Source organism: Salvelinus alpinus, chromosome 29, assembly GCF_045679555.1.
Source record: "Salvelinus alpinus chromosome 29, SLU_Salpinus.1, whole genome shotgun sequence".
Lineage (NCBI taxonomy): Eukaryota > Metazoa > Chordata > Actinopteri > Salmoniformes > Salmonidae > Salvelinus > Salvelinus alpinus.
The window spans coordinates 8,610,188-8,754,366 of NC_092114.1; the positions used below are offsets into that span (position 1 = coordinate 8,610,188).

At 46.7% G+C, this 144,179-nt stretch overlaps 2 protein-coding genes across 2 annotated transcripts; one reads left to right on the forward strand and one right to left on the reverse strand.

The window, feature by feature from the left end:
- Positions 1 to 21,843: 21,843 nt before the first annotated feature.
- LOC139558931 (angiopoietin-2-like) lies at positions 21,844 to 76,724 on the forward strand. Its single transcript, XM_071374436.1, has 9 exons — positions 21,844 to 22,803; positions 25,949 to 26,104; positions 28,228 to 28,349; positions 29,637 to 29,869; positions 36,161 to 36,285; positions 42,867 to 42,968; positions 67,133 to 67,299; positions 73,353 to 73,483; positions 74,505 to 76,724. Exons 1-9 carry the CDS (start codon positions 22,480 to 22,482, stop codon positions 74,663 to 74,665), a joined length of 1,521 nt encoding a protein of 506 aa, XP_071230537.1. The 5' UTR covers positions 21,844 to 22,479; the 3' UTR covers positions 74,666 to 76,724.
- Positions 76,725 to 137,617: 60,893 nt separating this feature from the next.
- LOC139558497 (uncharacterized) lies at positions 137,618 to 139,881 on the reverse strand. The gene is made up of 3 exons (XM_071373662.1): positions 137,943 to 139,881; positions 137,871 to 137,899; positions 137,618 to 137,686 (listed from the first exon to the last, which is right to left on the reverse strand). Exons 1-3 carry the CDS (start codon positions 139,879 to 139,881, stop codon positions 137,618 to 137,620), a joined length of 2,037 nt encoding a protein of 678 aa, XP_071229763.1.
- Between the last annotated feature and the right edge of the window lie 4,298 nt (positions 139,882 to 144,179).

A 144,179-nucleotide genomic window follows, 5' to 3' on the forward strand; every position in this document is an offset into this window, starting at 1 on the left:
TTCTGCCAATTTTGTATTCTCTTTTGAGGCCAAATAGCAATCTAGTTTATTCTGTGTTTTTGTTTCATTTTCCCAATTTGTCAAATAGGAGGTTTTATTTTCTGTAACAATCCTATTGATTTCCCTGCGTGTTTGGTTAGTAGGGTTGTTTAGTGTTTTTAACAGCTGACATCAGGGACTCTTTTCAGGCTTCAGCTCTTGGGTTTCCAGTGATCTGAAATGTAAGGCTGTTTTAGGGCTTCATTTCAAATGGTGTCAACATTTCAGTGTCCTTTTCTTTATATTTACAATTAAAGGGAATCGTCTGAGTTCCGCGCTACATGCATTATTTAGGACTTTCTTTTGGGTATTTAGGATGATCTGCTGAATTCTGTATGTGCATGTTTTTCTCCCAGTGCTTATAATCGTAATTACAGGTTGGACACCAAACCTCATATCCATGTAGTGCAATTGGTAAAATTACACTATTGAATATTTAACACCAGATTCGGATTGGAATATTTATTTTTGAGAATTGTCTTTTTATGGAGTAAAATATTTTAAAGGCTTTTTCTTGTAGTTGATTCACTGCCAGATCAAATCCACCAGAGGCACTGTTTGTTAGTCCCAGGTAGTTGGTTCAACCAGGGTATTTCCTGTCCCAGGTAGTTGGTTCAACCAGGGTATTTCCTGTCCCAGGTAGTTGGTTCAACCAGGGTATTTCCTGTCCCAGGTAGTTGGTTCAACCAGGGTATTTCCTGTCCCAGGTAGTTGGTTCAACCAGGGTATTTCCTGTCCCAGGTAGTTGGTTCAACCAGGGTATTTCCTGTCCCAGGTAGTTGGTTCAACCAGGGTATTTCCTGTCCCAGGTAGTTGGTTCAACCAGGGTATTTCCTGTTCCAGGTAGTTGGTTCAACCAGGGTATTTCCTGTCCCAGGTAGTTGGTTCAACCAGGGTATTTCCTGTCCCAGGTAGTTGGTTCAACCAGGGTATTTCCTGTTAGACCTTGATCTGTTGGTGACAGTAGGACAAGGTTTTCTGTGTAGAGCACGAATCTGACCTCATCTTTGAGGGTGAGTCCAGGGGCTGCAGATAGGTCCAACAACACTGCTAGTTTGTTGATGTAGATGTTGAACAGGGTTGGACTTAAACTGTACCCTTGTCTTACCCCTCGCCCTTGTGCAAATAAACTGTTTTATTTTATTGTTCAGTTTGGTACTACATGTGTTCAAGTAAATAGATTTTATGATGTCGTATACTTTACCCCCACCGACGCTGTGGAGGGTGTTCTAATATAATCCGTCATGCCATATGGAATCAAAAGCATTGTTAAAAATCAACAAAACATGCTCATACTTTTCCTCTGCATTTCTGATGAACATGCTGGTTTATTAGTTACAGTTGTAATCTGTGTATGTGGTCTGTTGTTCTGTGTTTTGGGTAGAAAGCCAATTCGTTTTTTGTTGTTGTTGCTGAGAGCATTATGTTGTGAGAGGAGGTTTGTATTCGGTCATTGAGAATACAGCAGATCAGTTTCCCCCATGTTACTGGTGACACATTTTCGCCTACAGGTTATTAAGGTGTAATTTGTCAGTTTTTTATATGTGGGGGTTATGAGCCCCTGGTTCCAAATATAAAGGAAGCAGCCACTTTCCAAAACCAGGTTGAGTAGTTTTAATAAGGCACCCTGCAGCTCAGGAGTACTGTGTTTATGCGTTTAATTCCAGATGCTATCCAGGCCACATACCTTTTCTAGGTTTAGTATTTTCTTTGAAAGTTCAGCCTGTGTGATTTGGTAGTCAAATGGGTTCTGGTTGTTTTTAATTGTGTGTTTTAGGCAGCGGAGTTTTTCTTGCATATTTTGTAGGTTTCAACTCTTAACAAAGAGTTTTATTTGCAAATAAATTCATTAAAAATCCTACAATGTGATTTTCTGGAATTTTTTTCTCTCATTTTGTCTCTCATAGTTGAAGTGTACCTATGATGAAAATTACAGGCCTCTCTCATCTTTTTAAGTGGGAGAACTTGCACAATTGGTGGCTGACTAAATACTTTTTTGCCCCACTGTATATTCAATGGTTGTAAAGATGGGGAGAGGTCTGTCTGTAATGAAGAGATGCCTTGCTTTTTTGACACCACACTCCACAAAGCCTGCAGGCTCTAGTTTTGTCTAATCTTGATTATTGTCCAGTCGTGTGGTCCAGTGCGGCAAGGAAAGACCTAGTTAAGCTGCAGCTGGCCCAGAACAGAGCGGCACGTTTTGCTCTTCATTGCAATCAGAGTGCTAATATTAATACTATGCTGCCAGTCTCTCTTGGCTCAGAGTTGAGGAGAGACTGATTACGTCACTTCTTGTTTTTATAAGAAAAAATGTGCTGGAATTTCCAAATTGTTTGCATAGTCAACTTACACACAGCACTGACACACACACTTACCCTACTAGATATACCACCAGGGGTCTTTTCACAGTCCCCAGGTCCAGAAAAGATTCAAGGAAACGTACAGTATTATAAAGAGCCATGAGGGCATGGAACTCCCATCTTATATTGCGCAAGTGAACAGCAAACCTGGTTTCAGAAAACAGATAAAGCAACACCTCACGGCACAACGCCTCTCCCCCATGTGACCTACTTGTTGTGTGTGTGTACTGACATGTATGTGGAACTGATAGATACACACACACACACTACATAGTAATGTTTTAAATGGATGTAAATTGTAAAGTATTTTGTCTGTAATGTCTTTTTCATTGTGTGTCGGACCCCAGTAAGACTAGCTGTCACCCTTGGTGTCGGCTAACGGGGATCCCCAGTAAGACTAGCTGTCACCCTTGGTGTCGGCTAACGGGGATCCCCAGGAAGACTAGCTGTCACCCTTGGTGTCGGCTAACGGGGATCCCCAGTAAGACTAGCTGTCACCCTTGGTGTCGGCTAACGGGGATCCCCAGTAAGACTAGCTGTCACCCTTGGTGTCGGCTAACGGGGATCCCCAGGAAGACTAGCTGTCACCCTTGGTGTCGGCTAACGGGGATCCCCAGTAAGACTAGCTGTCACCCTTGGTGTCGGCTAACGGGGATCCCCAGTAAGACTAGCTGTCACCCTTGGTGTCGGCTAACGGGGATCCCCAGTAAGACTAGCTGTCACCCTTGGTGTCGGCTAACGGGGATCCCCAGGAAGACTAGCTGTCACCCTTGGTGTGGGCTAACGGGGATCCCCAGTAAGACTAGCTGTCACCCTTGGTGTCGGCTAACGGGGATCCCCAGGAAGACTAGCTCTCACCCTTGGTGTCGGCTAACGGGGATCCCCAGGAAGACTAGCTGTCACCCTTGGTGTCGGCTAACGGGGATCCCCAGGAAGACTAGCTGTCACCCTTGGTGTCGGCTAACGGGGATCCCCAGTAAGACTAGCTGTCACCCTTGGTGTCGGCTAACGGGGATCCCCAGGAAGACTAGCTCTCACCCTTGGTGTCGGCTAACGGGGATCCCCAGGAAGACTAGCTGTCACCCTTGGTGTGGGCTAACGGGGATCCCCAGTAAGACTAGCTGTCACCCTTGGTGTGGGCTAACGGGGATCCCCAGTAAGACTAGCTGTCACCCTTGGTGTCGGCTAACGGGGATCCCCAGTAAGACTAGCTGTCACCCTTGGTGTCGGCTAACGGGGATCCCCAGGAAGACTAGCTGTCACCCTTGGTGTCGGCTAACGGGGATCCCCAGTAAGACTAGCTGTCACCCTTGGTGTCGGCTAACGGGGATCCCCAGGAAGACTAGCTGTCACCCTTGGTGTCGGCTAATGGGGATCCCCAGTAAGACTAGCTTTCACCCTTGGTGTCGGCTAACGGGGATCCCCAGTAAGACTAGCTGTCACCCTTGGTGTCGGCTAACGGGGATCCCCAGTAAGACTAGCTGTCACCCTTGGTGTCGGCTAATGGGGATCCTAATACATTTAATCAATGATCAGTTGTAGATTTAATTGGCACCAATGTAACTATTGATCACGTGGACTTTGTCTCATGCAAATTAATATTACTCAAACAATGTGAAATAAAGTGAAAATAACGTTGAAAATATTTCATAAATCTTAACATAACCCATTAGTCAAATTGTCCCCGAATTGGTATATAAACTCAATACGTTAAGTAATGACTTTAAAAATGATTACCTGTTGCATTCAAAGATAACCATCCTACAGCACTAGACTAAACTTCACTTGCATCGTCCTTGTGGTATTGAGAGATAAACATGTTAATGCTTTCACTGATCTTACACGAAGGAAGATAGTTCCTACTTGATCGAGTGCTTGCTTTGTGATCAAATTGATCTGGTTGTCATCTTGTGAACCCCGTTCATTTCTGCTTGCAGCTATACTTCTTTTTTCTCCTCAATACTGTTCTCTCTTGTTCGTTTTTCGCCTCACTATTGTTCTCTCGTCACTCTCCCTTTTCTCTATGTGCTCATTCTTCTTCTGAAGTCTCACAAACGTTTTAAGCAGTAATTCTCCCTCATCTACGTGGAGGGGGGGGGGGGGGGGGGCTGGCATTGTTTTCCCCTAGCACTGTGGTATGATACCATTCCATTCTCATTAGTGTGTGATTGAAACCCTCTGTTTCAGATGAATGTGTAAGCCAACACTTTACCACTACCAGTTAAAACACATGATGAGATACAGACCTATTCTCCCACCAGCTGGATGATACAGACCGTCTCAATAGTCTGACGTAGCTCCCTCTCCCTGTTTCCTTTCCTTGTTTCCTCACCTTGTTTCTTCTCCTTGTTTCCCTTTCCTTTCATCTCAGTTGTCTGAAGTAGCGTCCTCTGATTAATTTCCTTGTTTCCTTTCCTTCATAGGAGAGCACACGAGTAGCTTCCTCATCCGGTGTCCTTACCTTGTTTCCTCTCCTCGTTTACAACCTCTCATCTCAATACTCTGAAGTAGCTTCCTTTCCTTGATTCCTTTACTTCATAGCGGAAACTCACTAAATGCAAGCTATCATTGTAGCTTGCATTTAATTTAATTCTACTTGTTGCAATGACACTTGGGTATTCAGACATAACCGTTGTTGATCACAACGGAACATTTTACTTTGGCTCACACCGAGAAAATAATGAGTCTCGAATGTGAAGAGATGTCTCTCGGAGAGATGTGCTATCGTTGTTGCTTCATCTATATTTCTCAAAGAAAATATCGTTTATCCTGAAAACTTTCTCAGAAGAGAAATGGGTCGTGAAAAAAAATGGGTTGCAGGGTGACCTGAGTCTTATAATTTAAAAGCTCATGTTAATCGGTATGCTATTTACTGTGAAAGCTATTGCTACAAGCTGGAACACATTGGATAATAACCCTGAAAACTATTTCACAGCATCACAAAACATTGATGAACACCAGCTTGATAATAAAGCTTTATTTGTACTAATGCTGGTTATATGCTGTGCTCTCTGTCAATTCAATTTCAATTTAAGGGGATTTATTGGCACGGGAAACATATGTTAACATGGCCAAAGCAAGTGAAATAGATAATAAACAAAAGTGAAATAAAAAAATAAAAAATTAACAGTAAATATTACACTCACAAAAGTTCCAAAGGAATATACACATTTCAAATGTCATATTATGTCTATATACAGTATTGTAACGATGTGCAAATAGTTAAAGTACAAAAGGGAAAATAAATCAACATAAATATTGTTTGTATTTGCAATGGTGTTTGTTCTTCACTGGTTGCCCTTTTCTTGCGTCAACAGGTCACACATCTTGCTGCTGTGATGGCACACTGTGGTATTTCACCCAGTAGATATGGGAGTTTATCAAAATTGGATTTGTTTTCAAATCCTTTGTGGGTCTGTGTAATCTGAGGGAAATATGTGTCTCTAATATGGTCATACATTTGGCAGGAGGTTAGGAAGTGCAGCTCAGTTTCCACCTCATTTTGTGGGCAGTGTGCACATAGCCTGTCTTCTCTTGAGAGCCAGGTCTGCCTACGGCGGCCTTTCTCAATAGCAAGACTATGCTCACTGGGTCTGTACATAGTCAAAGCTTTCCTTAATTTTGGGTCAGTCACGGTGGTCAGATATTCTGCCACTGTGTACTCTCTGTTTGGGGCCAAATAGCATTCTAGTTTGCTCTGTTTTTTGTTTGTTAATTCTTTCCAATCTGTCAAGTAATTATCTTTTTGTTTTCTCATGATTTGGTTGGGTCTAATTGTGCTGTTGTCCTGGGGCTCTGTGGGGTGTGTTTGTGTTTGTGAACAGAGCCCCAGGACCAGCATGCTTAGGGGACTCTTTCTCCAGGTTAATTTCTCTGTAGATGATGGCCTTGTTATGGAAGGTTTGGGAATCACTTTCTTTTAGGTGGTTGTAGAATTGAACGTCTCTTTTCTGGATTTTGATAATTAGCAGTTATCGTCCTAATTCTGCTCTGCATGTATTATTTGGTGTTTTACGTTGTACACAGAGGATATTTTTGCAGAATTCTGCAGAATCTCAATTTGGTGTTTGTCTCATTTAGTGAATTCTTGGTTGGTGAGTGGACCCCAGACCTCACAACCATAAAGGGCAATGGGTTCTATAACTGATTCAAGTATTTTTTGCCAAATCCTTGTTGGTATGGCAAATTTTATGTTCCTTTTGATGGCATAGAAGGCCCTTCTTGCCTTGTCTCTCAGATCGTTCACAGCTTTGTGGAAGTTACCTGTGTAGTTTTTTGTGTACTCTAGGGCAACAGTGTCAAGATGGAATTTGCATTTGTGGTCCTGGCAACTGGACCCTTTTTTGGAACACCATTATTTTGGTCTTACTGAGATTTACTGTCAGGGCCCAGGTCTGACAGAATCTGTGCAGAAGATCTAGGTGCTGCTGTAGGCCCTCCTTGGTTGTGACAGAAGCACCAGATCATCAGTAGACATTTGACATCAGATTCTAGCAGGTGCTGCAGACTGTTCTAGTGCCCTTGCCAATTTGTTGATATATATGTTGAAGAGGGTGGGGCTTAAGCTGCATCCCTGTTTCACCCCACGGCCCTGTGGAAGGAAATGTGAGTTTTTGCCAATTTTAACTGCACACTTGTTTGTGTACATTGACTTTATAATGTTGTATGTTTTTCCCCCACCACCACTTTCAATCAATTTGTATAGCAGGCCATCATGCCAAATTGAATAAAAAACATTTTTTGAAGTCAACAAAGCATGAAAAGACTTTGCCTTTGTTTTGGTTTGTTTGTTTGTCAATTAGGGTGTGCAGGGTGAACACGTGGTCTATCGTACGGTAATTTGGTAAAAAAGCCAATTTGACATTTGCCTAGTACATTGTTTCACTGAGGAAATGTACAAGTCTGCTATTAATGATAATGCAGAGGATTTTCCCAAGGTTGCTGTTGATGCGGTAGTTATTGGGGTCAAATTCATTTCCACTTTTGTGCATTGGAGTTATCAGACCTTGGTTCCAAATATTGGGGAAGATGCCAGAGCTGAGGATGATGTTAAAGAGCTAAGGACGAGAGAGGATGATGAGGATGATGTTAAAGAGCTAAGGACGAGAGAGATGTTATAAGGATGATGGATGATGTTAAAGAGCTAAGGACGAGAGAGGATGATGAGGATGATGTTAAAGAGCTAAGGACGAGAGAGGATGATGAGGATGATGTTAAAGAGCTAAGGACGAGAGAGGATGATGAGGATGATGTTAAAGAGCTAAGGACGAGAGAGGATGATGAGGATGATGTTAAAGAGCTAAGGACGAGAGAGGATGATGAGGATGATGTTAAAGAGCTAAGGACGAGAGAGGATGATGAGGATGATGTTAAAGAGCTAAGGACGAGAGAGGATGATGAGGATGATGTTAAAGAGTTTAAGTATTACCCCTTATCTTAGCTCAGGACCTGAAGCAAGGATATAAATATTCTTGATACCATTTGAAAGGAAACACTTTGAAGTTTATGGAAATGTGAAAGGAATGTAGTAGAATATAACACAATAGATCTGGTAAAAGATAATACAAAGAAAAAAATATATATATATTTTGTATTTTTTTTGTACCCTCATCTTTGAAATGCAAGAGAAAGGCCATCTTGTTATTCCAGCCCAGGTGCAATTTATATTTTGGCCACTAGATGGCAGCAGTGTATGTGCAAAGTGTTCGACTGATCCAATGACCCATTGTATTTCTGTTCAAAATGTTGTATCCAGACTGCCCAAATGTGCCTAATTGGTTTATTAATAACTTTTCAAGTTCATAACAGTGCACTCTCCTCAAACAATAACACGGTATTCTTTCACTGTAATAGCTACTGTAAATTGGACAGTGCAGTTAGATTAACAAGAATTTAAGCTTTTTGCCAATATCAGATATGTCTATGTCCTGGGAAATGTTCTTGTTACTTACAACCTCATGCGAATCACATTAGCATACGTTAGCTCAACCATCCCGTGGAAGGGACACCGATCCCGAAGAAGTTTTAAGTATAGCCCATTGGAATTTGTGGTCTGTATATTTCATAATTTCATGTAGGATACCATCAACACCACAGGCTCTTTTTGGGTTGGAGGGTTTGTATTTTGTCCTGTAGTTCATTCAACGTAATTGGAGAATCCATTGTGTTCTGGTAGTGTTTAATAGTTTATTCTAAGATTTGTATTTGATCATGTATATGTTTATGCTGTTTGTTCTTTGATGTAGATCCAAAAAGATTGGTGAAGTGGGTTATCCATACATCTCAGTTTTGGATAGATAACTCTTCGTGTTGTTTGTTTTAGTGTTTTCCAATTTTCCCAGAAGTGGTTAGATTCTATGGATTCTTCAATTACATTGAGCTGATTTCTGACGTGCTGTTCCTTCTTTTTCCGTACTGTATTTCTGTATTGTTTTAGTGATTAGTGAAGGCGTAGACTCAGGTTTTCTGGGTCTCTATGTTTTTGGTTGGATACAGTAGGTTTCTCAAATTCTTTCTTAGGTTTCTGCATTCTTCATCAAAGCATTTGTCATTGTTGTTATTTTTCTTAGGTTGTCTGCTTGACATGTTTTGATTTGATAGGGAAGCTGAAAGGTTAAATATACTGTTTACATCTTCACTATTACGGTGAAATGTTTTGTCCAGGAAGTTGTATAAAAGGGATTGAATTTGTTGTTGCCTAATTGTTTTTTGGTAGGTTTCCACACTACATTCCTTCCATCTATAGCATTTCTTAATGTTACTCAGTTATTTTGGATTTGATGCCTGATGTTTGAGTATTGCTCTTTTCAGGTAGACTGTGATTTTGCTGTGATCTGATAGGGGTGTCAGTGGACTGACCGCTCTGAGAGATTCTGAGTTGAGGTCAGTGATAAAGTAATCTACAGCACTACTGCCAAGGGATGAGCTATAGGTGTACCTACGATAGGAGAGTCCTCAAAGTATACCATTGACTATGTACATACCCAGCGTGTGACAGAGCTGCAGGAGTTGTGACACATTTTTGTTGGTTATGTTGTCGTAGTTGTGCCTAGGGGGGCATATGGGGGAGGGAATGCTGTCACCTCCAGGCAGGTGTTTGTCCCCCTGTGTGCTGAGGGTGTCAGGTTCTTGTCCAGTTCTGGCATGTAGGTCACCACAGACTAGTACATGTCCCTGGGCTTGGAAATCTCTCTCCGCTCCCCTGTCATCTCTCACTCTCTCTCTTCTCCTTCCACTTTCCCCTCTATCCCTTGATCATTGATGGAAGGAGTCCATGACTAAGGTCCCGATTCAGACTTATGCTTTTCCTACACACTTCTCAGTTGTTGGCATTCAGACTTACCTTATGAAGGTGCGTAACGGGCTTTTCAGGTGTGGTTCCCTTGTGCGCGCTGAATACTTTTTAATTCAACGGCTGAAAAACCATCCCACTTGTTGGCCAACAGATTTTCTGGTGGAGTTTTCATTCAATAGGGTTTTCAGTACATGTATCATAAGCCATCCCTTTAAAAAGCCATACCTTTTAAAATACACATTTTTGTCGACAGACTAGAATACACAGAGAACAGGGTCAGAATATAAAGGAAATAAACCATCTTAATCTATGCATATTCATCTTAATATATGCATATTCATCTTAATCTATGCATATTCATCTTAATCTATGCATATTCATCTCTGTTTCAGTACCAACGGGTAGACTTAAGAATACTCTGATTTTGTAGATTATTTAAGCAAAGGTCAGGAAAGTATGTATGAATCATAATTTAATAAAAATAAAACGGGTTAGGAAAGCCTTTACGCTATTTGTATGAATCAAAAATAGTGGTTTGATTCATCGTTAAAGTTCTGTTATTTAAGTCCAGTCCAGGTTCCAGGTTCCACGGTTTAACCTGTGACGTGTTCCATAATGAGTTACACAGGCTACATAATAATATAAATAAAATGACAGATTCTACATGTCCCAAATGATTTCACATTAGCCTCATATGATCCCCTAATGCTAGCGACCCTCAGGAACAACTACACAGACGTGACAGAGGTAAACGGAATGGAATGATGCAATATGTAGTCTACAAATTGAAGGAAATGAATACATTTCAAAACATTCCCTTTAGTATGTGGGTATTACTGATGGTGGCTAATATTTAATATGATACAAATTGTAAAATAAAACGGAGAAAGGCCGGGCGTATAATAATAAATGTCTAAAGCCCATAAACTGGCCAAGTTCGGCCCTACAGAACAGAAGCTTGGGTCTCCATATTTCATCCATGCAAATTATGAAGGCGCACAATTGAAATTCAGAATAACGGCACAACTATTTATAGGCGACTTGACCGTGGAAAAAGGGCCGCAGTAAATGTCATGTTGATATGATTTCAAGTTCGCTTCCATGTGACTGGTTTCACAAAATTATCGAAAACAGTTGCTAGGACAGAACATTAGAGAGGAAAGTGACAGACGGTTTGATGGGAGAGGACAGAACATTAGAGAGGACGGTTTGACAGACGGTTTGATGGGAGAGGACAGAATATTAGAGAGGACGGTTTGACAGACGGTTTGATGGGAGAGGACAGAACATTAGAGAGGACGGTTTGATGGGAGAGGACAGAACATTAGAGAGGACGGTTTGACAGACGGTTTGATGGGAGAGGACAGAATATTAGAGAGGACTGTGTGACAGACGGTCTGATGGGTTAGGACAGAACATTAGAGAGGACAGAACATTAGAGAGGACAGAACATTAGAGAGGACGGTTTGACAGATGGTCTGATGGGAGAGGACAGAACATTAGAGAGGACGGTTTGACGGGAGAGGACAGAACATTAGAGAGGACAGTTTGACAGACGGTCTGATGGGAGAGGACAGAACATTAGAGAGGATAGTTTGATGGGAGACGACAGAACATTAGAGAGGACGGTTTGACAGATGGTCTGATGGGAGAGGACAGAACATTAGAGAAGGCGGATTGATGGGAGAGGACAGAACATTAGAGAGGACGGTTTGATGGGAGAGGACAGAACATTAGAGAGGACGGTGTGACAAATGGTTTGATGGGAGAGGACAGAACATTAGAGAGGACGGTTTGACAGACGGTTTGATGGGAGAGGACAGAACATTGGAGAGGACGGTTTGACAGATGGTCTGATGGGACAGGACAGAACATTAGAGAGGACGGTTTGATGGGAGAGGACAGAACATTGGAGAGGACGGTTTGACAGATGGTCTGATGGGACAGGACAGAACATTAGAGAGGACGGTTTGATGGGACAGGACAGAACATTAGAGAGGACGGTTTGATGGGAGAGGACAGAACATTGGAGAGGACGGTTTGACAGATGGTCTGATGGGACAGGACAGAACATTAGAGAGGACGGTTTGATGGGAGAGGACAGAACATTAGAGAGGACGGTTTGATGGGAGAGGACAGAACATTAGAGAGGACGGTTTGACAGATGGTCTGATGGGAGAGGACAGAACATTAGAGAGGACGGTTTGATGGGAGAGGACAGAACATTAGAGAGGACGGTTTGACGGGAGAGGACAGAACATTAGAGAGGACGGTTTGACGGGAGAGGACAGAACATTAGAACCATCTTTCACGCGGACCTAATGTTCCACAACTCACTGGCTTAGATACACTGACATCACTCTCCCATATGGTGGCATCACTCTCCCATATGGTGGCATCACTCTCCCATATGGTGGCATCACTCTCCCATATGGTGGCATCACTCTCCCATATGGTGGCATCACTCTCCCATATGATGGCATCACTCTCCCATATGATGGCATCACTCTCCCATATGGTGGCATCACTCTCCCATATGATGGCATCACTCTCCCATATGGTGGCATCACTCTCCCATATGATTGCATCACTCTCCCATATGATGGCATCACTCTCCCATATGATGGCATCACTCTCCCATATGGTGGCATCACTCTCCCATATGATGGCATCACTCTCCCATATGGTGGCATCACTCTCCCATATGATTGAATCACTCTCCCATATGATGGCATCACTCTCCCATAAGGTGGCATCCCTCTCCCATGGTGGCATCACTCTCCCGTATGGTGGCATCACTCTCCCATATGATGGCATCACTCTCCCATATGATGGCATCACTCTCCCATACGATGGCATCCCTCTCCCATACGATGGCATCCCTCTCTCATACGGTGGCATCACTCTCCCATACGATGGCATCACTCTCCCATACGATGGCATCACTCTCCCATACGATGGCATCACTCTCCCATACGATGGCATCACTCTCCCATATGGTGGCATCACTCTCCCATATGGTTGCATCACTCTCCCATATGATGGCATCACTCTCCCATATGATGGCATCACTCTCCCAAATGATGGCATCACTCTCCCATACGGTTGCATCACCCTCCCATAAGGTGGCATCACTCTCCCATAAGGTGGCATCACTCTCCCATATGGTGGCATTACTCTCCCATAGGATGGCATCACTCTCCCATATGATGGCATCACTCTCCCATATGGTGGCATCACTCTCCCATATGATGGCATCACTCTCCCATATGATGGCATCACTCTCCCATATGATGGCATCACTCTCCCATAAGGTGGCATCACTCTCCCATAAGGTGGCATCCCTCTCCCACACGGTGGCATCACCCTCCCATATGGTGGCATCACCCTCCCATATGGTGGCATCACTCTCCCATATGGTGGCATCACTCTCCCATATGATGGCATCACTCTCCCATATGATGGCATCACCCTCCCATATGGTGGCATCACTCTCCCATATGGTGGCATCACTCTCCCATATGGTGGCATCACTCTCCCATATGGTGGCATCACTCTCCCATATGGTGGCATTACTCTCCCATATGGTGGCATCACTCTCCCATATGATGGCATCACTCTCCCATATGATGGCATCACTCTCCCATATGATGGCATCACTCTCCCATAAGGTGGCATCCCTCTCCCATACGGTGGCATCACCCTCCCATATGGTGGCATCACCCTCCCATATGGTGGCATCACTCTCCCATATGGTGGCATCACTCTCCCATATGGTGGCATCACTCTCCCATATGGTGGCATCACTCTCCCATATGGTGGCATCACTCTCCCATATGGTGGCATCACTCTCCCATATGGTGGCATCACCCTCCCATATGGTGGCATCACCCTCCCATATGGTGGCATCACTCTCGCATATGGTGGCATCACCCTCCCATATGGTGGCATCACTCTCCCATATGGTGGCATCACTCTCCCATATGGTGGCATCACTCTCCCATATGGTGGCATCACCCTCCCATATGGTGGCATCACCCTCCCATATGGTGGCATCACTCTCCCATATGGTGGCATCACTCTCCCATATGGTGGCATCACCCTCCCATACGGTGGCATCACTCTCCCATATGGTGGCATCACTCTCCCATACGGTGGCATCACCCTCCCATATGGTGGCATCACTCTCCCATATGGTGGCATCACTCTCCCATATGGTGGCATCACTCTCCCATACGGTGGCATCACCCTCCCATATGGTGGCTATAGCCCACTCACTGTGCTTCATAGCCACTGGGAAGGCCTATGCTATATCCCACTCAGTATTTTGAATGAAATGTGTCCAACTGTGTGGAATATATGATTTTTTTTAAGGTACTTTTTACTCTGACTGATGAGAGTGCAATGGATCAAAACGGGTCTGGCTAGCAGATGTTTTACACCTAGATGTGATCAAGAACCTGCAGAGATCTCCACATCAGATCGTAACGAAAGCCAGTAAAGTCCTTTGACAGGTCAGTCTGTAATAAGGTCCTATCAGAAACCATGTCAACACCTCCAACCCCCCAACCCCCCCCCCCCCCTCAGCGTGTGAAATGTGGGAACTACACCCAGGTACTGTGGACAGGAAGGGGAAGCAGACTGCTGAGTGAGTGAGGGGTCAAAGGGCAGGTAACATGTGTGCCACATGCAATGAAAGCACATACACACACACCACAAAGTATCTGGTGAGCAGGCTTGCATAGTTGTCATTGGAGTTTTGGTGGGTGATTGGGTGGTTAGTGGTTAGCAAGGAGAGGGGAATGTATTGATGTAGTTCCTGGTCTGAGAGAACAAGATCACATGTGAAGATGGAAGAACAGCTGAATACAACATCTGATTGAACTACACACACACACACACACACACACACACACACACACACACACACACACACACACACACACACACACACACACACACACACACACACACACACACACACACACACACTGCACTACCCTCTCTACACATGTGAATGGAAGACAGACCTGTTGAAAGAGCAGACGTGACAGAGTGAATTGACATGGAACAGACTGCTTCCCTCCCTGTTGAAAGAGCAGACGTGACAGAGTGAATTGTCATGGAACAGATTGGAACAGATTGCTTGGAACATGCAGTCTGGAACAGATTGCTTACCTCACTGTTGTTAGGGCTCTTTGAATACATTACACAAACAGAAAGAGTAGCGATCATCGTCATCATTCCTCTTCCTCCTCCTCCTCTTCCTCCTCCCCTTCCTCCTCCTCCTCCTCTTCCTCCTCCTCTTCCTCCTCCTCTTCCTCCTCCTCCTCTTCCTCCTCCCCTTCCTAATAATAGTAATAATCATCATCATCAATGTGAACATTCTGTCAATCTGGGAAACAGCAACCAGTGGTGTAAACACTAAACAATTACACATCTGTTCTGTTTATTGCACTAGTTGATTGTAAACAGCTTCAGAATAAAGAGACGTGGAGACAGCATGCTGTGAGTCAGGGTCTTCTGGAGGGTTTAAATTGAGCTTAGGGTACAAAACAACCTGTTTAGCAGAGCAATGAGCCCTGATGGTCAGAGGAAGAAGATTGAACCTTGAACTGATGGTCATATAGGAAGAAGATTAAACCTTAAACTGATGGTCAGAGGAAGAAGATTAAACCTTAAACTGATGGTCAGAGGAAGAAGATTAAACCTTGAACTGATGGTCAAATAGGAAGAAGATTAAACCTTGAACTGATGGTCAGAGGAAGAAGATTAAACCTTAAACAAATGTGGTTTCTACTGACAAACTATGGCATAAGGGGATGACAAGCGGATAAGAGGCATTCCGTAATTTTGATTAAGACATTAACGAGTGAGCAACGACGGACCTAGTCAATATAACTATTTGTTCAGCACCTTTTGAAGTGTAAAACGACAGAATTCAGAACATGGGTCGTTCTTACAGTGTTCTCCGTGTACACCAAGTCAGAACCGTAGGATAAATAGAGGGGGTATATAAGCAGACAATGAAAGCTCTTACATTTTTCAATGATTATATTTCTCTAAAACAGGTTATAGGCTACATGTGCACCACCAAGTCAGAACAGTAGGGTAAATTGTGAAGGGGAAAGGGACCAAATTATTAGGGTGCGACACATGGGCTTACTAACAGCTTATTACACAACATACACTTAGTATTACTTTCTTAGCTACAGTATACATATCTGCCTGGCATATTACACCATTTACGCAGCAGCATACAATACATTTTTGGAATCACCTTGTTGTGCTGTGCTCACTTGAACAGGAAGGTGGCGCGGCAGTCTTTCTTGTGGGCAAATTTTGTCATCAAAATCTCTGGATTTAAGACAACTGGGAATTCTTAAAAAAACAAGGTCGGATCATGATGTCAGAGATCTTCAGGTCGAAGCTTTAGAAAGAGGCCCATTCCGATTTGGATGACCGTTTGAATCGTATTTTCCCAGTTGGAGCTCTTTTTCCCCCAGAATTCTCAGTTGTCTTGAAGTCAGAGATTTCCCAGTTCCGAGTTGTCATGAACTCACTGAAGTCAGAGATTTCCCAGTTCCGAGTTCCCAGTTGTTTTGAACACGGCATAAGTCATGCTGGAATGACAGCACGGACAATGTATTTAACTTTTTCTGTCCCATTGCGAGTGAATGGTTATCCTTTTAAGCTTGGAAAAGAGACCCTTAAACCCAGACTTGGACCACACACCCACTTCACTGAATAGCAGGCTAGGGATTGCTTGGCAAAGATTGCAGTTAGCCACCGATTCCTTCCAAACCACTCATTGTTTGAATTTAGGATTTCCATCTTGTTGTGTAATTTTTATGTCCAACGGCCGATGAGCACCGATATGGTTTATCTATAATTTCTCTTCATATGACAAGAATTCAAAAGGATTTGCCAGTAGATTGTCAACTTGATTCGTGAGGATGACTACTAGCTAAGATTTTGAAAGTATGATGTTGACATGATCAGTCCAATCAAGGCTACGGTAGATATAACGGGTGATTAAAACGTCCATTTTATCTGTGGCCAATGACCTTGAGCCTTCTTGGATGGGCACTTCTAATGTATCTCTATGGCAGCACCCAAGGGGCTTGAATTTCCGATCTCTCCCCGGAGATTTTGCAGTGACGTAGTGTCCTCATGAGTGACAGAACACTGAGCCAATCACGGCGCAACTAGAGAACATTACCAGCCCCTACGCTCTGTATTTTCCGCTGGCTGCTCCACCACCACAGAAAGCACTGAGCTAGGCTGAAACACCTGCTGGAGCTGTTTTACTCAAGAAAGCAAAAAGAGACCATGTTTGTATGCTGCTTTATTAACTCAATTATTATTTTTTATTTATTTTAAACTTTGTTTTCAAACTGATATGTAACACGTATTAATACCAAAATAACATGCAAAACAGGAAACAACAAAATATATATTAACAGAGCCTTTGGAAAGTATTCAGACCCCTTGACTTTTTTTATTTGTTAGTTTACAGCCTTATTCTAAAATTGATTAAATAGTTTTTTCCCCCCCCTCATCAATCTACACATAATACCCCATAATGACAAAGCAAAAAACAGGATTTAGAAATGTTTGCTAATTTATTAATTTATAAAAAAATAAAAAAATAAAATATTATATATACCTAAGTATTCAGACCCTTTACTCAGTACTTTGTTGAAGCACCTTTGGCAGTGATTTTACAGCCTCGAGTCTTCTTGGGTATGACGCTACAAGCTTGGCACATCTGTATTTGGGGAGTTTCTCCCATTCTTCTCTGCAGATCCTCTCAAGCTCTGTCGGATTGGATGGAGAGCGTTGCTGCACAGCTATTTTCAGGTCTCCCAGAGATGTTTGATTGGGGTCAAGTCTGGGGTCTGGCTGGGCCACTCAAGAACATTCACAGACTTGTCCCAAAGCCACTCCTGCATTGTCTTGGCTGTGTGCTTAGGGTCGTTGTCCTGTTGGAAGGGGAACCTTTGCCCCAGTCTGAGGCCCTGAGCACTCTGGAGCAGGTTTTCATCAAGGATCTCAATGTACTTTGCTCCGTTCATCTTTCCCTCGATCCTGACTTCTCCCAGTCCCTGCCACTGAAGTATATCCCCTCAGCGTGATGCTGCCACCAACACACTTCACCGTAGGGACGGTGTCAGGTTTCATCCAGAAGTGACTCTTAGCATTCAGGCCAAAGAGTTCAGTCTTGGTTTCATCAGACCAGATAATCTTGTTTCTCATGGTCTGAGAGTCTTTAGGTGCCTTTTGGCAAACTCCAAGCCGGCTGTCATGTGCCTTTTACTGAGGAGTGACTTCCGTCTGACCACTCTACCATAAAGGCCTGATTGGTGGAATGCTGCAGAGATGGTTGTCCTTCTGGAAGGTTCTCCCATCTTTACAGAGAAACTGTCAGAATGACCATCGGGTTCTTGGTCACCTCCTTGACCAAGACCCTTCTCCCCCGATTGCTCAGATTGGCTGGGCTGCCAGCTCTAGGAAGAGTCTTGGCGGTTCCAAACTTCTTCCATTTAAGAATGATGGAGGCCACTGTGTTCTTGGGGACCTTCAATGCTGCAGAAATGTTTAGGTACCCTTCCCCAGATCTGTGCTTCGACACGATCCTGTCTCGGAGCTCTAAGGACAATTCCGTCAACCTCATGGCTTGGTTTTTGCTCTGACATGCACTGTCAACTGTGGGACCTTATATAGACAGATGTGTGCCTTTCCAAATCATGTCCAATCAATTTAATTTACCACAGGTGGACTCCAATCAAGTTGTAGAAACATTTCAAGGATGATCAATGGAAACAGGATGCACCTGAGCTCAATTTCGAGTCTCATAGCAAAGAGTCTGAATACTTATGTAAATAAGGTATTTCTGTTAAAAAAATTTAATACATTAGCAAACATTTCAGGAGAAGGCAGTAACGTTATAAAATGTGGAAAAAGTCAAGGGGTCTGAATACTTTTTTCATATGCTAAACAGGTCGGGCTCAAAACAGGTGGGGCTCTATTGTAGCAGGAGTACATTTATCTACTGGCAGGTAGGAGTAGCAGGAGTACATTTATCTACTGGCAGGTAGGAGTAGCAGGAGTACATTTATCTACTGGCAGGTTGGAGTAGCAGGAGTACATTTATCTACTGGCAGGTAGGAGTAGCAGGAGTACATTTATCTACTGACAGGCAGGAGTAGCAGGAGTACATTTATCTACTGACAGGTAGGAGTAGCAGGAGTAGCAGGAGTACATTTATCTACTGACAGGTAGGAGTAGCAGGAGTAGCAGGAGTACATTTATCTACTGACAGGTAGGAGTAGCAGGAGTACATTTATCTACTGACAGGTAGGAGTAGCAGGAGTACATTTATCTACTGACAGGTAGGAGTAGCAGGAGTACATTTATCTACTGACAGGTAGGAGTAGCAGGAGTACATTTATTTACTGGCAGGTAGGAGTAGCAGGAGTAACAGGAGTACATTTATCTACTGGCAGGTAGGAGTAGCAGGAGTACATTTATCTACTGACAGGTAGGAGTAGTAGGAGTAGCAGGAGTACATTTATCTACTAACAGGAAGGAGTAGCAGGAGTACATTTATCTACTGACAGGTAGGAGTAGCAGGAGTAGCAGGAGTACATTTATCTACTAACAGGAAGGAGTAGCAGGAGTACATTTATCTACTGGTAGGTAGGAGTAGCAGGAGTATATTTATCTACTAGCAGGTAGGAGAAGCAGGAGTATATTTATCTACTAGCATGTAGGAGTAGCAGGAGTATATTAATCTACTGGCAGGTAGGAGTAGCAGGAGTACATTTATCTACTAGCATGTAGGAGTAGCAGAAGTATATTTATCTACTGGCAGGTAGGAGTAGCAGGAGTACATTTATCTACTGGCAGGTAGGAGTAGCAGAAGTATATTTATCTACTGGCAGGTAGGAGTAGCAGGAGTACATTTATTTACTGGCAGGTAGGAGTAGCAGGAGTAACAGGAGTACATTTATCTACTGGCAGGTAGGAGTAGCAGGAGTACATTTATCTACTGACAGGTAGGAGTAGTAGGAGTAGCAGGAGTACATTTATCTACTAACAGGAAGGAGTAGCAGGAGTACATTTATCTACTGACAGGTAGGAGTAGCAGGAGTACATTTATCTACTAACAGGAAGGAGTAGCAGGAGTACATTTATCTACTGGCAGGTAGGAGTAGCAGGAGTATATTTATCTACTAGCAGGTAGGAGAAGCAGGAGTATATTTATCTACTAGCAAGTAGGAGTAGCAGGAGTATATTTAGCTGCTGGCAGGTAGGAGTAGCAGGAGTATATTTATCTACTAGCAGGAGTACATTTATCTACTAGCAGGTAGGAGTAGCAGGAGTATATTTATCTACTAGCAGGTAGGAGTAGCAGGAGTATATTTATCTACTAGCATGTAGGAGTAGCAGGAGTATATTAATCTACTGGCAGGTAGGAGTAGCAGGAGTACATTTATCTACTAGCATGTAGGAGTAGCAGAAGTATATTTATCTACTGGCAGGTAGGAGTAGCAGGAGTACATTTATCTACTGGCAGGTAGGAGTAGCAGAAGTATATTTATCTACTGGCAGGCAGGAGTAGCAGGAGTATATTTATCTACTGGCAGGTAGGAGTAGCAGGAGTACATTTATCTACTAGCAGGTAGGAGTAGCAGGAGTATATTTATCTACTAGCAGGTAGGAGTAACAGGAGTACATTTATCTACTGGCAGGTAGGAGTAGCAGGAGTACATTTATCTACTGGCAGGTAGGAGTAGCAGGAGTACATTTATCTACTGGCAGGTAGGAGTAGCAGGAGTACATTTATCTACTAGCAGGTAGGAGTAGCAGGAGTACATTTATCTACTGGCAGGTAGGAGTAGCAGGAGTACATTTATCTACTGGCAGGTAGGAGTAGCAGGAGTATATTTATCTACTAGCAGGTAGGAGTAGCAGGAGTATATTTATCTACTAGCAGGTAGGAGTAGCAGGAGTATATGTATCTACTGGCAGGTAGGAGTGTATTTATCTACTGGCAGGTAGGAGTATATTTATCTACTGGCAGGTAGGAGTGTATTTATCTACTGGCAGGTAGGAGTGTATTTATCTACTGGCAGGTAGGAGTAGCAGCTTTATTAACTGTTTTTGTTTTCTCTACATTGTTTATATGTATTTGATGTAATTTATTTTGGTAAACCGGTGAGGCTCAAAACAGGTGGCTCTCTGGACAAACAAATAAATGACGAAAAAAAGCCACAAACCGTGATTTCTCAGCGACCAGTACACCCCTCTGTTCTAGATGGTAGAGGCCAGTACACCCCTCTGTTCTAGATGGTATAAGCCAGTACACCCCTCTGTTCTACATGGTAGAGGCCATGAAGACACAGGTCTGACATTCTTACAGGTGGGATGGATCAAACCACATCTGCCAGACATTTTTGTGGTTTCCTCTAACCCCTGTTTCAAGGGAGGGTGGGAGCTAGAGCGAGAGAGAAAGAGAGGGAGTACCCCTGTGAGGGAGGGAGGGAGAGGGAGGGAGCACCCCTTTCGAGGGAGAGGGAGGGAGGGAGGGAGGGAGAGGGAGGGAGGGGAGCATCCCTGCGAGGGAGGGAGGGAGAGGGAGGGGAGCATCCCTCCGAGGGAGAGGGAGGGAGAGGGAGGGGAGCATCACTTCGAGGGAGAGGGAGGGAGGGAGGGAGGGAGGGAGAGGGAGGGGAGCATCCCTTCGAGGGAGGGAGGTAGAGGGAGGGGAGCATCCCTTCGAGGGAGGGAGGGAGAGGGAGAGGGAGGGGAGCATCCGTGTGAGGGAGGGAGAAGGAGGGAGCACCCCTTCGAGGGAGGGAGGGAGAGGGAGGGGAGCATCCCTGCGAGGGAGGGAGGGAGGGAGGGAGGGGGAGGGAAGGGTGTTTGAGTGATAATGTGTTGAAGAACGAGGGGTTGTAGAGGAGAGGTACACCCTATCACTACTTTAAGAGCTCTGCCACCTTCAGCCAACATCCCAAACCCAGCTGCTCCCTCTCTTCTCTACTCCTCCTCTCTCCATCCTGGCGAATGGACAAACACAGACAGACAGACAGACAGACAGACAGACAGACAGACAGACAGACAGACAGACAGACAGACAGACAGAGAGAGAGAGAGAGAGAGAGAGAGAGAGAGAAAGAGAGAGAGAGAGAGAGAGAGAGAGAGAGAGAGAGAGAGAGAGAGAGAGAGAGAGAGAGAGAGAGAGAGAGAGAGAGAGAGAGAGAGAGAGAGAGAGAGAGAGAGAGACGGATGAAACACATGGCAACAATACAGGAGTTTAATAATCAGACTGGGGAGATAGCAGCTTGTTTCCAGGAGGGGGTCGTCCCATCTGAACACCGCGGAGAGAACAGACCGCAATCATCTCGTCCTGCTTGTGTGTAAGAGTGTATGGGTGTTTTGTGTATCTGTCCAGACAGACAGAGAGCAGTGGAATAGCAGGAGGTGGTTTTCGGGGAAGACAGATCCATTGCAACAGAGATTCTCTGACAGCAGCTTCAAGGAGAGCAACACACTGTGGATAAATTGAGAGTTTGCAACTGAGGGAATGAGAAGGCGTTGAAGACAGAGAGAGACCTGAGAAAGTCAAGGAGGGAGAGAGAAAGACTCTTTTGGTGTTCTTGTCTGCTAAAGTGTGACGACCCTCCATCTCCCCTCTCCACTTACCCCTCTCCCTCACTCCTCTTCCCCCTCTTCTCCTCCACTCTCCTCCCCCCCCCTGTTCTCGTCTCACCTGAGATGGGCCGGCTGCTGGCCCTAGTCCTGGCCTACCTGGTGTACCTGTCGACTGCAGTGATTGGCTCAGAGAAGAAGCAGCACCGGGTGCAACATGGACCCTGCAGTTACACCTTCATCCTCCCCGAGGTGGAACACTGCCAACCCCTCCAAGACTTCCAGGTCACCAACTCCCTCCAGAGGGACTCCCCACCACCGCCAGCCCCCGACCCAGGATCGAGTCACCCTGAGCAGGACAAAGCCCAGCCCGCTAGGCCCTCGTGGCAGGAGAGGAAGCTGGAGAGTCTGGAGAGCTCCATAGAGAACAATACACAGTGGCTGCAGAAGGTAAGACATCTTCCTCTTGTCTTTCTGTTCTCCCTCAGGGTTCACTAAAACAGAGGTAGTCACTAAAGAGCGTGTGTGTGTGTGTGTGTGCGTGTGTGTGGGTGTGTGTGTAAGTGTGCGTGTGTGTGTGTGTGTGTGTGTGTGTGTGTGTGTGTGTGTGTGTGTGTGTGTGTGTGTGTGTGTGTGTGTGTGTGTGTGTGTGTGTGTGTGTGTGTGTGTGTGTGTGTGTGTGTGTGTGTGTGTGTGTGTGTGTGTGTGTGTGTGTGTGAGAGAGAGAGAGAGAGGGAGCCTGTGTTGGTGACATTGCTGAAAATAATTGCCTGATATCCTGTGGTTTAACAGGCCAATTGAATGACTGATATCCTGTGGTGACGTACTGGGCTGTACGCACTACCCTCTGTAGTGCTTTGCAGTCGGAGGCCGAGCAGTTGCCGTACCAGGTGATGCAACCAGTCAGGATGCTCTCGATGGTGCAGCTGTAGAACCTTTTGAGGATCTGAGGACACATGTCAAATCTTTTCAGTCTCCTGAGGGGGAATAGGTTTTGTCGTGCCCGCTTCAAAACTGTCTTGGTGTACTTGGACCATGTAGAGGAACGAACTTAAAATTCTCAACCTGCTCCACTGCAGCCTCGTCGATGAGAATGGGGGCGGGCTCGGTCCTCTTTTTCCTTTAGTCCACAAACATCTCCTTAGTCTTGATCACGTTGAGGAAGAGGTTGTTGTCCTGGCACCACACGGTCAGGTCTCTGACCTCCTCCCTATAGGCTGTCTCGTCGTTGTCGGTGATCAGGCCTACCACTGTTGTGTCATCGGCAGTACAGGAGGGGACTGAGCACGCACCCCTGAGGGTCTCCTGTGTTGAGTCAGCATGGCAGATGTGTTGTTACCTACCCTCACCACCTGGGGGCGGCCCGTCAGGAAGTCCAGGATCCAGTAGCAGAGGGAGGTGTTTAGTCCCAGGTTCCTTAGCTTAGTGATGAGCTTTGAGGTCACTATGGTGTTGAACGCTGAGCTGTAGTCAATGAATAGCATTCTCACATAGGTGTACCCTTTGTCCAGGTGGGAAAGGGCAGTGTGGAGTGCAATAGAGATTGCATCATCTGCGGATCTGTTGGGAGAGTATGCAAATTGGAGTGGATCTAAGGTTTCTGTGATAATGGTGTTGATGTGAGGCATGACCAGCCTTTCAAAAAATATAGGACAGATACTTCAGAACAAATTTCATTTAGTTCCCCCCAAACAAATCTATCTGTTTATGATCCTGGTGTTCCCTGTATATCTCTCTCTCCTGACCATATTCCTGGTATTCCCTGTATATCTCTCTCTCCTGACCATATTCCTGGTATTCCCTGTATATCTCTCTCTCCTGACCATATTTCTGGTATTCCCTGTATATCTCTCTCTCCTGACCATATTCCTGGTATTGCCTGTATATCTCTCTCTCCTTACCATATTCCTGGTATTCCCTGTATATCTCCCTCTCCTGACCATATTCCTGGTATTCCCTGTATGTCTCTCTCTCCTGACCATATTCCTGGTATTCCCTGTATGTCTCTCTCTCCTGACCATATTCCTGGTGTTCCCTGTATAGCTCTCTCTCCTGACCATATTCCTGGTATTCCTTGTATATCTCTCTCTCCTGACCATATTCCTGGTATTCCCTGTATATCTCTCTCTCCTGACCATATTCCTGGTATTCCCTGTATATCTCTCTCTCCTGACCATATTCCTGGTGTTCCCTGTATATCTCTCTCTCCTGACCATATCCCTGGTATTCCCTGTATATCTCTCTCTCCTGACCATATTCCTGGTATTCCCTGTATATCTCTCTCTCCTGACCATATTCCTGGTATTCCCTGTATACCTCTCTCTCTCCTGACCATATTCCTGGTATTCCCTGTATATCTCTCTCTCCTGACCATATTCCTGGTATTCCCTGTATATCTCTCTCTCCTGACCAAATTCCCTGGTATTCCCTGTATATCTCTCTCCTGACCATATTCCTGGTATTCCCTGTATATCTCTCTCTCCTGACCATATTCCTGGTATTCCCTGTCTATCTCTCTCTCCTGACCATATTCCTGGTATTCCCTGTATATCTCTCTCTCCTGACCATATTCCTGGTGTTCCCTGTATATCTCTCTCTCCTGACCATTTTCCTGGTATTCCCTGTATATCTCTCTCTCCTGACCATTTTCCTGGTATTCCCTGTATATCTCTCTCTCCTGACCATATTCCTGGTATTCCCTGTATATCTATCTCTCCTGACCATATTCCTGGTATTCCCTGTATATCACTCTCTCCTGACCATATTCCTGGTATTCCCTGTATATCTCTCTCTCCTGACCATAATCCTGGTGTTCCCTGTATATCTCTCTCTCCTGACCATATTCCTGGTATTCCCTGTATATCTCTCTCTCCTGACCATATTCCTGGTATTCCCTCTATATCTCTCTCTCCTGACCATAATCCTGGTGTTCCCTGTATATCTCTCTCTCCTGACCATATTCCTGGTATTCCCTGTATATCTCTCTCTCCTGACCATATTCCTGGTATTCCCTGTATATCTCTCTCTCCTGACCATAATCCTGGTGTTCCCTGTATATCTCTCTCTCCTGACCATATTCCTGGTATTCCCTGTATATCTCTCTCTCCTGACCATATTCCTGGTATTCCCTCTATATCTCTCTCTCCTGACCATAATCCTGGTGTTCCCTGTATATCTCTCTCTCCTGACCATATTCCTGGTATTCCCTGTATATCTCTCTCTCCTGACCATATTCCTGGTATTCCCTCTATATCTCTCTCTCCTGACCATAATCCTGGTGTTCCCTGTATATCTCTCTCTCCTGACCATAATCCTGGTGTTCCCTGTATATCTCTCTCTCCTGACCATATTCCTGGTATTCCCTGTATATCTCTCTCTCCTGACCATATTCCTGGTATTCCTGGTATTCCCTGTATATCTCTCTCTCCTGACCATATTCCTGGTATTCCCTGTATATCTCTCTCTCTCCTGACCATATTCCTGGTATTCCCTGTATATATCTCTCTCCTGACCATATTCCTGGTATTCCCTGTATATATCTCTCTCCTGACCATATTCCTGGTATTCCCTGTATATCTCTCTTCCTGTATTCCAGCTGGAGAGGTCCATCCAGGAGAACCTGCGTTCTGGGATGGAGGAGATGAAGAGGAACGCTGTTCACACCCAGACGGCGGCCATGTTGGAGATCGGGACTAACCTCTTCAGCCAATCAGCCGAGCAGACCCGCAAACTGACAGATGTGGAGACCCAGGTAAGCCAATCAGGTGGATCTGTTGTGAAGACTACCTCCGACCTCTTCCATGTTTATATCAAGATATATAACGGCAACTGGATTGCTGATCATTTAGGGGTCAAAAAATCCTGGTCCGAAAGAGCTACAGGAATTCACAGGCTTTCGGTTCAGCCCTGCAACAAAATACATGATTCAACTTTCAATGTTTTGATCAGGCTACTTGTCCCAGATGTGATTCATTGATCAGGCTAGTTGTCCCAGGGGTGATTCATTGATCAGGCTACTTGTCCCAGGGGTGATTCATTGATCAGGCTAGTTGTCCCAGGTGTGATTCATTGATCAGGCTAGTTGTCCCAGGTGTGATTCATTGATCAGGCTCGTTGTCCCAGGTGTGATTCATTGATCAGGCTACTTGTCCCAGGGGTGATCCGTTGATCAGGCTAGTTGTCCCAGGTGTGATTCATTTATCAGGCTACTTGTCCCAGGTGTGATTCATTGATCAGGCTAGTTGTCCCAGGTGTGATTCATTGATCAGGCTAGTTGTCCCAGGTGTGATTCATTGATCAGGCTAGTTGTCCCAGGTGTAATTCATTGATCAGGCTAGTTGTCCCAGGTGTGATTCATTGATCAGGCTAGTTGTCCCAGGTGTAATTCATTGATCAGGCTAGTTGTCCCAGGTGTGATTCATTGATCAGGCTAGTTGTCCCAGGTGAGATTCATTGATCAGGCTAGTTGTCCCAGGTGTGATTCATTGATCAGGCTAGTTGTCCCAGGTGTGATTCATTGATCAGGCTAGTTGTCCCAGGTGTGATTCATTGATCAGGCTAGTTGTCCCAGGTGTGATTCATTAATCAGGCTAGTTGTCCCAGGTGTGATTCATTGATCAGGCTAGTTGTCCCAGGTGTGATTCATTGATCAGGCTACTTGTCCCAGGTGTGATTCATTGATCAGGCTAGTTGTCCCAGGTGTGATTCATTGATCAGGCTAGTTGTCCCAGGTGTGATTCATTGATCAGGCTAGTTGTCCCATATGTTCCAGGAATGACTCATTGATTGAGCTAATTGTCTCAGGTGTCTTGTCATTAGTTAAGACCAAAACACTCCACACCCTGTGGCACTCTAGGACCAGGGCTGGGGACCCAGGGTTGACCACTGCTCTGAGATCTGTTGTCCCTCATTGTGAACACTTTGATTGACATGCTGAGTTGAATTAGGGGACGGACAATCAGCCAGTTAAAACATCCAACATGGATCCACAACACAGATGGTCCTTTGTTGTACTGTAGAGCTGTACGACAGTGCAACCTGTACAAATATTGTAACTGGTTGGTTATCAGTCTAGCTGCAAAAATAAGATACAAATGTAGCTTTATTAAACTTTAATCTGTGAAATTGTATAACAGGCCCCTCCATGTTTATCTACCTGTGTCTGGTGTATAGCTTTGAGAAAGTACTCAGTTATCTCTATATCAGCTAGCTAGCAATTTCTGCCTAAAATTACATACCCAAATCTAACTGCCTGTAGCTCAGGCACTGATGCAAGGATATGCATATTCTTGGTACCATATGAAAGGAAACACTTTCAAGTTTGTGGAAATGTGAAAGGAATGTAGGAGAATATAACGCAATAGATCTGGTAAAGATAATACAAAGAAAAAAACAACCTTTCTTTTGTATTTTTTTGTACCTTCATCTTTGAAATGCAAGAGAAAGACCAGCATGTATTATTCCAGCCCAGCTGCAATTTATATTTTGGCCACTAGATGGCAGCAGTGTACGTGCAAAGTTTTAGACTGATTCAATGAACCATTGCATTTCTGTTCAAAATGTTGTATCAAGACTGACCAAATGTGCCTAATTGGTTTATTATTAACTTTTCATGTTCAGAATTGTTCACTCTCCTCAAACAATAGCATGATATTCTTTCATATATAATAGCTACTGTAAATTGGACAGTGCAGTTAGATTAGCAAGAATTTAAGCAGGTAACTGTCAGGTAACTGAAAAACCCTCCCTCCCTCCCTCCCTCCCTCCCTCCCTCCCTCCCTCCCTCCCTTCCTCCCTCCCTCCCTCCCTCCCTCCCTCCCTCCCTCCCTCCCTCCCTCCCTCCCTCCCTCCCTCCCTCCCTCCCTCCCTCCGTAGGTGCTGAACCAGACCAGTAGAATGGAGATCCAGCTGTTAGAGTATTCTCTGTTCACTAACCGTCTGGAGAAACACGTCCTACAGCAGAATCAGGAGATCTCACGACTCAACGATAAAACCAGGTACAGCAGCCCTATCCACCACTCCCTCAGAGGGCCCTATCCACCACTCCCTCAGAGGGCCCTATCCACCACTCCCTCAGAGGGCCCTATCCACCACTCCCTCAGAGGGCCCTATCCACCACTCCCTCAGAGGGCCCTATCCACCACTCCCTCAGAGGGCCCTATCCACCACTCCCTCAGAGGGCCCTATCCACCACTCCCTCAGAGGGCCCTATCCACCACTCCCTCAGAGGGCCCTATCCACCACTCCCTCAAAGGGCCCTATCCACCACTCCCTCAAAGGGCCCTATCCAACACTCCCTCAGAGGGCCCTATCCAACACTCCCTCAGAGGGCCCTATCCACCACTCCCCCAGAGGGCCCTATCCACCACTCCCTCAAAGGGCCCTATCCACCACTCCCTCAGAGGGCCCTATCCACCACTCCCTCAAAGGGCCCTATCCACCACTCCCCCAGAGGGCCCTATCCACCACTCCCCCAGAGGGCCCTATCCACCACTCCCTCAGAGGGCCCTATCCACCACTCCCCCAGAGGGCTCTATCCACCACTCCCCCAGAGGGCCCTATGCACCACTCCCCCAGAGGGCCCTATCCACCACTCCCTCAGAGGGCCCTATCCACCACGCCCTACTTGTATCAGTCTGTGAGGCTGAGAGCGGGTACCGTGCAGAGCAGAGTGAGAAGCAGCTTGTATCAGTGTATCTCTGGGTTGTTTCTGCTCTGTTGTTAGACAGAGCTATAAACATCAGACTGGGATATTTACAGGCTTCATTTGGAGCGGGGTGGGTAATACACACATGCACGCACGTCACGGTTGCCCCAGGGTAGTGATTGAGCCGCTCGATATGCAGACGTCAGCTGCTGCTGTATAGTGCTGACAGGTCTCTCTACTTACTACATCAATGTCACCTGACCCCACCAGGGGTCAACCGTTCAGTTGCTGTCCCACTCCTCTAATCTCTATCTGCCACCTCCCTTTCTTATGGCTAGGTCACTCTTAGGAAGAAAAATGGTCCATCAAGGGTTCTTTGACTGTCCCTGTAGGATGGTTCCTCTTAGAATTGAGAGACTACCATCCATCCATCCATCCATTCATATCTCTCTCTCTCTCTCTCTCTCTCTCTCTCTCTCTCTCTCTCTCTCTCTCTCTCTCTCTCTCTCTCTCTCTCTCTCTCTCTCTCTCTCTCTCTCTCTCTCTCTCTCTCTCTCTCTCTCTCTCTCTCTCTCTCTGTCTCTGTCTCTGTCTCTGTCTCTGTCTCTCTCTCTGTCTCTCTGTCTCTCTCTTTTAGTTTGCTAGAGCAGAGGTTCTCAGCTTTAGAGGCCAGGCATGTTAAGGAGCTCCAAGGTCTTCAGAGGGAGAGACAGCAGCTGCAGGACATGCTGGAGAGACAGAGGCGCCTGGTCACCCAGCTACAGGGAGAGCTGGGAACCTCCGCACACAACAGCACACTACTGCAGAAACAGCAGGCTATACTGACTGACACAGTGCAGCAGCTGCTAGCCATGGTCACCCACTGCAATGGTGAGAGAGATCTACTGCGAATGTGTTTGTGCATTGAATGTGTTTCTTAAAAAAAAATCTTTATTACACACACACTTACTTGTCAAGTCTGCTACCGTAATCATAAAGGTCAAGTCTGCTAACCTAAGTATAAAGGTCTGAATATGGTTACTTAGTTTATTTTGGAACCAATTAGGTCCAGTGTAAATGATGAACACAGCCGTTCACAGAGGTTCATTTAGAAGGGATGTGAATACAGCAGTAATTTAGCTTTTATTAAAACAAGGTAAGGACGCCACCCAGTGCACTCACTATCTCCCCCTCTTTCTTTGATAAACACAGACATTAAACTATTTTCAAAAATGATGTTGTCCCCTCTGGAAATGTACTTTTGGGTTTGTTAAACCCTTATCCTCCTCTATTACATACAGTGGGGCAAAAAAGTATTTAGTCAGCCACCAATTGTGCAAGTTCTCCCACTTAAAAAGATGAGAGAGGCCTGTAATTTTTATCATAGGTACACTTCAACTATGACAGACCAAATGAGAAAAGAAAATCCAGAAAATCACATTGTAGGAGTTTTTATGAATTTATTTGCAAATTATGGTGGAAAATAAGTATTTGGTCACCTACAAACAAGCAAGATTTCTGGCTCTCACAGACATGTAACTTCTTCTTTAAGAGGCTCCTCTGTCCTCCACTCGTTACCTGTATTAATGGCACCTGTTTGAACTTGTTATCAGTATAAAAGACACCTGTCCACAACCTCAAACAGTCACACTCCAAACTCCACTATGGCCAAGACCAAAGAGCTGTCAAAGGACACCAGAAACAAAATTGTAGACCTGCACCAGGCTGGGAAGACTGAATCTGCAATAGGTAAGCAGCTTGGTTTGAAGAAATCAACTGTGGGAGCAATTATTAGGAAATGGAAGACATACAAGACCACTGATAATCTCCCTCGATCTGGGGCTCCACGCAAGATCTCACCCCGTGGGGTCAAAATGATCACAAGAACGGTGAGCAAAAATCCCAGAACCACACGGGGGGACCTAGTGAATGACCTGCAGAGAGCTGGGACCAAAGTAACAAAGCCTACCATCAGTAACACACTACGCCGCCAGGGACTCAAATCCTGCAGTGCCAGACGTGTCCCCCTGCTTAAGCCAGTACATGTCCAGGCCCGTCTGAAGTTTGCTAGAGAGCATTTGGATGATCCAGAAGAAGATTGGGAGAATGTCATATGGTCAGATGAAACCGAAATATAACTTTTTGGTAAAAACTCAACTCGTCGTGTTTGGAGGACAAAGAATGCTGAGTTGCATCCAAAGAACACCATACCTACTGTGAAGCATGGGGGTGGAAACATCATGCTTTGGGGCTGTTTTTCTGCAAAGGGACCAGGACGACTGATCCGTGTAAAGGAAAGAATGAATGGGGGCCATGTATCGTGAGATTTTGAGTGAAAACCTCCTTCCATCAGCAAGGGCATTGAAGATGAAACGTGGCTGGGTCTTTCAGCATGACAATGATCCCAAACACACCGCCCGGGCAACGAAGGAGTGGCTTCGTAAGAAGCATTTCAAGGTCCTGGAGTGGCCTAGCCAGTCTCCAGATCTCAACCCCATAGAAAATCTTTGGAGGGAGTTGAAAGTCCGTGTTGCCCAGCAACAGCCCCAAAACATCACTGCTCTAGAGGAGATCTGCATGGAGGAATGGGCCAAAATACCAGCAACAGTGTGTGAAAACCTTGTGAAGACTTACAGAAAACGTTTGACCTCTGTCATTGCCAACAAAGGGTATATAACAAAGTATTGAGATAAACTTTTGTTATTGACCAAATACTTATTTTCCACCATAATTTGCAAATAAATTCATTAAAAATCCTACAATGTGATTTTCAGGATTTTTTTTTCTCATTTTGTCTGTCATAGTTGAAGTGTACCTATGATGAAAATTACAGGCCTCTCTCATCTTTTTAAGTGGGAGAACTTGCACAATTGGTGGCTGACTAAATACTTTTTTGCCCCACTGTATCTGACATCAGAAACCAAAGCTCCTTGGGCAGTTCTACCTCTGTCTTTTGTTAGACTAGAATGGTTAGCAAATGGTTAGCAAATGTAAAAAATGAAAAATATTCACAGAAATACCTTATTTACATAGGTATTCCGGCCCTTTGCTATGAGACTCCTTATTGAGCTCAGGTGTATCCTGTTTCCATTGATCATCCTTGAGATGTTTCTACAACTTGATTGGAGTCCACCTGTGGAAAATTCAATTGGTTGGACATGATTTGGAAAGGCACACACCTGTCTATATCAGGTCCCACAGTTGACAGGGCATGTCAGAGCAAAAACCAAGCCATGAGGTCGAAGGAATTGTCCGTAGAGCTCAGAGACAGGGTTGTGTCGAGGCACTGATCTGGGGAAGGGTATCAAAAAATGTCTGCAGCATTGAAGGTCCCCAAGAACACAGTGGCCTCCATCATTCTTAAATGGAAGAAGTTTGGAACCACCAAGACTCTTCCTAGAGCTGGCCGCCCGGCCAATCTGAGCAATCGGGGGAGAAGGGTCTTGGTCAAGGAGGTGACCAAGAACCCGATGGTCATTCTGACAGTTTCTCTGTGGAGATGGGAGATCCTTCCAGAAGGACAACCTCTGCAGCACTCCACCAATCAGGCCTTTCTGGTAGAGTAGCCAGACGGAAGCCCCTCCTCAGTAAAAGGCACATGACAGCCTGCTTGGAGTTTGCCAAAAGGCACCTAAAGGACTCTCAGACCATGAGAAAGAAGATTTTCTGGTCTGATGAAACCAAGATTGAACTCTTTGGTCTGAATGCCAAGCATCATGTTTGGAAAAAACCTGGCCCCATCTCTACGGTGAAGCATGGTGGTGGCAGCATCATGCTGTGGGCATGTTTTCAGCAGCAGGGACTGGGAGTCTAGTCAGGATTGAGGGAAAGATGAACGGAGCAAAGTACAGAGAGATTATTGAAGAAAACCTGCTCCAATGCGATCAGGACCTCAGACTGGGGCAAAGGTTCACCTTCCAACAGGACAACGACGCTAAGTACACAGCCAAGACAACACAGGAGTGGCTTCGGGACAAGTCTTTGAATGTCCTTGAGTGGCCCAGCCAGAGCCTGGACTTGAACCCGATCAAACATCTCTGGAGAGACCTGAAAATAACTCAAGGCTGTAATTTCTGCCAAAGGTGCTTCAACAAAGTACTGAGTAAAGGGTCTGAAAACTTGATATATTTTTTAAATATTCTTTTTACAGTTTTACATTTTAATAAATTACCCAAAATTTCTACAAACCTGTTTTTGCTTTGTCATTATGGGGTATTGTGTGTAGATTGACGAGAAAAAAAGTATATTTAATCAACTTTAGAATGAGGCTGTAACGTAACAAAACATGGAATAAGTCAAGGGGTCTGAATATTTTCCAAAGGCGCTGTATATCGCAAGGTAAAAACGAGCTCGTATGAAATTAATAACTAATTTGCAAAGAGGAAAAGACGTAGGACTATCCGTACCAAACCTTAAATTGTATTTCCAGGTATTCCATCCCATCCCCTGGCTGACTATAGAGAGACATATAGTGTCTCCTATTACCCTGGATGAGGTGGTCTCCACTGATATACCCTTAAACAATGTAATATGGTGTCTCCTATTGTCATGGAAGAGGTGGTTTCCACTGATATATCCCTTAAACGGCTATTTGAAATTTAGTAGAGAATCAATCTTCAGGATGTTGTTATCATTTATATCCAATATCGTTCCAACCGAAGCATTCTTTCATGTCTGTATAAGTAATGGAACACAAGGCGACAACATGAGGAAAGAGCCTGACCAAGAACTGGCAATCTGCCAGACCACTGACCCATTCCCCTCCCATCCGGTCCCACAACACAGCGTAAACTTCATTCCACGTTCTACTGACTGTTGACATCCAGTGGAAGGCGTATGAAGTGCAAACAGATCCATATATTACAGGGAATTGAATAGGCGATGACTTTAACAACGACCACTCTCAGAATTTTCACTTCCTGTTTGGATTTTTTCTCTGTTTTTTGCCTGCCATATGAGTTCTGTTGTACTCACAGACATCATTCAAACAGTTTTAGAAACGTCAGAGTGTTTTCTATCCAATAGTAATAATACTATGCATATATTAGCATCTGGGACAGAGTATGAGGCAGTTCACTATGGGCACGCAATTCATCCAAAAGTGAAAACGCTGCCCCCTATATCAAAGAAGTTAAACGACTAGCACAGAGCTCAGACACCCATGCATACCCCACAAGACATGCCACAAGAGATCTCTTCACAGTCCCCAAGTCAAGAACAGACTATGGGAGGTGCACAGTACTAAAAAAACGTGATATCTTAAAAAAAGCTGTGTTCTAAAGGATTACCTACACATACTGACCAGCTTATGTTATAGACAGAAGCGTGCTAGATGGCAGACCAATCCGAACTCATCTCTCGGCATGTCCAGCCCATCCATTATCTCAGCCAATCATGGCTAGCGGGAAAGGTTCCTGACTTTTTCTGTGGCTAAACCAACTAGGCTCGTAATTGAACAATTGTATTCATATTTACAGATGGCATACAAGTTTGTTATTGTGTCACATGAAAGTTCACATGTTCCAGAAGGCATTTCTGCCAAAAAATGCATTTTGATAAAAAAAAAAAAGTTTATGTTCAAATAGCTCTCCTGTGAAGTAGTGACTTGCGACATACGCCTAGTTTCCTGAAGTGAGTCACATATTTCACAATAATGCCTTGCGATCTGGAGGGTGGCCTTATGTATCCCACAGTGGTCTAAATGTGGAATTCGTACCCTTGCCAATATCACAGACAGTAATGGTTTGAGAACATGCCAAGGTTTGAAAGATACAGACACATTATCAGGCAAATCCTTTATCTACATTTACAAATTAGGTCAGCTATGCTGGCCTGTGGAGTCCCTTGTGATACCCAACTACCAAACCATCCCACGATTGGGTTTATAAATACATGATCTGGGCTCCTGAAAGGACTGATCTCTATGATATATAAACAACTTTTGGAAAGCTCATATTCTGAGCTAGCCATTACAAAAGTATGGTTCACTGTATTTAACACCAAGGAAATATATGACGAAATTGCCCCCAACTCTCAACCCAGAAATACCTAGTACATAGTCATTATCCTGAATGCTATCCCTCTCTACCCAGATATACCTAGTACATAGTCATTATCCTGAATGCTATCCCTCTCTACCCAGTATATAGTCATTATCCTGAATGTTATCCCCCTCTACCCAGTACATAGTCATTATCCTGAATGCTATCCCTCTCTACCCAGATATACCCAGTACATATTCATTATCCTGAATGCTATCCCTCTCTACCCAGATATACCCAGTACATAGTCATTATCCTGAATGCTATCCCTCTCTACCCAGATATACCCAGTACATAGTCATTATCCCGAATGCTATCCCTCTCTACCCAGATATACCCAGTACATATTAATTTTCATGAATGCTATCCCTCTCTACCCAGATATACCCAGTACATAGTCATTATCCTGAATGCTATCCCTCTCTACCCAGATATACCCAGTACATATTCATTATCCTGAATGCTATCCCTCTCTACCCAGATATACCCAGTACATAGTCATTATCCCAAATGCTATCCCTCTCTACCCAGATATACCCAGTACATAGTCATTATCCTGAATGCTATCCCTCTCTACCCAGATATATCCAGTACATAGTCATTATCCTGAATGCTATCCCTCTCTACCCAGATATACCCAGTACATAGTCATTATCCTGAATGCTACCCCTCTCTACCCAGATATACCCAGTACATAGTCATTATCCTGAATGCTATCCCTCTCTACCCAGTACATAGTCATTATCCTGAATGCTATCCCTCTCTACCCAGATATACCCAGTACATAGTCATTATCCTGAATGCTGTCCCTCTCTACCCAGTACATAGTCAATATCCTGAATGCTATCCCTCTCTACCCAGTACATAGTCATTATCCTGAATGCTGTCCCTCTCTACCCAGATATACCCAGTACATAGTCATTATCCTGAATGCTATCCCTCTCTACCCAGATATACCCAGTACATAGTCATTATCCTGAATGCTGTCCCTCTCTACCCAGTACATAGTCAATATCCTGAATGCTATCCCTCTCTACCCAGATATACCCAGTACATAGTCATTATCCTGAATGCTATCCCTCTCTACCCAGATATACCCAGTACATAGTCATTATCCTGAATGCTATCCCTCTCTACCCAGATATACCCAGTACACCCAAAGAGGAGCCAGTGATCTTCAGAAACTGTGCTGAAATCTTCAGATCTGGGCTCACAGAGAATGGTGTCTACAGCATACGACCCCCCAACTCTACCCAAACAGTTAAGGTAAGGGGTTACGACCTCCCAACTCTACCCGCACAGTTAAGGTAAGGGGTTATGACCCCCCAACTCTACCCACATAGTTAAGGTAAGGGGTTACGACCCCCCAACTCTACCCACATAGTTAAGGTAAAGGGTTACGACCTCCCAACTCTACCCACATAGTTAAGGTAAAGGGTTACGACCTCCCAACTCTACCCACATAGTTAAGGTAAAGGGTTACGACCTCCCAACTCTACCCACATAGTTAAGGTAAAGGGTTACGACCTCCCAACTCTACCCACACAGAAAGGTAAGGGGTTACATGTAATGACCTTATGCAGCGGTTCAGCTCTTATGTTGAATATAATTTACCATCTGACACTGTCTATTCCTGTCTCTGCTTGTCTAAAGTGTACAAAAGAATCACCCTGTGGAAAAACATTTTATTGTATTCAAGACACATTATGACCTGGAGGGACAGAGAGGGGGACTGTGTGGCGAGAATGGGAGAGTGGAAAATGTCACGTCTGAGTACAGAACGATACAATAATAAACGACAGGAGTGCTTTGGCCTGCAGACCCGGCCCAGCCAGAGAGAGTAGAGAGTCAGAAGCTTCTGCCAACTCACCCGTGGTTAAGTGCACCACTGACTACTCTACTGTCACAGTCTGAAGACAGCAGAAGCCAGGTGTATGTCTCTGCTGCCGTGGATGTCCAGCAGCTGGGGCAAGGTTTACATAGCTGCTATGGAAAAGTTTCAAATGGCACCTTTTTCATGACATAGTGCGCTGCTTTTAACCAGGGCCCGTAGGGTGTCTCTCTCACACTCTCTCACTCATTCACTCACTCACTCTACTCACTCACTCACTCACTCACTCACTCACTCACTCACTCACTCACTCACTCACTCACTCACTCACTCACCAACTCTCTCTCTCTCTCACACTCTCTCACTCACTCACTCACTCTCTCACTCACTCACTCACTCACTCACTCACTCACTCACTCACTCACTCACTCACTCACTCACTCACTCACTCACTCACTCACTCACTCACTCACTCACACTCTCCCTCACTCACACTCTCTCTCTCACTCACTCACTCACTCACTCACTCACTCACTCACTCACTCACTCACTCACTCACTCACTCACTCACTCACTCACTCACTCACTCACTCACTCACTCACTCACTCACTCACTCAGTCACTCAGTCACTCACTCTCACTCATTCTTACACTCACTCACTCACTCTACTCACTCACTCACTCACTCACTCACTCACTCACTCACTCACTCACTCACTCACTCACTCACTCACTCACTCACTCACTCTATTCACTCACTCTTCTCACTCACTCTACATCTAGCCCCATTGCAGGCTGCAAGCTGTCTGCTGCTGTTAACTGGAGCAGGTTTCAATAGACCTGTTTTTTTAATGCAGAGTGTGTTTAAATGCGTGTGTGAGTGCGTGCACGTGCAACGGGGCCCAACGAGACAAAGTGACGTACAATATTTGTGTGAGATGCATTTGAGCCGTCTGTGATCAAACGACTAACTAATTAAAACAACCTCTCTGACAACGTGATATTAACAAAGTGTGTTTTTCCTGGTTTAGAGGTTCAGTCGAGCACAGAATGTCCACGGACGTTTAACAATCAAGTCTGAATCACGAGTGCTTTCTAAAAAAGCCATTCATAAACTTGGCCCGGTGCATAAAAGCCTTGTTGCTAACTAACTTGTATCTTTTCTGTTGTTGACACTGCCATAGTTACCAGCCATACAACAGCTTGTTGGTTCATTGTGGAGGACGCCTTGCTTTTCATCTGTATGTTCTTCCCAGATATGTTAATTTGTTTTTACAAGAAAACTTTGCATTTGTACAAATGGTTTGAATGCCCGTTTAGGGAAAGAAAACACAGAACTGAAAAAAAGATTAAAACAAGTTGAAAAGTTATAATATAAAATATAATATAAAATAAAAACGCTAATGTAATTATATGACATTTATATTTACTTATATTGTGTATTATATCATATTTATTAATGTTGATCTTTTCTTTTAGATAAAAAGAACAAAAGAATTGCATATGCTTACCCCTTATAAAAGGATATCGAAAATACTATTTCTATGGTTTGGTCCCTGCAGCATTATAACACAAGAGATGTGTCCTTGAATAGCTCAGCTCTATCCAAACCACATGAGTATGGAGTATTCAGGATGGAACTGTTCACAAACAACACAGCAGCAAACAGACTTCACACACTCCATACATGAACCTTCCCTCAGGGAATACACAGTACATGAACCTTCCCTCCTCAGAGAATACACAGTACATGAACCTTCCCTCCTCAGAGAATACTCCACACATGAACCTTCCCTCCTCAGGGAATACTCCACACATGAACCTTCCCTCCTCAGAGAATACTCCACACATGAACCTTCCCCCCTCAGAGAATACTCCATACATGAACCTTCCCTCCTCAGAGAATACTCCACACATGAACCTTCCCCCCTCAGAGAATACTCCATACATGAACCTTCCCTCCTCAGAGAATACTCCATACATGAACCTTCCCTCCTCAGAGAATACTCCATACATGAACCTTCCCTCCTCAGAGAATACTCCACACATGAACCTTCCCTCCTCAGAGAATACTCCACACATGAACCTTCCCTCCTCAGAGAATACTCCATACATGAACCTTCCCTCCTCAGAGAATACTCCACACATGAATCTTCCCCCCTCAGAGAATACTCCATACATGAACCTTCCCTCCTCAGAGAATACTCCATACATGAACCTTCCCTCCTCAGAGAATACTCCATACATGAACTTTCCCTCAGAAAATACTCCATACATGAACCTTCCGTCCTCAGAGAATACTCCATACATGAACCTTCCCTCCTCAGGGAATACTCCATACATGAACCTTCCCTCCTCAGAAAATACTCCATACATGAACCTTCCCTCCTCAGAGAATACTCCATACATGAACCTTCCCTCAGAGAATACTCCATACATGAATCTTCCCTCCTCAGAGAATACTCCATACATGACCCTTCCCTCCTCAGAGAGAACTCCATACATGAACCTTCCCTCCTCAGAGAATACTCCATACATGAACCTTCCCTCCTCAGAGAATACACAGTACATGAACCTTCCCTCCTCAGAGAATACTCCATACATGAACCTTCCCTCCTCAGAGAATACTCCATACATGAACCTTCCCTCAGAGAATACTCCATACATGAACCTTCCCCCCTCAGAGAATACTCCATACATGAACCTTCCCTCAGAGAATACTCCATACATGAACCTTCCCCCCTCAGAGAATACTCCATACATGAACCTTCCCTCCTCAGAGAATACTCCATACATGAACCTTCCCTCCTCAGAGAATACTCCATACATGAACCTTCCCTCCTCAGAGAATACTCCACACATGAACCTTCCCTCCTCAGAGAATACTCCACACATGAACCTTCCCTCCTCAGAGAATACTCCATACATGAACCTTCCCTCCTCAGAGAATACTCCACACATGAACCTTCCCCCCTCAGAGAATACTCCATACATGAACCTTCCCTCCTCAGAGAATACTCCATACATGAACTTTCCCTCAGAAAATACTCCATACATGAACCTTCCGTCCTCAGAGAATACTCCATACATGAACCTTCCCTCCTCAGGGAATACTCCATACATGAACCTTCCCTCCTCAGAAAATACTCCATACATGAACCTTCCCTCCTCAGAGAATACTCCATACATGAACCTTCCCTCAGAGAATACTCCATACATGAATCTTCCCTCCTCAGAGAATACTCCATACATGAACCTTCCCTCCTCAGAGAATACTCCATACATGAACCTTCCCTCCTCAGAGAATACTCCATACATGAACCTTCCCTCAGAGAATACACAGTACATGAACCTTCCCTCCTCAGAGAATACTCCATACATGAACCTTCCCTCCTCAGAGAATACTCCATACATGAACCTTCCCTCAGAGAATACTCCATACATGAACCTTCCCCCCTCAGAGAATACTCCATACATGAACCTTCCCTCAGAGAATACTCCATACATGAACCTTCCCCCCTCAGAGAATACTCCATACATGAACCTTCCCTCCTCAGAGAATACTCCATACATGAACCTTCCCTCAGAGAATACACAGTACATGAACCTTCCCTCCTCAGAGAATACTCCATACATGAACCTTCCCTCCTCAGAGAATACTCCATACATGAACCTTCCCTCAGAGAATACTCCATACATGAATCTTCCCTCCTCAGAGAATACTCCATACATGAACCTTCCCTCAGAGAATACTCCATACACGAACCTTCCCTCCTCAGAGAATACTCCATACATGAACCTTCCCTCAGAGAATACTCCATACATGAACCTTCCCCCCTCAGAGAATACTCCATACATGAACCTTCCCCCCTCAGAGAATACTCCATACATGAACCTTCCCTCCTCAGAGAATACTCCATACATGAACCTTCCCTTCTCAGAGAATACACCATACATGAACCTTCCCTTCTCAGAGAATACTCCACACATGAACCTTCCCTCCTCAGAGAATACTCCATACATGAACCTTCCCTTCTCAGAGAATACTCCACACATGAACCTTCCCTTCTCAGAGAATACACCATACATGAACCTTCCCTTCTCAGAGAATACTCCACACATGAACCTTCCCTCCTCAGAGAATACTCCATACATGAACCTTCCCTCCTCAGAGAATACTCCATACATGAACCTTCCCTCCTCAGAGAATACTCCATACATGAACCTTCCCTCCTCAGAGAATACTCCACACATGAACCTTCCCTCCTCAGAGAATACTCCATACATGAACCTTCCCTCAGAGAGTACTCCATACATGAACCTTCCCTCCTCAGAGAATACTCCATACATGAACCTTCCCTCCTCAGAGAATACTCCATACATGAACCTTCCCTCAGAGAATACACAGTACATGAACCTTCCCTCCTCAGAGAATACTCCATACATGAACCTTCCCTCCTCAGAGAATACTCCATACATGAACCTTCCCTCCTCAGAGAATACTCCATACATGAACCTTCCCTCCTCAGAGAATACTCCATACATGAACCTTCCCTCCTCAGAGAATACTCCACACTCTCTACCATTCTCTGGTTATATTTTCTCTCTCTCTATTTCTCCCCCCCCCTCTCTCTCTTTCTCTCTTTCTCCCTCTTGCTCTCTCTCACTTTTGTTCTCCTTGGACACTGACGATATTCAGTTTATCATCCCTGTTGGATGAAGATAAAATGGAAGACAGAGGGCAGCAGCCCAACACCTGAGGCTGTGAGTCTGTCCAGAGGTCTTCTAGTGGAGAGAGACCAGAGGTCTTCCTAGTGAAAACACTGAGAGAGAGAGAGAGAGAGAGAGAGAGAGAGAGATATGTGTAATTCTGATATTCTGATATGTGAGATTCTGTATGTGTAATGTTTACTGTTAATTTTTATTGTTATTTCTCTTTTGTATATTATCTACCTCACTTGCTTTGGCAATGTTAACACATGTTTCCCATGCCAATAAAGCCCCTTGAATTGAATTGAATTGAATTGAGAGAGAGAGAGAGAGAGAGAGAGAGAGAGAGAGAGAGAGAGAGAGAGAGAGAGAGAGAGAGAGAGAGAGAGAGAGAGAGAGAGAGAGAGAGAGAGAGAGAGAGAGAGAGAGAGAGAGAGAGAGAGAGAGAGAGAGAGAGAGAGAGAGAGAGAGAGAGAGAGAGAGGTCTTTCTATTGAAAACACTGAAAGAGAGAGAGACCAGCGGTATTCCCTGTGAAAACACTGACAGAGAGAGAAACCAGCGGTATTCCCTGTGAAAACACTGACAGAGAGAGAAACCAGAGGTCTTCCCAGTGAAAACACTGAAAGAGAGAGAGACCATTGAAACATCAATCTGTCTTTCATACTGTGGCCCTGTACTGACTATTGAAACACCAATCTACTTTTTTAAAAGCCTGATTTGACTCAGGGAATACTGACATTGATATAGCTGGTAAGAAATGGTTAGATTTGACTCAGGGAATACTGACATTGATATAGCTGGCAGGAAATGGTTAGATTTGACTCAGGGAATTCTGACATTGATATAGCTGGTAGGAAATGGTTAGATTTGACTCAGGGAATAATAATAATAAAATGGTTATTATTATTATTATGATATAGGTACTGTATATTTACAGTCTAAACATATATTCTTGGAGTGCAAGAATAATGTTGTTTGTGAATTTAATCCCAAAAACCTGTCACTGGGATTACCATCTCAATTCATTTACTATTTGTATTGCTGTTCCTTTACATACAGCAGACACTCATATATATGTCATGGGCCCTGTTCAGCTGTTCTGTAACCAGAAGTGGGTTTACCTGTTCAGCTGTTCTGTAACCAGAAGTGGGTTTACCTCTACAGGTGTTCTGTAACCAGAAGTGGGTTTACCTTTACAGGTGTTCATTAACCAGAAGTGGGTTTAACTGTTCAGCTGTTCTGTATCCTGAAGTGGGTTTACCTCTACAGGTGTTCTGTAACCAGAAGTGGGTTTACCTCTACAGGTGTTCTGTGATATGAAGACGAGAGGTGGGGGCTGGACCGTGCTGCAGCATCGTAGAGACGGAGCTGTGGATTTCCACCGTGGATGGAGGGATTACAAGATGGTACGTTCACTAGAACTTAAACACAAGATGGTATGTTCACTAGAACCTAAACACAAGATGGTATGTTCACTAGAACCTAAACACAAGATGGTATGTTCACTAGAACCTAAACACAAGATGGTATGTCCACTAGAACCTAAACACAAGATGGTATGTTCACTAGAACCTAACACAAGATTGTATGTTCACTAGAACCTAAACACAAGATGGTATGTTCACTAGAACCTAACACAAGATTGTATGTTCACTAGAACCTAAACACAAGATGGTGTGTTCACTAGAACCTAAACACAAGATGGTATGTTCACTAGAACCTAAACACAAGATGGTATGTTCACTAGAACCTAAACACAAGATGGTATGTCCACTAGAACCTAAACACAAGATGGTATGTTCACTAGAACCTAACACAAGATTGTATGTTCACTAGAACCTAAACACAAGATGGTGTGTTCACTAGAACCTAAACACAAGATGGTATGTTCACTAGAACCTAAACACAAGATGGTATGTTCACTAGAACCTAAACACAAGATGGTGTGTTCACTAGAACCTAAACACAAGATGGTATGTTCACTAGAACCTAAACACAAGATGGTACGTTCATTAGAACCCAAACACAAGATTGTATGTTCACTAGAACCTAAACACAAGATGGTGTGTTCACTAGAACCTAAACACAAGATGGTGTGTTCACTAGAACTTAAACACAAGATGTCAACCAAGTCTTCTTTGGTAGGTCATTGTAAGCGGAATCCTCTTCTGTAGTATTTCATTGAAATAGTAGTCAGAGGCTGGATTGTCTGTTAATAAGGCAGACTCTTTCACATTACATTCATCTCGAAACACAAGCAGTCTTTCTGTATGTCATTCAAATATCTAACATCATTTGTTTTAATAAAGTCAGACTTTTTGTCCCCGTGTGTTATCATGGACAACTGTAGAACGTCATTTATTTAGTTTGGGAATTTGTTTTTGTCACAGACTTCATCCAAACTCAAGATAGCAAAGTCTCTGAATCACAGGTGCGTTGTTATAACAGGGCGGTGGTCCTGGATTCATCACTCTGACTAGACAGCAGGTTTCAATCAATCTAAGGCGGGGTGGACGAGAGGGTTAGGACTGGGGAGGCGTGGGATACAGACAGATCTGGGATCTGGGATGACCCTGGTTGTTTTGGTAGGCCACCCCGCTTGTTCCCCTACGACACTCCCTGTTGTTGCACCTGCACTCTCTCTGTCTCTCCCTGACGGTGTCCGACCCCGACACACACTCATTACATATCAGAGGCTCACACACACACGCACACTCACACACGCGCGCACACACACGCACACACACGCACACACACACACACACGTACACGTACACACACACACGTACACACACATACAGACAGACACACACACACACGAACACATACACACACACATGTACACGTACACACACACGTACACACACAGACAGACAGACAGACACACACACACGTACACAGACAGACAGAAAGACAGACACACACACACACGTACACATACACACACACATGTACACGTACACACACACGTACACACACAGACAGACAGACAGACACACACACACGTACACAGACAGACAGACAGACAGACAGACACACACACACACACACACACACACAGACAGACAGACACACACACACACGTACACATACACACACACATGTACACGTACACGCACACTCTCTCACACACACACACACACACACACACACACACACACACACACGCACACTCTCTCACACACACACCTCGATCAGATCACATACTTGAGTAAGTCACATCAGACTCAGGGGGCTTTCTGACATGAAATGACCGACTGACCTTTCTGAGTTGGTCAAGAGATCCCACCACGTAGAGTACTGGGGGTTAAAGAGAGACTAGTTAACAGGATCAGTAGAGATCCCACCATGTAGAGTACTGGGGGTTAAAGAGAGACTAGTTAACAGGATCAGTAGAGATCCCACCACGTAGAGTACTGGGGGTTAAAGAGAGACTAGTTAACAGGATCAGTAGAGATCCCACAATGTAGAGTACTGGGGGTTAAAGAGAGACTAGTTAACAGGATCAGTAGAGATCCCACCACGTAGAGTACTGGGGGTTAAAGAGAGACTAGTTAACAGGATCAGTAGAGATCCCACCACGTAGAGTACTGGGGGTTAAAGAGAGACTAGTTAACAGGATCAGTAGAGATCCCACCATGTAGAGTACTGGGGGTTAAAGAGAGACTAGTTAACAGGATCAGTAGAGATCCCACCATGTAGAGTACTGGGGGTTAAAGAGAGACTAGTTAACAGGATCAGTAGAGATCCCACCATGTAGAGTACTGGGGGTTAAAGAGAGACTAGTTAACAGGATCAGTAGAGATCCCACCATGTAGAGTACTGGGGGTTAAAGAGAGACTAGTTAACAGGATCAGTAGAGATCCCACCATGTAGAGTACTGGGGGTTAAAGAGAGACTAGTTAACAGGATCAGTAGAGATCCCACCATGTAGAGTACTGGGGGTTAAAGAGAGACTAATTAACAGGATCACAACCACTGCTAAAGGAGGACTGTTTGTCCCAGCTTCAGATCCTGCTGTATCCCACTGGTGTCCCAAATGCCACCCTTCTCCCTATATAGTGCACTACTTTTAACACGGGTTCATAGGTGGCCCATAGGACTCAGGTCAAAAGTAGTGCACTATATAGATATTAGGGTGACATTTTGGACTCAGCCCGCAGTGTTGTCCAATACTCAGCACAAACTTATCTTTGATGTTCTTCACTGCCATCAATAGTCATGATATACAGAAACTACACACGGGAAGGGAAATGCATGATTCTCTTTGAGATCCTCGATTTAAATCACAGTCTGAGGATACGAGAGCCTCTGCTCTGGCTGTTTGATTAAAGGAGTAGTGCTGATTCACCTTCCTACTGCAGCAGATTCATTGTTTGGTTTGGAAATGGAATAGTCAGAGGACAACGATATATTTTTCTCAAGAACAATATTTTCACAAGTGGATGATAAATATTTGGCCCCAGTTGGAGCGTGGGAGCGTGGGAGTATGGAGCCTCTGTAGACGGAAGATAACGTGTGTGTGTGTGTGTGTGTGTGTGTGTGTGTGTGTGTGTGTGTGTGTGTACAGTACACAATGTTTAACCAACATTAGTTTAACGTTAGAGTAAAATCAGGCCTTCTGGACAGATAGTAAATGCTCCCAGACCTCATTCATATCTTCACATTCACATAACCAACAAGAACTGAGAGACAGAGCCCACAGAGAGCCCACAGAGAGCCCACAGAGAGCCCACAGAGAGCCCACAGAGAGCCCACAGAGAGCCTACAGAGAGACTACAGAGAGACCACAGAGAGCCCACAGAGAGCCCACAGAGAGCCCACAGAGAGCCCACAGAGAGCCTACAGAGAGACCACAGAGAGCCCACAGAGAGCCCACAGAGAGACTACAGAGAGACTACAGAGAGACCACAGAGAGACCACAGAGAGACTACAGAGAGCCCACAGAGAGCCCACAGAGAGCCCACAGAGAGCCCACAAAGAGACTACAGAGAGACAACAGAGAGACTACAGAGAGACTACAGAGAGCCCACAGAGAGCCCACAGAGAGCCCACAGAGAGCCCACAGAGAGCCCACAGAGAGCCCACAGAGAGCCCACAGGGAGACTACAGAGAGACCACAGAGAGACTACAGAGACACAACAGAGACACAGAGAGACTACAGAGACACAGAGAGACTACAGAGACACAGAGAGACTACAGAGACACAGAGAGCCAGAGAGACTGCAGAAACACAGAGAGCCAGAGAGACTACAGAGACACAGAGAGCCAGAGAGACTACAGAGACACAGAGAGACTACAGAGACAGAGACACAGAGAGACTACAGACACAGAGACACAGAGAGACTACAGAGACCACAGAGAGACTACAGAGACAGAGACACAGAGAGACTACAGAGACCGAGACCACAGAGACACTAGAGAGACAGAGACCACAGAGAGACAGAGACCCAAGAGAGACAGAGACCCCAGAGAGACCCCAGAGAGACCCCAGAGAGACCCCACAGAGACCCCAGAGAGACCACGGAGAGACAGAGACCACGGAGAGACAGAGACCACGGAGACACAGAGACCACGGAGAGACAGAGACCACGGAGAGACAGAGACCACGGAGACAGAGACCACGGAGACACAGAGACCACGGAGACACAGAGACCACGGAGACACAGAGACCACGGAGACACAGAGACCACGGAGACAGAGACCATGGAGACACAGAGACCACGGAGACAGAGAACACAGGGAGACACAGAGACCGCGGAGATAGTGTTGCGCTATAGAGATATTTAACCATTTGTTGGAATGTTCAAAAATAGTCTCTCTGTTTAGTTGCAGAGGTGCTCTTTAAAAGTCATTACAACGATCTTGTCTGAGATACACCGGCTATACAGGGACTAACGGTCTGTTGTAGGACAGAGATATACAGGGACTAACGGTCTGTAGTAGGACAGAGAGATACAGGGACTAACGGTCTGTAGTAGGACAGAGATATACAGGGACTAACGGTCTGTAGTAGGACAGAGAGATACAGGGACTAACGGTCTGTAGTAGGACAGAGATATACAGGGACTAACGGTCTGTAGTAGGACAGAGATATACAGGGACTAACGGTCTGTAGTAGGACAGAGATACACAGGGACTAACGGTCTGTAGTAGGACAGAGATATACAGGGACTAACGGTCTGTAGTAGGACAGAGATACACAGGGACTAACGGTCTGTAGTAGGACAGAGAGATACAGGGACTAACGGTCTGTAGTAGGACAGAGAGATACAGGGACTAACGGTCTGTAGTAGGACAGAGAGATACAGGGACTAACGGTCTGTAGTAGGACAGAGAGATACAGGGACTAACGGTCTGTAGTAGGTCAGAGAGATACAGGGACTAACGGTCTGTAGTAGGACAGAGAGATACAGGGACTAACGGTCTGTAGTAGGACAGAGAGATACAGGGACTAACGGTCTGTAGTAGGACAGAGAGATACAGGGACTAACGGTCTGTAGTAGGACAGAGAGATACAGGGACTAACGGTCTGTAGTAGGACAGAGAGATACAGGGACTAACGGTCTGTAGTAGGACAGAGAGATAGGGACTAACGGTCTGTAGTAGGACAGAGATATACAGGGACTAACGGTCTGTAGTAGGTCAGAGATATACAGGGACTAACGGTCTGTAGTAGGTCAGAGAGATACAGGGACTAACGGTCTGTAGTAGGACAGAGATATACAGGGACTAACGGTCTGTAGTAGGACAGAGATACACAGGGACTAACGGTCTGTAGTAGGACAGAGATATACAGGGACTAACGGTCTGTAGTAGGACAGAGATATACAGGGACTAACGGTCTGTAGTAGGACAGAGAGATACAGGGACTAACGGTCTGTAGTAGGACAGAGAGATACAAGGACTAACGGTCTGTAGTAGGACAGAGATATACAGGGACTAACGGTCTGTAGTAGGACAGAGATATACAGGGACTAACGGTCTGTAGTAGGACAGAGAGATACAGGGACTAACGGTCTGTAGTAGGACAGAGATATACAGGGACTAACGGTCTGTAGTAGGACAGAGAGATACAGGGACTAACGGTCTGTAGTTGGACAGAGATATACAGGGACTAACGGTCTGTAGTAGGACAGAGATATACAGGGACTAACGGTCTGTAGTAGGACAGAGATATACAGGGACTAACGGTCTGTAGTAGGACAGAGAGGTACAGGGACTAACGGTCTGTAGTAGGACAGAGATATACAGGGACTAACGGTCTGTAGTAGGACAGAGAGATACAGGGACTAACGGTCTGTAGTAGGACAGAGAGATACAGGGACTAACGGTCTGTAGTAGGACAGAGATATACAGGGACTAACGGTCTGTAGTAGGACAGAGAGATACAGGGACTAACGGTCTGTAGTAGGACAGAGATATACAGGGACTAACGGTCTGTAGTAGGACAGAGATATACAGGGACTAACGGTCTGTAGTAGGACAGAGAGATACAGGGACTAACGGTCTGTAGTAGGTCTGAGATATACAGGGACTAACGGTCTGTAGTAGGACAGAGAGATAGAGGGACTAACGGTCTGTAGTTGGACAGAGATATACAGGGACTAACGGTCTGTTGTAGGTCAGAGATATACAGGGACTAACGGTCTGTAGTAGGACAGAGAGATACAGGGACTAACGGTCTGTAGTTGGACAGAGATATACAGGGACTAACGGTCTGTTGTAGGTCAGAGATATACAGGGACTAACGGTCTGTAGTAGGACAGAGAGATACAGGGACTAACGGTCTGTAGTAGGACAGAGAGATACAGGGACTAACGGTCTGTAGTAGGACAGAGAGATACAGGGACTAACGGTCTGTAGTAGGACAGAGAGATACAGGGACTAACGGTCTGTTGTAGGACAGAGATATACAGGGACTAACGGTCTGTTGTAGGTCAGAGATATACAGGGACTAACGGTCTGTAGTAGGTCAGAGAGATACAGGGACTAACGGTCTGTAGTAGGACAGAGAGATACAGGGACTAACGGTCTGTAGTAGGACAGAGATATACAGGGACTAACGGTCTGTAGTAGGACAGAGAGATACAGGGACTAACGGTCTGTAGTAGGACAGAGAGATACAGGGACTAACGGTCTGTAGTAGGTCAGAGATACACAGGGACTAACGGTCTGTAGTAGGACAGAGAGATACAGGGACTAACGGTCTGTAGTAGGACAGAGAGATACAGGGACTAACGGTCTGTAGTAGGACAGAGATATACAGGGACTAACGGTCTGTAGTAAGACAGAGATATACAGGGACTAACGGTCTGTAGTAGGTCAGAGATATACAGGGACTAACGGTCTGTAGTAGGTCAGAGATACACAGGGACTAACGGTCTGTAGTAGGACAGAGAGATACAGGGATTAACGGTCTGTAGTAGGTCAGAGATATACAGGGACTAACGGTCTGTAGTAGGTCAGAGAGATACAGGGACTAACGGTCTGTAGTAGGACAGAGAGTTACAGGGACTAACGGTCTGTAGTAGGACAGAGAGATACAGGGACTAACGGTCTGTAGTAGGACAGAGAGATACAGGGACTAACGGTCTGTAGTAGGACAGAGAGATACAGGGACTAACGGTCTGTAGTAGGACAGAGAGATACAGGGACTAACGGTCTGTAGTAGGACAGAGAGATACAGGGACTAACGGTCTGTAGTAGGTCAGAGAGATACAGGGACTAACGGTCTGTAGTAGGTCAGAGATATACAGGGACTAACGGTCTGTAGTAGGTCAGAGAGATACAGGGACTAACGGTCTGTAGTAGGACAGAGATATACAGGGACTAACGGTCTGTAGTAGGACAGAGAGATACAGGGACTAACGGTCTGTAGTAGGACAGAGAGATACAGGGACTAACGGTCTGTAGTAGGTCAGAGATATACAGGGACTAACGGTCTGTAGTAGGACAGAGAGATACAGGGACTAACGGTCTGTAGTAGGACAGAGAGATACAGGGACTAACGGTCTGTAGTAGGTCAGAGATATACAGGGACTAACGGTCTGTAGTAGGACAGAGAGATACGGGGACTAACGGTCTGTAGTAGGACAGAGAGATACAGGGACTAACGGTCTGTAGTAGGACAGAGAGATACAGGGACTAACGGTCTGTTGTAGGACAGAGAGATACAGGGACTAACGGTCTGTAGTAGGTCAGAGAGATACAGGGACTAACGGTCTGTAGTTGGACAGAGAGATACAGGGACTAACGGTCTGTAGTAGGACAGAGATATACAGGGACTAACGGTCTGTAGTAGGTCAGAGAGATACAGGGACTAACGGTCTGTAGTAGGACAGAGATATACAGGGACTAACGGTCTGTAGTAGGACAGAGAGATACAGGGACTAACGGTCTGTAGTAGGTCAGAGAGATACAGGGACTAACGGTCTGTAGTAGGTCAGAGAGATACAGGGACTAACGGTCTGTAGTTGGACAGAGAGATACAGGGACTAACGGTCTGTAGTAGGACAGAGATATACAGGGACTAACGGTCTGTAGTAGGACAGAGATATACAGGGACTAACGGTCTGTAGTAGGACAGAGAGATACAGGGACTAACGGTCTGTAGTAGGACAGAGATATACAGGGACTAACGGTCTGTAGTAGGTCAGAGAGATACAGGGACTAACGGTCTGTAGTAGGACAGAGATATACAGGGACTAACGGTCTGTAGTAGGTCAGAGAGATACAGGGACTAACGGTCTGTAGTAGGTCAGAGATATACAGGGACTAACGGTCTGTAGTAGGACAGAGATATACAGGGACTAACGGTCTGTAGTAGGACAGAGAGATACAGGGACTAACGGTCTGTAGTTGGACAGAGATATACAGGGACTAACGGTCTGTTGTAGGTCAGAGATATACAGGGACTAACGGTCTGTAGTAGGACAGAGAGATACAGGGACTAACGGTCTGTAGTAGGACAGAGAGATACAGGGACTAACGGTCTGTAGTAGGACAGAGAGATACAGGGACTAACGGTCTGTAGTAGGACAGAGAGATACAGGGACTAACGGTCTGTTGTAGGACAGAGATATACAGGGACTAACGGTCTGTTGTAGGTCAGAGATATACAGGGACTAACGGTCTGTAGTAGGTCAGAGAGATACAGGGACTAACGGTCTGTAGTAGGACAGAGAGATACAGGGACTAACGGTCTGTAGTAGGACAGAGATATACAGGGACTAACGGTCTGTAGTAGGACAGAGAGATACAGGGACTAACGGTCTGTAGTAGGTCAGAGATATACAGGGACTAACGGTCTGTAGTAGGACAGAGAGATACAGGGACTAACGGTCTTTAGTAGGACAGAGAGATACAGGGACTAACGGTCTGTAGTAGGTCAGAGATATACAGGGACTAACGGTCTGTAGTAGGACAGAGAGATACAGGGACTAACGGTCTGTAGTAGGACAGAGAGATACAGGGACTAACGGTCTGTAGTAGGACAGAGAGATACAGGGACTAACGGTCTGTTGTAGGACAGAGAGATACAGGGACTAACGGTCTGTAGTAGGTCAGAGAGATACAGGGACTAACGGTCTGTAGTAGGACAGAGAGATACAGGGACTAACGGTCTGTAGTAGGACAGAGATATACAGGGACTAACGGTCTGTAGTAGGTCAGAGAGATACAGGGACTAACGGTCTGTAGTAGGACAGAGATATACAGGGACTAACGGTCTGTAGTAGGACAGAGAGATACAGGGACTAACGGTCTGTAGTAGGTCAGAGAGATACAGGGACTAACGGTCTGTAGTAGGTCAGAGAGATACAGGGACTAACGGTCTGTAGTTGGACAGAGAGATACAGGGACTAACGGTCTGTAGTAGGACAGAGATATACAGGGACTAACGGTCTGTAGTAGGACAGAGATATACAGGGACTAACGGTCTGTAGTAGGACAGAGAGATACAGGGACTAACGGTCTGTAGTAGGACAGAGATATACAGGGACTAACGGTCTGTAGTAGGTCAGAGAGATACAGGGACTAACGGTCTGTAGTAGGACAGAGATATACAGGGACTAACGGTCTGTAGTAGGTCAGAGAGATACAGGGACTAACGGTCTGTAGTAGGTCAGAGATATACAGGGACTAACGGTCTGTAGTAGGACAGAGAGATACAAGGACTAACGATCTGTAGTAGGACAGAGATATACAGGGACTAACGGTCTGTAGTAGGTCAGAGATATACAGGGACTAACGGTCTGTAGTAGGACAGAGAGATACAGGGACTAACGGTCTGTAGTAGGACAGAGAGATACAGGGACTAACGGTCTGTAGTAGGACAGAGAGATACAGGGACTAACGGTCTGTAGTAGGACAGAGAGATACAGGGACTAATGGTCTGTAGTAGGTCAGAGATACACAGGGACTAACGGTCTGTAGTAGGACAGAGAGATACAGGGACTAACGGTCTGTAGTAGGACAGAGAGATACAGGGACTAACGGTCTGTTGTAGGACAGAGAGATACAGGGACTAACGGTCTGTAGTAGGACAGAGAGATACAGGGACTAACGGTCTGTAGTAGTACAGAGAGATACAGGGACTAACGGTCTGTAGTAGGACAGAGAGATACAGGGACTAACGGTCTGTAGTAGGACAGAGAGATACAGGGACTAATGGTCTGTAGTAGGTCAGAGATACAGGGACTAACGGTCTGTAGTAGGACAGAGAGATACAGGGACTAACGGTCTGTAGTAGGACAGAGATATACAGGGACTAATGGTCTGTTGTAGGACAGAGAGATACAGGGACTAACGGTCTGTAGTAGGACAGAGAGATACAGGGACTAACGGTCTGTAGTAGGACAGAGAGATACAGGGACTAACGGTCTGTAGTAGGACAGAGAGATACAGGGACTAACGGTCTGTAGTAGGACAGAGAGATACAGGGACTAACGGTCTGTAGTAGGACAGAGAGATACAGGGACTAACGGTCTGTAGTAGGTCAGAGATACAGGGACTAACGGTCTGTAGTAGGTCAGAGAGATACAGGGACTAACGGTCTGTAGTAGGACAGAGAGATACAGGGACTAACGGTCTGTAGTAGGACAGAGAGATACAGGGACTAACGGTCTGTAGTAGGACAGAGAGATACAGGGACTAACGGTCTGTAGTAGGACAGAGAGATACAGGGACTAACGGTCTGTAGTAGGTCAGAGATATACAGGGACTAACGGTCTGTAGTAGGACAGAGAGATACAGGGACTAACGGTCTGTAGTAGGTCAGAGAGATACAGGGACTAACGGTCTGTAGTAGGACAGAGAGATACAGGGACTAACGGTCTGTAGTAGGACAGAGATATACAGGGACTAACGGTCTGTAGTAGGACAGAGATATACAGGGACTAACGGTCTGTAGTAGGTCAGAGAGATACAGGGACTAACGGTCTGTAGTAGGTCAGAGATATACAGGGACTAACGGTCTGTAGTAGGTCAGAGAGATACAGGGACTAACGGTCTGTAGTAGGACAGAGAGATACAGGGACTAACGGTCTGTAGTAGGACAGAGATATACAGGGACTAACGGTCTGTAGTAGGACAGAGATATACAGGGACTAATGGTCTGTAGTAGGACAGAGAGATACAGGGACTAACGGTCTGTTGTAGGACAGAGAGATACAGGGACTAACGGTCTGTAGTAGGACAGAGATATACAGGGACTAACGGTCTGTAGTAGGACAGAGATATACAGGGACTAACGGTCTGTAGTAGGACAGAGAGATACAGGGACTAACGGTCTGTAGTAGGACAGAGAGATACAGGGACTAACGGTCTGTAGTAGGACAGAGATATACAGGGACTAACAGGCTGTAGTAGGTTAGAGATATACAGGGACTAACGGTCTGTAGTAGGACAGAGAGATACAGGGACTAACGGTCTGTAGTAGGACAGAGAGATACAGGGACTAACGGTCTGTAGTAGGACAGAGAGATACAGGGACTAACGGTCTGTAGTAGGTCAGAGATATACAGGGACTAACGGTCTGTAGTAGGACAGAGAGATACAGGGACTAACGGTCTGTTGTAGGACAGAGATATACAGGGACTAACGGTCTGTAGTAGGACAGAGAGATACAGGGACTAACGGTCTGTAGTAGGACAGAGAGATACAGGGACTAACGGTCTGTAGTAGGACAGAGATATACAGGGACTAACGGTCTGTAGTAGGACAGAGAGATACAGGGACTAACGGTCTGTAGTAGGTCAGAGATATACAGGGACTAACGGTCTGTAGTAGGTCAGAGAGATACAGGGACTAACGGTCTGTAGTAGGTCAGAGATATACAGGGACTAACGGTCTGTAGTAGGTCAGAGAGATACAGGGACTAACGGTCTGTAGTAGGTCAGAGATATACAGGGACTAACGGTCTGGAGTAGGTCAGAGAGATACAGGGACTAACGGTCTGTAGTAGGACAGAGAGATACAGGGACTAACGGTCTGTAGTAGGACAGAGAGATACAGGGACTAACGGTCTGTAGTAGGACAGAGATATACAGGGACTAACGGTCTGTAGTAGGACAGAGAGATACAGGGACTAACGGTCTGTAGTAGGACAGAGATATACAGGGACTAACGGTCTGTAGTAGGACAGAGAGATACAGGGACTAACGGTCTGTAGTAGGACAGAGAGATACAGGGACTAACGGTCTGTAGTAGGACAGAGAGATACAGGGACTAACGGTCTGTAGTAGGTCAGAGAGATACAGGGACTAACGGTCTGTAGTAGGACAGAGAGATACAGGGACTAACGGTCTGTAGTAGGACAGAGAGATACAGGGACTAACGGTCTGTAGTAGGACAGAGAGATACAGGGACTAACGGTCTGTAGTAGGACAGAGAGATACAGGGACTAACGGTCTGTAGTAGGACAGAGAGATACAGGGACTAACGGTCTGTTGTAGGTCAGAGAGATACAGGGACTAACGGTCTGTTGTAGGTCAGAGAGATACAGGGACTAACGGTCTGTAGTAGGACAGAGAGATACAGGGACTAACGGTCTGTAGTAGGACAGAGAGATACAGGGACTAACGGTCTGTAGTAGGTCAGAGAGATACAGGGACTAACGGTCTGTTGTAGGTCAGAGAGATACAGGGACTAACGGTCTGTAGTAGGACAGAGAGATACAGGGACTAACGGTCTGTTGTAGGTCAGAGAGATACAGGGACTAACGGTCTGTAGTTGGACAGAGATACACAGGGACTAACGGTCTGTAGTAGGACAGAGATACACAAGGACTAACGGTCTGTAGTAGGACAGAGAGATACAGGGACTAACGGTCTGTAGTAGGTCAGAGAGATACAGGGACTAACGGTCTGTAGTAGGACAGAGATATACAGGGACTAACGGTCTGTAGTAGGACAGAGAGATACAGGGACTAATGGTCTGTAGTAGGTCAGAGAGATACAGGGACTAACGGTCTGTAGTAGGACAGAGATATACAGGGACTAACGGTCTGTAGTAGGACAGAGAGATACAGGGACTAACGGTCTGTAGTAGGACAGAGAGATACAGGGACTAACGGTCTGTAGTAGGACAGAGATATACAGGGACTAACGGTCTGTAGTAGGACAGAGAGATACAGGGACTAACGGTCTGTAGTAGGACAGAGAGATACAGGGACTAACGGTCTGTAGTAGGACAGAGATATACAGGGACTAACGGTCTGTAGTAGGACAGAGAGATACAGGGACTAACGGTCTGTAGTAGGACAGAGAGATACAGGGACTAACGGTCTGTAGTAGGACAGAGAGATACAGGGACTAACGGTCTGTAGTAGGACAGAGAGATACAGGGACTAACGGTCTGTAGTAGGACAGAGATATACAGGGACTAACGGTCTGTAGTAGGTCAGAGATATACAGGGACTAACGGTCTGTAGTAGGACAGAGAGATACAGGGACTAACGGTCTGTAGTAGGTCAGAGAGATACAGGGACTAACGGTCTGTAGTAGGACAGAGAGATACAGGGACTAACGGTCTGTAGTAGGACAGAGAGATACAGGGACTAACGGTCTGTAGTAGGACAGAGATATACAGGGACTAACAGTCTGTAGTAGGACAGAGAGGTACAGGGACTAACGGTCTGTAGTAGGTCTGAGAGATACAGGGACTAATGGTCTGTAGTAGGTCAGAGATATACAGGGACTAACGGTCTGTAGTAGGTCAGAGATACACAGGGACTAACGGTCTGTAGTAGGACAGAGAGGTACAGGGACTAACGGTCTGTAGTAGGTCTGAGAGATACAGGGACTAATGGTCTGTAGTAGGTCAGAGATATACATGGACTAACGGTCTGTAGTAGGTCAGAGATATACAGGGACTAACGGTCTGTAGTAGGTCAGAGATATACAGGGACTAACGGTCTGTAGTAGGTCAGAGATATACAGGGACTAACGGTCTGTAGTAGGAAAGAGAGATACAGGGACTAACGGTCTGTAGTAGGTCAGAGAGATACAGGGACTAACGGTCTGTTGTAGGACAGAGAGATACAGGGACTAACGTCTGTAGTAGGACAGAGATATACAGGGACTAACGGTCTGTAGTAGGACAGAGAGATACAGGGACTAACGGTCTGTAGTAGGTCAGAGAGATACAGGGACTAACGGTCTGTAGTAGGACAGAGATACACAGGGACTAACGGTCTGTAGTAGGACAGAGAGATACAGGGACTAACGGTCTGTAGTAGGTCAGAGAGATACAGGGACTAACGGTCTGTAGTAGGTCAGAGATATACAGGGACTAACGGTCTGTAGTAGGTCAGAGAGATACAGGGACTAACGGTCTGTAGTAGGTCAGAGATCTACAGGGACTAACGGTCTGTAGTAGGACAGAGAGATACAGGGACTAACGGTCTGTAGTAGGTCAGAGATATACAGGGACTAACGGTCTGTAGTAGGACAGAGAGATACAGGGACTAACGGTCTGTAGTAGGTCAGAGAGATACAGGGACTAACGGTCTGTAGTAGGTCAGAGATATACAGGGACTAACGGTCTGTAGTAGGTCAGAGAGATACAGGGACTAACGGTCTGTAGTAGGACAGAGAGATACAGGGACTAACGGTCTGTAATAGGACAGAGAGATACAGGGACTAACGGTCTGTAGTAGGACAGAGATATACAGGGACTAAATCAAATCAAATCAAATCAAGTTTATTTTATATAGCCCTTCGTACATCAGCTAATATCTCGAAGTGCTGTACAGACACCCAGCCTAAAACCCCAAACAGCAAACAATGCAGGTGTAGAAGCACGGTGGCTAGGAAAAACTCCCTAGAAAGGCCAAAACCTAGGAAGAAACCTAGAGAGGAACCAGGCTATGAGGGGTGGCCAGTCCTCTTCTGGCTGTGCTGGGTGGAGATTATAACAGAACTATGTCAAGATGTTCAAAATGTTCATAAGTGACAAGCATGGTCAAATAATAATCATGAATAATTTTCAGTTGGCTTTTCATAGCCGATCATCAAGAGTTGAAAATAGCAGGTCCGGGACAGGTGGCGGTTCCATAACCGCAGGCAGAACAGCTGAAACTGGAATAGCAGCAAGGCCAGGTGGACTGGGGACAGCAAGGAGCCATCACGCCCTGCAGCCCCGACGCACGGTCCCAGGGCTCAGGTCCTCCGAGAGAGCGAAAGAGAGAGAGAAGGAGAGAATTAGAGAGAGCCAAGATTTTCAAAATGTTCATAAATGACAAGCATGGTCAAATAATAATCAGGAATAAATGTCAGTTGGCTTTTCATAGCCGATCATTAAGAAGGACTAACGGTCTGTAGTAGGACAGAGAGATACAGGGACTAACGGTCTGTAGTAGGACAGAGAGATACAGGGACTAACGGTCTGTAGTAGGACAGAGATATACAGGGACTAACGGTCTGTAGTAGGTCAGAGATATACAGGGACTAACGGTCTGTAGTAGGACAGAGAGATACAGGGACTAACGGTCTGTAGTAGGTCAGAGAGATACAGGGACTAACGGTCTGTAGTAGGACAGAGAGATACAGGGACTAACGGTCTGTAGTAGGACAGAGAGATACAGGGACTAACGGTCTGTAGTAGGACAGAGATATACAGGGACTAACAGTCTGTAGTAGGACAGAGAGATACAGGGACTAACGGTCTGTAGTAGGACAGAGAGATACAGGGACTAACGGTCTGTAGTAGGACAGAGATATACAGGGACTAACGGTCTGTAGTAGGTCAGAGATACACAGGGACTAACGGTCTGTAGTAGGACAGAGAGGTACAGGGACTAACGGTCTGTAGTAGGTCTGAGAGATACAGGGACTAATGGTCTGTAGTAGGTCAGAGATATACAGGGACTAACGGTCTGTAGTAGGTCAGAGATACACAGGGACTAACGGTCTGTAGTAGGACAGAGAGGTACAGGGACTAACGGTCTGTAGTAGGTCTGAGAGATACAGGGACTAATGGTCTGTAGTAGGTCAGAGATATACATGGACTAACGGTCTGTAGTAGGTCAGAGATATACAGGGACTAACGGTCTGTAGTAGGTCAGAGATATACAGGGACTAACGGTCTGTAGTAGGTCAGAGATATACAGGGACTAACGGTCTGTAGTAGGACAGAGAGATACAGGGACTAACGGTCTGTAGTAGGTCAGAGAGATACAGGGACTAACGGTCTGTTGTAGGACAGAGAGATACAGGGACTAACGTCTGTAGTAGGACAGAGATATACAGGGACTAACGGTCTGTAGTAGGACAGAGAGATACAGGGACTAACGGTCTGTAGTAGGTCAGAGAGATACAGGGACTAACGGTCTGTAGTAGGACAGAGATACACAGGGACTAACGGTCTGTAGTAGGACAGAGAGATACAGGGACTAACGGTCTGTAGTAGGTCAGAGAGATACAGGGACTAACGGTCTGTAGTAGGTCAGAGATATACAGGGACTAACGGTCTGTAGTAGGTCAGAGAGATACAGGGACTAACGGTCTGTAGTAGGTCAGAGATATACAGGGACTAACGGTCTGTAGTAGGACAGAGAGATACAGGGACTAACGGTCTGTAGTAGGTCAGAGATATACAGGGACTAACGGTCTGTAGTAGGACAGAGAGATACAGGGACTAACGGTCTGTAGTAGGTCAGAGAGATACAGGGACTAACGGTCTGTAGTAGGTCAGAGATATACAGGGACTAACGGTCTGTAGTAGGTCAGAGAGATACAGGGACTAACGGTCTGTAGTAGGACAGAGAGATACAGGGACTAACGGTCTGTAATAGGACAGAGAGATACAGGGACTAACGGTCTGTAGTAGGACAGAGATATACAGGGACTAAATCAAATCAAATCAAATCAAGTTTATTTTATATAGCCCTTCGTACATCAGCTAATATCTCGAAGTGCTGTACAGACACCCAGCCTAAAACCCCAAACAGCAAACAATGCAGGTGTAGAAGCACGGTGGCTAGGAAAAACTCCCTAGAAAGGCCAAAACCTAGGAAGAAACCTAGAGAGGAACCAGGCTATGAGGGGTGGCCAGTCCTCTTCTGGCTGTGCTGGGTGGAGATTATAACAGAACTATGTCAAGATGTTCAAAATGTTCATAAGTGACAAGCATGGTCAAATAATAATCATGAATAATTTTCAGTTGGCTTTTCATTGCCGATCATCAAGAGTTGAAAATAGCAGGTCCGGGACAGGTGGCGGTTCCATAACCGCAGGCAGAACAGCTGAAACTGGAATAGCAGCAAGGCCAGGTGGACTGGGGACAGCAAGGAGCCATCACGCCCTGCAGCCCCGACGCACGGTCCCAGGGCTCAGGTCCTCCGAGAGAGCGAAAGAGAGAGAGAAGGAGAGAATTAGAGAGAGCCAAGATTTTCAAAATGTTCATAAATGACAAGCATGGTCAAATAATAATCAGGAATAAATGTCAGTTGGCTTTTCATAGCCGATCATTAAGAAGGACTAACGGTCTGTAGTAGGACAGAGAGATACAGGGACTAACGGTCTGTAGTAGGACAGAGAGATACAAGGACTAACGGTCTGTAGTAGGACAGAGATATACAGGGACTAACGGTCTGTAGTAGGACAGAGAGATACAGGGACTAACGGTCTGTAGTAGGACAGAGAGATACAGGGACTAACGGTCTGTAGTAGGACAGAGAGATACAGGGACTAACGGTCTGTAGTAGGACAGAGAGATACAGGGACTAACGGTCTGTAGTAGGACAGAGAGATACAGGGACTAATGGTCTGTAGTAGGTCAGAGATACACAGGGACTAACGGTCTGTAGTAGGACAGAGAGATACAGGGACTAACGGTCTGTAGTAGGACAGAGAGATACAGGGACTAACGGTCTGTTGTAGGACAGAGAGATACAGGGACTAACGGTCTGTAGTAGGACAGAGAGATACAGGGACTAACGGTCTGTAGTAGGACAGAGAGATACAGGGACTAACGTTCTGTAGTAGGACAGAGAGATACAGGGACTAACGGTCTGTAGTAGGACAGAGAGATACAGGGACTAATGGTCTGTAGTAGGTCAGAGATACACAGGGACTAACGGTCTGTAGTAGGACAGAGAGATACAGGGACTAACGGTCTGTAGTAGGACAGAGAGATACAGGGACTAACAGTCTGTTGTAGGACAGAGAGATACAGGGACTAACGGTCTGTAGTAGGACAGAGAGATACAGGGACTAACGGTCTGTAGTAGGTCAGAGAGATACAGGGACTAACGGTCTGTAGTAGGACAGAGAGATACAGGGACTAACGGTCTGTAGTAGGACAGAGAGATACAGGGACTAACGGTCTGTAGTAGGACAGAGAGATACAGGGACTAACGGTCTGTAGTAGGTCAGAGATACAGGGACTAACGGTCTGTAGTAGGTCAGAGAGATACAGGGACTAACGGTCTGTAGTAGGACAGAGAGATACAGGGACTAACGGTCTGTAGTAGGACAGAGAGATACAGGGACTAACGGTCTGTAGTAGGACAGAGAGATACAGGGACTAACGGTCTGTAGTAGGACAGAGAGATACAGGGACTAACGGTCTGTAGTAGGTCAGAGATATACAGGGACTAACGGTCTGTAGTAGGACAGAGAGATACAGGGACTAACGGTCTGTAGTAGGTCAGAGAGATACAGGGACTAACGGTCTGTAGTAGGACAGAGAGATACAGGGACTAACGGTCTGTAGTAGGACAGAGATATACAGGGACTAACGGTCTGTAGTAGGACAGAGATATACAGGGACTAACGGTCTGTAGTAGGTCAGAGAGATACAGGGACTAACGGTCTGTAGTAGGTCAGAGATATACAGGGACTAACGGTCTGTAGTAGGTCAGAGAGATACAGGGACTAACGGTCTGTAGTAGGACAGAGAGATACAGGGACTAACGGTCTGTAGTAGGACAGAGATATACAGGGACTAACGGTCTGTAGTAGGACAGAGATATACAGGGACTAATGGTCTGTAGTAGGACAGAGAGATACAGGGACTAACGGTCTGTTGTAGGACAGAGAGATACAGGGACTAACGGTCTGTAGTAGGACAGAGATATACAGGGACTAACGGTCTGTAGTAGGACAGAGATATACAGGGACTAACGGTCTGTAGTAGGACAGAGAGATACAGGGACTAACGGTCTGTAGTAGGACAGAGAGATACAGGGACTAACGGTCTGTAGTAGGACAGAGATATACAGGGACTAACAGGCTGTAGTAGGTTAGAGATATACAGGGACTAACGGTCTGTAGTAGGACAGAGAGATACAGGGACTAACGGTCTGTAGTAGGACAGAGAGATACAGGGACTAACGGTCTGTAGTAGGACAGAGAGATACAGGGACTAACGGTCTGTAGTAGGTCAGAGATATACAGGGACTAACGGTCTGTAGTAGGACAGAGAGATACAGGGACTAACGGTCTGTTGTAGGACAGAGATATACAGGGACTAACGGTCTGTAGTAGGACAGAGAGATACAGGGACTAACGGTCTGTAGTAGGACAGAGAGATACAGGGACTAACGGTCTGTAGTAGGACAGAGATATACAGGGACTAACGGTCTGTAGTAGGCCAGAGAGATACAGGGACTAACGGTCTGTAGTAGGTCAGAGATATACAGGGACTAACGGTCTGTAGTAGGTCAGAGAGATACAGGGACTAACGGTCTGTAGTAGGTCAGAGATATACAGGGACTAACGGTCTGTAGTAGGTCAGAGAGATACAGGGACTAACGGTCTGTAGTAGGTCAGATATATACAGGGACTAACGGTCTGTAGTAGGTCAGAGAGATACAGGGACTAACGGTCTGTAGTAGGACAGAGAGATACAGGGACTAACGGTCTGTAGTAGGACAGAGAGATACAGGGACTAACGGTCTGTAGTAGGACAGAGATATACAGGGACTAACGGTTTGTAGTAGGACAGAGAGATACAGGGACTAACGGTCTGTAGTAGGACAGAGATATACAGGGACTAACGGTCTGTAGTAGGACAGAGAGATACAGGGACTAACGGTCTGTAGTAGGACAGAGAGATACAGGGACTAACGGTCTGTAGTAGGACAGAGAGATACAGGGACTAACGGTCTGTAGTAGGTCAGAGAGATACAGGGACTAACGGTCTGTAGTAGGACAGAGAGATACAGGGACTAACGGTCTGTAGTAGGACAGAGAGATACAGGGACTAACGGTCTGTAGTAGGACAGAGAGATACAGGGACTAACGGTCTGTAGTAGGACAGAGAGATACAGGGACTAACGGTCTGTTGTAGGTCAGAGAGATACAGGGACTAACGGTCTGTTGTAGGTCAGAGAGATACAGGGACTAACGGTCTGTAGTAGGACAGAGAGATACAGGGACTAACGGTCTGTAGTAGGACAGAGAGATACAGGGACTAACGGTCTGTAGTAGGTCAGAGAGATACAGGGACTAACGGTCTGTTGTAGGTCAGAGAGATACAGGGACTAACGGTCTGTAGTAGGACAGAGAGATACAGGGACTAACGGTCTGTTGTAGGTCAGAGAGATACAGGGACTAACGGTCTGTAGTTGGACAGAGATACACAGGGACTAACGGTCTGTAGTAGGACAGAGATACACAGGGACTAACGGTCTGTAGTAGGACAGAGAGATACAGGGACTAACGGTCTGTAGTAGGTCAGAGAGATACAGGGACTAACGGTCTGTAGTAGGACAGAGATATACAGGGACTAACGGTCTGTAGTAGGACAGAGAGATACAGGGACTAACGGTCTGTAGTAGGACAGAGAGATACAGGGACTAACGGTCTGTAGTAGGACAGAGATATACAGGGACTAACGGTCTGTAGTAGGACAGAGAGATACAGGGACTAACGGTCTGTTGTAGGTCAGAGAGATACAGGGACTAACGGTCTGTAGTTGGACAGAGATACACAGGGACTAACGGTCTGTAGTAGGACAGAGATACACAGGGACTAACGGTCTGTAGTAGGACAGAGAGATACAGGGACTAACGGTCTGTAGTAGGTCAGAGAGATACAGGGACTAACGGTCTGTAGTAGGACAGAGATATACAGGGACTAACGGTCTGTAGTAGGACAGAGAGATACAGGGACTAATGGTCTGTAGTAGGTCAGAGAGATACAGGGACTAACGGTCTGTAGTAGGACAGAGATATACAGGGACTAACGGTCTGTAGTAGGACAGAGAGATACAGGGACTAACGGTCTGTAGTAGGACAGAGAGATACAGGGACTAACGGTCTGTAGTAGGACAGAGATATACAGGGACTAACGGTCTGTAGTAGGACAGAGAGATACAGGGACTAACGGTCTGTTGTAGGTCAGAGAGATACAGGGACTAACGGTCTGTAGTAGGACAGAGAGATACAGGGACTAACGGTCTGTAGTAGGTCAGAGAGATACAGGGACTAACGGTCTGTAGTAGGACAGAGATATACAGGGACTAACGGTCTGTAGTAGGTCAGAGAGATACAGGGACTAACGGTCTGTAGTAGGACAGAGATATACAGGGACTAACGGTCTGTAGTAGGACAGAGATATACAGAGACTAACGGTCTGTAGTAGGTCAGAGATACACAGGGACTAACGGTCTGTAGTAGGTCAGAGAGATACAGGGACTAACGGTCTGTAGTAGGTCAGAGAGATACAGGGACTAACGGTCTGTAGTAGGACAGAGATATACAGGGACTAACGGTCTGTAGTAGGTCAGAGAGATACAGGGACTAACGGTCTGTAGTAGGACAGAGATATACAGGGACTAACGGTCTGTAGTAGGTCAGAGATATACAGGGACTAACGGTCTGTAGTAGGACAGAGATATACAGGGACTAAATCAAATCAAATCAAATCAAGTTTATTTTATATAGCCCTTCGTACATCAGCTAATATCTCGAAGTGCTGTACAGACACCCAGCCTAAAACCCCAAACAGCAAACAATGCAGGTGTAGAAGCACGGTGGCTAGGAAAAACTCCCTAGAAAGGCCAAAACCTAGGAAGAAACCTAGAGAGGAACCAGGCTATGAGGGGTGGCCAGTCCTCTTCTGGCTGTGCTGGGTGGAGATTATAACAGAACTATGTCAAGATGTTCAAAATGTTCATAAGTGACAAGCATGGTCAAATAATAATCATGAATAATTTTCAGTTGGCTTTTCATAGCCGATCATCAAGAGTTGAAAATAGCAGGTCCGGGACAGGTGGCGGTTCCATAACCGCAGGCAGAACAGCTGAAACTGGAATAGCAGCAAGGCCAGGTGGACTGGGGACAGCAAGGAGCCATCACGCCCGGCAGCCCCGACGCACGGTCCCAGGGCTCAGGTCCTCCGAGAGAGAGAAAGAGAGAGAGAAGGAGAGAATTAGAGAGAGCCAAGATTTTCAAAATGTTCATAAATGACAAGCATGGTCAAATAATAATCAGGAATAAATGTCAGTTGGCTTTTCATAGCCGATCATTAAGAAGGACTAACGGTCTGTAGTAGGACAGAGAGATACAAGGACTAACGGTCTGTAGTAGGACAGAGAGATACAAGGACTAACGGTCTGTAGTAGGTCAGAGATATACAGGGACTAACGGTCTGTAGTAGGTCAGAGAGATACAGGGACTAACGGTCTGTAGTAGGTCAGAGATATACAGGGACTAACGGTCTGTAGTAGGACAGAGAGATACAGGGACTAACGGTCTGTAGTAGGACAGAGAGATACAGGGACTAACGGTCTGTTGTAGGACAGAGAGATACAGGGACTAACGGTCTGTAGTAGGACAGAGATATACAGGGACTAACGGTCTGTAGTAGGACAGAGATATACAGGGACTAATGGTCTGTAGTAGGACAGAGAGATACAGGGACTAACGGTCTGTAGTAGGACAGAGAGATACAGGGACTAACGGTCTGTAGTAGGACAGAGATATACAGGGACTAACGGTCTGTAGTAGGACAGAGAGATACAGGGACTAACGGTCTGTAGTAGGTCAGAGAGATACAGGGACTAACGGTCTGTAGTAGGACAGAGAGATACAGGGACTAACGGTCTGTAGTAGGACAGAGATATACAGGGACTAACGGTCTGTAGTAGGACAGAGAGATACAGGGACTAACGGTCTGTAGTAGGACAGAGAGATACAGGGACTAACGGTCTGTAGTAGGTCAGAGAGATACAGGGACTAACGGTCTGTAGTAGGACAGAGAGATACAGGGACTAACGGTCTGTAGTAGGTCAGAGAGATACAGGGACTAACGGTCTGTAGTAGGACAGAGAGATACAGGGACTAACGGTCTGTAGTAGGTCTGAGAGATACAGGGACTAACGGTCTGTAGTAGGTCAGAGATATACAGGGACTAACGGTCTGTAGTAGGTCAGAGAGATACAGGGACTAACGGTCTGTAGTAGGACAGAGAGATACAGGGACTAACGGTCTGTAGTAGGACAGAGAGATACAGGGACTAACGGTCTGTAGTAGGACAGAGAGATACAGGGACTAACGGTCTGTAGTAGGTCAGAGAGATACAGGGACTAACGGTCTGTAGTAGGACAGAGAGATACAGGGACTAACGGTCTGTAGTAGGACAGAGATATACAGGGACTAACGGTCTGTAGTAGGTCAGAGATATACAGGGACTAACGGTCTGTAGTAGGACAGAGAGATACAGGGACTAACGGTCTGTAGTAGGTCAGAGAGATACAGGGACTAACGGTCTGTAGTAGGACAGAGAGATACAGGGACTAACGGTCTGTAGTAGGACAGAGAAATACAGGGACTAACGGTCTGTAGTAGGACAGAGAGGGATGGTCAGGATTTTAACATTTGCCTTGTCACTTTCCTCATTCAAAATCATTTATCTCTTCACTCATAATATCCCTCATGTCTCTTCCTCCCTCTCAACGGTAGAATGACATCCCTCATGTCTCTTCTTCCTCCCTCTCAACGGTAGAATGACATTTACATCTTAACACGTCTCTGTTGATGTCATCTGTGCCCTCTGAAGCGACGTTAGTCATATGACCCTTCGTTCAGTTTGTCCTCTTTCTCTAACCGTACCCGTTGCAGGGTTTTGGGGATCCCTCGGGAGAGTACTGGGCAGGAAATGACCTCATCCATCTGCTGACCAGCTCCCAGGAGTACAGTCTCCAGGTGCAGCTGAAGGATGACGAGGGGAACGAGGCCTACTCCCACTACGATCACTTCTATATAGACGCAGAGGACAAAAACTACAGGTACCAGCATGCAATGCACCATCTCACAGCAAGGAAGGCCGAGAGTCAAATTTGTCACATGCTTCAAAAACTGTGTGGACTAACAGTGAAACGCTTACCTCCCAAAAATGCAGAGAGAAAGAAAGATAAATAAAAGGAAAATAATAACACAAGGAATAAATACATTTTAGAGTAACACAATAAGTAACGATAACTTGGCTATATACAAGGGGTACCAGTACAGAGTCAATGATAACTTGGCTATATACAAGGGGTACCAGTACCGAGTCAATGATAACTTGGCTATATACAAGGGGTACCAGTACAGAGTCAATGATAACTTGGCTATATACAAGGGGTACCAGTACCGAGTCAATGATAACTTGGCTATATACAAGGGGTACCAATACCCAAGTCAATGATAACTAGGCTATATACAAGGGGTACCAGTACCGAGTCAATGATAACTAGGCTATATACAAGGGGTACCAGTACCGAGTCAATGATAACTTGGCTATATACAAGGGGTACCAGTACCGAGTCAATGATAACTAGGCTATATACAAGGGGTACCAATACCCAAGTCAATGATAACTAGGCTATATACAAGGGGTACCAATACCCAAGTCAATGATAACTTGGCTATATACAAGGGGTACCAGTACCGAGTCAATGATAACTAGGCTATATACAAGGGGTACCAGTACCGAGTCAATGATAACTAGGCTATATACAAGGGGTACCAGTACCGAGTCAATGATAACTGGGCTATATACAAGGGGTACCAGTACAGAGTCAATGATAACTAGGCTATATACAAGGGGTACCAGTACCGAGTCAATGATAACTGGGCTATATACAAGGGGTACCAGTACAGAGTCAATGATAACTAGGTTATATACAAGGGGTACCAGTACAGAGTCAATGATAACTAGGCTATATACAAGGGGTACCAGTACCGAGTCAATGATAACTAGGTTATATACAAGGGGTACCAGTACCGAGTCGATAAGCAGGGGTATGAGGTAATTGAGGTAGATACTCTATGTATATATACAGTAACTAGGCAACAGGATAGATAGTAAACAGTAGCAGCAGCGTACGTGATGAGTTAAAACAGTCAATGCAGGTAGTCCAGGTAGGTATTTGGTTAACTAACTATTTATCAGTCTTGTTTAGCAGTCTCATGTCTTGGGGGGGTAGAAGCTGGTCAGGGTCCTGTTGGTTCCAGACTTGGTGAATCGGTACCGCTTGCTGTGCGGTAGCAGAGAGAACAATCTATGACTTGGGTGGCTGGAGTCTTCGACAATTGTTTGGGGCCTTCCTCTGACACTGCCTGGTATAGAGGTCCTGGATGGCAGGGAGCTCGGCCCCAGTGATGTACTGGGCCATACTCACTTCCCTCTGTAGCGCCTTGCGGTCGGATTGCGGGTTTAAAGGGAACGAAGTCCATATCTCACATTTACACTAAGTGAGATTTTATCCTTGATCAGTCTTACTATTGTGTTAAAACTCTCCTGTCGTGTTAAGCTCTTAGAGCTATGTCTCAATCAGATCCCAATCAGAAACTAAGTGGAAGGAACCCTGATTCTAGGGAGAGTTTGGTAAATAGTTGTTTTTCTGAAAGGCATATATGACCGGAGGTAATTGAATAAACCTGTTACTCTGTCAGTATTCCTCAAGTCTGTGGTGTAAACCCCTTCACTCAAACCCTGGCAAATCATCCAGCGTGATCCACACGTTTAACTGAGTTTTCCCCTTCCCTTTCTTATCGCCGGGTTGAAAGTAACAGGATGAAAGAGTAGATAATGTGATCTGTCTAGAAGAACCTCATCAGTGATGAGCTCAGCGGAAGGCTAGCCGACACTTTGCTGCCTCCATCTCCCTTTCCATCGCCACGGCTACTGCTGCCCCTGGGACAGCAACCCTTCAGAGGAGGAAAACAGGAACAAATTGTGCATCCCAAATGGCACCCTATTCCCTATATAGTGCACTACTTTAGACTGGGTCCAGGCAAAATTAGTACACTATGTAGGGAATAGGGTATCATTTGGTACGGTCACAACCATTCAGCAGCAGCAGCATGTGGCCTTCCAGAAACCTGCCAAGTCAAACAAAACTCCAATCAGTCCTCTCCTAGTGGTCTCTCTCTCTCCACTACTAAAGGCCTATGGTGTTCTCTCTCCACTACTAAAAGCCTATGGTGGTCTCTCTCTCCACTACTAAAGGCCTATGGTGTTCTCTCTCCACTACTAAAAGCCTATGGTGGTCTCTCTCTCCACTACTAAAGGCCTATGGTGTTCTCTCTCCACTACTAAAGGCCTATGGTGGTCTCTCTCCACTACTAAAGGCCTATGGTGGTCTCTCTCTCCACTACTAAAGGCCTATGGTGGTCTCTCTCTCCACTACTAAAGGCCTATGGTGGTCTCTCTCTCCACTACTAAAAGCCTATGGTGGTCTCTCTCTCCACTACTAAAGTCCTATGGTGGTCTCTCTCTCCACTACTAAAGGCCTATGGTGGTCTCTCTCTCCACTACTAAAGGCCTATGGTGGTCTCTCTCTCCACTACTAAAGGCCTATGGTGGTCTCTCTCCACTACTAAAGCCCTACGGTGGTCTCTCTCTCTCCACTACTAAAGGCCTACGGTGGTCTCTCTCTCTCCACTACTAAAGGCCTATGGTGGTCTCTCTCCACTACTAAAGCCCTTTGGCGGTCTCTCTCTCTCCACTACTAAAGCCCTTTGGCGGTCTCTCCCTCTCCACTACTAAAGCCCTCTGGCGGTCTCTCTCTCTCTCCACATCTGAAGCACTAGCTGATATCGCTAATGGATTTAGTCAACTCAGTGCCTCAACATAGAGGATTGTGATTTAGGCTAAGGTACTGATCCATTTAGGATTGAGGCTAACACAGAGTAGATGAAAAGGAATTTGATGGAATGTTTGAAAAAGGCTGGAGGTATTTCACACAGTGATATTCTTTGTGATGAGTAACCACGTTACCTATACATTTAGATCCAGGATCATCCTTAAATAACCTATAATCCTACTAAGCTACCTATACATTTAGATCCAGGATTATCCTTAAATAACCTAAAATCCTCAGTGTCTTGGCGCTATATTCATCCTACTCTGTGTGTGGTAAGCCCCCTGAATGGTGCTAGTGTTGGTGAGCTGTCAGACGTGTTTCCAACTCCTGCTGAGCAGCACTCCGTCTCACCTCGTTGAGTATGTGCTAGGTTCATTATCATGCTGAGAACACTGGCTCTCCACTGGTTTCACTCTCCAGAGTTGGGTTCATTTAGGGACCTCCCCAGCCAGAGGCCTGTGGTGCTAGGCTTTTACCCAGCCAATGCAGCCACTACTCGGCCAAGGCATCCCATTCTCAAGCTTTCCCTGGCTAATTCAACCTCTTCTCAAGCTTTCTCTGGCCAATAAAACCTCTTCTCAAGATTTCTCTGGCCAATAAAGCCTATTCTCTAGCGTTCTCTGGCCAATAAAACCTATTCTCAAGCTTTCTCTGGCCAATAAAACCTCTTCTCAAGCTTTCTCTGGCCAATAAAACCTCTTCTCAAGCTTTCTCTGGCCAATAAAACCTCTTCTCTAGCTTTCTCTGGCCAATAAAACCTCTTCTCAAGGTTTTTCTGGTCAATAAAACCTCTTCTCTAGCCTTCTCCATACAAGGCAACCCCTTATCCATATGTAACCCCTGCTCTGGACCAGTCCGGTCACCCAACCCTTCCCCCAGTGTTCCCAGGCCAAAGCAGCATCTTCTCCAGCCCCCTCTCAGGTCTGTCCCTGTAGCTAAGGCAGTCAGACCAATAGCCAGCCCCCTCTCCCATCTGTCCCTGTAGCTAAGGCAGTCTCAGACCCATAGCCAGCCCCCTCTCCCATCTGTCCCTGTAGCTAAGGCAGGCAGACCAATAGCCAGCCCCCTCTCCCATCTGTCCCTGTAGCTAAGGCAGTCAGACCCATAGTCAGCCCCCTCTCCCATCTGTCCCTGTAACTAAGGCAGTCTCATATCCATAGCCAGCCCCCTCTCCCATCTGTCCCTGTAGCTAAGGCAGTCAGACCCATAGCCAGCCCCCTCTCCCATCTGTCCCTGTAACTAAGGCAGTCTCATATCCATAGCCAGCCCCCTCTCCCATCTGTCCCTGTAGCTAAAGAGGTCAGACCCATAGCCAGTCCCCTCTCCCATCTGTCCCTGTTGCTAAGGCAGTCAGAACAATAGCCAGCCCCCTCTCCCATCTGTCCCTGTAGCTAAGGCAGTCTCATATCCATAGCCAGCCACCTCTCCCATCTGTCCCTGTAGCTAAGGCAGTCAGACCAATAGCCAGCCCCCTCTCCCATCTGTCCCTGTAGCTAAGGCAGTCAGACCAATAGCCAGCCCCCTCTCCCATCTGTCCCTGTAACTAAGGCAGTCTCATATCCATGGAAATCTGAGGTTTGTAGTTTTTCAACTCATCGCCTATCGAATATACAGTGGGATATTGGTCATATTGCACTTCCTATGGCTTCCACTAGATGTCAACAGTCTTTAGAACCTTGTCTGATGCTTCTACTGTGAAGGAGGGGTGAAAGAGGGCTCTTTGAGTCAGGGGTCTGGCAGAGTGCCATGAGCTGACCATGCGAGTTCACGTGAGAGTTAGCTTGCGTTCCATTGCATTTCTGAAGACAAAGGAATTCTCCGGTTGAAACATTATTGAACATTTATGATAAAAACATCCTAAAGATTGATTCTATACATCGTTTGACATGTTTCTACGGACTGTAACGGAACTTTTGGACTCTTCGTCTGCTCGCACCTCATGAATTTGGCTTACTGGGCTAAACGCGCAAACAAAAAGGAGGTATTTGGACATAAATGATGGACTTTATCGAACAAATCAAACATTTATTTCGTCTGGCCTGTTTGCCTGTTTGATGGTTCGTCAGAGGGTGTAGCAGGATTTATTATAATTGTTCAGATTAGTGTCCTGCTCCTTGAAAGCAGCAGCTCTACCCTTTAAATCAGTGCGGATGCTGCCTATAATCCATGGCTTCTGGTTGGGATATGTACGTACGATCACTGTGGGGACGACGTCGTCGATGCACTTATTATTGAGGCTGATGACTGAGGTGGTAAACTCCTCAATGCCATCGGATGAATCCCGGAACATATTCCAGTCTGTGCTAGCGAAACAGTCCTGTAGCTTAGCATCCGTTTCATCGTACCACTTCCGTATTGAGCGGGTCACTGGTACTTCCTGTTTGAGATTTTGCTTGTAACGCAGGAATAAGAAGGATAAAGCCATGGTCAGATTTGCCAAATGGAGGGTGAGGGAGAGCTTTGTACGCGTCTCTGTGTGTGGAGTGAAGGAGGTCTAAAAACAGCTTTGATCTCCAGCCCATCAGACTGTTAAACAGTCTCCACTAGCCGGGCCTCCGCCAAGTACCCTGACCTGAACCTTAACCCCGGTTCTAGCCGGCCACCACCCGGTACTCTACCCTGCACCTTAACCCCGGTTCTAGCCGGCCACCACCCGGTACTCTACCCTGCACCTTAACCACTGTTCTAGCCTGCCACCACCCGGTACTCTACCCTGCACCTTAACCCCTGTTCTAGCCGGCCACCACCCGGTACTCTACCCTGCACCTTAACCACTGTTCTAGCCGGCCACCACCCGGTACTCTACCCTGCACCTTAACCACTGTTCTAGCCGGCCACCACCCGGTACTCTACCCTGCACCTTAACCACTGTTCTAGCCGGCCACCACCCGGTACTCTACCCTGCACCTTAAAGACCTTAAAGACTGCTGCCCCTATGTACATAGAGTCATGAAACACTGGTCACTTTAAAACTGTTTACATACTGTTTTACCCACTTCATATGTATAGACTGTACTCTAGTCATGGCTCATCCTCCTTGGTATTACGAAGCTGTTGGAGCTAGAAACACAAGCATTTAGCTGCACCTACAAAACATCTGCCAATACGTGTACGCGACCAATACACTTTGATTTGATTTGAACCGACTTAATCTGGGTCTGGAAAACAGGACCTACGTGTTGACAGTTCTGGTCCGTTCCCTCTCCCAGTCTCCATGCCCAGGGATTCAGTGGTACTGCTGGCCGCACCAGTAGTCTGACCCAGCCTGGGACCCAGTTCAGCACCAAGGACCGAGACAACGACCGCTGCTCCTGCAAGTGTGCCCAGATGTCATCTGGAGGTATTCAGATCCCTGCTTCATCTTTCCCTACTTCCTATCTATCTTTCCTCTCACTTCCTGTTTCATCTTTCTCTCTTTCACTACTTTCTATCTATCTTTCCTCTCACTTCCTGTTTCATCTTTCCCTGCTTTTTATCTATCTTTCCTCTCACTTCCTGTTTCATCTTTCTCTCTTTCACTACTTTCTATCTATCTTTCCTCTCACTTCCTGTTTCATCTTTCTCTCTTTCACTACTTTCTATCTATCTTTCCTCTCACTTCCTGTTTTATCTTTCTCTCTTTCACTACTTTCTATCTATCTTTCCTCTCACTTCCTGTTTTATCTTTCTCTCTTTCCCTACTTTCTATCTATCTTTCCTCTCACTTCCTGTTTCATCTTTCTCTCTTTCACTACTTTCTATCTATCTTTCCTCTCACTTCCTGTTTCATCCTCATGTAAAGTTGTAGATGAACCTACATGAAATCACTTTTTATGACCTTTGACCTTTGACCACACTACCTACTTTTTCCTCTTTGTTCCATTCTCTCTCCACTAGGCTCTTCCTGACCTCTAACCCCTGACCTCTCCACTAGGTCGGTGGATTGAGGCATGTGGTCCCTCCGTCCTCTCTCTTCCTGACTTCTGACCCCTGACCTCTCCACTAGGTTGGTGGTTTGAGGCGTGTGGTCCCTCTGTCCTCTCTCTTCCTGACCTCTAACCCCTGACCTCTCCACTAGGTTGGTGGTTTGAGGCGTGTGGTCCCTCTGCTCTCTCTCTCTCTTCCTGACCCCTGACCTCTCCCCTCTCCACTAGGTTGGTGGCTTGAGGCGTGTGGTCCCTCTGCTCTCTCTCTCTCTTCCTGAACCCTGACCTCTCCCCTCTCCTCTAGGTTGGTGGCTTGAGGCGTGTGGTCCCTCTGCTCTCTCTCTCTCTTCCTGACCCCTGACCTCTCCCCTCTCCACTAGGTTGGTGGTTTGAGGCGTGTGGTCCCTCTGCTCTCTCTCTCTCTTCCTGACCCCTGACCTCTCCCCTCTCCACTAGGTTGGTGGTTTGAGGCGTGTGGTCCCTCCAACCTGAACGGTATCTACTACGCTGGCGTCTCCAACGTGGTCCGTTACAACGGCATCAAGTGGTACTACTGGAAGGGCGCCGGCCTCATGGCTACCATGACGACCATGATGGTTCGACCCGCAGGCTTCTGAGGCATAACAGCTGCTACCATGACGACCATGATGGTTCGACCCGCAGGCTTCTGAGGGATAACAGCTGCTATAACTGATGATTTCAGCGGGAAGCGACTGATGACATCACCCTGACTGACTAAATTACTGACTGATGAGAAAATGATGAAGTTTGACTGACATTTGAGTGGAGATTTTAGAAATGTTTGATTGATGAACATTTTCAAAGTTTTTTTTTTCTCCAAAAATGTTTTCTGTTGGCCTCCCAAGTGGTGCCGTGGTCTAGCTGTTCCACTAGAGATTCTGGGTTCGAGTCCAGTCTCTGTGGCAGCCGGCCGCGACCGGGAGACCCATGGGGCGGCGCGCAATTGGCCCAGCGTCGTCCGGGTTAGTGAGGGTTTGGGATATCCTTGTTCCATCGCGCTCTAGCGACTCCTGTGGCGGGCCGAGCGCAGTGCACGCTGACACGGTCACCAGGTGTACGGTGTTTCCTCAGACACATTGGTGCGGCTGGCTTCCGGGTTGAGTGGGCATTGTGTCAAGAAGCAGTGCGGCTGGGTTGGGTTGTGTTCCAGAGGACGCACGGCTCTCGACCTTCGCCTCTCCCGAGTCCGTACGGGAGTTGCAGCGATGAGACAAGACTGTAACTACCAATTGGAGAGAAAAAGGGGTATTAAAAGATAAAAAAATATAAAAACATGTATTCTGTTTTAGATATTTTTCCCACTAAAATGGCACATAGGCTTACAACATAAACATGTGTTTTTCTAATGTAATTGTACGTACTGTGACTTCAGAAAGTATTTCCTTGACTTATTCCACATTTTGTTGTGTTACAGCCTGACTTCTGAATGGATTAAATATATTTTTTCTCACCCATCTATGTACACACCATAATGACAAAGTGAAAATATGTTTTTAGAAATTGTAGCAAATTTTTGAAAATGAAATACAGAAATATCTCGTTTTGCGTAAGTATTCACACCCCTAAGTCAATACTTTGTAGAAGCACCTTTGGCATCGATTACAGCTGTGAGTCTTTCTGGGTAAGTCTTTAAGAGCTTTCCGCACCCATTATTCCTTTCAAAATTCTTCCAGCTCTGTCAAATTGGCTGTTGACCATTGGTAGACAGTCATTTTCACATCTTGCCATAGATTTTCAAGTAGATTTAAGTCAAAACTGTAACTTGGCCACTCAGGAACATTCAATGTCGTCTTGGTAAGCAACTCCAGTGTAGATTTGTCCTTGTGTTTTAGGTTATTGTCCTGCCGAAATATGAATTTGTCTCCCAGTGTCTGGTGGATAGCAGATTGAACCAGGTTTTCATCTAGGATTTTACCTGTGCTTAGCTCCATTCCATTTCTTTTTGTCCTAGAAAACTCCCCAGTTCTTAACGATTACAAGCATACCCATAACATGATGCAGCCACCACTATGCTTGAGAATATGGAGAGTTGTACTCAGTAATGTTGTATTGGATTTGCCCCAAACATAACACTTTGTACTCAGGACTTTGCCACAATTTTTGCAATTTTACTTTAGTGCCTTATTGCAAACAAGATACATATTTTGGAATATTTTTAATTATTTTCAATACTAACCTGTCATTTAGATGAGGTAGTCATTAAAAAATCATGTTACACTATTATAACACTATTATTGCACAGTGAGTCCATGCAACTTATTATGTGACTTGTTAAGCACATTCTTACTCCTGAACTTATGTAGGTTTGTCATAACAAATGGTTTGAATACTTACAGTATTGACATTTCATGTATATTTAATTTGTAAAAATGTTTGAAAAACATAATTCCACTTTGACATTATGCAGTATTCTGTATGACACAAAATCTCAATTTAATACATTTAAAATTCAGGCTGTAAACACAAGAAAATATGAAAAAAATATGGAAAAGGTCAAGGGGTGTGAACACTTTCTGTATGCTCTGTACGTTAAGGATGCATCATGGTCTATTGAAGCGAGAGAACAGGATGCATCATGGTCTATTGAAGCGAGAGAACAGGATGCATCATGGTCTATTGAAGCGAGAGAACAGGATGCATCATGGTCTATTGAAGCGAGAGCAAGGCAGCAACAGGATGCATCATGGTCTATTGAAGCGAGAGAACAGGATGCATCATGGTCTATTGAAGCGAGAGAACAGGATGCATCATGGTCTATTGAAGCGAGAGAACAGGATGCATCATGGTCTATTGAAAGCGAGAGAACAGGATGCATCATGGTCTATTGAAGCGAGAGAACAGGATGCATCATGGTCTATTGAAGCGAGAGAACAGGATGCATCATGGTCTATTGAAGCGAGAGAACAGGATGCATCATGGTCTATTGAAGCGAGAGAACAGGATGCATCATGGTCTATTGAAGCGAGAGAACAGGATGCATCATGGTCTATTGAAGCGAGAGAACAGGATGCATCAGGGTCTATTGAAGCGAGAGAACATTAACACAAACTCGTTCTGTCTGTTTCCTGCTCTGCCACTCAGCGATGATTGTAAAACCCTTTTTTTTTAAGGAGATAATTATCCTCATAAAAGTGCATGATTTTACAAGCTTATTTACTTTCCCAACTGTATATAATAAAAATCATTATTTTAAAAATAAAAAAATGGTTTTTGGCTGCATCTACGCCAAATACGTTTGTGTTTACTTTGTCACCGTTTCCAGTGTGTTACATAGAGCACCAGGAGATCTGCTCAGAGGTCAGCACAGCCCCCTTCTCTAAGGGACCTACAGAGGTCAGAACAGACCCCTTCTCTAAGGGACCTACAGAGGTCAGCACAGACCCCTTCTCTAAGGGACCTACAGAGGTCAGAACAGACCCCTTCTCTAAGGGACCTACAGAGGTCAGAACAGACCCCTTCTCTAAGGGACCTACAGAGGTCAGAACAGACCCCTTCTCTAAGGGACCTACAGAGGTCAGAACAGACCCCTTCTCTAAGGGTACTACAGAGGTCAGAACAGACCCCTTCTCTAAGGGACCTACAGAGGTCAGAACAGACCCCTTCTCTAAGGGTACTACAGAGGTCAGAACAGACCCCTTCTCTAAGGGTACTACAGAGGTCAGAACAGACCCCTTCTCTAAGGGACCTACAGAGGTCAGAACAGACCCCTTCTCTAAGGGACCTACAGAGGTCAGAACAGACCCCTTCTCTAAGGGACCTACAGAGGTCAGAACAGACCCCTTCTCTAAGGGTACTACAGAGGTCAGAACAGACCCCTTCTCTAAGGGACCTACAGAGGTCAGAACAGACCCCTTCTCTAAGGGTACTACAGAGGTCAGAACAGACCCCTTCTCTAAGGGTACTACAGAGGTTAGAACAGACCCCTTCTCTAAGGGACCTACAGAGGTCAGAACAGACCCCTTCTCTAAGGGTACTACAGAAGTCAGAACAGACCCCTTCTCTAAGGGACCTACAGAGGTCAGAACAGACCCCTTCTCTAAGGGTACTACAGAGGTTAGAACAGACCCCTTCTCTAAGGGTACTACAGAGGTTAGAACAGACCCCTTCTCTAAGGGTACTACAGAGGTCAGAACAGACCCCTTCTCTAAAAGACAAACACTAAGCCGGACAATGCTGGAGAAATTGTGCGTCGCCTTATGGCACTCCAAATCACGGCCGGTTGTGATACAGCCTGGAATCGAACCAGGGTCTGTAGTGACAGAACAGACCCCTTCTCAGACCCCTCGGGGAGCCCCTCGGGAGCCTGTTTTGACCTACAAAAGAGGTCAAAATGGAGCCTTTCTCTCAGGGTACTTAAGAGTTCCTCTAGTCCCTCCTGTCTTCTCTTCTCTCCTCTTCATTGTATTTATTTAGCAGACACTCTTATCCAGAGCGACTTACAGGAAGTAATGAGTGAATACATCTTCGTATTGGTCCCCCATGGGAATCGAGCCCACAACCCTGGCATTGCAAGAGCTATACTCTACCAACTGAGCTACACAGTACCTCTCTCCTCTCCTCCCCTCCCCTTCTCTCTCCTCTCCTCCCCTCCCCTTCTCTCTCCTCCTCTCTCCTCTACTCCCCTCTCCTTCTCTATCCTCTCCTCCTCTCTCCTCTACTCCCTCCTCTCTTCTCCTCTCTCCTTCTCTCTCCTCCTCTCTCCCCTTCTCTCTCCTCCCCTCCCCTTCTCTCTCCTCTCCTCCTCTCTCCTCTACTCCCCTCCTCTATCCTCTCCTCCTCTCTCCTCTACTCCCTCCTCTCTTCTCCTCTCTCCTTCTCTCTCCTCTACTCTCCCCCCTCTCCTCTCCTCTCCCTCTCCTCTCCTCTCCTCTCCTCTCCTCTCCTCTCCTCTCCTCTCCTCTCCTCTCTCTTTCTCTCTCCTCTACTCTCCCCTCTCCTCTCCTCTCCTCTCCTCTCCTCTCCTCTCCTCTCCTCTCCTCTCCTCTCTCTTTCTCTCTCCTCTACTCTCCCCCTCTCGCCTCCTCTATCCCCCTCTCTCCTCCTCTCTCCTCTACTCCCTCCTCTCTTCTCCTCTCTCCTCTCTCCTCTACTCCCTCCTCTCTCCTCCTCTCTCCCCATCTCTCTCCTCTCCTCTCCTCTCCTCTCCTCTCCTCTCCTCTCTCTTTCTCTCTCTTCTACTCTCCCCCTCTCGCCTCCTCTATCCCCCTCTCTCCTCCTCTCTCCTCCTCTCTCCTCTACTCCCTCCTCTCTTCTCCTCTCTCCTCTCTCCTCTACTCCCTCCTCTCTCCTCCTCTCTCCCCATCTCTCCTCCTCTCTCCTCTACTCTCCTCCTCTCTCTACTCTCCTCCTCTCTCCTCTACACACGCCCTATCCACCTCTCTCTTCCTCTCTCATCTACTCTCCTCCTCTCTCCTCGACTACCCTACCCTATTCTCTTCTCTACACACACACCCAACCTCACCCACCCACTCACCCAGGGGTATGGATATCTACGTGGCTGTAGTGTAATAAATCAATAACATGGCATCTTCATATTCTATAGTGAGTCATGATGTGTCAATAACATGGCATCTTCATATTCTATAGTGAGTCATGATGTGTCAATAACATGGCATCTTCATATTCTAGAGTGAGTCATGATGTGTCAATAACATGGCATCTTCATATTCTATAGTGAGTCATGATGTGTCAATAACATGGTATCTTCATATTCTATAGTGAGTCATGATGTGTCAATAACATGGCATCTTCATATTCTATAGTGAGTCATGATGTGTCAATAACATGGCATCTTCATATTCTATAGTGAGTCATGATGTGTCAATAACATGGTATCTTCATATTCTATAGTGAGTCATGATGTGTCAATAACATGGTATCTTCATATTCTATAGTGAGTCATGATGTGTCAATAACATGGCATCTTCATATTCTATAGTGAGTCATGATGTGTCAATAACATGGCATCTTCATATTCTAGAGTGAGTCATGATGTGTCAATAACATGGCATCTTCATATTCTATAGTGAGTCATGATGTGTCAATAACATGGTATCTTCATATTCTATAGTGAGTCATGATGTGTCAATAACATGGCATCTTCATATTCTATAGTGAGTCATGATGTGTCAATAACATGGCATCTTCATATTCTAGAGTGAGTCATGATGTGTCAATAACATGGCATCTTCATATTCTATAGTGAGTCATGATGTGTCAATAACATGGCATCTTCATATTCTATAGTGAGTCATGATGTGTCAATAACATGGCATCTTCATATTCTATAGTGAGTCATGATGTGTCAATAACATGGCATCTTCATATTCTATAGTGAGTCATGATGTGTCAATAACATGGCATCTTCATATTCTATAGTGAGTCATGATGTGTCAATAACATGGCATCTTCATATTCTAGAGTGAGTCATGATGTGTCAATAACATGGCATCTTCATATTCTAGAGTGAGTCATGATGTGTCAATAACATGGTATCTTCATATTCTATAGTGAGTCATGATGTGTCAATAACATGGCATCTTCATATTCTATAGTGAGTCATGATGTGTCAATAACATGGCATCTTCATATTCTATAGTGAGTCATGATGTGTCAATAACATGGTATCTTCATATTCTATAGTGAGTCATGATGTGTCAATAACATGGCATCTTCATATTCTAGAGTGAGTCATGATGTGTCAATAACATGGCATCTTCATATTCTAGAGTGAGTCATGATGTGTCAATAACATGGCATCTTAGCAGATGCTTTAATCCAAGACAATTTACAGTCAGCCGTGCGTTTCAGGGAAACGACACAAAGCTGATTTGAGCAGCGTAGTCTATCTTATTACTTGGTCTCATCACTGAACGATTCCATTACAATGATAACTCGCCCACAAAATACTTTATATGGTATGTCATATTCAATCCCCATCATAAACAAATTACTTTACAGTTGTTGTTGTTGTGTTTAGAGAGGCTTCTGGAGCCAGACTGCCGATCTGTCCTAAATGGTTCCCTATTCCCTACTCAGGGTTCCATAGGGCTGTGGTCAAATGTAGTGCACTACAGAGGGAAGATATATATATGGTTCCTACTGCCAGCTGTGATTTAGCACACTATTAGCAAGTGTGTAGGAGGGATGTCCAGGACAATAAAACATTTAGTGAGAGATAGCATCGCGGTTACTGTTTACACCACACTCACACGCATGCACACACAAACCGACACACATACGCACGCACACACACAAGCATGTACACACACACACACACACAAGCATGTACACACACACACACACACACACACACACACACACACACACACACACACACACACACACACACACACACACACACACACACACTAATATGCGCAGTGCCCTGAGCTAAGCAGGCTTATTGCAGCCTCCATGGACTCGATGAGTGATGGATGGCAGCACAGTGTGTGTGTATGAGTGTCTGTTTGTGTGTGCCCGGGTATCCACAAAGTAGGTTTTTATGAAGACGCCTGTTGGATGACTAAGTCTGCTTCAGCACGGTGGTTATTATCTGTTGGACTGATGGGACGTGTATAACGAGCTGCTCAGAGCAGAACATAACGAGGGCTAGACAAAGGCAGGTTCTGCTTCACTAGAAACTTAAACCTCAACCGGGATTAATCTTCACCGATGAGATAGAGGAAGACGAGGAGAAATAGGAGGGAGAGAGGGAGATACTGTAGGGATGGAGGGAGGGAGGGAGATACTGTAGGGATGGAGGGAGGGAGGGAGATACTGTAGGGATGGAGGGAGGGAGGGGGATACTGTAGGGATGGAGGGAGGGAGATATACTGTAGGGATGGAGGGAGGGAGGGAGATACTGTAGGGATGGAGGGAGGGAGGGCGATACTATAGGTATGGAGGGAGGGAGATACTGTAGGGATGGAGGGAGGGAGGGAGATACTGTAGGGATGGAGGGAGGGAGGGAGATACTGTAGGGATGGAGGGAGGGAGGGAGATACTGTAGGGATGGAGGGAGGGAGATACTGTAGGGATGGAGGGAGAGAGATACTGTAGGGATGGAGGGAGGGAGGGGGATACTGTAGTGATGGAGGGAGGGAGATACTGTAGAGATGGAGGGAGGGAGGGAGACACTGTAGGGATGGAGGGAGGGAGGGATATACTGTAGGGATGGAGGGAGGGAGGGAGATACTGTAGGGATGGAGGGAGGGAGATACTGTAGGGATGGAGGGAGTGAGGGAGATACTGTAGGGATGGAGGGAGAGAGGGAGATACTGTAGGGATGGAGGGAGAGAGATACTGTAGGGATGGAGGGAGGGAGGGGGATACTGTAGTGATGGAGGGAGGGAGATACTGTAGAGATGGAGGGAGGGAGGGAGATACTGTAGGTATGGAGGGAGGGAGGGAGATACTGTAGGGATGGAGGGAGGGAGGGAGATACTGTAGGGATGGAGGGAGGGAGGGAGATACTGTAGGGATGGAGGGAGGGAGATACTGTAGGGATGGAGGGAGTGAGGGAGATACTGTAGGGATGGAGGGAGGGAGATACTGTAGGGATGGAGGGAGGGAGGGATATACTGTAGGGATGGAGGGAGGGAGGGAGATACTGTAGGGATGGAGGGAGGGAGGAAGATACTGTAGGGAGGGAGGGAGGGAGATACTGTAGGGATGGAGGGAGGGAGGGAGATACTGTAGGGATGGAGGGAGGGAGGGAGATACTGTAGGGAGGGAGGGAGGGAGATACTGTAGGGATGGAGGGAGGGAGGGAGATACTGTAGGGATAGAGGGAGGGAGATACTGTAGGGATGGAGGGAGGGAGATACTGTAGGGATGGAGGGAGGGAGGGAGATACTGTAGGGATGGAGGGAGGGAGGAAGATACTGTAGGGATGGAGGGAGGGAGGGAGTTACTGTAGGGATGGAGGGAGGGAGGGATATACTGTAGGGATGGAGGGAGGGAGATACTGTAGAGATGGAGGGAGGGAGGGCGATACTGTAGGGATGGAGGGAGGGAGGGAGATACTGTAGGGATGGAGGGAGGGAGGAAGATACTGTAGGGAGGGAGGGAGGGAGATACTGTAGGGATGGAGGGAGGGAGATACTGTAGGGATATAGGGAGGGAGATACTGTAGGGAGGGAGGGAGGGAGATACTGTAGGGATGGAGGGAGGGAGGGCGATACTATAGGTATGGAGGGAGGGAGATACTGTAGGGATGGAGGGAGGGAGATACTGTAGGGATGGAGGGAGGGAGGGAGATACTGTAGGGATGGAGGGAGGGAGGGAGATACTGTAGGGATGGAGGGAGGGAGGGAGATACTGTAGGGATGGAGGGAGGGAGGGAGATACTGTAGGGATGGAGGGAGGGAGGGAGATACTGTAGGGATGGAGGGAGGGAGGGAGATACTGTAGGGATGGAGGGAGGGAGATACTGTAGGGATGGAGGGAGGGAGGGAGATACTGTAGGGATGGAGGGAGGGAGGGAGATACTGTAGGGATGGAGGGAGGGAGGGAGATACTGTAGGGGTGGAGGGAGGGAGGGAGATACTGTAGGGATGGAGGGAGGGAGGGAGATACTGTAGGGATGGAGGGAGGGAGGGAGATACTGTAGGGATGGAGGGAGGGAGGGAGATACTGTAGGGATGGAGGGAGGGAGGGAGATACTGTAGGGATGGAGGGAGGGAGGGAGATACTGTAGGGATGGAGGGAGGGAGATACTGTAGGGATGGATGGAGGGAGGGAGATACTGTAGGGATGGAGGGAGGGAGGGAGATACTGTAGGGATGGAGGGAGGGAGATACTGTAGGGATGGAGGGAGGGAGATACTGTAGGGATGGAGGGAGGGAGATACTGTAGGGATGGAGGGAGGGAGATACTGTAGGGATGGAGGGAGGGAGATACTGTAGGGATGGAGGGAGGGAGATACTGTAGGGATGGAGGGAGGGAGATACTGTAGGGATGGAGGGAGGGAGGGAGATACTGTAGGGATGGAGGGAGGGAGGGAGATACTGTAGGGATGGAGGGAGGGAGATACTGTAGGGATGGAGGGAGGGAGATACTGTAGGGATGGAGGGAGGGAGATACTGTAGGGATGGAGGGAGGGAGATACTGTAGGGATGGAGGGAGGGAGGGAGATACTGTAGGGATGGAGGGAGGGAGGGAGATACTGTAGGGATGGAGGGAGGGAGATACTGTAGGGATGAGTGAGAGAGGGATGGTGGGTGGGGCTGGGCAGGTAGATGAGGAAAAAAAAATATTTTGGAGGAAGAGAGTTGGGGCTAGTTCTCGTACGCCATTGTCTTAGTCGCTCTGGATAAGAGCGTCTGCTAAATGACTTAAATGTAAATGTAAATGTATAGTATCTCTGATCTATGTGGTAAGAGGCATAGTAACTCTGGTCTATGTTGTAACAGGTATAGTATCTCTGGTCTATGTTGTAAGAGGTATAGTATCTCTGGTCTATGTGGTAAGAGGTATGGTATCTCTGGTCTTTATGGTAAGAGGTATAGTATCTCTGGTCTATATGGTAATAGGTATAGTATCTCTGATCTATAAGGTAAGAGGTATAGTATCTCTGGTCTATATGGTAATAGGTATAGTATATCTGGTCTATATGGTAAGAGGTATAGTATCTCTGATCTATATGGTAAGAGGTATAGTATCTCTCACCTATATGGTAATAGATATAGTATCTCTGGTCTATATGGTAAGAGGTATAGTATCTCTGGTCTATATGGTAATAGGTATAGTATCTCTGATCTATAAGGTAAGAGGTATAGTATCTCTGGTCTATATGGTAAGAGGTATAGTATCTCTGGTCTATATGGTAAGAGGTATAGTATCTCTGGTCTATATGGTAATAGGTATAGTATCTCTGATCTATATGGTAAGAGGTATAGTATCTCTGATCTATAGGTAAGAGGTATATGTTCTCTGATCTATATGGTAAGAGGTATAGTACCTCTACTCCAGTGGCATTGATCTATAGGGTGTAAGAGGTGCAGTTGGGGCCAGGGAGGCTTTTGCAGGGAGGGTGAGGTGTTGTATAAAATCAATTAATCAATCATGATGTGTTAATCAATTGGTCTCTGCTAAATGGAACCTTATTCCCTACAGACCTATAACCCAAAAGGGATTCATCAAAATCAGTGTCCTTTATGGTGCTTATTGTTATGGACCCTTTGCCTCATATTCCCTGTATCATCTGTCTTGAGTGAGGTGCTGATGGTTTTATGAATTTAATGAGAGAAATAGATGATTCCTTACTTGGCCACATGGGGGCACTCTAACCACAGAAAGTGAATTTGTTTATTCTCCTTTCCAGTTGGTCATGCTTCCATGTATTTAGACCAGAAGGGTTGGCCTGCGCTCTTTTTCTTTCGCTCTCTCGTTCTCTCCATCTCTTCCTCCCTCTCTCCCCCTACTCCATCTCTCATCCTACTTCTCTCTCCCTTTCTTTCTCCCTACCTCTCTAGCTCTCTGTTTCCGCCTGTCCCTCTCTTTCTCTCTCTCTCGCTCTGTCTCCCCTATCTCTCGTTCTCTCTTTGTCTTTCTCTCTCTCTCTGTCTCTCTCTCTCTCTGTCTCTCTCTCTCTCTGTCTCCCCTGTCTCTCTCTCTCTCTCTCTTTGTCATTGTCTCTCTATGTCTCCCCCGGTCTGTCTCTCTCTCTTTGTCTTTGTCTCTCTATGTCTCCCCCTGTCTGTCTCTCTCTCTCTCTTGGTCTTTGTCTCTCTATGTCTCCCCCTGTCTCTCCCCCTGTCTCTCTCTCTCTCTCTCTCTCTCTCCCTCCAATGTTCTCTGGTTTTTCTTATTATGTCTCTCTACTACAGGTCGTGATTACGTAACCATGGCGACCATTAGCGTGAACACGGGGACTGTCGTGCTGATGGTTGATAGAGAGAGAGACTCAGGAAGAACACATTTAGTGCCCCTCATGAGGCAAAAGCACCTTAAATCAACTAGTGACTTGGCGTGTGCCTAGGAGCAGAGGCTGTGAGCGCCGTATGTGAGCGTGAGTGTGAGCTCTGTATGTGAGCTCTATGTGAGCGCCGTATGTGAGCTTTATGTGAGCGCCGTATGTGAGCGCCGTATGTGAGCTCTATGTGAACTCTATGTGAGCGCCATATGTGAGCTCTATGTGAGCTCTATGTGAGCGCCATATGTGAGCTCTATGTGAGCTCTATGTGAGCGCCGTATGTGAGCTCTATGTGAGCTCTATGTGAGCTCTATGTGAGCACTATGTGAGCTCTATGTGAGCGCCATATGTGAGCTCTATGTGAGCTCTATGTGACCGCCATATGTGAGCTCTATGTGAGCTCTATGTGAGCTCTATGTGAGCTCTATGTGAGCTCTATGTGAGCGCCATATGTGAGCGCCATGTGAGCTCTATGTGAGCACTATGTGAGCTCTATGTGAGCGCCATATGTGAGCTCTATGTGAGCTCTATGTGAGCTCTATGTGAGCGCCATATGTGAGCTCTATGTGAGCTCTATGTGAGCTCTATGTGAGCACTGTATGTGAGCTCTATGTGAGCTCTATGTGAGCTCTATGTGAGCACTGTATGTGAGCTCTATGTGAGCTCTATGTGAGCGCCGTATGTGAGCTCTATGTGAGCTCTATGTGAGCTCTATGTGAGCTCTATGTGAGCTCTATGTGAGCACCGTATGTGAGCGTATATAAAAACAGGAGTTTGGTAACTGTTGTGGGGCTGGAAATAGTGTTTCAGTGGTTGTTAGAGAAGAGTTGACTTGTTGGAAACAGTTTTTTCTGACCAGGAATTCTGAATATAAACATCTATGGGCACTAATTATTGGCTCTCCAGATGTTTCAATCTTACATTTGTGTACGATCACGTATCTAATGTACTTACGAAGACATTAGAAAAGATTAGAAAAATTAATATCACTTGGAGCTGATGTCTTATGTCCAACAGTGAAAAAATTATATATATATATATATATTTACTTTATTTATTTATTTATTTATTTTAGCTCAGAAATCAAATAAAACTACCCACTGGCCAAATTCCGCCCCCTGGCAGCCACCTGCGCTAAATGGTCAGCAGACCGTGATCCGCTCGCTGGTTTCCTTGCTGATAGAAATGTAGCCCCATAGGGATTCTCTGACAAGACTTTTTAAAGAAATTCCACTTAAAATGTCAAGTGTGACACTTGAATTACAGAGAAAGAAATACATATCAGAAATGCCTTCTGTCTGAATATCCGAGAAAGGTGTTGATGAAATTAGAAACGGCTATCTTTTATAGCAAATCATGAAGGAAAAGCTAACTAGCTAACTAGCTAACTAGCTAACTAGCTCCCTAGCTAACTAGCTAACTAGCTAACTAGCTCCCTAGCTAACTAGCTAACTAGCTAACTAGCTACCTAGCTAACTGTTGCAGGAGAAACAGAAAGAAGATGGACAGAATTAGGATGACAGATTATACAGTCTCACTCAAAGTGAAAATGCAGCATGTATTGATTGGATAATTACTTAATTACATAGAGCATAATAAGAAACAAAGATTATTCACTGTATTTTATATGATGATGACGAAATGATAGATGAATCAAACATTGAATGACTTTGCGTTAACTGCAAGCTGTCTGTGTTGTCATTCGTCTCAGTCCCCTAGTGCAGTGGGGCAATTTACAATCACCAGAGAGGGTATAATAGAGAGAGAGAGAGAGAGTCTACAAGAGAGAGGGGTCGCCTTGGACTAGATGGATTTCTTTTCAGAGCCTCTGAAATAACCTGATTCATATTATCAACCAGGGCCCAGTTTCCCGATAGCAATGAAACTTTAGTTTATGTGGGTTTTAACGACACATCTTTTCCTACAACGGCCAGAGATGTAACGTGCTTTTCCCAAAACGCCACTTAGAGAGAACGGTAGTGTTGCTCTTGGATCAAACCAAGACATTAGAATTCTTCCACAATACTGACGACAGATCAGCTCCTAGAAAGATATGATCCCCCTGTGACTGATAATATTGAGGCGGCGTGTTCTTATGCTCCCCCTATAACAATGCACTAACTCAAGATTTGGCACATCATTGTCCACACTTTGTTACACATAAAATACAAAACCGTAAAATTACAGACCGTAGCTTACAATTAGCAAAGTAGAACTTAATTGAAAGAACATGAAATAGATTTTCGATACTATTTAATTATATAGGCTTGTAGCCATTTATCTTTTTATTATCTTTTTATTTCGGTCATCTCTGTTTCCTTTTGAAGCATATTTGTATCCTTTGCTTGTTTGAAACAATTGCAAAGACATTGGCAACTTTGTATTTGTAGTCAACTTTGTTGTGAGGTCACAAACAGACAGATACACATATTGATTCTATGTTTAGTGGAGGTCTTCTGTGTATAAAGTGACGCGGTAGGGAGAAAAAAAGCATCTAACTTACTGTTGCTGATCTACAAGTGGTCCGAGGCAGTCTGTAAATTACAAGTGTTTTGGAACAGGGTTGGAGAGCCCTCTATCAGATAAATCATTTTAATCTAAGCTAGATGCCCTCAATCTCACACAAATTATCAAGGAACCTACCAGGTACAACCCCAAATCCGTAAACATTGGCACCCTCATAGATATCATCCTGACCAACTTGCCCTGTTTTCAACCAGGATCTCAGCGATCACTGCCTCATTGCCTGCGTCCGTTATGGGTCCGCGGTCAAACGACCACCCCTCATCACTGTCAAGAGCTCCCTAAAACACTTCTGCGAGCAGGCCTTTTTAATCGACCTGACCCGGGTATCCTGGAAGGATATTGACCTCATTCCGTCAGTAGAGGATGCCTGGTTTGTCACGACTTCAAGCCCCTCTCCTTGTTCGTTCGGCGATCGACGTCACCGGCTTTCTAGCCGCTCCATTTTTCGTATATCCATTTGTCTTGACTTGTTTCCATACGAACCTGGTTTTCATTTCCCCAATTAAGCTACTTGTATTCAACCCTCTGTTTCCCATCATGTGTTGTGTGTAATTGTTTTCATGTTAGGTGGTGTTAGTTACACGCTCTACTTTTATGTTCCGTTTCTTGAGCGAGTTTGATTCATGTCGTTTTTGGAACTATAATAAAAGTGTGCCTCATTATAATCTGCTCTCCTGTGCTTTCCTCACCTCACTGAATAGGAAGGCCCTGGAACAGAGCCTCGATTTCAGATTTTTCACTTCCTGTCAGGAAGTTTGCTGCAAAATGAGTTCTGTTTTACTCACAGATATAATTCAAACGGTTTTAGAAACTTGAGAGTGTTTTCTATCCAATAGTCATAATAATATGCATATTGTACGAGCTAGAATAGAGTACGAGGCAGTTTAATTTGGGCACGATTTTTTACAAAGTGAAAACAGCGCCCCCATATTGACAAGAAGTTAAACTCAGTTATTCACAATTCCGGACATTTAATCCTAGTAAAAATTCCCTGTTTTAGGTCAGTTAAGATCCCCACTTTATTTTAAGAATGTGAAATGTCAGAATAATAGTAGAGAGAATGATATATTTCAGCTTTTATTTCTTTCATCACATTCCCTGTGGGTCAGAAGTTTACATACACTCAATTAGTATTTGGTAGCATTGCCTTTAAATTGTTTAACTTGGGTCAAATGTTTCGGGTAGCCTTCCAAAAGCTTCCCACAATAAGTTGGGGGAATTTTGGCCCATTCCTCCTGACAGAGCTGGTGTAACTAAGTCAGGTTTGTAGGCCTCCTTGCTCGCACACAGTTTTTTAGTCCTGCCCACACATTTTCTATGGGATTGAGGTCAGGGCTTTGTGATGGCCACTCCAATACCTTGACTTTGTTGTCCTTAAGCCATTTTGCCACAACTTTGGAAGTATGCTTGGGGTTATTGTTCATTTGGAAGACCCATTTGCGACCAAGCTTTAACTTCCTGACTGATGTCTTGAGATGTTCCTTCAATATATCCACATAATCTTTAGTCCTCATGATGCCATCTATTTTGTGAAGTGGACCAGTCCCTCCTACAGCAAAGCACCCCCACAACATGATGCTGCCACCCCCGTGCTTCACGGTTGGAATGGTGTTCTTCGGCTTGCAAGCCTCCCCCTTTTTCCTCCAAACATAACGATGGTCATTATGGCCAAACAGTTCTATTTTTGCTTCATCAGACCAGAGGACATTTCTCCAAAAAGTACTTCTTTGTCCCCATGTGCAGTTGCAAACCGTAGTCGTGCTTTTTAATGGCGGTTTTGGAGCAGTGGCTTCTTCCTTGCTGAGCGGCCTTTCAGGTTATGTCGATATAGCACTCGTTTTACTGTGGATATAGATTATTTTGTACCTGTTTCCTCCAGCATCTTCACAAGGTCCTTTGCTGTTGTCCTGGGATTGATTTGCACTTTTCGCACCAAAGTATGTTTATCTCTAGGAGACAGAATGCGTCTCCTTCCTGAGCGGTATGACGGCTGCGTGGTCCCATGGTGTTTACACTTGCATACAATTTTTTGTACAGATGAACGTGGTACCTTCAGGCATTTGGAAATTGCTCCCAAGGATGAACCAGACTTGTGGAGGACTACAATTTTTATTCTGAGGTCTTGGCTGATTTCTTTTGATTTTCCCATGATGTCAAGCAAAGAGACACTGAGTTTGAAGATAGACCTTGAAATATATCCACAGGTATACCTCCAATTGACTCAAATTATGTCAATTAAGCTATCAGAAGCTTTTAAAGCCATGACATCATTTTCTGGATTTTCCCTGCTGTTTAAAGGTTAAAGGCATAGTTAAATTAGTGTATGTAAACTTCTGACCCACTGGAATTGTGATACAGTGAATAATAAGTAAAATATTCTGTCTGCAAACAATAATTTGAAAAATAGCTTGTGTCATGCACAAAGTAGATGTCCTAACCGACTTGCCAAAACTATAGTTTGTTAACAAGAAATTTGTAGAGTGGTTGAAAAACGAGTTTTAATGACTCCAACCTGTGTATGTAAACTTCCGACTTCAACTGTAATTCCACCAGTCCTATTTATGATATAATTTACATAGATTATACCGTTTTTTTAATAATTTTAACATTTAAAGAGAGGTCAAATAACATTGATCTGTCTTTTCTAGTCCAGGTTAAATCTGTGTCTGGGAAACCCATCATGTTTCAATGAGGCCATGCAGATGATGAGTTAATGACTTCGTCCCAAACTGAACACTATTCCCTATAGAATATTACTTTTGACAAGAGTCCCATGGGTTCTGGTCTAAAGTAGTGCACTATATAGGGAATAGGGTTCTATAGGGCTCTGGTCTAAAGTAGTGCACTATATAGGGAATAGGGTTCCATAGGGCTCTGGTCAAAAGTAGTGCACTATATAGGGGATAGGGTTCCATAGGGCTCTGGTCTAAAGTAGTGCACTATATAGGTAATAGGGTGCTATTTGGGATGCAGTCCCCATTCTTCATCTAGCTGTGTAAATCCTCTCAATCTGAAGTCCATGGTTTTCCATATCCCACAGAGCTATATTAATAATGCTGTCCGCTTGACCCCTAAAGCCTGGGCTTGCAGACTGGGGAAGTGTGTGTGTGTGTGTGTGTGTGTGGTGTGTGGTGTGTGTGTACACCGGTGTGTGTGTGTGTGTGTACCGGTGTCGGTGTGATGAGGAGATAATGCCCAGTGTGGCTGTCTAGGTTTGAATACGGCTCTCCTGTGTTAACCTGCTGAACTGAAACCTCTCCTGTGTTAACCTGCTGAGCTAAAACCTCCCCTGTGTTAACCTGCTGAACTGAAACCTCTCCTGTGTTAACCTGCTGAACTAAAACCTCTCCTGTGTTAACCTGCTGAACTAAAACCTCTCCTGTGTTAACCTGCTGAGCTAAAACCTCCCCTGTGTTAACCTGCTGAACTGAAACCTCTCCTGTGTTAACCTGCTGAGCTAAAACCTCCCCTGTGTTAACCTCCTGAGCTAAAACCTCTCCTGTGTTAGCCTCCTGAGCTAAAACCTCTCCTGTGTTAACCTGCTGAACTAAAACCTCTCCTGTGTTAACCTGCTGAACTAAAACCTCTCCTGTGTTAACCTCCTGAGCTAAAACCTCTCCTGTGTTAGCCTGCTGAAGTAAAACCTCTCCTGTGTTAACCTGCTGAACTAAAACCTCTCCTGTGTTAACTTGCTGAGCTAAAACCTCTCCTGTGTTAACCTGCTGAGCTAAAACCTCTCCTGTGTTAACCTGCTGAACTAAATCCTCCCCTGTGTTAACCTGCTGAACTAAATCCTCTCCTGTGTTAGCCTGCTGAACTAAATCCTCTCCTGTGTTAACCTGCTGAACTGAAACCTCTCCTGTGTTAACCTGCTGAACTAAAACCTCTCCTGTGTTAATCTCCTGAGCTAAAATCTCTCCTGTGTTAACCTGCTGAGCTAAAACCTCTCCTGTGTTAACCTGCTGAACTAAAACCTCTCCTGTGTTAACCTGCTGAACTAAAACCTCTCCTGTGTTAACCTGCTGAACTAAAACCTCTCCTGTGTTAACCTGCTGAACTAAAACCTCTCCTGTGTTAACCTGCTGAGCTAAAACCTCTCCTGTGTTAACCTGCTGAACTAAAACCTCTCCTGTGTTAACCTGCTGAACTAAAACCTCTCCTGTGTTAGCCTGCTGAGCTAAAGCCTAGGCCAGGTCTCAGTCAAGGTTACTCATCATGCCAGCATGGTTCACCTGACAGTGAAGACCAGCTCTGCCCCTCTCTGCCGCTCTCTGCCCCTCTCTGCCCCCCTCTGCCCCCCTCTGCCCCTCTCTGCCTCTCTCTGCCCCCCTCTGCCCCCCTCTGCCCCCCTCTCTGCCCCCTCTGCCCCCCTCTGCCCCCCTCTGCCCCTCTCTGCCTCTCTCTGCCCCCCTCTGCCCCCCTCTGCCCCTCTCTGCCCCTCTCTGCCCCTCTCTACCCCCCTCTGCCCCCCTCTGCCCCTCTCTGCCCCCCTCTGCCCCCCTCTGCCCCTCTCTGCCCCCCTCTGCCCCTCTCTGTCTCTCTTTTCCCCTCTCTGCCCCTCTCTGCCTCTCTCTGCCCCTCTGTGCCCCTCTCTGCCCCCCTCTGCCCCCCTCTGCCCCCCTCTGCCCCCCTCTCTGCCCCCCTCTGCCCCCCTCTGCCCCTCTCTGCCTCTCTCTGCCCCCCTCTGCCCCCCCCTGCCCCTCTCTGCCCCTCTCTGCCCCCCTCTGCCCCTCTCTGCCCCCCTCTGCCCCTCTCTGCCCCTCTCTGCCCCCCTCTGTCTCTCTCAGCCCCCCTCTGCCCCCCTCTGCCTCTCTCTGCCCCCCTCTGCCCCCCTCTGCCCCTCTCTGCGCCCCTCTCTTCCCCCCTCTGCCCCTCTCTGCCCCTCTCTGCCCCCCTCTGCCTCCCTCTGCCCCCCTCTGCCCCTCTCTGCCCCCCTCTGCCCCTCTCTGCCCCTCTCTGCCCCTCTCTGCCCCCCTCTGCCCCCCTCTGCCCCTCTCTGCCCCCCTCTGCCCCTCTCTGCCCCCCTCTGTCTCTCTCTGCCCCTCTCTGCCCCCCTCTGCCCCTCTCTGCCCCCCTCTCTGCCCCTCTCTGCCCCCCTCTGCCCCCCTCTGCCCCTCTCTGCCCCCCTCTGCCCCTCTCTGCCCCTCTCTGCCCCCCTCTGCCCCTCCTCTGCCCCCCTCTGCCCCTCTCTGCCCCTCTCTGCCTCTCTCTGCCTCTCTCTGCCCCTCTCTGCCTCTCTCTGCCTCTCTCTGCCCCTCTCTGCCCCTCTCTGCCCCTCTCTGCCCCCCTCTGCCCCCCTCTGCCCCTCTCTGCCCCCCTCTGCCCCCCTCTCTGCCCCCCTCTGCCCCCCTCTGCCCCCCTCTGCCCCTCTCTGCCCCTCTCTGCCCCCCTCTGCCCCCCTCTGCCCCCCTCTGCCCCTCCCTTCCCCTCTCTGCCCCCCTCTGCCCCCCTCTGTCTCTCTCTGCCCCTCTCTGCCCCTCTCTGCCCCTCTCTGCCCCCCTCTGCCCCCCTCTGCCCCTCTCTGCCCCCCTCTGCCCCTCTCTGCCCCTCTCTGCCCCTCTCTGCCCCCCTCTGCCCCTCTCTGTCTCTCTCTGCCCCTCTCTGCCCCCCTCTGTCTCTCTCTGCCCCTCTCTGCCCCTCTCTGCCTCTCTCTGCCCCTCTCTGCCTCTCTCTGCTCCTCTCTGCCCCTCTCTGCCCCAAATGCCAAGAGCCTAACAATTACAACTCTAATTTGATTGGATTCGCAATTAGTACTCAGTGTGGGTGAGAGGCTGACACACACTGACTGGAATGTATAGACAGACAGGTGCAGACAGACACTTACTGGGCTGTATAGACAGACCGGTGCAGACAGACAGGTGCAGACAGACACTTACTGGGCTGTACAGACAGACAGGTGCAGACAGACAGGTGCAGACAGACACTTACTGGGCTGTACAGACAGACAGGTGCAGACAGACAGGTGCAGACAGACACTTACTAGGCTGTACAGACAGACAGGTGCAGACAGACAGGTGCAGACAGACAGGTGCAGACAGACAGGTGCAGATTCCATTAGAATGATTTGTTCCTCTCAAAACTCAGTTTTCCTGTTCCTTTCTTAATAAAATATAATGTTGTCTCGCATTGAAACGTGTTGCCCATCGTTCTAAATGCTCTAATTCCATGATGCTCTGCAAACATACCTTCCGCCCTTCATGAGACATTGTGTGCGTTTCAAAATGGCACCTCGTGGATCCTGGTGACAAGTAGTGCACCGTATAGGGAATAGGGTTCCATAGGGCTCTGGTCTAAAGTAGTGCACTATATAGGGAATAGGGTTCCATAGGGCTCTGGTCTAAAGTAGTGCACTATATAGGGAATAGGGTTCCATAGGGCTCTGGTCTAAAGTAGTGCACTATATAGGGAATAGGGTTCCATAGGGCTCTGGTCTAAAGTAGTGCACTATATAGGAATAGGGTGCCATTTGAGAATTACCCATTGTGACATCACAGGGAATATTAATTTAAGTCTAATATCAGGTTTTGCATTGTGGGATGTGTGAGTTCCAGCAGGGTAGCTGTGAGTGAAGGACAGAACGAACACGGAGGTCTAATCTACATCTGTGGGATCTATATTTCAGCCATCACTTTGACTTTCAACATTTTACAATTACAATTTTGGGGGAGATACAGATGTACTTTATTTCAATAGATTTGGGAATTACTGATATCCATTTTTCACCGTCTCTTTCATTCTTTTTGTCCATTGCTCTCTCTATGTCCAGTTCTCTCTTTCATTCATTCTCTCTCTCTCTTTCTTTCTCTTTCCATCGTACTATCTGCTGTCCCTCTACCCTTCTTCCATACTCAGACACACACGCAGCTTTGCACAGCTCTTTATAATGGCTTTGATCAATAATTAATCAAAGGAATCTTCTCGCTGTTCAAAGAGAGCGAGGAAAGACAGAGGAGAGAAAAGAGAGGAGAGAAAAAGAGAGGAGAGAGACAGAGGGGAGAAAGACGGAGGAGAGAAAGAGAGAGGAGAGACAGAGAGAGGAGAGAAAGACAGAGGAGAGAAAGACGGAGGAGAGAAAGACAGAGGGGAGAAAGACAGAGGCGAGAAAGACGGAGGGGAGAAAGACAGAGGAGAGAAAGACAGAGGAGAGAAAGACGGAGGAGAGAAAGACGGAGGGGAGAAAGACAGAGGCGAGAAAGACGGAGGGGAGAAAGACAGAGGAGAGAAAGACAGAGGAGAGAAAGACGGCGGAGAGAAAGACGGAGGAGAGAAAGACGGAGGAGAGAAAGACGGAGGAGAGAAAGACGGAGGGGAGAAAGACGGAGGGGAGAAAGACGGAGGGGAGAAAGACGGAGGGGAGAAAGACGGAGGGGAGAAAGACGGAGGGGAGAAAGACGGAGGAGAGAAAGACAGGGGAGAAAGACGGAGGAGAGAAAGACGGAGGGGAGAAAGACGGAGGGGAGAAAGACGGAGGGGAGAAAGACGGAGGGGAGAAAGACGGAGGGGAGAAAGACAGGGGAGAAAGACGGAGGGGAGAAAGACGGAGGGGAGAAAGACGGAGGGGAGAAAGACGGAGGGGAGAAAGACGGAGGGGAGAAAGACGGAGGGGAGAAAGACGGAGGGGAGAAAGACGGAGGGGAGAAAGACGGAGGGGAGAAAGACGGAGGGGAGAAAGACAGGGGAGAAAGACGGAGGAGAGAAAGACAGGGGAGAAAGACGGAGGGGAGAAAGACGGAGGGGAGAAAGACGGAGGGGAGAAAGACGGAGGGGAGAAAGACGGAGGGGAGAAAGACGGAGGGGAGAAAGACGAAGGGGAGAAAGACGGAGGGGAGAAAGACGGAGGGGAGAAAGACGGAGGGGAGAAAGACGGAGGGGAGAAAGACGGAGGAGAGAAAGACGGAGGGGAGAAAGACGGAGGGGAGAAAGACGGAGGGGAGAAAGACGGAGGGGAGAAAGACGGAGGGGAGAAAGACGGAGGGGAGAAAGACGGAGGGGAGAAAGACGGAGGGGAGAAAGACGGAGGGGAGAAAAACGGAAGGGAGAAAGACGGAGGAGAGAATGGTGACCATTTTGTCTTCGCACAATAATACCCACTCCAAGAAACCGTTCAGCCAGCAGTTGCATCAAGATCCAGACCAGTCTTCTTTAGTCTGGGGTTTACACAAGATCTGTAGGCCTTTGTCCCATACAAGTTATCAAGGCCTTAGTTTCATCAAGTATTAGTACGGGGTCAGTATCACAGGTCTGCCTTTGACATTGCAACGGGTGTTTGTTTGGTGACATCAAATTTAGAAGAGGCAACAGTTAGGACCGTTGGGTTTTTACCGATGATGTGACCAGAACTCTGGGCCCAAACTTTTTCTAGTAGTGAAAACCAGAGGCTATAACAATGGATAGTAACCTGTCCAGGTACATCTCAGACCACCATGGGGTATTGTAATTAGATAGTAAGACCTCCAAGGTCTTGTGATTTGTCTTCATAGCTCTGTCTTCATTATAATACTCCAGCTCTCTGGTTGTCTCTTCATAGGATCCCCAAACCCACTGTTACTCAATTGACAAGACCATAGCAAAGACGGTGGCCCACTAACAGTGACGGTGGCCCACTAACGGTGACGGTGGCCCACTAACGGTGACGGTGGCCCACTAACGGTGACGTTGACCCACTAACGGTGACGGTGGCCCACTAACGGTGACGGTGGCCCACTAACAGTGACGGTGGCCCAGTAACGGTGACGGTGGCCCACTAACGGTGACGGTGGCCCACTAACGGTGACGGTAACCCACTAACAGTGACGGTGGCCCACTAACGGTGACGGGGGCCCACTAACAGTGACGGTGGCCCACTAACAGTGACGGTGGCCCACTAACGGTGACGGTGGCCCACTAACGGTGACGGTGGCCCACTAACGGTGACGGTAACCCAATAAGGCCCTACAGGTCTCTACAGGTCTCTACAGGTCTCTACAGGTCTCTACAGGTCTCAACAGGTCTCTACAGGTCTCTACAGGGTAATCTCACCTCCTAACTCCGAGTAGAGCAGAGACTGGTAGATAAAAACCTGTAGAGTGGAAAACCAGGCAGGCTTGTCTAGAAGCTGTTTCCTCTCTCTTCATGCTCTGTTTCTACTGGCACCCGGTGTACTCTCCCTGACTGAGCAAGGAGTGTGTGTGTGTGTGTGTGTGTGTGTGTGTGTGTGTGTGTGTGTGTGTGTGTGTGTGTGTGTGTGTGTGTGTGTGTTCTCCAAGCGTGACTGAGCAGGAGACAGTATGTGTCAGTGGGAGAGAGAAGACAGCGCGGAGGAGGAGGAGAAGGAGGAGAGGAAAGGAGAGAAGAGTGTGAGGAGAGGAAAGGAGAGAAGAGAGGGAGGAGAGGAAAGGAGAGAAGAGAGGGAGGAGAGGAAAGGAGAGAAGAGAGGGATGAGAGGAAAGGAGAGAAGAGTGGGAGGAGAGGAAAGGAGAGAAGAGAGGGATGAGAGGAAAGGAGAGAAGAGAGGGATGAGAGGAAAGGAGAGAAGAGAGGGATGAGAGGAAAGGAGAGAAGAGTGGGAGGAGAGGAAAGGAGAGAAGAGAGGGAGGAGAGGAAAGGAGAGAAGAGAGGGAGGAGAGGAAAGGAGAGAAGAGAGGGATGAGAGGAAAGGAGAGAAGAGAGGGATGAGAGGAAAGGAGAGAAGAGTGGGAGGAGAGGAAAGGAGAGAAGAGTGGGAGGAGAGGAAAGGAGAGAAGAGAGGGAGGAGAAGAAAGGAGAGAAGAGTGGGATGAGAGGAAAAGAGAGAAGAGAGGGAGGAGAGGAAAGGAGGCAGAGCAAGAAGAAGGACAGAAGAGAATTAACAATTCATAGTGTAGAAAGTCCCAAAATACCTTTTGTCTTGGCCAGGAGTCCTGGGCTTCAAACCAAGGGGAGAGGAGGTACACACACACACACACAAACATACACACCCCGCAGGGCAGTAGCAGTGGGAGAGGGAGAGGGCCAAAAGTAGAGTGATCTAGGAGTCAGGGGAAACCGATAGGGACTGAACAGCACAGAGAGACTTAACAACAACAACATCAGCAACAACAACAACATCAGCAGCAACAACAACATCAACAACAACAACACCATTAACAACATTAACAACAACAAAAACATTAACATAAACAACAGCAACAACACCATTAACAACATTAACAACATCAATAACAACATCAGCAACAACAACAACATTAACAACATTAACAACAACAACATCAATAACAACATCAGCAACAACAACAACATTAACAACAACATTAACAAAAAACATCAACAACAACAACATCAATAACAACATCAGCAACAACAACAACATTAACAACATTAACAACAACAACATCAATAACAACATCAGCAACAACATCAACATTAACAACAACATCAACAACAACAACAACATTAACAACAACAACATCAATAACAACATCAGCAACAACAACAACATTAACAACAACATTAACAACAACAGCAACAACAACAACATTAACAACAAAAACATTAACATAAACAACAGCAACAACATCAACATCAACAACAACATTAACAACAAAAACATGAACATTAACAACTTCCACAACATCAACATCAACAACAATAACAACATACTCAACATCTACAACAACAACATAATCAACATCTACAACATTAACAACATTAACAACAACAACATCAATAACAACAACATCAATAACAACAACATTAACAACAACAACATTAACAACAACAACATTAACAACAACATTAACAACAACATCAATAACAACAACATTAACAACAACAACATTAACAACAACAACATTAACAACATTAACAACAACAACATTAACAACATCAACAACAACAACATTAACAACAACAACAACATTAACAACAACAACATTAACAACAACAACATTAACAACACCAACAACAACATTAACAACAACAACAACATTATCAACAACAACATTAACAACATTAACAACAACAACATTAACAACAACAACAACATTAACAACAACAACATTAACAACAACAACATTAACACCAACAACAACATTAACAACAACAACATTATCAACAACAACATTAACAACAACAACATTATCAACAACAACATTAACAACATTAACAACAACAACAATAACAACAACATCAACATCAACAACATCATCAACATCAACAACAACAACATAATCAACATCTACAACATTAACAACATTATCAATAACAACATTAACAGTAACAACAACATCAAAAACATTAACAAGAACAACATTAACAACAACAGTAACAACAACAATAACAACATTTACAACAACATCACCAAAAACAACATTAACAACAACAACATTAACAACAACAACAACAGCAACATTAAAAACAACAACAACAAAAACATCAATAACAACAATATTAACCACAACAACATTAAGCACAACAACATTAACAACAACAACATCATTAACAACAACAACAATAACAACAACATTAACAACATTAACAACAACATCAATAACAACAACATTAACAACATTAACAACAACATCAATAACAACAACATTAACAATAACATTAACAACAACAACATTAACAAATCTAACATTAACAACAACAACAATATTCAACATCAACAACAACAACATTAACAACAACAACATAATCAACATCTACAATAACATCATCAACAACAACAGCATTAACAACAACAACATAATAAACATCTACAAAAACATCATCAACATCAACAACAACAACATTAACAACAACAACATTATCAACAACATTAACAACAACAACATTAACAACAACATCAACATCAACAACAACAACATTAACAACAACAACATTATCAACAACATTAACAACAACAACATTAACAACATCATCAACAACAACAACAGCAACATTAAAAACAACAACAACATTAACACCATTAACAACAACAAAAACATCAATAACAACAATATTAACAACATGAAAATTAACAACATTATCAACAACATTAACAACAACATCAATACCAACAACGTAATCAACAACATCAACAGCAACATTAACAACAACAACATTAACAACAACAACAACAGCATAATCAACGTCATCAACAACAACGTAATCAACAACAACAACAACATCAATAACAACAACATCAACAACAGCAACATCAACAACAATCAACAACATCATCAACATCAACAACAATCAACATCTGCAAAATCAATGACAACATTAACAACAACAACAACATTAACAACAACATCAACAACAACATGAACAACAACAAAGTATGTGGCACTCTGACTGCTCTGCTCTCAGGTAGAACAAGCTCTAACCACACCCAACATACTGCCAGGTAGAACAAGCTCTAACCACACCCAACATACTGCCAGGTAGAACAGGTTCCAACCACACCCAACAACCTGCCAGGTAGAACAAGCTCTAACCACACCCAACATACTGCCAGGTAGAACAAGCTCCAACCACACCCAACATACTGTCAGGTAGAACAAGCTCTAACCACACCCAACATACTGTCAGGTAGAACAAGCTCTAACCACACCCAACATACTGTCAGGTAGAACAAGCTCTAACCACACCCAACAACCTGCCAGGTAGAACAAGCTCTAACCACACCCAACAACCTGCCAGGTAGAACAGGTTCCAACCACACCCAACAACCTGCCAGGTAGAACAAGCTCTAACCACACCCAACATACTGCCAGGTAGAACAAGCTCCAACCACACCCAACATACTGTCAGGTAGAACAAGCTCTAACCACACCCAACATACTGTCAGGTAGAACAAGCTCTAACCACACCCAACATACTGTCAGGTAGAACAAGCTCTAACCACACCCAACATACTGTCAGGTAGAACAAGCTCTAACCACACCCAACATACTGTCAGGTAGAACAAGCTCCAACCACACCCAACAACCTGCCAGGTAGAACAGGTTCCAACCACACCCAACATACTGCCAGGTAGAACAAGCTCTAACCACACCCAACATACTGTCAGGTAGAACAAGCTCTAACCACACCCAACATACTGTCAGGTAGAACAAGCTCTAACCACACCCAACAACCTGCCAGGTAGAACAGGTTCCAACCACACCCAACATACTGCCAGGTAGAACAGGTTCCAACCACACCCAACATACTGCCAGGTAGAACAAGCTCTAACCACACCCAACATACTGCCAGGTAGAACAAGCTCTAACCACACCCAACATACTGTCAGGTAGAACAAGCTCTAACCACACCCAACAACCTGCCAGGTAGAACAGGTTCCAACCACACCCAACATACTGCCAGGTAGAACAGGTTCCAACCACACCCAACATACTGCCAGGTAGAACAGGTTCCAACCACACCCAACATACTGTCAGGTAGAACAAGCTCTAACCACACCCAACATACTGTCAGGTAGAACAAGCTCTAACCACACCCAACAACCTGCCAGGTAGAACAGGTTCCAACCACACCCAACATACTGTCAGGTAGAACAAGCTCTAACCACACCCAACAACCTGCCAGGTAGAACAGGTTCCAACCACACCCAACATACTGTCAGGTAGAACAAGCTCTAACCACACCCAACAACCTGCCAGGTAGAACAGGTTCCAACCACACCCAACATACTGCCAGGTAGAACAAGCTCCAACCACACCCAACATACTGCCAGGTAGAACAGGTTCCAACCACACCCAACATACTGCCAGGTAGAACAAGCTCCAACCACACCCAACATACTGCCAGGTAGAACAAGCTCCAACCACACCCAACATACTGTCAGGTAGAACAAGCTCCAACCACACCCAACATCCTGCCAGGTAGAACAGGTTCCAACCACACCCAACATACTGCCAGGTAGAACAAGCTCCAACCACACCCAACATACTGCCAGGTAGAACAAGCTCCAACCACACCCAACATACTGCCAGGTAGAACAAACTCCAACCACACCCAACATACTGCCAGGTAGAACACGCTCTAACCACACCCAACATACTGCCAGGTAGAACAAGCTCCAACCACACCCAACAACCTGCCAGGTAGAACAGGTTCCAACCACACCCAACATACTGCCAGGTAGAACAAGCTCTAACCACACCCAACAACCTGCCAGGTAGAACAGGTTCCAACCACACCCAACATACTGCCAGGTAGAACAAGCTCTAACCACACCCAACATACTGTCAGGTAGAACAAGCTCTAACCACACCCAACATACTGTCAGGTAGAACAAGCTCTAACCACACCCAACAACCTGCCAGGTAGAACAGGTTCCAACCACACCCAACATACTGCCAGGTAGAACAGGTTCCAACCACACCCAACATACTGCCAGGTAGAACAAGCTCTAACCACACCCAACATACTGCCAGGTAGAACAAGCTCTAACCACACCCAACATACTGTCAGGTAGAACAAGCTCTAACCACACCCAACAACCTGCCAGGTAGAACAGGTTCCAACCACACCCAACATACTGCCAGGTAGAACAGGTTCCAACCACACCCAACATACTGCCAGGTAGAACAGGTTCCAACCACACCCAACATACTGTCAGGTAGAACAAGCTCTAACCACACCCAACATACTGTCAGGTAGAACAAGCTCTAACCACACCCAACAACCTGCCAGGTAGAACAGGTTCCAACCACACCCAACATACTGTCAGGTAGAACAAGCTCTAACCACACCCAACAACCTGCCAGGTAGAACAGGTTCCAACCACACCCAACATACTGTCAGGTAGAACAAGCTCTAACCACACCCAACAACCTGCCAGGTAGAACAGGTTCCAACCACACCCAACATACTGCCAGGTAGAACAAGCTCCAACCACACCCAACATACTGCCAGGTAGAACAGGTTCCAACCACACCCAACATACTGCCAGGTAGAACAAGCTCCAACCACACCCAACATACTGCCAGGTAGAACAAGCTCCAACCACACCCAACATACTGTCAGGTAGAACAAGCTCCAACCACACCCAACATCCTGCCAGGTAGAACAGGTTCCAACCACACCCAACATACTGCCAGGTAGAACAAGCTCCAACCACACCCAACATACTGCCAGGTAGAACAAGCTCCAACCACACCCAACATACTGCCAGGTAGAACAAACTCCAACCACACCCAACATACTGCCAGGTAGAACACGCTCTAACCACACCCAACATACTGCCAGGTAGAACAAGTTCCAACCACACCCAACATACTGCCAGGTAGAACAAGCTCTAACCACACCCAACATACTGCCAGGTAGAACAAGCTCCAACCACACCCAACATACTGCCAGGTAGAACAAGCTCTAACCACACCCAACATTCTGCCAGGTAGAACAAGCTCCAACCACACCCAACATTCTGCCAGGTAGAACAAGCTCCAACCACACCCAACATACTGCCAGGTAGAACAAGCTCTAACCACACCCAACATACTGCCAGGTAGAACAAACTCCAACCACACCCAACATACTGCCTGGTAGAACAAGCTCCAACCACACCCAACAAACTGCCAGGTAGAACAAACTCCAACCACACCCAACATACTGCCAGGTAGAACAGGTTCCAACCACACCCAACATACTGCCAGGTAGAACAGGTTCCAACCACACCCAACATACTGCCAGGTAGAACAAGCTCCAACCACACCCAACATACTGCCAGGTAGAACAAGCTCTAACCACACCCAACATACTGCCAGGTAGAACAAGCTCTAACCACACCCAACATGCTGCCAGGTAGAACAAACTCCAACCACACCCAACATACTGCCAGGTAGAACAGGTTCCAACCACACCCAACATACTGCCAGGTAGAACAAGCTCCAACCACACCCAACATACTGCCAGGTAGAACAAGCTCCAACCACACCCAACATACTGCCAGGTAGAACAAGCTCCAACCACACCCAACATACTGCCAGGTAGAACAAACTCCAACCACACCCAACAAGCTGCTCCAACTGTAGGTAGTTTTGTACAGTTAATATGTGTATTTGGGAATATAGAATTTTTGGACTTTAAATTAATGATATATAACCAGCCCTTTTAAAGTATTTTGCCAATAGCACGTTTGTTAAAATCATTTAACATCAAAGGTATATCTAATGCAACCACGTTTCAACTACGTTAGTAAGAACAAAATTAATTGGCTGGATAAACAACTACTCGGGGGGAGAAATGTTAAATATAGTAATTGGCAGTTATCCCGGCGGCTTATCAGGATGTTGTTTTCATAAGATCCGCTACAAACAACAAAAGACCCTGAAGAACAAACTGGAACAAACAGGGCTAGTGGAGCCATTCTTCTGGGAAAACAGAGTGTTCATCTCTCTCTGAAACAGAGGGCCTTTTCTTTTACGACAGAGTGTCCATCTCTCTCTCTCTGAAAGAAACAGAGGCCCTTTTCCTTTACGGCAGAGTGTTCATCTCTCTCTGAAAGAAACAGAGGCCCTTTTCCTTTACGGCAGAGTGTTCATCTCTCTCTGAAACAGAGGCCCTTTTCCTTTACCGCAGAGTGTTCATCTCTCTCTGAAAGAAACAGAGGCCCTTTTCCTTTACGGCAGAGTGTTCATCTCTCTCTGAAAGAAACAGAGACCCTTTTCCTTTACAGCAGTGTTCATCTCTCTCTGAAAGAAACAGAGGCCCTTTTCCTTTACTTCTCACTGCTGCAGTGTTTCCATAGACACCGGTAGGTTCTTAGAATATTGCGGCCTGGAAAGGTGGATGTGAGAGAGAGAGAGAGACTTCTCCAGCTACATCTCCCTCAGAGTGAGAAACTGGGTCAAAACACACATACATACACACACACACACACACACACACACACACACACACACACACACACACACACACACACACACACACACACACACACACACACACACACACACACACACACACACACACACACACACACACACACACACACACACACACACACACACACACAGACCCCTCCCCATACACACTGCCAACTGGACCAGCAGCAGCCGTGGTACTGACTGGTTGAGCCTGGATCAAGTGCTCACTGATGTGGATCTTAGGGGGATCGGAGCTGGCTGGCTGGCTGTGTGTGTGTCTGGTGTGTCAGAGTACGAGTGACTGAGTGAATGAGTGAGTGATAAGGGCATCAGAGCAGGCTGGCTGGCGCTTCCTCAAAGGCCTCAACACAAAATCAACTTTTATTTGTCACATGCTTCGTAAACAACAGGTGTAGACGTAACAGTGTAATGCTGACTGACGGGCCCTTTCCAACACTACAGAGAGAAACAACATTATAGACTAACAGTGTAATGCTGACTGACGGGCCCTTTCCAACAATACAGAGAGAAACAACATTATAGACTAACAGTGTAATGCTGACTGATGGGCCGTTCCCAACAATACACAGAGAAACAACATTATAGACTAACAGTGTAATGCTGACTGACGGGCCCTTTCCAACAATACAGAGAGAAACAACATTATAGACTAACAGTGTAATGCTGACTGACGGGCCCTTTCCAACACTACAGAGAGAAACAACATTATAGACTAACAGTGTAATGCTGACTGATGGGCCGTTCCCAACAATACAGAGAGAAACAACATTATAGACTAACAGTGTAATGCTGACTGACGGGCCCTTTCCAACACTACACAGAGAAAAAACATTATAGACTAACAGTGTAATGCTGACTGACGGGCCCTTTCCAACAATACACAGAGAAACAACATTATAGACTAACAGTGTAATGCTGACTGACGGGCCGTTCCCAACACTACAGAGAGAAACAACATTATAGACTAACAGTGTAATGCTGACTGACGGGCCGTTCCCAACACTACAGAGAGAAACAACATTATAGACTAACAGTGTAATGCTGACTGACGGGCCCTTTCCAACACTACACAGAGAAAAAACATTATAGACTAACAGTGTAATGCTGACTGACGGGCCCTTTCCAACAATACACAGAGAAACAACATTATAGACTAACAGTGTAATGCTGACTGACGGGCCCTTTCCAACACTACACAGAGAAACAACATTATAGACTAACAGTGTAATGCTGACTGACGGGCCCTTTCCAACACTACACAGAGAAACAACATTATAGACTAACAGTGTAATGCTGACTGACGGGCCCTTTCCAACACTACAGAGAGAAACAACATTATAGACTAACAGTGTAATGCTGACTGACGGGCCCTTTCCAACACTACAGAGAGAAAGAACATTATAGACTAACAGTGTAATGCTGACTGACGGGCCGTTCCCAACACTACAGAGAGAAACAACATTATAGACTAACAGTGTAATGCTGACTGACGGGCCCTTTCCAACACTACAGAGAGAAACAACATTATAGACTAACAGTGTAATGCTGACTGACGGGCCCTTTCCAACACTACAGAGAGAAACAACATTATAGACTAACAGTGTAATGCTGACTGACGGGCCGTTTCCAACACTACACAGAGAAACAACATTATAGACTAACAGTGTAATGCTGACTGACGGGCCCTTTCCAACACTACACAGAGAAACAACATTATAGACTAACAGTGAAATGCTGACTGACGGGCCCTTTCCAACACTACACAGAGAAACAACATTATAGACTAACAGTGTAATGCTGACTGACGGGCCCTTTCCAACAATGTAGAGAGAAAGAAAATAGAGAAATAATAGAAAAGTAAAACACAGACTACGGTGGTTGATCAACTAAAAGTTTAGAGTTAAGTTGTGGTTTAGTACGGTACCCTGCATCACTGCTTCATTTCTCCAGACCACCACCAGGGGGAGTTAGAGCACTCATTATGCTTTTGGGTTCTACTGTGTCTCTAACTGACAATGAATGGGCGACATAAACCTAAATAGAAACTGATAATTGTGCACGACTTCAGTATTACTCACTAAAACCGTTTTTATACTAAGAGAAACTTAGACTACAATTAGGTTGTGGAAATGTTAGGATTATTTTGCTCCTACTGCAGTACTGTAGCCTACTCCCGACCCGTCACGTTGTACAGCGCCCGAGTGGCGCAGAGGTCTAAGACACTACAGATGCTGGTTCAATACCCGTGTCGACTGCCGACAAGGAGAACCACGAGGTGACTATAGACTTTTGGTTTCTCTCCCTCTAAAAACAGAAATAAATCATTCTAAATAACAAACTGGCTTTATTTACAAATTAGTAACAACGTCTCACCCCATGTTCAAGAATGGCCTTTTTCTCACTCGCTTTACGTTATTTGAAAACGAAATAATCTCCAAAATATCGTTATTTTTTAAACAAAGCTATTATTATTATTAATTAATTTATAATGATATAAAAGCCCCTTAGATATTCTCACAGACCAGATCCTAACGAAAAATGCCCCTTAGATATTCATGTAGAATCCTCCTGTCCTCTAAATGTAATTAACACTTTTAATTATTTATTAAAAGTGAAATTTATTCCTTGATTCCAAATATGTTATTTCATAGTTTTGATATCTTTAATATTATTATACAAAGTAAAACCCTTGAATGTGTAGTTGTGTCCAAACTTTTGACTGGTACTGTACATAGTTACAGCAGACCAAGGTAGGAGGGTCAGACACACACACATGCAACAACATCACTCACACTTACTTCCTGTATTGGAGTTGTTGGTTCTGTGGGTCGGGGCGGATGGGGTACCAGCATCCTCCTGAAACCTCATGATGGCTGCAGAAGCTGGGGTCCTTGGGATGTTGCCTCCTCTGGATTTGAGGTCTTACCAATGCCTTGCCCAACTCCTTGAGAAAGAGCCGTCTCCTCTGGAGCTTCCCTCTGTTCCAATCTGGGTCCAACGCCATCCAGATGACAAACACATTGTACGCCGAGATGTCCAAGATGTTGAAGAATATCACAAGTGGCCAGCGTAGGGTTCTTCTTTTGCAGCTGTAGGCGTTGTAATATATTATGAATTCTTGTTTTTGATGTTCCTGGCCACAGATTCTCCCATCCCTATGCAGCGTACTCATGAGTACCACATTTTTGCCTTTCTTTGGCACGTTGTTCACTAGGGACGTGTCGACCGTGAACACAAACTTAGAGGAATTGATAGGCCTGTTCCATGTATTCAACAGCTGAGGTGGGAGCTCTGGCTTGTTTTTTCGTACTGGTCCTACCATCGTCAGCTTCCTCTTGAGGAGCTCCTGTCCCATCGTCAGCTTCCTCTTGAGGAGCTCCTGTCCCATCGTCAGCTTCCTCTTGAGGAGCTCCTGTCCCATCGTCAGCTTCCTCTTGAGGAGCTCCTGTCCCATCGTCAGCTTCCTCTTGAGGAGCTCCTGTCCCATCGTCAGCTTCCTCTTGAGGAGCTCCTGTCCCATCGTCAGCTTCCTCTTGAGGAGCTCCTGTCCCATCGTCAGCTTCCTCTTGAGGAGCTCCTGTCCCATCGTCAGCTTCCTCTTGAGGAGCTCCTGTCCCATCGTCAGCTTCCTCTTGAGGAGCTCCTGTCCCAGCTTGTGCGAAGTAAAAAAGCTATTGCATGTGATGTTGTGGCCCCGGAGTCACTGTGTCATGTCCAGGACAACCCGCATCCCTTGGTTCTTCTCAGGGGCTCCTCCATCTGACTTCCTCGTATACACTTGCAAGTTCCACGCATATAATGAAGCAGCATCACAGGCAGCCCAGATCTCGATTCCATATTTTGCGAGTGTAGAAGGTATGTACTGCCTGAAGGGGCAGCGACCCCTAAATGGCATAAGCTGCTTGTAAAACAAGGGAAAGTGGTCCACCCACTTGTTCCACACTGACCTGACTGCATCTAGCTTGTCTCTCTACACTGACCTGATAGCAGCTAGCTTGTCTCTCTGCACTGACCTGATAGCAGCTAGCTTGTCTCTCTGCACTGACCTGATTGCAGCTAGCTTGTCTCTCTACACTGACCTGATAGCAGCTAGCTTGTCTCTCTGCACTGACCTGATTGCAGCTAGCTTGTCTCTCTACACTGACCTGATAGCAGCTAGCTTGTCTCTCTGCACTGACCTGATAGCAGCTAGCTTGTCTCTCTGCACTGACCTGATTGCAGCTAGCTTGTCTCTCTACACTGACCTGATAGCAGCTAGCTTGTCTCTCTACACTGACCTGATAGCAGCTAGCTTGTCTCTCTACACTGACCTGATAGCAGCTAGCTTGTCTCTCTGCACTGACCTGATAGCAGCTAGCTTGTCTCTCTACACTGACCTGATAGCAGCTAGCTTGTCTCTCTGCACTGACCTGATAGCAGCTAGCTTGTCTCTCTGCACTGACCTGATAGCAGCTAGCTTGTCTCTCTGCACTGACCTGATTGCAGCTAGCTTGTCTCTCTGCATTGACCTGATTGTAGCTAGCTTGTCTCTCTGCACTGACCTGATAGCAGTTAGCTTGTCTCTCTGCCTCCGAGCTGGTCTGGTGTCTCGGTTATCGAAGCAGATAATCCTGGAAATAATGTGGAAGTTTTCCAGAGACATTGTTTCACGGAAAAGTTCTCTGTCAGTTTCTGCACCCCACAGGGATTCTGTGGATTCCCCATTGGTTCTGAAAACACCAGCAAGGATAAGAACCCCAAAGTATGCATGTAAATGGGTCCATCTCCTTCCAGCTCTCTCCAAAAACACACCTTCCCTCCAAATTAGTTCAGTCCAGAATGATTTCCTGGATGGTGTCTGGGATGAACAGTTGAAAAGAAGACTTTATGTCCTGCACATGAGTAACCACCTTCCACGACCACGGCCCTGGTTGCATCCTAATCACATTGGCAGCCATTTTGGGTGGCTCATTCCTTGGGCAAGAAGACCATTCAATTTCATTTTTTTCCCATCCATATTTTTTCCTCCTGCAGGCTGCTGATGAGCTGGTTTCTGACGGGCTGGGGCTGGTTGCTGGGGCTGGTCCTGGGGCTGGCTGCTGATGGGCTGGTCCTGGGGCTGGGTGCTGATGGGCTGGTCCTGGTTTCTGACGGGCTGGTCCTGGGGCTGGTCCTGGGGCTGGGGCTGGCTGCTGATGGGCTGGTCCTGGGGCTGGGTGCTGACGGGCTGGCCCTGGGGCTGGTTGCTGACGGGCTGGTCCTGGTTGCTGACGGGCTGGTCCTGGGGCTGGTCCTGGGGCTGGCTGCTGATGGGCTGGTCCTGGGGCTGGGTGCTGATGGGCTGGTCCTGGTTTCTGACGGGCTGGTCCTGGGGCTGGTCCTGGGGCTGGGGCTGGCTGCTGATGGGCTGGTCCTGGGGCTGGGTGCTGACGGGCTGGTCCTGGGGTTGGCTGCTTACGGGCTGGTCCTTGGGCTGGGTGCTGACGGGCTGGTCCTGGGGCTGACTGGCTGGTCCTGGGGCTGGTTGCTGACGGGCTGGTCCTGGGGCTGGCTGCTGACGGGCTGGTCCTGGGGTTGACTGCTTACGGGCTGGTCCTTGGGCTGGGTGCTGACGGGCTGGTCCTGGGGCTGACTGGCTGGTCCTGGGGCTGGCTACTGACGGGCTGGTCCTGGGGTTGGCTGCTTTCGGGCTGGTCCTGGGGCTGGGTGCTGACGGGCTGGTCCTGGGGCTGACTGGCTGGTCCTGGGGCTGGTTGCTGACGGGCTGGTCCTGGGGCTGGGTGCTGACGGGCTGGTCCTGGGGCTGACTGCTGACGGGCTGGTCCTGGGTCTGGTCCTGGGGCTGGGGCTGGCTGCTGATGGGCTGGTCCTGGGGCTGGGTGCTGACGGGGTGTTCCTGGGGCTGGCTGCTGACGGGCTGGTCCTGGGGTTGGGTGCTGATGGGCTGGCCCTGAGGCTGGGTGCTGACGGGCTGGTCCTGGTTGCTGACGGGCTGGTCCTGGGGCTGGTCCTGGGGCTGGCTGCTGACGGGCTGGTCCTGGGGCTGACTGGCTGGTCCTGGGGCTAGTTGCTGATGGGCTGGTCCTGGGGCTGGGTGCTGACGGGCTGGTCCTGGGGCTGGTTGCTGACGGGCTGGTCCTGGTTGCTGACGGGCTGATCCTGGGGCTGGTTGCTGACGGGCTGGTCCTGGTTGCTGACGGGCTGGTCCTGGTTGCTGACGGGCTGGTCCTGGGTGCTGACGGGCTGGTCCTGGGGCTGGTTGCTGACGGGCTGGTCCTGGTTGCTGACGGGCTGGTCCTGGGGCTGACTGAGGGTCAATTGCATCATCTTCTTCCAACTCACTGTCAGACTCCGAATTGACAGAGAGATGATCCTCATAGTAGGAAAATTCTTCATCTTCCAAAGTGGACGACGCTCCTTCCACACTAGCTTCTCTCTCTGCAATTTGTTTATTAGGCCCTCTGTGCAGAGATTATTTTTGCCATTCTGATTGATTGTGGTAAGGAGCCACAAATGCAAAGCTATTTATTTATTAGTTGTGTCCCTCCCCCAATTTGCACCTGGCTGGGGTAGAGTCTGGGAAAATATAGATTTTTTTTTTTTACAATGTATCGAAATAATGTATTGTAATAACTTTGTGCAGGTTCCCGTAAGACAGTGTGTAGTTTCAGACACTACAAAAGGGCAAAGAGTGTGAGAAAAGTGGGAGACAGACAGACAGGTAGGGAGACAGACAGGTTCTTGGTGCTATGTTGAAACAGCAGGCCCAGGGAGGAGGAACACACCTACACACACACTTTTCCACACTTTTATTACCCTCGGGTCCAGTGGACCAGAACACCACAGTGGACCAGAACACCACATATGTAATATTAATGTGTAGGGGGGGTCCAGTGGACCAGAACACCACATATGTAATATTAATGTGTAGGGGGGTCCAGTGGACCAGAACACCACATATGTAATATTAATGTGTAGGGGGGTCCAGTGGACCAGAACACCACATATGTAATATTAATGTGTAGGGGGGGTCCAGTGGACCAGAACACCACATATGTAATATTAATGTGTAGGGGGGTCCAGTGGACCAGAAAACCACATATGTAATATTAATGTGTAGGGGGGGTCCAGTGGACCAGAACACCACATATGTAATATTAATGTGTAGGGGGGTCCAGTGGACCAGAACACCACATATGTAATATTAATGTGTAGGGGGGGTCCAGTGGACCAGAACACCACATATGTAATATTAATGTGTAGGGGGGTCCAGTGGACCAGAACACCACAAATGTAATATTAATGTGTAGGGGGGTCCAGTGGACCAGAACACCACATATGTAATATTAATGTGTAGGGGGGGTCCAGTGGACCAGAACACCACATATGTAATATTAATGTGTAGGGGGGTCCAGTGGACCAGAACACCACATATGTAATATTAATGTGTAGGGGGGGTCCAGTGGACCAGAACACCACATATGTAATATTAATGTGTAGGGGGGTCCAGTGGACCCGAACACCACATATGTAATATTAATGTGTAGGGGGGGTCCAGTGGACCAGAACACCACATATGTAATATTAATGTGTAGGGGGGTCCAGTGGACCAGAACACCACATTAATGTGTAGGGGGGGTCCAGTGGACCAGAACACCACATATGTAATATTAATGTGTAGGGGGGGTCCAGTGGACCAGAACACCACATATGTAATATTAATGTGTAGGGGGGTCCAGTGGACCAGAACACCACATATGTAATATTAATGTGTAGGGGGGTCCAGTGGACCAGAACACCACATATGTAATATTAATGTGTAGGGGGGTCCAGTGGACCCGAACACCACATTAATGTGTAGGGGGGGTCCAGTGGACCAGAACACCACATTAATGTGTAGGGGGGTCCAGTGGACCAGAACACCACATATGTAATATTAATGTGTAGGGGGGTCCAGTGGACCAGAACACCACATATGTAATATTAATGTGTAGGGGGGTCCAGTGGACCCGAACACCACATATGTAATATTAATGTGTAGGGGGGTCCAGTGGACCAGAACACCACATATGTAATATTAATGTGTAGGGGGGTCCAGTGGACCAGAACACCACATATGTAATATTAATGTGTAGGGGGGGTCCAGTGGACCAGAACACCACATATGTAATATTAATGTGTAGGGGGGGTCCAGTGGACCAGAACACCACATATGTAATATTAATGTGTAGGGGGGTCCAGTGGACCAGAACACCACATATGTAATATTAATGTGTAGGGGGGGTCCAGTGGACCAGAACACCACATATGTAATATTAATGTGTAGGGGGGTCCAGTGGACCAGAACACCACATATGTAATATTAATGTGTAGGGGGGTCCAGTGGACCAGAACACCACATATGTAATATTAATGTGTAGGGGGGGTCCAGTGGACCAGAACACCACATATGTAATATTAATGTGTAGGGGGGGTCCAGTGGACCAGAACACCACATATGTAATATTAATGTGTAGGGGGGGTCCAGTGGACCAGAACACCACATATGTAATATTAATGTGTAGGGGGGGTCCAGTGGACCAGAACACCACATATGTAATATTAATGTGTAGGGGGGTCCAGTGGACCAGAACACCACATATGTAATATTAATGTGTAGGGGGGGTCCAGTGGACCAGAACACCACATATGTAATATTAATGTGTAGGGGGGTCCAGTGGACCCGAACACCACATTAATGTGTAGGGGGGGTCCAGTGGACCAGAACACCACATTAATGTGTAGGGGGGTCCAGTGGACCAGAACACCACATATGTAATATTAATGTGTAGGGGGGTCCAGTGGACCAGAACACCACATATGTAATATTAATGTGTAGGGGGGTCCAGTGGACCAGAACACCTCATATGTAATATTAATGTGTAGGGGGGGTCCAGTGGACCAGAACACCACATATGTAATATTAATGTGTAGGGGGGTCCAGCGGACCAGAACACCACATATGTAATATTAATGTGTAGGGGGGTCCAGTGGACCCGAACACCACATATGTAATATTAATGTGTAGGGGGGTCCAGTGGACCAGAACACCACATATGTAATATTAATGTGTAGGGGGGTCCAGTGGACCAGAACACCACATATGTAATATTAATGTGTAGGGGGGGTCCAGTGGACCAGAACACCACATATGTAATATTAATGTGTAGGGGGGGTCCAGTGGACCAGAACACCACATATGTAATATTAATGTGTAGGGGTGTCCAGTGGACCAGAACACCACATATGTAATATTAATGTGTAGGGGGGGTCCAGTGGACCAGAACACCACATATGTAATATTAATGTGTAGGGGGGTCCAGTGGACCAGAACACCACATATGTAATATTAATGTGTAGGGGGGGGTCCAGTGGACCAGAACACCACATATGTCATATTAATGTGTAGGGGGGGTCCAGTGGACCAGAACACCACATATGTCATATTTATGTGTAGGGGGGGTCCAGTGGACCACAACACCACATATGTAATATTAATGTGTAGGGGGGGTCCAGTGGACCAGAACACCACATATGTCATATTAATGTGTAGGGGGGGTCCAGTGGACCAGAACACCACATATGTCATATTAATGTGTAGGGGGGGTCCAGTGGACCAGAACACCACATATGTCATATTAATGTGTAGGGGGGGTCCAGTGGACCAGAACACCACATATGTAATATTAATGTGTAGGGGGGTCCAGTGGACCAGAACACCACATATGTAATATTAATGTGTAGGGGGGTCCAGTGGACCAGAACACCTCATATGTAATATTAATGTGTAGGGGGGTCCAGCGGACCAGAACACCTCATATGTAATATTAATGTGTAGGGGGGGTCCAGTGGACCAGAACACCACATATGTAATATTAATGTGTAGGGGGGGTCCAGTGGACCAGAACACCACAGTGGACCAGAACACCACATATGTAATATTAATGTGTAGGGGGGTCCAGTGGACCAGAACACCACATATGTAATATTAATGTGTAGGGGGGGTCCAGTGGACCAGAACACTACATATGTAATATTAATGTGTAGGGGGGGTCCAGTGGACCAGAACACCACATATGTAATATTAATGTGTAGGGGGGTCCAGTGGACCAGAACACTACATATGTAATATTAATGTGTAGGGGGGGTCCAGTGGACCAGAACACCACATATGTAATATTAATGTGTAGGGGGGGTCCAGTGGACCAGAACACCACATATGTAATATTAATGTGTAGGGGGGTCCAGTGGACCAGAACACCACAGTGGACCAGAACACCACATATGTAATATTAATGTGTAGGGGGTCCAGTGGACCAGAACACCTCATATGTAATATTAATGTGTAGGGGGGTCCAGTGGACCAGAACACCACATATGTAATATTAATTTGTAGGGGGGTCCAGTGGACCAGAACATCACATATGTAATATTAATGTGTAGGGGGGTCCAGTGGACCAGAACACCACATATGTAATATTAATGTGTAGGGGGGTCCAGTGGACCAGAACACCTCATATGTAATATTAATGTGTAGGGGGGTCCAGTGGACCAGAACACCTCATATGTAATATTAATGTGTAGGGGGGTCCAGTGGACCAGAACACCTCATATGTAATATTAATGTGTAGGGGGGTCCAGTGGACCAGAACACCACATATGTAATATTAATGTGTAGGGGGGGTCCAGTGGACCAGAACACCACAGTGGACCAGAACACCACATATGTAATATTAATGTGTAGGGGGGGTCCAGTGGACCAGAACACCACAGTGGACCAGAACACCACATATGTAATATTAATGTGTAGGGGGGTCCAGTGGACCAGAACACCACATATGTAATATTAATGTGTAGGGGGGGTCCAGTGGACCAGAACACTACATATGTAATATTAATGTGTAGGGGGGGTCCAGCGGACCAGAACACCTCATATGTAATATTAATGTGTAGGGGGGGTCCAGTGGACCAGAACACCACATATGTAATATTAATGTGTAGGGGGGGTCCAGTGGACCAGAACACCACAGTGGACCAGAACACCACATATGTAATATTAATGTGTAGGGGGGGTCCAGTGGACCAGAACACCACATATGTAATATTAATGTGTAGGGGGGGTCCAGTGGACCAGAACACTACATATGTAATATTAATGTGTAGGGGGGGTCCAGTGGACCAGAACACCACATATGTAATATTAATGTGTAGGGGGGTCCAGTGGACCAGAACACTACATATGTAATATTAATGTGTAGGGGGGGTCCAGTGGACCAGAACACCACATATGTAATATTAATGTGTAGGGGGGGTCCAGTGGACCAGAACACCACATATGTAATATTAATGTGTAGGGGGGTCCAGTGGACCAGAACACCACAGTGGACCAGAACACCACATATGTAATATTAATGTGTAGGGGGTCCAGTGGACCAGAACACCTCATATGTAATATTAATGTGTAGGGGGGTCCAGTGGACCAGAACACCACATATGTAATATTAATTTGTAGGGGGGTCCAGTGGACCAGAACATCACATATGTAATATTAATGTGTAGGGGGGTCCAGTGGACCAGAACACCACATATGTAATATTAATGTGTAGGGGGGTCCAGTGGACCAGAACACCACATATGTAATATTAATGTGTAGGGGGGGGTCCAGTGGACCAGAACACCACATATGTAATATTAATGTGTAGGGGGGTCCAGTGGACCAGAACACCACATATGTAATATTAATGTGTAGGGGGGTCCAGTGGACCAGAACACCACATATGTAATATTAATGTGTAGGGGGGTCCAGTGGACCAGAACACCTCATATGTAATATTAATGTGTAGGGGGGTCCAGTGGACCAGAACACCACATATGTAATATTAATGTGTAGGGGGGGTCCAGTGGACCAGAACACCACAGTGGACCAGAACACCACATATGTAATATTAATGTGTAGGGGGGGTCCAGTGGACCAGAACACCACATAGGTAATATTAATGTGTAGGGGGGGTCCAGTGGACCAGAACACCACATATGTAATATTAATGTGTAGGGGGGGTCCAGTGGACCAGAACACCACATATGTAATATTAATGTGTAGGGGGGGTCCAGTGGACCAGAACACCACATATGTAATATTAATGTGTAGGGGGGGTCCAGTGGACCAGAACACCTCATATGTAATATTAATGTGTAGGGGGGTCCAGTGGACCAGAACACCACATATGTAATATTAATGTGTAGGGGGGGTCCAGTGGACCAGAACACCACAGTGGACCAGAACACCACATATGTAATATTAATGTGTAGGGGGGGTCCAGTGGACCAGAACACCACAGTGGACCAGAACACCACATATGTAATATTAATGTGTAGGGGGGGGTCCAGTGGACCAGAACACCACATATGTAATATTAATGTGTAGGGGGGGTCCAGTGGACCAGAACACCACAGTGGACCAGAACACCACATATGTAATATTAATGTGTAGGGGGGTCCAGTGGACCAGAACACCACATATGTAATATTAATGTGTAGGGGGGTCCAGTGGACCAGAACACCTCATATGTAATATTAATGTGTAGGGGGGTCCAGTGGACCAGAACACCACATATGTAATATTAATGTGTAGGGGGGGTCCAGTGGACCAGAACACCACATATGTAATATTAATGTGTAGGGGGGTCCAGTGGACCAGAACACCACATATGTAATATTAATGTGTAGGGGGGGTCCAGTGGACCAGAACACCACATATGTAATATTAATGTGTAGGGGGGGTCCAGTGGACCAGAACACCACATATGTAATATTAATGTGTAGGGGGGGTCCAGTGGACCAGAACACCACATATGTAATATTAATGTGTAGGGGGGGTCCAGGGGACCAGAACACCACATATGTAATATTAATGTGTAGGGGGGTCCAGTGGACCAGAACACCACATATGTAATATTAATGTGTAGGGGGGTCCAGTGGACCAGAACACCACATATGTAATATTAATGTGTAGGGGGGGGGTCCAGTGGACCAGAACACCACATATGTAATATTAATGTGTAGGGGGGTCCAGTGGACCAGAACACCACATATGTAATATTAATGTGTAGGGAGGTCCAGTGGACCAGAACACCACATATGTAATATTAATGTGTAGGGGGGGTCCAGTGGACCAGAACACCACATATGTAATATTAATGTGTAGGGGGGGGTCCAGTGGACCAGAACACCACATATGTAATATTAATGTGTAGGGGGGTCCAGTGGACCAGAACACCACATATGTAATATTAATGTGTAGGGGGGTCCAGTGGACCAGAACACCACATATGTAATATTAATGTGTAGGGGGGGTCCAGTGGACCAGAACACCACATATGTAATATTAATGTGTAGGGGGGGGTCCAGTGGACCAGAACACCACATATGTAATATTAATGTGTAGGGGGGTCCAGTGGACCAGAACACCACATATGTAATATTAATGTGTAGGGGGGGTCCAGTGGACCAGAACACCACATATGTAATATTAATGTGTAGGGGGGTCCAGTGGACCAGAACACCACATATGTAATATTAATGTGTAGGGGGGTCCAGTGGACCAGAACACCACATATGTAATATTAATGTGTAGGGGGGTCCAGTGGACCAGAACACCACATATGTAATATTAATGTGTAGGGGGGGTCCAGCGGACCAGAACACCTCATATGTAATATTAATGTGTAGGGGGGGTCCAGTGGACCAGAACACCTCATATGTAATATTAATGTGTAGGGGGGTCCAGTGGACCAGAACACCACATATGTAATATTAATGTGTAGGGGGGGTCCAGTGGACCAGAACACCACATATGTAATATTAATGTGTAGGGGGGGTCCAGTGGACCAGAACACCACAGTGGACCAGAACACCACATATGTAATATTAATGTGTAGGGGGGTCCAGTGGACCAGAACACCACATATGTAATATTAATGTGTAGGGGGGGTCCAGTGGACCAGAACACCACATATGTAATATTAATGTGTAGGGGGGTCCAGTGGACCAGAACACCACATATGTAATATTAATGTGTAGGGGGGTCCAGTGGACCAGAACACCACATATGTAATATTAATGTGTAGGGGGGTCCAGTGGACCAGAACACCACATATGTAATATTAATGTGTAGGGGGGTCCAGTGGACCAGAACACCACATATGTAATATTAATGTGTAGGGGGGGTCCAGCGGACCAGAACACCTCATATGTAATATTAATGTGTAGGGGGGTCCAGTGGACCAGAACACCACATATATAATATTAATGTGTAGGGGGGGTCCAGTGGACCAGAAAACCACATATGTAATATTAATGTGTAGGGGGGTCCAGTGGACCAGAACACCACATATGTAATATTAATGTGTAGGGGGGTCCAGTGGACCAGAACACCACATATGTAATATTAATGTGTAGGGGGGGTCCAGTGGACCAGAACACCACATATGTAATATTAATGTGTAGGGGGGGTCCAGTGGACCAGAACACCACAGTGGACCAGAACACCACATATGTAATATTAATGTGTAGGGGGGTCCAGTGGACCAGAACACCACATATGTAATATTAATGTGTAGGGGGGTCCAGTGGACCAGAACACCACATATGTAATATTAATGTGTAGGGGGGTCCAGTGGACCAGAACACCACATATGTAATATTAATGTGTAGGGGGGTCCAGTGGACCAGAACACCACATATGTAATATTAATGTGTAGGGGGGGTCCAGTGGACCAGAACACCACATATGTAATATTAATGTGTAGGGGGGGTCCAGTGGACCAGAACACCTCATATGTAATATTAATGTGTAGGGGGGTCCAGTGGACCAGAACACCACATATGTAATATTAATGTGTAGGGGGGTCCAGTGGACCAGAACACCACATATGTAATATTAATGTGTAGGGGGGTCCAGTGGACCAGAACACCACATATGTAATATTAATGTGTAGGGGGGTCCAGTGACGACCCACGAACACCACATATGTAATATTAATGTGTAGGGGGGTCCAGTGGACCAGAACACCACATATGTAATATTAATGTGTAGGGGGGGTCCAGTGGACCAGAACACCACATATGTAATATTAATGTGTAGGGGGGGTCCAGTGGACCAGAACACCACATATGTAATATTAATGTGTAGGGGGGTCCAGTGGACCAGAACACCACATATGTAATATTAATGTGTAGGGGGGTCCAGTGGACCAGAACACCACAGTGGACCAGAACACCACATATGTAATATTAATGTGTAGGGGGGTCCAGTGGACCAGAACACCTCATATGTAATATTAATGTGTAGGGGGGTCCAGTGGACCAGAACACCACATATGTAATATTAATGTGTAGGGGGGGTCCAGCGGACCAGAACACCTCATATGTAATATTAATGTGTAGGGGGGTCCAGTGGACCAGAACACCACATATGTAATATTAATGTGTAGGGGGGTCCAGTGGACCAGAACACCACATATGTAATATTAATGTGTAGGGGGGTCCAGTGGACCAGAACACCACATATATAATATTAATGTGTAGGGGGGGTCCAGTGGACCAGAAAACCACATATGTAATATTAATGTGTAGGGGGGTCCAGTGGACCAGAACACCACATATGTAATATTAATGTGTAGGGGGGGTCCAGTGGACCAGAACACCACATATGTAATATTAATGTGTAGGGGGGTCCAGTGGACCAGAACACCACATATGTAATATTAATGTGTAGGGGGGGTCCAGTGGACCAGAACACCACATATGTAATATTAATGTGTAGGGGGGGTCCAGTGGACCAGAACACCACATATGTAATATTAATGTGTAGGGGGGGTCCAGTGGACCAGAACACCACATATGTAATATTAATGTGTAGGGGGGGGTCCAGTGGACCAGAACACCTCATATGTAATATTAATGTGTAGGGGGGGGTCCAGTGGACCAGAACACCACATATGTAATATTAATGTGTAGGGGGGGTCCAGTGGACCAGAACACCACATATGTAATATTAATGTGTAGGGGGGGTCCAGTGGACCAGAACACCACATATGTAATATTAATGTGTAGGGGGGGTCCAGTGGACCAGAACACCACATATGTAATATTAATGTGTAGGGGGGGTCCAGTGGACCAGAACACCACATATGTAATATTAATGTGTAGGGGGGTCCAGTGGACCAGAACACCTCATATGTAATATTAATGTGTAGGGGGGTCCAGTGGACCAGAACACCTCATATGTAATATTAATGTGTAGGGGGGGGTCCAGTGGACCAGAACACCACATATGTAATATTAATGTGTAGGGGGGTCCAGTGGACCAGAACACCACATATGTAATATTAATGTGTAGGGGGGGTCCAGTGGACCAGAACACCACATATGTAATATTAATGTGTAGGGGGGGGGTCCAGTGGACCAGAACACCACATATATAATATTAATGTGTAGGGGGGTCCAGTGGACCAGAACACCACATATGTAATATTAATGTGTAGGGGGGGTCCAGTGGACCAGAACACCACATATGTAATATTAATGTGTAGGGGGGGTCCAGTGGACCAGAACACCACATATGTAATATTAATGTGTAGGGGGGGTCCAGTGGACCAGAACACCACATATGTAATATTAATGTGTAGGGGGGGTCCAGTGGACCAGAACACCACATATGTAATATTAATGTGTAGGGGGGTCCAGTGGACCAGAACACCACATATGTAATATTAATGTGTAGGGGGGTCCAGTGGACCAGAACACCACATATGTAATATTAATGTGTAGGGGGGGTCCAGTGGACCAGAACACCACATATGTAATATTAATGTGTAGGGGGGGGTCCAGTGGACCAGAACACCACATATGTAATATTAATGTGTAGGGGGGGTCCAGTGGACCAGAACACCACATATGTAATATTAATGTGTAGGGGGGTCCAGTGGACCAGAACACCACATATGTAATATTAATGTGTAGGGGGGGTCCAGTGGACCAGAACACCACATATGTAATATTAATGTGTAGGGGGGGTCCAGTGGACCAGAACACCACATATGTAATATTAATGTGTAGGGGGGGTCCAGTGGACCAGAACACCACATATGTAATATTAATGTGTAGGGGGGGGTCCAGTGGACCAGAACACCACATATGTAATATTAATGTGTAGGGGGGGGTCCAGTGGACCAGAACACCACATATATAATATTAATGTGTAGGGGGGTCCAGTGGACCAGAACACCACATATATAATATTAATGTGTAGGGGGGTCCAGTGGACCAGAACACCACATATATAATATTAATGTGTAGGGGGGGGTCCAGTGGACCAGAACACCACATATATAATATTAATGTGTAGGGGGGTCCAGTGGACCAGAACACCACATATGTAATATTAATGTGTAGGGGGGGTCCAGTGGACCAGAACACCACATATGTAATATTAATGTGTAGGGGGGGTCCAGTGGACCAGAACACCACATATGTAATATTAATGTGTAGGGGGGGGTCCAGTGGACCAGAACACCACATATATAATATTAATGTGTAGGGGGGTCCAGTGGACCAGAACACCACATATGTAATATTAATGTGTAGGGGGGGGTCCAGTGGACCAGAACACCACAGTGGACCAGAACACCACATATGTAATATTAATGTGTAGGGGGGGTCCAGTGGACCAGAACACCACATATGTAATATTAATGTGTAGGGGGGGTCCAGTGGACCAGAACACCACATATGTAATATTAATGTGTAGGGGGGTCCAGTGGACCAGAACACCACATATGTAATATTAATGTGTAGGGGGGGTCCAGTGGACCAGAACACCACATATGTAATATTAATGTGTAGGGGGGGTCCAGTGGACCAGAACACCACATATGTAATATTAATGTGTAGGGGGGGGTCCAGTGGACCAGAACACCACATATGTAATATTAATGTGTAGGGGGGTCCAGTGGACCAGAACACCACATATGTAATATTAATGTGTAGGGGGGGGTCCAGTGGACCAGAACACCACATATGTAATATTAATGTGTAGGGGGGGGTCCAGTGGACCAGAACACCACATATGTAATATTAATGTGTAGGGGGGGGTCCAGTGGACCAGAACACCTCATATGTAATATTAATGTGTAGGGGGGGGGTCCAGTGGACCAGAACACCACATATGTAATATTAATGTGTAGGGGGGGTCCAGTGGACCAGAACACCACATATGTAATATTAATGTGTAGGGGGGTCCAGTGGACCAGAACACCACATATGTAATATTAATGTGTAGGGGGGGGTCCAGTGGACCAGAACACCACATATATAATATTAATGTGTAGGGGGGTCCAGTGGACCAGAACACCACATATGTAATATTAATGTGTAGGGGGGGTCCAGTGGACCAGAACACCACATATGTAATATTAATGTGTAGGGGGGGTCCAGTGGACCAGAACACCACATATATAATATTAATGTGTAGGGGGGGTCCAGTGGACCAGAACACCACATATGTAATATTAATGTGTAGGGGGGGTCCAGTGGACCAGAACACCACATATGTAATATTAATGTGTAGGGGGGGTCCAGTGGACCAGAACACCACATATGTAATATTAATGTGTAGGGGGGTCCAGTGGACCAGAACACCACATATGTAATATTAATGTGTAGGGGGGTCCAGTGGACCAGAACACCACATATGTAATATTAATGTGTAGGGGGGGGTCCAGTGGACCAGAACACCACATATGTAATATTAATGTGTAGGGGGGGTCCAGTGGACCAGAACACCACATATGTAATATTAATGTGTAGGGGGGGTCCAGTGGACCAGAACACCACATATGTAATATTAATGTGTAGGGGGGGGTCCAGTGGACTAGAACACCACATATATAATATTAATGTGTAGGGGGGTCCAGTGGACCAGAACACCACATATGTAATATTAATGTGTAGGGGGGGTCCAGCGGACCAGAACACCACATATGTAATATTAATGTGTAGGGGGGGTCCAGTGGACCAGAACACCACATATATAATATTAATGTGTAGGGGGGTCCAGTGGACCAGAACACCACATATGTAATATTAATGTGTAGTGGGGGTCCAGTGGACCAGAACACCACATATGTAATATTAATGTGTAGGGGGGGGTCCAGTGGACCAGAACACCACATATGTAATATTAATGTGTAGGGGGGGGTCCAGTGGACCAGAACACCACATATGTAATATTAATGTGTAGGGGGGGTCCAGTGGACCAGAACACCACATATGTAATATTAATGTGTAGGGGGGGTCCAGTGGACCAGAACACCACATATGTAATATTAATGTGTAGGGGGGGTCCAGTGGACCAGAACACCACATATGTAATATTAATGTGTAGGGGGGTCCAGTGGACCAGAACACCACATATGTAATATTAATGTGTAGGGGGGGTCCAGTGGACCAGAACACCACATATGTAATATTAATGTGTAGGGGGGGTCCAGTGGACCAGAACACCACATATGTAATATTAATGTGTAGGGGGGGTCCAGTGGACCAGAACACCACATATGTAATATTAATGTGTAGGGGGGGTCCAGTGGACCAGAACACCTCATATGTAATATTAATGTGTAGGGGGGGTCCAGTGGACCAGAACACCACATATGTAATATTAATGTGTAGGGGGGGTCCAGTGGACCAGAACACCACATATGTAATATTAATGTGTAGGGGGGGTCCAGTGGACCAGAACACCACATATGTAATATTAATGTGTAGGGGGGGTCCAGTGGACCAGAACACCTCATATGTAATATTAATGTGTAGGGGGGGTCCAGTGGACCAGAACACCACATATGTAATATTAATGTGTAGGGGGGGTCCAGTGGACCAGAACACCTCATATGTAATATTAATGTGTAGGGGGGGTCCAGTGGACCAGAACACCACATATGTAATATTAATGTGTAGGGGGGGTCCAGTGGACCAGAACACCACATATGTAATATTAATGTGTAGGGGGGGTCCAGTGGACCAGAACACCACATATGTAATATTAATGTGTAGGGGGGGTCCAGTGGACCAGAACACCACATATGTAATATTAATGTGTAGGGGGGGTCCAGTGGACCAGAACACCACATATGTAATATTAATGTGTAGGGGGGGTCCAGTGGACCAGAACACCACATATGTCATATTAATGTGTAGGGGGGTCCAGTGGACCAGAACACCACATATGTAATATTAATGTGTAGGGGGGTCCAGTGGACCAGAACACCACATATGTAATATTAATGTGTAGGGGGGTCCAGTGGACCAGAACACCACATATGTAATATTAATGTGTAGGGGGGTCCAGTGGACCAGAACACCACATATGTAATATTAATGTGTAGGGGGGTCCAGTGGACCAGAACACCACATATGTAATATTAATGTGTAGGGGGGGTCCAGTGGACCAGAACACCACATATGTAATATTAATGTGTAGGGGGGGTCCAGTGGACCAGAACACCACATATGTAATATTAATGTGTAGGGGGGGTCCAGTGGACCAGAACACCACATATGTAATATTAATGTGTAGGGGGGTCCAGTGGACCAGAACACCACATATGTAATATTAATGTGTAGGGGGGGTCCAGTGGACCAGAACACCACAGTGGACCAGAACACCACATATGTAATATTAATGTGTAGGGGGGTCCAGTGGACCAGAACACCACATATGTAATATTAATGTGTAGGGGGGTCCAGTGGACCAGAACACCACATATGTAATATTAATGTGTAGGGGGGTCCAGTGGACCAGAACACCACATATGTAATATTAATGTGTAGGGGGGGTCCAGTGGACCAGAACACCACAGTGGACCAGAACACCACATTAATGTGTAGGGGTCCAGTGGACCAGAACACCACAGTGGACCAGAACACCACATTAATGTGTAGGGGGGTCCAGTGGACCAGAACACCACATATGTAATATGAATGTGTAGGGGGGTCCAGTGGACCAGAACACCTCATATGTAATATTAATGTGTAGGGGGGTCCAGTGGACCAGAACACCACATATGTAATATTAATGTGTAGGGGGGGCCCAGTGGACCAGAACACCACATATGTAATATTAATGTGTAGGGGGGGTCCAGTGGACCAGAACACCACATATGTAATATTAATGTGTAGGGGGGGTCCAGTGGACCAGAACACCACATATGTAATATTAATGTGTAGGGGGGTCCAGTGGACCAGAACACTACATATGTAATATTAATGTGTAGGGGGGTCCAGTGGACCAGAACAGCACATATGTAATATTAATGTGTTGGGGGGGTGCACGGTGTTCACTCAATGAAAATGTGTTATTTTACATGTTCTTCACAGAAAATGAGCCAAGGCCAATGAGTCTCAAGTTGAAAAAAATAATGAATTGTGTCATTTTTTTTTCAGTAAACATTGTAAATGGTTCCCACAGACCCGGACACCACACAAGGGTTAAATTGTCCCCCCCCCCCCTTATCAATCTACACACTTTAACCCGTAATGACAAAGCAAAAACAGGTTTTTAGAAATGTTTGTTAATTTATTAAAAATAAAAAAAATGAAATATCACCTTTACATAAGTATTCAGACCCTTTACTCAGTACTTTGTTGAAGCACCTTTGGCAGTGATTACAGCCTTGAGTCTTCTTGGGTATGATGCTACAAGCTTGGCACACCTGTATTTGGGGAGTTTCTCCCATTCTTCTCTGCAGATCTTCTCAAGCTCTGTCAGGTTGGATTGGGAGAATTGCTGCACAGCTATTTTCAGGTCTCTGCAGAGATGTTCGATTGGGTTCAAGTCCAGGCTCTGGCTGGGCCACTCAAGAACATTCACAGACTTGTCCCGAAGCCACTCCTGCGTTGTCTTGGCTGTGTGCTTAGGGTCGTTGTCCTGTTGGAAGGTGAACCTTCGCCCCAGTCTGAGGTCCTGAGCGCTCTGGAGCCGGTTTTCATCAAGGATCTCTCTCTACTTTGCTCCGTTCATCTTTCTCTCGATCCTGACTAGTCTCCCAGTCTCTGCCGCTGAAAAACATCCTCACAGCATGATGCTGCCACCATCACGCTTCACCGTAGGGATGGTGCCAGGTTTCCTCCAGATGTGACGCTTGGCATTCATTGTCATTATGGGGTATTGTGTGTAGATGCCTGGGGATTACCGTAGATATATTTTAATCAATTTTACAATAAGGCTGTAATGTAACAACGTGTGGAAAAATTCAAGGGGTCTGAATATTTTCCGAAGCCCACTGCATACTCTAGTTTTATGATGATTTGTTTAAGGGTATAGAGTCTAGTTTTCCAAATGCTGTGTAATGGTCTAGTACATGTGAGAATGGCCGCTATGATGAGGATTAATGACGGTAGTGAGGGGCTAAGTGGGAACAATGATGTAGAAAAAAGCACATTCCAGATAAACCTGGTGGAAAAGTAATCTGACAGAGGAGCAAGGGAGAGGAGGAGAGTAGAGGAGGGGAGTAGAGGACGGGAGTAGAGGAGAAATGAGAGAGGAGGAGAGAGAGGAGAGGAGAGGAGAAAAGAGGAGAGAGTAGAAGAGAGTAGAGGAGGGGAGTAGAGGAGGAGAGTAGAGGAGGAGAGTATAGGAGGAGAGTAGAGGAGGGGAGGGGAGTAGAGGAGGAGAGTAGAGGAGGAGAGTATAGGAGGAGAGTAGAGTAGAGGAGGAGAGTAGAGGAGGAGAGTAGAGGAGGGGAGTAGAGGAGAAAGGAGAGGAGAGGAGAGTAGAGGAGAAAGGAGAGGAGAAAAGAGGAGAGAGAGGAGAGAGAGGAGTAGAGGAGGAGAGTAGAGGAGGGGAGTAGAGGAGGAGAGTAGAGGAGGGGAGTAGAGGAGGAGAGTAGAGGAGAAAGGAGAGGAGAGGAGAGGAGAAAAGAGGAGAGAGAGGAGAGGAGAAAAGAGGAGGGAGAGGAGAGGAGAGGGGAGACATGAGTAGAGGAGGGGAGTAGAGGAGGAGAGTAGAGGAGGAGGGTAGAGGAGAGAGGAGAGGAGGGGAGTAGAGGAGAAAGGGGAGGAGAGGAGAGGAGAAAAGAGGAGAGAGAGGAGAGGAGAGGGGAGAGATGAGTAGAGGAGGGGAGTAGAGGAGAGAGATGGAGGATGGGTTGGCGCCCCCCTTGGGTTGTGGCGTGGCAGAGATCTTTATGAGCTATACTCTGCCTTTTCTCAGGATGGTAAGTTGGTGGTTGAAGGTATCCCTCTAGTGGTGTGGGGGCTGTGCTTTGGCAAAGTGGGTGGGGTTATATCCTGCCTGTTTGGCCCTGTCCGGGGGTATCATCGGATGGGGCCACAGTGTCTCCTGACCCTTCCTGTCTCAGCCTCCAGTATTTATGCTGCAGTAGTTTATGTGTCGGGGGTCTGTTATATCTGGATTATTTCTCCTGTCTTATCCGGTGTCCTGTGTGAATTTAAGTATTGTAACGCACTGGGCGTAGTGGGTGCGGAGTCAGGTGCAGGAGGCAGGAGGTACAGAAATAGCGCTTTATTACACACAGGGAAAATAGTACTCGCCAAGATACTGGGCGCACATACACAAATGCCCAAAACCAGGACCTAACCAGTCCGGAGGGAAAACCCAAAAACAACACGCACTACCACACAATAAAATCAATAAGCCCGCACAAAGAGCAGACGGGCCTACCGGCTTAAATAGCCCAACTAAAACCCAAACAAGAAACAGGTGTTACTAATCAGACAAAAACAACAGAAAAGGGAAAAGGGATCGGTGGCAGCTAGTAGGCCGGTGACGACGACCGCCGAACAGGAAGAGGAGCCACCTTCGGTAGGAGTCGTGACAAGTATGCTCTCTCTCTCTCTCTCTCTCTCTCTCTCTCTCTCTCTCTCTCTCTCTCTCTCTCTCTCTCTCTCTCTCTCTCTCTCTCTCTCTCTCTCTTTCTCTCTCTCTCTCTCTCTCTCTCTCTCTCTCTCTCTCTCTCTCTCTCTCTCTCTCTCTCTCTCTCTCTCTCTCTCTCTCTCTCTCTCTCTCATCCTCAAACTGCCCTGCATACCGGCAAGACAGTCACCCCCCCTTCAGCACTGGACACACACAGGTCCCACAATAGCATTGCTCCTCCATTGTTGTGAAAGATACACTTACAGAGCTGGAGAGAGAGACAGGATGGAGGTTAGAGAGCTGGTCCTCTAGACAGAACAAACACACAAAACAGACCAGCACCAGAAAACAAGACCCAGAGGGCTGAAGGTGGAGATAGATGGCTGTCAGAGAGACTGAGTTGAGAGAAGGAGGAGAGAGAGGGGAACACATGAGACAGGTAACAGCAGTGAAATAGGAGAGAAAGGAATACATGAGACAGCTAACAGCACTAAAGGACGAGATCAGAAAGCTGAGGTGTGACAGAGAGCAGGACACTCCCCCAGAGAGAAGCCAGTAGAACAGCCCACCTCAGACCCAGACCACAACCTCAACACCACATTGGGACACATTGGAGAGACAACACAGGACCTACAAACCCAACAGACCCCACCCCCTCCTAACAGACCCCACCCCCTCCTAACAGACCCCACCCACTCCTAACAGAGCCCACCCCCTCCCAACAGACCCCACCCCCTCCCAACAGACCCCGCCCCCCTAGCAGACCCCACCCCCTCCTGGCAGACCACGCCCCCTCCAAACAGACCCCACCCCCTCCTAACAGACCCCACCCCCTCCTAACAGACCCCACCCCCTCCTAACAGACCCCACCCCCTCCTAACAGACCCCCTGTCAGTTCCCCTGATAGCCCTCCTGACAACCCCCCCCCACATCCACTGAGGACAAACAAAGGCCAGAGATTGTGCTCCTCATTGACTCAAATGGCAAATACATTCAAGAGAATACACTTTTTGCCAAACACAAAGTGGCTAAACTCTGGTTCCCAAACACTAGGCATGCCCTGGGGCTGTTGTCAGAGGACAGACTAGGGTCTCCCATCCACATCCTAATTCACATGGTCACATACAACCTGAGGGCCCAACAGGAAAGGGTGGTCACAGCACTCAAGTGGTTATCTCCACCCTGCTACCTGGAAAATACTTTCCACCTGCCACCACACAGCGGGTGAATGCAAGCATTTCGTGAGACTGTGCCTCAAAACCTAATGTCTACCTGGACCACCACTCCACCCTGGACTTAAACAGCCTTTACGACCAGGTCCACCTGTACAAGGCAGCAATACCAACTTTTACCAGGATCCTGAAGGACATCACCCTCAACCGTAGCCCCAGAACCTCACACAGGAGCAACAGAGCAACGGACACCCGGCCAGACCACAGCACCTCACACAGGAGCAACAGATCAACGGACACCCGGCCAGACCACAGCACCTCACACAGGAGCAACAGAGCAACGGACACCCGGCCAGACCACAGCACCTCACACAGGAGCAACAGAGCAACGGACACCCGGCCAGACCACAGCACCTCACACAGCAGAACAGAGCAACGGACACCCGACCAGACCACAGCACCTCACACAGGAGCAACAGAGCAACGGACACCCGGCCCTGACCACAGCACCTCACACAGGAGCAACAGAGCAACGGACACCCGGCCAGACCACAGCACCTCACACAGGAGCAACAGAGCAACGGACACCCGGCCAGACCACAGCACCTCACACAGGAGCAACAGAGCAACGGACACCCGGCCAGACCACAGCACCTCACACAGGAGCAACAGAGCAACGGACACCGGGCCCTGGCCACAGCACCTCACACAGGAGCAACAGAGCAACGGACACCCGGCCAGACCACAGCACCTCACACAGGAGCAACAGAGCAACGGACACCCGGCCAGACCACAGCACCTCACACAGGAGCAACAGAGCAACGGACACCCGGCCCAGACCACAGCACCTCACACAGGTGCAACAGAGCAACGGACACCCGGCCAGACCACAGCACCTCACACAGGAGCAACAGAGCAACGGACACCCGGCCAGACCACAGCACCTCACACAGGAGCAACAGAGCAACGGACACCCGACCAGACCACAGCACCTCACACAGGAGCAACAGAGCAACGGACACCCGGCCAGACCACAGCACCTCACACAGGAGCAACAGAGCAACGGACACCCGGCCAGACCACAGCACCTCACACAGCAGAACAGAGCAACGGACACCCGACCAGACCACAGCACCTCACACAGGAGCAGCAGAGCAACGGACACCCGGCCAGACCACAGCACCTCACACAGGAGCAACAGAGCAACGGACACCCGGCCAGACCACAGCACCTCACACAGGAGCAACAGAGCAACGGACACCCGGCCAGACCACAGCACCTCACACAGGAGCAACAGAGCAACGGACACCCGCCAGACCACAGCGCCTCACACAGGAGCAACAGAGCAACGGACACCCGGCCAGACCACAGCACCTCACACAGGAGCAACAGAGCAACGGACACCCGGCCAGACCACAGCACCTCACACAGGAGCAACAGAGCAACGGACACCCGGCCAGACCACAGCACCTCACACAGGAGCAACAGAGCAACGGACACCCGGCCAGACCACAGCACCTCACACAGGAGCAACAGAGCAACGGACACCCGGCCAGACCACAGCACCTCACACAGGAGCAACAGAGCAACGGACACCCGGCCAGACCACAGCACCTCACACAGGAGCAACAGAGCAACGGACACCCGGCCAGACCACAGCACCTCACACAGGAGCAACAGAGCAACGGACACCCGGCCAGACCACAGCACCTCACACAGGAGCAACAGAGCAACGGGCACCCGGCCCTGACCACAGCACCTCACACAGGAGCAACAGAGCAACGGACACCCGGCCAGACCACAGCACCTCACACAGGAGCAACAGAGTAACGGACACCCGGCCAGACCACAGCACCTCACACAGGAGCAACAGAGCAACGGACACCCGGCCAGACCACAGCACCTCACACAGGAGCAACAGAGCAACGGACACCCGGCCAGACCACAGCACCTCACACAGGAGCAACAGAGCAACGGGCACCCGGCCCTGACCACAGCACCTCACACAGGAGCAACAGAGCAACGGACACCCGGCCAGACCACAGCACCTCACACAGGAGCAACAGAGTAACGGACACCCGGCCAGACCACAGCACCTCACACAGGAGCAACCGAGCAACGGACACCCGGCCAGACCACAGCACCTCACACAGCAGAACAGAGCAACGGACACCCGACCAGACCACAGCACCTCACACAGGAGCAGCAGAGCAACGGACACCCGGCCAGACCACAGCACCTCACACAGGAGCAACAGAGCAACGGACACCCGGCCAGACCACAGCACATCACACAGGAGTAACAGAGCAACGGACACCCGGCCAGACCACAGCACCTCACACAGGAGCAACAGAGCAACGGACACCCGGCCAGACCACAGCACCTCACACAGGAGCAACAGAGCAACGGACACCCGGCCCAGACCACAGCACCTCACACAGGAGCAACAGAGCAACGGACACCCGGCCAGACCACAGCACCTCACACAGGAGCAACAGAGCAACGGACACCCGGCCAGACCACAGCACCTCACACAGGAGCAACAGAGCAACGGACACCCGGCCAGACCACAGCACCTCACACAGGAGCAACAGAGCAACGGACACCCGGCCAGACCACAGCACCTCACACAGGAGCAACAGAGCAACGGACACCCGGCCAGACCACAGCACCTCACACAGGAGCAACAGAGCAACGGACACCCGGCCAGACCAAAGCACCTCACACAGGAGCAACAGAGCAACGGACACCCGGCCAGACCACAGCACCTCACACAGGAGCAACAGAGCAACGGACACCCGGCCAGACCACAGCACCTCACACAGGAGCAACAGAGCAACGGACACCCGGCCAGACCACAGCACCTCACACAGGAGCAACAGAGCAACGGACACCCGGCCAGACCACAGCACCTCACACAGGATCAACAGAGCAACGGACACCCGGCCCAGACCACAGCACCTCACACAGGAGCAACAGAGCAACGGACACCCGGCCAGACCACAGCACCTCACACAGGAGCAACAGAGCAACGGACACCCGCCCAGACCACAGCACCTCACACAGGAGCAACAGAGCAACGGACACCCGGCCAGACCACAGCACCTCACACAGGAGCAACAGAGCAACGGACACCCGGCCAGGCCACAGCACCTCACACAGGAGCAACAGAGCAACGGACACCCGGCCAGACCACAGCACCTCACACAGGAGCAACAGAGCAACGGACACCCGGCCAGACCACAGCACCTCACACAGGAGCAACAGAGCAACGGACACCCGGCCAGACCACAGCACCTCACACAGGAGCAACAGAGCAACGGACACCCGGCCCAGACCAGCGAGACTCCCTCCTGAAGGAAGTGCACATAGAGAACCCACACCAAGAGGACTTACACCCAGACCACAGCATCACCAGCCACACCCCCAATCCCCCTCAAACATACCCTTTCCACACCCTATATAGGCCGCCCCATATCAGACCTATGCCCCTTCTGCCCCCTCCCCATGCCCCCCGCCCCTGCGGCAAGGACCTCAACATGACAGCAGGACATATGCCCAGAACGTGAGCAGAGCAACAGGCCCAACCCCCACTATTACACCCGGCCAAGCCCCATCCTGCAACCTAAGAGGTGTGTATCAGATATTCAACATGCTCTGCTCACACCTACTGTGATGTTCCAGACCTAAACCACACAAAAACAACACTAGACACTATGGAACACAAAGCTTTTACTATCTCATCCTGGAATATACAAGGTCTGAGGTCACCTGCCTTTAGCCTGAAGAGCAGGAACCCAGACTTCAGCAAAGAAATTGGAAACATAGACATTGTCATCCTACAAGAAACCTGGTATAGAGGAGACGGACCCACTGGTTGCCCTCTAGGTTACAGAGAGCTGGTAGTCCCATCCACCACACTACCAGGTGGGTGGTATAGAGGAGACGGACCCACTGGTTGCCCTCTAGGTTACAGAGAGCTGGTAGTCCCATCCACCACACTACCAGGTGGGTGGTATAGAGGAGACGGACCCACTGGTTGCCCTCTAGGTTACAGAGAGCTGGTAGTCCCATTCACCACACTACCAGGTGGGTGGTATAGAGGAGATGGACCCACTGGTTGCCCTCTAGGTTACAGAGAGCTGGTAGTCCCATCCACCACACTACCAGGTGGGTGGTATAGAGGAGATGGACCCACTGGTTGTCCTCTAGGTTACAGAGAGCTGGTAGTCCCATCCACCACACTACCAGGTGGGTGGTATAGAGGAGATGGACCCACTGGTTGCCCTCTAGGTTACAGAGAGCTGGTAGTCCCATCCACCACACTACCAGGTGGGTGGTATAGAGGAGATGGACCCACTGGTTGCCCTCTAGGTTACAGAGAGCTGGTAGTCCCATCCACCACACTACCAGGTGGGTGGTATAGAGGAGACGGACCCACTGGTTGCCCTCTAGGTTACAGAGAGCTGGTAGTCCCATCCACCACACTACCAGGTGGGTGGTATAGAGGAGACGGACCCACTGGTTGCCCTCTAGGTTACAGAGAGCTGGTAGTCCCATCCACCACACTACCAGGTGGGTGGTATAGAGGAGACGGACCCACTGGTTGCCCTCTAGGTTACAGAGAGCTGGTAGTCCCATTCACCACACTACCAGGTGGGTGGTATAGAGGAGACGGACCCACTGGTTGCCCTCTAGGTTACAGAGAGCTGGTAGTCCCATCCACCACACTACCAGGTGGGTGGTATAGAGGAGACGGACCCACTGGTTGCCCTCTAGGTTACAGAGAGCTGGTAGTCCCATTCACCACACTACCAGGTGGGTGGTATAGAGGAGATGGACCCACTGGTTGCCCTCTAGGTTACAGAGAGCTGGTAGTCCCATCCACCACACTACCAGGTGGGTGGTATAGAGGAGACGGACCCACTGGTTGCCCTCTAGGTTACAGAGAGCTGGTAGTCCCATCCACCACACTACCAGGTGGGTGGTATAGAGGAGACGGACCCACTGGTTGCCCTCTAGGTTACAGAGAGCTGGTAGTCCCATCCACCACACTACCAGGTGGGTGGTATAGAGGAGACGGACCCACTGGTTGCCCTCTAGGTTACAGAGAGCTGGTAGTCCCATCCACCACACTACCAGGTGGGTGGTATAGAGGAGACGGACCCACTGGTTGCCCTCTAGGTTACAGAGAGCTGGTAGTCCCATCCACCACACTACCAGGTGGGTGGTATAGAGGAGACGGACCCACTGGTTGCCCTCTAGGTTACAGAGAGCTGGTAGTCCCATCCACCACACTACCAGGTGGGTGGTATAGAGGAGACGGACCCACTGGTTGCCCTCTAGGTTACAGAGAGCTGGTAGTCCCATCCACCACACTACCAGGTGGGTGGTATAGAGGAGACGGACCCACTGGTTGCCCTCTAGGTTACAGAGAGCTGGTAGTCCCATCCACCACACTACCAGGTGGGTGGTATAGAGGAGACGGACCCACTGGTTGCCCTCTAGGTTACAGAGAGCTGGTAGTCCCATCCACCAAACTAACAGGTGGGTGTTATAGAGGAGACAGACCCACTGGTTGTCCTCTAGGTTACAGAGAGCTGGTAGTCCCATCCACCACACTACCAGGTGGGTGGTATAGAGGAGACGGACCCACTGGTTGCCCTCTAGGTTACAGAGAGCTGGTAGTCCCATCCACCACACTACCAGGTGGGTGGTATAGAGGAGACGGACCCACTGGTTGCCCTCTAGGTTACAGAGAGCTGGTAGTCCCATCCACCACACTACCAGGTGGGTGGTATAGAGGAGACATGGGGTGGGGGGGGAGAGGGATGGGGGGGGGGGGCTGTCTGTTCTCTGCCCCCACCGTATGAAAATGTATGAACACATTATTGTAGGTATTTGCTCAACAACATATATTATTATGCATGTTTATGACATTGTAATTGTAAAACAACCTTTCTGTTGTTGTGATCGTTCATAATTATTGTAATTATGCATTAGAAGTTTGACGTTAAAATCATACTGTATGTAAAGCATTTTGTCATTGCATTTTATATCAAACAATTATCTTGCTGTTCCTAGGGATTTGTCCCAAAGTGTCCCAAATATGCCCTTTTATAGCGCACTACTTTTGACCAGGACCAATAAGGGATTACAAAATGAGTGTGCTAAAAAGGGAAAAGGGGTGCCATTTGTGACATCCAGTTGTCAGTCTGTTTGAAGTGACTGTGATAGCTGCCAGGGCACAGACCCCTCTACCCTCTGTACTGTCTTTTCAAGATTCATCTTTCATTCTGTGGAGGCCAACCGGGTGGAAAACCCAGCTACATCATCTTCCAAAAGAAAACTCTCCTCCTCGTATCTTACTCTCCTCTCTACACTCCTGTTCCTCCTCCTCGTATCTTACTCTCCTCTCTACACTCCTGTTCCTCCTCCTCTTATCTTACTCCTCTCTACACTCCTGTTCCTCCTCCTCTTATCTTACTCTCCTCTCTACACTCCTGTTCCTCCTCCTCTTGTCTTACTCCTCTCTACACTCCTGTCCCTCCTCCTTTTATCTTACTCTCCTCTCTATGCTCCTGTTCCTCCTCCTCGTATCTTACTCCTCTCTACACTCCTGTTCCTCCTCCTCGTATCTTACTCCTCTCTACACTCCTGTTCCTCCTCCTCTTATCTTACCCCTCTCTACACTCCTGTCCCTCCTCCTTTTATCTTACTCTCCTCTCTACGCTCCTGTTCCTCCTCCTCTTATCTTACTCCTCTCTACACTCCTGTTCCTCCTCCTCTTATCTTACCCCTCTCTACACTCCTGTCCCTCCTCCTTTTATCTTACTCTCCTCTCTACGCTCCTGTTCCTCCTCCTCTTATCTTACTCCTCTCTACACTCCTGTTCCTCCTACACGTATCTTACTCCTCTCTACACTCCTGTTCCTCCTCCTCTTATCTTACCCCTCTCTACACTCCTGTCCCTCCTCCTTTTATCTTACTCTCCTCTCTACACTCCTGTTCCTCCTCCTCTCATCTTACTCTCCTCTCTACGCTCCTGTTCCTCCTCCTCTTATCTTACTCTCCTCTCTACACTCCTGTTCCTCCTCCTCTTATCTTACTCTCCTCTCTACACTCCTGTTCCTCCTCCTCTCATCTTACTCCTCTCTGCACTCCTGTTTCTCCTCTGTCCAAGGAGGAGTGGTCAGGTGCTGCTGGTGCTCAATCTGTCGGGGGAGTGGAGGGGTGTTCAGCGGTATCTGGAGAAGTGGGTATACTCTAATTTTGGCCCGAACGGAAAAAGGAAAGGCGCCCTGTGTGAAAAATTCTACGAGAAACAGTGACAAACACGTGACCTAAAATCATAAATCCCATATTGGTATTTGACAGTCAGGCCAAACCAAACTGTACTGTGTAGCAGGTGAATAGAAGGTCTATTACTGAAACACATAAACGAGGCTGTCAACTGAGTTAGAAATTCACAGGCTTCAGACTTTTTCAGGCCCATCTCTATATTAATGCTGCTGTGGGAGGTATCCAGGTCCATCTCTATATTAATTCTGCTGTGGGAGGTATCCAGGTCCATCTCTATATTAATGCTGCTGTGGGAGGTATCCAGGTCCATCTCTATATTAATGCTGCTGTGGGAGGTATCTAGGCCCATCTCTATATTAATGCTGCTGTGGGAGGTATCTAGGCTCATCTCTATATTAATGCTGCTGTGGGTATCTAGGCCCATCTCTATATTAATGCTGCTGTGTGTATCTAGGCTCATCTCTATATTAATGCTGCTGTGGGAGGTATCTAGGCCCATCTCTATATTAATGCTGCTGTGGGAGGTATCCAGGTCCATCTCTATATTAATGCTGCTGTGTGTATCTAGGTCCATCTCTATATTAATGATGCTGTGGGAGGTATCCAGGTCCATCTCTATATTAATGATGCTGTGGGAGGTATCCAGGTCCATCTCTATATTAATGCTGCTGTGGGAGGTATCCAGGTCCATCTCTATATTAATGCTGCTGTGGGAGGTATCCAGGTCCATCTCTATATTAATGCTGCTGTGTGTATCTAGGCCCATCTCTATATTAATGCTGCTGTGGGAGGTATCAAGGCCCATCTCTATATTAATGCTGCTGTGGGAGGTATCTAGGCCCATCTCTATATTAATGCTGCTGTGGGAGGTATCCAGGCCCATCTCTATATTAATGCTGCTGTGTGTATCTAGGTCCATCTCTATATTAATGCTGCTGTGTGTATCTAGGTCCATCTCTATATTAATGCTGCTGTGTGTATCTAGGTCCATCTCTATATTAATGCTGCTGTGTGTATCTAGGTCCATCTCTATATTAATGCTGCTGTGGGAGGTATCTAGGTCCATCTCTATATTAATGCTGCTGTGGGAGGTATCAAGGCCCATCTCTATATTAATGATGCTGTGGGAGGTATCCAGGTCCATCTCTATATTAATGCTGCTGTGGGAGGTATCTAGGCCCATCTCTATATTAATGCTGCTGTGGGAGGTATCAAGGCCCATCTCTATATTAATGCTGCTGTGGGAGGTATCTAGGCCCATCTCTATATTAATGCTGCTGTGGGAGGTATCAAGGCCCATCTCTATATTAATGCTGCTGTGGGAGGTATCAAGGCCCATCTCTATATTAATGCTGCTGTGGGAGGTATCAAGGCCCATCTCTATATTAATGCTGCTGTGGGAGGTATCTAGGCCCATCTCTATATTAATGCTGCTGTGGGAGGTATCTAGGCCCATCTCTATATTAATGCTGCTGTGGGAGGTATCCAGGCCCATCTCTATATTAATGCTGCTGTGTGTATCTAGGTCCATCTCTATATTAATGCTGCTGTGTGTATCTAGGTCCATCTCTATATTAATGCTGCTGTGTGTATCTAGGTCCATCTCTATATTAATGCTGCTGTGTGTATCTAGGTCCATCTCTATATTAATGCTGCTGTGGGAGGTATCTAGGTCCATCTCTATATTAATGCTGCTGTGGGAGGTATCAAGGCCCATCTCTATATTAATGATGCTGTGGGAGGTATCCAGGTCCATCTCTATATTAATGCTGCTGTGGGAGGTATCTAGGCCCATCTCTATATTAATGCTGCTGTGGGAGGTATCAAGGCCCATCTCTATATTAATGCTGCTGTGGGAGGTATCAAGGCCCATCTCTATATTAATGCTGCTGTGGGAGGTATCAAGGCCCATCTCTATATTAATGCTGCTGTGGGAGGTATCAAGGCCCATCTCTATATTAATGCTGCTGTGGGAGGTATCAAGGCCCATCTCTATATTAATGCTGCTGTGGGAGGTATCTAGGCCCATCTCTATATTAATGCTGCTGTGGGAGGTATCTAGGCCCATCTCTATATTAATGCTGCTGTGGGAGGTATCAAGGCCCATCTCTATATTAAGGATCTATATCCACTCAGTATAATACTGCTGAGGCAGGCTCTATATCCACTCAGTATCATACTGCTGAGGCAGGATCTATATCCACTCAGTATCATACTGCTGAGGCAGGATCTATATCCACTCAGTATAATACTGCTGAGGCAGGATCTATATCCACTCAGTATCATACTGCTGAGGCAGGCTCTATATCCACTCAGTATAATACTGCTGAGGCAGGATCTATATCCACTCAGTATCATACTGCTGAGGCAGGATCTATATCCACTCAGTATCATACTGCTGAGGCAGGCTCTATATCCACTCAGTATCATACTGCTGAGGCAGGATCTATATCCTCTCAGTATAATACTGCTTAGGCAGGATCTATATCCACTCAGTATAATACTGCTGAGGCAGGATCTATATCCACTCAGTATCATACTGCTGAAGCAGGATCTATATCCACTCATTATCATACTGCTGAGGCATGCTCTAAATCAAATCAAATCAAATCAAATTTTATTAGTCACATACACATGGTTAGCAGATGTTAATGCGAGTGTAGCGAAATGCTTGTGCTTCTAGTTCCGACAATGCAGTAATAACCAACAGTAATCTAACCTAACAATTCCACAACTACTACCTTATACACACACAAGTGTAAAGGGATAAAGAATATGTACATAAAGATATATGAATGAGTGGTGGTACAGAACGGCATAGGCAAGATGCAGTAGATGGTATAGAGTACGGTATATACATATGAGATGAGTACTGTAGGGTATGTAAACATAAAGTGGCATAGTTTAAAGTGGCTAGTGGTACATGTATTACATAAAGATGGCAAGATGCAGTAGATGATATAGAGTACAGTATATACATATGAGATGGGTAATGTAGGGTATGTAAACATTATATTAAGTGGCATTGTTTAAAGTGGCTAGTGGTACATTTTTACATAATTTCCATCAATTTCCATTTTTAAAGTGGCTGGAGTTGAGTCAGTATGTTGGCAGCGGCCGCTAAATGTTAGTGGTGGCTGTTTAACAGTCTGATGGCCTTGAGATAGAAGCTGTTTTTCAGTCTCTCGGTCCCTGCTTTGATGCACCTGTACTGACCTCGCCTTCTGGATGATAGCGGGGTGAACAGGCAGTGGCTTGGGTGGTTGTTGTCCTTGATGATCTTTATGGCCTTCCTGTGACATCGGGTGGTGTAGGTGTCCTGGAGGGCAGGTAGTTTGCCCCCGGTGATGCGTTCTGCAGACCTCACTACCCTCTGGAGAGCCTTACGGTTGTGGGCGGAGCAGTTGCCGTACCAGGCGGTGATACAGCCCGACAGGATGCTCTCGATTGTGCATCTGTAGACGTTTGTGAGTGCTTTTGGTGACAAGCCGAATTTCTTCAGCCTCCTGAGGTTGAAGAGGCGCTGCTGCGCCTTCTTCACGACGCTGTCTGTGTGGGTGGACCAATTCAGTTTGTCCGTGATGTGTACACCGAGGAACTTAATACTTTCCACCTTCTCCACTACTGACCCGTCGATGTGGATAGGGGGGTGCTCCCTCTGCTGTTTCCTGAAGTCCACAATCATCTCCTTTGTTTTGTTGACGTTGAGTGTGAGGTTATTTTCCTGACACCACACTCCGAGGGCCCTCACCTCCTCCCTGTAGGCCGTCTCGTCGTTGTTGGTAATCAAGCCTACCACTGTAGTGTCATCCGCAAACTTGATGATTGAGTTGGAGGCGTGCATGGCCACGCAGTCGTGGGTGAACAGGGAGTACAGGAGAGGGCTCAGAACGCACCCTTGTGGGGCCCCAGTGTTGAGGATCAGCGGGGTGGAGATGTTGTTACCTACCCTCACCACCTGGGGGCGGCCCGTCAGGAAGTCCAGGACCCAGTTGCACAGGGCGGGGTCGAGACCCAGGGTCTCGAGCTTGATGACGAGTTTGGAGGGTACTATGGTGTTAAATGCTGAGCTGTAATCGATGAACAGCATTCTCACATGGGTATTCCTCTTGTCCAGATGGGTTAGGGCAGTGTGCAGTGTGGTTGCGATTGCGTCGTCTGTGGACCTATTGGGTCGGTAAGCAAATTGGAGTGGGTCTAGGGTGTCCGGTAGGGTGGAGGTGATATGGTCCTTGACTAGTCTCTCAAAGCACTTCATGATGACGGAAGTGAGTGCTACGGGGCGGTAGTCGTTTAGCTCAGTTACCTTAGCTTTCTTGGGAACAGGAACAATGGTGGCCCTCTTGAAGAATGTGGGAACAGCAGACTGGGATAAGGATTGATTGAATATGTCCGTAAACACACCAGCCAGCTGGTCTGCGCATGCTCTGAGGACGCGGCTGGGAATGCCGTCTGGGCCTGCAGCCTTGCGAGGGTTAACACGTTTAAATGTTTTACTCACCTCGGCTGCAGTGAAGGAGAGCCCGCAGGTTTTGGTAGGGGGCCGTGTCAGTGGCACTGTATTGTCCTCAAAGCGGGCAAAAAAGTTGTTTAGCCTGTCTGGGAGCAAGACATCCTGGTCCGCGACGGGGCTGGTTTTCTTTTTGTAATCCGTGATTGACTGTAGACCCTGCCACATACCTCTTGTGTCTGAGCTGTTGAATTGCGACTCCATTTTGTCTCTGTACTGGGACTTAGCCTGTTTGATTGCCTTGCGGAGAGAATAGCTACACTGTTTGTATTCGGTCATGCTTCCGGTCACCTTGCCCTGGTTAAAAGCAGTGGTTCGCGCTTTCAGTTTCACGCGAATGCTGCCGTCAATCCACGGTTTCTGGTTTGGGAATGTTTTAATCGTTGCTGTGGGTACGACATCGTCAATGCACTTCCTAATGAACTCGCTCACCGAATCAGCATATTCGTCAATATTGTTGTTGGACGCAATGCGGAACATATTCCAATCCGCGTGATCGAAGCTCTATATCCAGTCAGTACAATACTGCTGAGGCAGGATCTATATCCACTCAGTATCATACTGCTGAGGCAGGCTCTATATCCACTCAGTATCATACTGCTGAGGCAGGATCTATATCCACTCAGTATCATACTGCTGAGGCAGGCTCTATATCCACTCAGTATCATACTGCTGAGGCAGGATCTATATCCTCTCAGTATAATACTGCTGAGGCAGGATCTATATCCACTCAGTATAATACTGCTGAGGCAGGATCTATATCCACTCAGTATCATACTGCTGAGGCAGGATCTATATCCACTCATTATCATACTGCTGAGGCATGCTCTAAATCAAATCAAATCAAATCAAATTTTATTAGTCACATACACATGGTTAGCAGATGTTAATGCGAGTGTAGCGAAATGCTTGTGCTTCTAGTTCCGACAATGCAGTAATAACCAACAAGTAATCTAACCTAACAATTCCACAACTACTACCTTATACACACACAAGTGTAAAGGGATAAAGAATATGTACATAAAGATATATGAATGAGTGGTGGTACAGAACGGCATAGGCAAGATGCAGTAGATGGTATAGAGTACGGTATATACATATGAGATGAGTACTGTAGGGTATGTAAACATAAAGTGGCATAGTTTAAAGTGGCTAGTGGTACATGTATTACATAAAGATGGCAAGATGCAGTAGATGATATAGAGTACAGTATATACATATGAGATGGGTAATGTAGGGTATGTAAACATTATATTAAGTGGCATTGTTTAAAGTGGCTAGTGGTACATTTTTACATAATTTCCATCAATTCCCATTTTTAAAGTGGCTGGAGTTGAGTCAGTATGTTGGCAGCGGCCGCTAAATGTTAGTGGTGGCTGTTTAACAGTCTGATGGACTTGAGATAGAGTCTCTCGGTCCCTGCTTTGATGCACCTGTACTGACCTCGCCTTCTGGATGATAGCGGGGTGAACAGGCAGTGGCTTGGGTGGTTGTTGTCCTTGATGATCTTTATGGCCTTCCTGTGACATCGGGTGGTGTAGGTGTCCTGGAGGGCAGGTAGTTTGCCCCCGGTGATGCGTTCTGCAGACCTCACTACCCTCTGGAGAGCCTTACGGTTGTGGGCGGAGCAGTTGCCGTACCAGGCGGTGATACAGCCCGACAGGATGCTCTCGATTGTGCATCTGTAGAAGTTTGTGAGTGCTTTTGGTGACAAGCCGAATTTCTTCAGCCTCCTGAGGTTGAAGAGGCGCTGCTGCGCCTTCTTCACGACGCTGTCTGTGTGGGTGGACCAATTCAGTTTGTCCGTGATGTGTACACCGAGGAACTTAAAACTTTCCACCTTCTCCACTACTGACCCGTCGATGTGGATAGGGGGGTGCTCCCTCTGCTGTTTC

What these genes read in the sequence shown, in the direction of transcription:
- LOC139558931 (XM_071374436.1), top strand. Translation starts at nt 22,480, where the DNA reads ATGGGCCGGCTGCTGGCCCTAGTCCTGGCCTACCTGGTGTACCTGTCG. An exon ending in TGACAGATGTGGAGACCCAG is followed by an intron (nt 26,105 to 28,227) that starts GTAAGCCAATCA and finishes CTCCCTCCGTAG; the next exon opens with GTGCTGAACCAGACCAGTAG. An exon ending in TGCCCAGATGTCATCTGGAG is followed by an intron (nt 73,484 to 74,504) that starts GTATTCAGATCC and finishes CCTCTCCACTAG; the next exon opens with GTTGGTGGTTTGAGGCGTGT.
- LOC139558497 (XM_071373662.1), bottom strand. Translation starts at nt 139,881, where the DNA reads ATGGGCCTTGATACCTCCCACAGCAGCATTAATATAGAGATGGGCCTA. An exon ending in CCTGAAAAAGTCTGAAGCCT is followed by an intron (nt 137,900 to 137,942) that starts GTGAATTTCTAA and finishes TATGTGTTTCAG; the next exon opens with TAATAGACCTTCTATTCACC. An exon ending in TTCTATTCACCTGCTACACA is followed by an intron (nt 137,687 to 137,870) that starts GTACAGTTTGGT and finishes CTCCCCCGACAG; the next exon opens with ATTGAGCACCAGCAGCACCT.